Source organism: Ictalurus punctatus, chromosome 1 (genome assembly GCF_001660625.3).
Source record: "Ictalurus punctatus breed USDA103 chromosome 1, Coco_2.0, whole genome shotgun sequence".
NCBI lineage: Eukaryota > Metazoa > Chordata > Actinopteri > Siluriformes > Ictaluridae > Ictalurus > Ictalurus punctatus.
This window is the reverse complement of record NC_030416.2, coordinates 11,119,733-11,228,745: the sequence shown is the minus strand read 5'-3', so window position 1 is coordinate 11,228,745 and position 109,013 is coordinate 11,119,733. Positions and strand designations below refer to the sequence as shown.

Sequence of the window (109,013 nt, the reverse complement as noted above, 5' to 3'; positions counted from 1 at the left end):
AAGGTAGAAATACACACTGGCTTAGTTGCCAGTCCATCAAAGGGCACCACACACAGCATGGCTTTTTGGGATCAAATCACAACCTCATAACTTTCTTCTTTTACTTACATTTTTTTCTTTTAAAAATATTTTTTAAAGAAAACTATACAGTATCACGATTTGTTTAATATAACACCAACATTTATAATTTTGTGGGTTTTTTTTATTTTTATTTTTTTATTATAATGCTCATTTTATAAAGGATGCCAAAATATTCAAAGGCAGTAAATCTTACATTTCTTCTTACCTTGTGTAAATATACCTGTATGTACACTATTTGCACTTGCTCAAAAACATATTGACCAAATGACTTGCAAAATGTAAATGTTTTGAAACCTTTCCTTTTACAGTATACCTGAAGAAAATTACAAGACATCAGAATAATTTCGAGTTTAATTTTATTTGTATAGTGCTTTTAATAATGGACATTGACACAAAGGTGTCAAGAAAAAACTCCCTGAGATGAACATGAGGAGGAAACCTTGCGAGGAACCAGAGTCAAAAGGAATCCATCTTCATCTTGATGACAGCGGATAGTGCGATTATAAATAATTCCCTTCTACAACTGTATACTATACAGTCAAAACGTGCATCTGTGTAAACAGGAAGTTATGAGCTTATATGAGCAACTTATGAGAATGAGCATTAGAGTCATTTCTGAATTCATTATACAACCCCAATTCCAAAAAAAAGAAAAAAAAGAAAATAAAAACAGAATACAATGATTTGCAAATCTCATAAACCCATGAGTAAATGGAAATGTACCATTTTACGAAAAAGAAAAAAAAAATAGGGTGAATTTCTTGTGAATTCTTTATGTTGCAATGATGTTGTAAATGCAAGTATGGAATGCTCACTGCAAGAATTTTTCTGGTAGCTAAAACATTACAGCTAATACAGTTGTGCCCAAAAGTTTGCATACCCCTTGCGGAATCTGCTAAATCTTAATACTGTTAACAAAATAAAAGGGACAATGAGTCTTTATTGGTCACATACACATTACAGCACAGTGAAATTCAATTTTTTTCACATGTCCCAGCATGTTATGAAGTTGGGGTCAGAGAGCAGGGTCAGCCATGATACAGCACCCCTTGAGCAGAGAGGATTAAGGGCCTTGCTCAAGGGCCCAACAGTGGCAGCTAGCAGTGCTGAGGCTTGAACCCCTGACCTTCCAATCAGTAACCCAGAGCCTTAACCGTCAATCCGCCACTGCACCACTTGGGTCATAAAAATCCCATGTTTTTTTTTTTTTTTTTTTTAATTTAGTACTGTACTGAATAAGCTACTTCGCATACCAGATTTACATATAGTCCAGTAGACAAGGTAATAGCTGAATTTATAAAAAAAAATTTTTTTTACCCCATTCAAAAGTTTACATACCCTTGTTTCTTAATACTGTTTGTCGTTACCTGGATGATCCACAACTGTTTGTTTGTTTGGTGATAGTTGTGCATGAGTCCCTTGTTTGTCCTGTGCAGTTAAACTGCCCACTGTTCTTCCGAAAAATCCTCCAGGTCCTGCACATTCTTTACTTTTCCAGCATATTCTGCATATTTCACCCCACTCCAACAGCGGCTATATGGTGTCGAGATCCATCTTTTCACACTGAGGACAACTGAGGGACCCGTACACAACTATTACATAAGGTGCAAACATTCACTGATGCTCAAGAAGGTAACACGATACAATAAGATCCAAGGGATGCAAATTTTTTAACAAGATGATCAGTGTAAATTGTTATTATTTTGTATATTATTTTGCCCTTTACACACTATATAAGAGAGTTACATGTCTCCCAGAAGATAAAATACTAACAATTTGAATACTAACACTGAATACAGTTATCAGATTCTTTAAATGAGATGTAGCATAATTAATAATAAATATTCTGTAAAGCTATCAGACTTTCCATCTGATCACAAAGAAAATAAACTATTATATTGGTAAGATTTTATACATGACTATGTTCTCATATAGGTAACGATGCAGGAACTAAGCGGGAACCAATAAGCAGTTCTTAAGCCTTATTCAGGATATTCATTTATTCATTTTCACTTTATCCTGGACAAAGGTCAAGGTGGATCTGGAACCTATACCAGAAAACATTGAACATGCACGCATACAGGCATGCACCCACGCACGCAGGCACGCATACACACACATTCACACCTAGGGGCAATTTAGTATTGGCAATGTACCTACCAGCATTTTTTTCTGGAATATTTGGGGAAGTTTGCTTCTGTTGAAAAAAAAAATACTATAACAGATTATAATATACTAAATATTATTTTATGAATTTCAAAAACATAAGGAAATGTGATCAGACATCAGTACCATATCCCACCGCTCCAACATGATAAGACCTTAAAAAAGCATGACCTGCAATTAGAACAGCACCTTGGCAAGTTACTTAAATATATTTTCAAATAATCAAAAATTTATGCATTCTGTCCTCTGCCTACATGCCTTTGAGTGCGCAAAGACAGATAGCTAAACACATTTTAGTTGATCAAAACGGTTTTGATGAACACTCAGGCAAAGAATTAAAGTTGACATCTTTTACATTAGTTTCTTGAGTACGATTGTGGGATTACTCTTAATCTCCTTATACTGTTTGTGAAACTGAAACGAAAGTAGATTAAATTATTACAGAAAACAGAACTGATCTCCGAGACTACGTATATGCTGCTTAAGAAACTTAAAAATAGCAAAATTCAATAAATACATGCACATAACATTTAAAATTACAAAGATGAACAATAAAACTTACAATAAAAGTTTCTCCAAGGATTTACACAACAGATGGAGAAATATTTTAGGGCAAGATCAAATAATACATTGTGCTCTTCATTCTGCAGGACTGAAAATGGTGCACACATGACTAATAGACCAACAAATAAAATTTTCCTTGAAAATTGAAGAGAGCCACCCATTGACAGAAAAGGTGAACACTAAAAAACATAATATGAGAGTATGACTGCCAAAAGACGATTATGAATGACAAAAATGTTAGATTCTTGAACTTAAAATTATTTTTATTGATTGTTCAGTCACAGACAAACAAGCAGAAATATCTAAATAATTCATCAAAAAATGTCAATTGTATACATTTGTCATTCTAGAGGTCATAGAAGAAAGTATACCAAAGTGTAATCTTAATCCCTAATTAGAAATCCAGGAGTAGGAGTTTATTAAAATATATATATATATATAAAGAGATTGTGTGGATTTCAAACAAATGTTGAAAGAAAGCTGCGATCCTAAACTTTGCCATTCATACAAACTGATTTGTGTGATTTCCTACCAAGCATTGTCAAAATTTAAATGAAACTATTATTTTTATATAAATTAGATAGACAAATTGGATAAAATTACATAGGCCTAGATGAAACAAAATAGGTTAACAAAAATATTAGCATTTTTTATTAGTAAAGAGAGTTACAGTACAGTATTTCACATTAATGTTTTTTTTTGTTTGTTTGTTTTTTTTTAAAATATTATTGTTATATGCTGGGAACCATTACACTTATTTTATTTGAACATCCAGTAAATTTCTAACTTTTATTACTTCCTCATTTTAGTTCCCTGAGTAACAGAGTTAAGCAAGTCCAAAGGTGAAAAAACACAGTCAGGGTCTATATCTAATAGTTTACAAGACAGCTAAACAGCAAGCATGTTTTATGGCACTTTTTAAACATGCCCTTTGTTATATTTAATAGATATATTTCTAATCGAAGGTTGTCTGGGGGCCACACATGCCATTTCGATTCATTTATTACATTTAATTTATTACAGCCTGGAGAATTTGATTTCTCAACAAAATGTGAATAGAATGTATGTGAATGTATAATATTTATATTTTTGCATCTAATATATTTGCACTACTACTATTACATTTGTACTGTATATATTTATATAATTTTCTTTATCCCCCGTTGCTTGATGGGGAATTTCACATTGAATCTCATTGTACTTTGTTGTAATTTGTATTCGTAAGTGATATTGTACATTTTAATACATTTGTATATAATATTAAAAGCAAGAAAATCTAAAGACTAAATTCAGACTCAACACTGAGGGTTCCATTGAAATAGCCAACAATACCCACTTCTATTCAAACAGAATCTGCAGCGAAACCATTCAGTTACTTCAAGATCTTGGACTCATGATTTTTTCTTCCACAACAATGGCAGGTCGATCAAATCCACAAATGTCTCTTGCAGCATTGCTGATTTGTGTGCTTTCATTTTAGCAGTCGACTGGCAGGCTTGGTCAGTGTGGTCCACATCTAATGCTGTTGCTTCACTCTATAAATTCCTCACATCAGAATAAATTATTTGTGTGGCAGGATTAGATGTTGCTGTCTGGAAAAGATGAAAGGACAGTTATGCTGCAGGGTGTCGTCCCGCACTAATCTTCACACAAAGCTTGTCCCTTAATATGGTTTCCAAAAGATACCCTTTCCAGTATATACCATCCTTACTTTCGTCATTATGTTCCTTTAAAGGTCATTCCTAACATGTTAGTGATCTAGCTGAAGACGAATTCGGTATTCCCAATGCTAAAAGTGAAAAATGCATGGACTCTTGTTTTAGGCATGTATTAATAAGACTGGATTTTTCAGCAATGGCAGCTACCAGCTGCCATTGCTGTCAGCTGGTTAATTATTTTCCAGCTTCATTATTACTTGACTAAGCTTATCAATAAATGTTTATGATTCTCTTATTGCCTTACTGTTGTGTTATTTTCTTAATAATTCAATAATTCAGAAAATATTTCCTTTCTACCAACACTTGCAATGATGGTCTACCAGTTTGTTGCAGCTGGTGGCTGGTCAGGACAAGCTGGAGTTACTTTACTAATTCTATAATTTTTTTAAATTATATAAAACAAAAGACAATTCACTCGCAGTAAATAGATCAAGATATATCAAGTTTCTACCTACATTTATATCGACATTTCTATCTGTCTGTCTGTCCATATGTCCGTCTGTCTGCCTATCTATCTATATCTAAAACATCTAAAATATAAGTTCTGATTGAATGTGCCATCAGTGCAGCTGATCTCTCCCAACTTTTGTGTGGTTAGACAATGTGTGTTAAAGTCTTATTACTAAGAGCCAATGTTTTGCTATATTTTGGCTTCAGGCCAATTCTGTTTTGGAAGCAGTTTCCTCTACAGTTACACTGTCATTTTTACAATTTCATTTTTCGATTCATACTAGCCGCATAAAACACAACCTGTTGCAAATGGGTGGAAAATACTTGAGTAATTGTACATTATTACTATAAGTAAATATTATGTTGGTGCATTCATACTTGAGTATTATTAAATTAAATACTTGTACACTTACTTAATTATATTTCCAAGAAAAAAAACCCTTATTTTTACTCCTTCATTTTTTATTTAGGCATTTAAAGTGCTTTCAATTTTCAAAGGTCTCTTCTTTTCTCATTCAGCCAATGTCTGTATGTTGTACAGTATATTAGTGGAATGGGCTCAGTTTAGCATTAAATCATTTCAGTTTAGCATCCCGTCAAGTGAAAAAAACAAAAAAACAAACTACAATACATCTATTGACTATTGACTATACATCAATAGTCAATAGATTGACTATTGACTATACATTAATAGTCATGACAACTCGTCACTGGTCATGAGCTTCTCATGCTATGCATTGTTGTTAGTGCTATATTTATCTGTTTGTATTTGAATATGGATAAGCCACTGGACTACAGTGTGGAAGATGAGGGTGAGTGCTCCTGGACCTACCTTAGTCAAATGATTCATTGTGCTGGACTAAGCAAAGCTAGTTAATGTTAACTAACTTGCTAACATTAACTAGCTATATTTAATTAAACTAGCCTGTTTTCTTTGCTAATGCCAGATTAGATTAACATTGATTCCAGTAAGAAACATAATTGGCTAGTCAATGGTAAATACTGCACTAGCAGAAAAACTGTGTATCTTCTAACAATTTTGGATAAGTAAACGTTACTTTTCACAGAAAATTCTGACATTAGCTGAATTTCATCAGTTCAAACCATTTACTTTTTAATAAGATTTTTTTTTTAACCTCATATCTATACTGTCACGCAAGTATTACTTCTTAGTACTTTAGACACCCCTACATGTGCATCCTCTTAAGAATGTCACGTAGTTGCATATGTGTATGTGAAGCATAAACATTATACAAACCCATACAACAACACTATGTGCATACTTTGAACTTAACTTTCTCCACTTTTATATCATGTAGTGAAAATGTACTGTAATTGATTCTGTTGCTAGGTATTGGCACTACCAGAAGATTATGGAAAAAGAAAAACACAAATGCAGGTACTGCGTACCACTTCAAGCACTGAAATATAAGCTTTTTGAATGTTAATATAACTTTTTGAATAAAATATAAATTATATAGTTGTTAATCAAATGTAACTGATGTTTACCTTATTATGCTGAGACACATGAGCAGGTGCGTGAGCCATTGGCATGGCTGCTATTCCTTGCTGCCTTTGATGGTACCGAAGATGGCTGACGTCTGCATAGTGCAACTCCTATAACAAAAAGAGGGACTGTGTAAAACAGCTAGTGGTACTAAATACATTCATTATGCTATACTATCAGTCAGCATTTTGGTTAACTAACTTTGTGGATTGTGCAATATAAACTAATGCATGACAACTTATTTATCTATTTACATTAGACTTGTAATGCAATGCCAGTATCTGTAAATGTTTAGTGCTCAAAATATTCATATCTGTTTTCATATTTTTGTATCAGCAAAACAGGGCTGTTGGAAAAACAAGTCATTTTTCATTTACAAATTATAACAAATCACAATATGCGAAGAACATACTGTAAGTTCAATTCTTCAATAACTATTCAATTCTCCAAAAAAAAATGTCCTGGGGAAGTTTCTAACAAGCTTTCTTTCTTTTATCTAACGTGAAAGACTAAGCATGTAAATGTATCTCACAGCTGTCCTGATGTTTAGGCTACATTTGACAATAACCATCTACATTTTCATTTACATAATAATATTACAAACTTTTTGTGTTTGTTACATTCCAGAAAGACCAGAAAAGTTTGCTGGACCAGAATCTACGTTAAACCTGAGATGCACTCTGCAAGTCAAAATGGTATGAAGTCCTGAGAGCATTTTCTTTTTACAACAAGGGTAAACAAACATTTTAGAACATGTACAATGAATGAATAAGTTTGACAATATATATATATATATATATATATATATATATATATATATATATATATATATATATATATATATATATATATATATATATATCAGCTACTATTTTCTTAGCAGAGCCCTGCAGAGAAACGCTGTCTGTGTGAGATAAGTGGAGCAGCTGTTCAAAAAGCACATTTATAATGTTTGTTCAGTAATATAGTAAAAAGCTCAGTAAGGCATTGTCTTGCTTGGGCTAAAACCATATAGTACATCTCCTATTAGTATCATGTTAATTGTTATTTTTTTTAAAGTTCCATAAGTGGGGTTGGCAGGAAACCCAGGAAAATTCCCCCGAAACGAGAGAGAAAAAGTAGAAAAAAATTTTATTTTCCTATACCTGAACATTTTGGGCTTGTACCAAGTCTTTTTGTGCGGTTTTTGACTTGTAGTTAGGCTGGAAATTTTCCTGAAACCTGGCAACCCTCCCCATAAGCTAGGACAAGCTATTCTTTAAAATGCCACATTAAAGTAAAAACCTTGAGCTTTTGACTTTGTTAATTTTGTATTGTCTTGGATTCCAGGTTATTAAGCCCCTAAAGGGTCACAATGAAAATTCTTTTTTTAAATGTATTATGTACTATGTATTTACTTGTATGTAAATACAGAATAATCTTTGCATTCTCTTGCAACAGATTTGTAAGCTTATAAAAAAGAATACTCCAACTATTGTTCATATCTGTATTTGTTTAGGATGCTTTATCTGTTCAAGCCAAATAATGTATTTCTATTTGGTTACATCCCTAATTTGTAAACTTTGGGAGGAATTCAGAATTTTCCAGAAGCTGTTGCTGAATTAGCTGACTATCGTTTTAAAATTATTATAAGTCTGATATTTGATGAGTTATATCTGTTAATATATCGATATATGATTATATGAGCAGAATCGTATTGCTACTGCATGACCAAGGACATAATTTAAACTGCTAGTTACGCATGTAACTGTGGTTCTGTGAATTCCGGATGACTGCTAGAGACAGTGCAAAACTGTTGGATTATCGCAGTGCCAGCCAGATAGGTTGAGAGAATATACCAACAAAGTCACATAGTTATTTATGCTGAATCCTGGGGGTTATAAGCCACAGTAGCTTAATACTCTGCCTTAGTATGCCTTTCTCACGCATTGAGTGACTAAGAACTCTGGCGGTCATCCGGAATTCACAGAACCACAGTTACATGCGTAACTAGCATTCTGTTTCATTCCTACTGACTGCCAGAGGCAGTGTAACAGTGTAACACTATTGGATGACATATACCAACATAGTCATAAGGAATGCCACCCACCCGATGAAAGTTAAGGCCGCTCCTGAAGAACTGCAAAACTAACGGCATGATGAGCAGCAATGTTGACCTTATAAAACCGAGCAAATGTGCATGGAGAAGCCCAGGTAGCGGCAGCGCAGCTATCCGCCAAAGAAACTCCTCTAAAAACAGCCCATGAAGATGAGATGGCCCTAGTGGAATGGCAAGTTAGTCTCCAGGGCAATGGCCTCCCTGCCGCCTCGTAAGCCAGCACAACGGTCTCCATTATCCAGTATGACAACCTCTGCATTGAGACTGGAGCACCTTTCTTCACACCACCATAGCAGACAAATAACTGGTCTGACTGTCTTAATTGAGCAGTGGAGTTCACATAGCACTTGGGTCAGGCCCTGAAGCACTTGGGTCAGGCCCTGAAGAAGTTTGAAAAGAGGCCAGTTCAATGTGCTGGTTTATGAACTGAAGAAGAAGGACTTTTGGAAGAAAAGAAGGATTGGGCCGTAGGACCACCCCGGAGTCATCCGGCAAACAAGCAAGACAGCACGTGCAACTCACTGACTCATTTTGCAAACGCAATGATCAACAAAAAAGCAGTCTTCAAGGACATCCATTTAATGTCAATGTGTTGCAAGGGCTCAAACTGGGATGAGCAAAGGAATGCAAGCACGAGTGGCAAATCCCACACACAAAAGTGAGGATTCCGAGCAGGGTTCAGATGGTGTGCACCCTTCAGAAAACTGCAGACAAGACTGTGAGATCCCAGAGAAGATCCACCACCTGGAACATGATATGCAGAAACTGCAGTGACATACACTTTGAACATGGAAGCCGCCTTGCCCTCCTCCAGTTAATGTTGAAGAAAGCTTAAGATGTTGCAGGATCAAGCCCGTGCACCTCACACCATGCATAAAAAAGCTTCCAATGGGAAGCATAAATCTGTCATGTGGACGAAGCCCTAGCATTGGAGATGGTGTGAATAACTGCAGGGTCACAATGTTCCAGAGAAGGATTTAACCCAATGGCCAGACCCAAAGCTGTAGACAAGCTGGATCCAGGTGCCAGACACAAGCCTACAGCTGGGAGAGGAGTCCTTCCTGAGGGGAAGCTCCCATGGATTGCCTGTCAGAAGTCTCAGCAACAAAGGAAACCATGGACTGGCTGGCCATCGTCATCGTCAGCTAGAAATACATAGTATATATGCCTAACCACAATTTAATTACAGTTTATTAAAACTGCAGTATTCCTCTGGATCAGAGCTATGTGGCCCAGCCTGATAATGACAAGCAGTGGCATCCTCCCAGCAACATAAACAACCCAACATTACTGGTGGAATTAGGTTATAAATTAAAATATTAAATCTGCAATATTTTTTTTTAAACAAATCGTGAGTCAAAATATCGTTTGCTGTTATTTAATATTTTGTGTGATTTTATTCTAATGCCACGGCACTTGCAGCAAGCAGAATAAATAACACAATAGCATTGTATGTTGTGCATGCTTGATTACTGCTGTGCCCTTTTCAGTCATCTTAAAAAATGTACTACTCACAGATCACACTGCAAACTTTTTTCCCCTCTGATTTTTTTGCTCCTATTTTTATGGTAATGTCGCACTGGAAAATAAACATAAACTGTATAAAAAAGTCATAAACTGCATAAGATTAAGTAACAGCCAATATTCTCTGATTGCTTTGGTACAATCAATAACTGAAATTGCATAAAGGTGTTAAAGTTTGGTTAAAGAGCTATGACACTGCATTGGAGCACTGAAGGCTCTGTATGGATTCCTGTTCATGAAAACGCAGTTTGTATCTGGAGAAACATTCCTTTGCTTATTTCCTTATATTATTTACTAGAAAATATCACTGTCAATAACTACCAGAGTGGGAAGTGAAATTGCTCTGCCTATGTGGCGTATGAGGGCAAAGTCCTCAGTGGCTTACGGTAAGAGATATCTATCTGTAGTAGCTGGAAGAGTATTTGCCACTTTAATTACTTTTGTATTATAAACACTATCAAGAGTCATTTGATAGTAAAGTAATAAAGGCAAAGCAACTGTCACCTACATGCTCTGAATAAACTCTCTTTGCACGGTGTATAGACTGTAAAACTGGAAATTTAAAAAAGTGACTCACATGCTGTCCTTCACTTGGTGTTGCTGTGGGAAAAAAGCATCATTATGATTATGCAATAGAATATTAGGTTTATGTATTTAGGCCAATAATAAAGTGAATTATTTGTGCATGTGACCTCTCAGCCATAACATTAAAACACTTGTGCCACCAGGACAGCACTGACCGATCGAGGAATGGACTCCACAAGACCTCTGAAGGTGTGCTGTGGTACCTGGCACCAAGATGTTAGCAGCAGATCCTTTAAGTCCTGTAAGTTGCGAGGTGAAGCCTCCATGGATCGGACTTGTTTGTGCAGCACATGCCACAGATGCTAGATCAGATTGAGATCTGGGGAATTTGGAGGCCAAATCAACACCTTGAACTCTTTGTCATGTTCCTCAAATCATTCATTTGCAGTGGGGCAGGTCACATTATCCTTCTGAAAGAGGCCAATGCCATTAGGGAATACTTTTGCCATGAAGGGGTGTACTTGGTCAGCAGCACTGTTTAGGTAGGTGTTAAATTAACAAATTAACTTCCACATGAAAGTCAGGACCCAAGGTTTTCCAGCAGGACATTGCCCACACTGCCTCTTCTGGCTTGCCTTCTTCCCATAGTGCATCCTGGTGCCATCACTTCCAAGGTGAGCGACGCACCCGGCTTTCCACATGATGTAAAACAAATGTGAATCATCAGACCAGGCCACCTTCTTCCATTGCTCCATGGTCCAGTGCTGATGCTCTCATGTCCATTGTAGGCTTTACTGTGTGTTCTGACACCTTTCTATCAAAGCCAGCAATTAGCAATCAGCAATTTGTGCTACAATAGCTTTTCAGAGTGATCGGACCAGACGGGCAATCTTTCAATCCCCATGTGCATCAGTGAGCCATAGCCGTGTCGCCGGTTCACCGGTTGTCCTTCCTTGGACTTGGACTTTTGGTAGGTACTAACCAGTGAATACCAGGAACACCCCACAATACTTGCCGTTTTGGAGGTGACACAGACGTCTAGACATTCAGATCTGCACGCTTGCACATTTTTCCTGCTTCCAACAGATGAACTTCCAACATGACACAACATTGACATTGTAACAATAATCAATGTTATTCAGGTCACCTGTCACTGGTTTTAATGTTATGGTTGATCGGTGTCTGTACAGTACCACATAAAAAATGTGCCATATATAGATCTGATATTACTTTAATTTGCGATCATATATAAGTCAGTTCACCCAAAACATATTTATAAATGACTGAAGTGCTTTACACATACCTCGATTTTGCTGATTTCCTCTGGAGGTTCTTTCTATCCTGCACAGAAAATGTATTACAATAAATCAAATTTAATAGTAATTGTTTACAAAGTAGTTAGCAGTCACATGAGACAAGTGTTTAAAATATAATTGAAACAATTATGTTTTAAAATAAATAAATAACAACTAAATAAATAACTACAACTGCTACTACTACTACTGCTAATAATAATAATAATAATAATAATAATAATAATAATAATAATAATAATAATTTTACTCCAATCCTGACATGAAATTTGGTTATAGATACAATTGATACTAAAACCTGTCTATGTATAACTGCTGTCAGAATATTTGTGACATTTTTGAGAATTATTATATGATGATTTCCCAATAAACAGGGCTACTGGTAATATTTTAACAACAATAAAATCAAAAAAAGTTATGTTAAAATGTATTGGCATCCTTATTTCTGGTCACACTTTCAGAAGCATGTATTACAACTTAAGAAAGCAAAGTAAAAAAAAAAAAATTTAAACAAAAGTTTAACATTTTGTTAAGAAAATAACTGTTTGCGCTGCTTTATTAAGCTGTAAATCAAAGCAGTAAATGCTGGACGATTAAAATACCCAGACAACAAATGCACACTGCATTTGCTCCAGATTTACATAATTTTTGCAAGCCCCATGAACTGATCCATTTACAGTTCTGCACCGAAACAGATTTAGACAGCTCGGGATAATAAAGAATTTTGTTACATCTGGCCCTAAGTTGAAGTTATTTCGGGCCCAAATGTGAACCAGATTCTTTTCAGAAGTGATGAAAATGTTAATTACAAGGAAAAATACAAAGTTATGGTCTATTGTACTTACATTTCTTTGCCTTTAATAAAGTAGAAAATCAAACCAGCAATTCCAGCAACACCCAATAAAACTCCAATAACAATCCCAGCTATAGCTCCTCCAGACAGTGAATCTCCACCTCCGCCCATAGAACCTTTTTCTATGAGAACACAAAGAAATAATTTAGAGAAAAATTTAGAGAAGGTCAAGATCAAAAGTATATCTTGATATAAGTCATATATACATTTTACATAGCGTTTTATATTTGCAGAAATATTTCTGCATATTTTTATTCCTTCTTTTTGTGGTATATTGTGAGTTTATTGTGCAATTTAGGCAGCGCACTTGGAAAGCCGGAGGGTTCGAATGTTGACAACTGTGACATTGTTTACTGTGGACATGTGCGTTTGTTTGTTTCTGTTCTGTCTCCTCCCTGTTCTGTCATTGGTTGTTGTTCGAGGGTGTGACTTCAGCATTTTCAGCTGTCAGCACTTAGCACTGATTATGTTTGATATATATACCACGCGCCTCCCAGTACACTGCACATAGTATTAGATATAGTTCTATAGATAATTTAGGTTAACGTTAGATTAGTTCACTTTGTCCATGCTGGTGTTTTCCGCTCCCAGTTCATAGTCATAGTTCATGTTTATTGTTTTGTGTTTTGACCCTGTTTTCTGTGACTGCGACTTCGATTCCTGCTTTGCCCCGTTTATGCCTGTTTGTCGATCGGCCAACCTACTGCCTGTTTTTGACTATGCATCTGTTTCACATTTTGGATTTGTCTGCCTGCCTCCTTTAATAAAAGCTCTTAACTGCAATTGCTTCTGTATCCTACTCCCTTACGTCTCGTGACGTGACAGAATACTCCGCCTAAACATGGAAGCAGCAGGAGAACGAGGAGAGCATCCCGACAGTTAATATACGGATTACTGGCAAAGTTTCTTATCAGTCCAGTTCCACCAGAGGACTGCCGCTGAACTCCTGTTGGAGACTTCTGGGTTGGAGAACTAAGCGATACTGTTCCTTTTCCACAGCCAGGTATACTTCTCTAGCCTGGTGCATCCCAAGCCTGACAAGAAACAGTGGCTTGGGTTCCTAGTGTCCCGGTTTTATGGCCCGGCCCGTGACTGGGCGGAGCAGCTGGTCTGTACAGGGTCCAGTGCCCTCAATAATGTCACTCAGTTCGTGGAACTGTTTCTGGAGGAGTTCACGCAGCCCGGGCAGCTACACGACCTGGATTTACTGGGGGGGTCAATGGGACGACCCAGGCTGACCTGCCATTTCACCTCTATTACAAGTGGATGGACATGGTAGAATCTGCAGCTTCACTTCAGGTTCTGGCCAACGTGGTGGAGGTGACACCTATCGGCATGGCTGAGGGCTGCTGGAAAGAGGCTCAGCTGCGGTGTCCTACATGCACAAAGGTAGGTATCCCGGAATCATTTTTCTGCTCTCAGCGATGCTTCAAGAGCAGCTGGCGTAACCACAGACAGCTACACAAGAAAGCACCTGCAGAGTTCCAGCCCGAGGTCAACGTGCCGACCTCAGACCTCCAGCTTGAGACCCTCGAGGAGGTCTTGCATGCTGAGCTCCAGCCAGAGGTCACCGTGGCGACCTCAAAGCTACAGCTTGAGACCCTCGAGGAGGTCTTGCATGCTGAGCTCCAGCCAGAGGTCAATGTGGCAATCTCAGAGCTACAGCTTGAAACCCTCGAGGTGGTCTTGCATGCTGAGCTCCAGCCAGAAGTCAATGTGGCGACCTCAGAGCTCCAGCCAGAGGTCAACGTGGTAACCTCAGAGCTCCAGCCAGAGGTCAACATGGTAACCTCAGAGCTCCAGCCAGAGGTCAAAGTGGCGACCTCAGAGCTCCAGCCAGAGGCCAACGTGACGACCTCAGAGCTCCAGCCAGAGGTCAATGTGGCGACCTCAGAGCTCCAGCTTGAGACCCACAAGGAGGTCTCACCAGAAGAGCTCCTGCTAGAGGTCAATATGGCGACCTCACAACCAGAGCTCGAACCAGAGACCCATGAGGGTCTCACCCGCCAAGCTTCAGCCAGAGGTCAACGTGGTGACCTCAGACCCAGAGTTTCAGCCAGAGACCCATGAGGGGGTCTCAGCTCCAGAACTCCAATATAAGGTCAAGCTCCTGCTAGAGGTCAATGAGGAGACCCCCCAAGTCCAGTTCATGTCCTAGGTCGAAGAGATGACCAACCCAAGCTCTGCTCATGCCAAGTTCCTGACCCAGGTTGAAGAGACGGCCAACTCAAGCTCTGCTCATGCCAAGTTCACGTACCAGGTCTAAGAGACGACCAACCCAAGCTCTGCTCATGCCAAGTTCCTGACCCAGGTCGAAGAGACGGCCAACTCAAGCTCTGCTCATGGCAAGTTCCTGACCCAGGTCCAAGAGACGGCCAACCCAAGCTCTGCTCATGCCAAGTTCCTGACCCAGGTTGAAGAGACGGCCAACTCAAGCTCTGCTCATGCCAAGTTCACGTACCAGGTCTAAGAGACGACCAACCCAAGCTCTGCTCATGCCAAGTTCCTGACCCAGGTCGAAGAGACGGCCAACTCAAGCTCTGCTCATGGCAAGTTCCTGACCCAGGTCCAAGAGACGGCCAACCCAAGCTCTGCTCAATCCGTTTTGGAAATGGTATACAAAAGTCATGTTGAGAGTATTTTAATGTTTAATATTACAGCCTGGTATGGTAACTTAGGAGTGAGGAATTAAAATAAGATGCAGAGGATTGTGAGAACTGCAGGAAAAATAATAGGACACCAGCAAACACAGCTTGATAAACTGTATTTGCTGGCAATGCACAGAAGAGCAACAAGGGTTGTATTTGACTCCACACACCCACTTAAATCAGAATTTGTAATGCTTCCATCTGGAAGAAGGTACAAGGTCCCAAAATATCTTAGAAATGTGTATAAACATTCCTTTATACCAGTGGCAATTACAATATTAAATGAAAGGTAAGCAACTCGTTTTGAGAATAATTTTTATATTGATGTATTGTGTATGTGTATAAGTGTGGGGGTTATTTGTGTTTGAGAAGCCAAAGAAGAATTTCCACATTGGTGGACAATAAAGTTAAGTTAAATCAATCAATTTCTCCTTGATGATCAATAAAGTACTCTTTATAATTATACAGCATTTGGCAGATCCCCTTATCCAGAGTGACTTAGAGTGAAAGGACATGAATTTTTTTCTACATTTATACAACTGAGCAGCTATGAGTTAAGGGCCTTGGCAAAACTGGGATTTGAACTCACAACCTCACATTCAGTGGGCCAATGCCTTAACCACAGACTGAAAATTAAAACAATCTCAGCACACTCGATTTGATTTTAAACACCTCTACACTCAAAAAAATGCTGGGTTATCTTTTCTACCCAAATGCTGGGTTGAGCCTATTGGGTCATTTAATTGGGGTATTTTCACTAACCCAACAGCTGGGTTAGTGGCTGGGTCATTTTCACTGACAGTTGAATCAATGCACCTCCCCCACCAGTCATATCAGCGCAGCTCCTTGTCTCAAATCAACTCAAAACGGACTGTTTGAATTCGCCTCAAGTGGAGCTAGCAGTTTTTGAGGCAAGGAAACTAAAAGCATTCATCACTATTTAGTGTTAAAGCTGATGAAAATGTCTGGCCGAGTTAGTGATATTTATGCAGGGAGATCTCGAAAATCTATTAATTGGAAAACAGTAACTCAGCGAGTGATAATTAACGTTACATATCGTGACGGCTTCAAAAGTGAATATCATGTACTGCTTCCTCAGTGCTAGAGTTACACTACTAGTGTCTTGTGTTTATGTTGGGTTTGAAATATGGACTGAGGTTATTCTAAAATTAGCTGTGCCTGCATCTTATCTGAGGCTCCGAGTCAGGGTTAGTTAGCAGGATGCAGATTAGTTAGCGGGATGAGTGATGCTAAGGGTTAGACGCTCACCTGAGTTGATAACATTAGCATACAGCTCGTGGTAATGTTAGACATTCCAATTACTTTTTTGAGAGTTACCAATAACAGCATTACATCTGTTCACCATGATGTAATACAGAGAGTGGGTTAAGGTTAACTAAATTTAGCAAGTGTTTTGGACAAGGCAAGATGTAGTAATTAGCATTTCTTCATGTATTGGGTGAATGTTAATGCTGGTTAATAGGTGCAGACAGTCAGTGGCTAACGGAACTTAGCTAACTCGGTAATGTCGAGGCCAGAAGTTCTTCACAAGGTTAACGTGACAAAAAAAGAGGTTGGGGTTACAGTAGGTTGTAATGCTTTCCACTATCTCTGTAATGTTGATTCACTTCATTAGGTTGTGCAAAATAATTGGAAGTGAGGTCCTAAAGGCTGGAAAATAAATTTAGCAAGTTAGCTAGATTTTCCTGGTGAGTCTACAGCGCCATTTTGTTCTTTAGGGGAGTGGAGGTCACATTTCCAAATTTACACAATTTGGGATTCTGTAATGCAATTTCTCAGTTAAAGCCCACAGACATCTGTCCATATTTTGTAGCTAACAACTAAAAAACACTTTTTCTGCTCTTTTACAGCTTTTCAAATGGAAGAGAGTGGGACTCTTGTCTTCCCAGATGGCAGGTAGAAGATCCATCAACTCAATTTCTTACATTTGTGAAACGTTTTAATGATTTTAATAATGTCACTTGAATTTCATGCAATTGTTTGTGCATTCTCTGAGCTTTTTAGAAGAATTTTAGCATACAAACAAATAGCATTTTAGGATAATTGTAGGGTTAAAAACATATAAATAACACATCTCTGTCTAATTATTGTTATTTTTAACCCATATTTGTGTGGAAATGTTTAACATACAGCATGTGTTAAATGTACTAACACACTGATTGTGTTGAAAGCATCACAAAATGTGTTGTCCTTAGCTACACACACAGGTGTGTTAAAATTAACAAATGATTGAATTAAATATTTTTATCAATATATTTCTCCATAAAACCATTACTATACACTAGAGAAAGCAAAAATGTGCGTAACAGTCCAGTTTAGATAACATTAAATGCACCGCTATCTTCTTAGGTTTGGCTTACTTGTTTTTAATGCACACTGGTTCATAAGTTGTTTTTTTTTTGATGTTTTAAATGTCTCCTTTGATCAAAATCTGACTCTTTCTTCTTCAAAGTCTATATATATAAACTCTAAATACAATACATTTCTAAACAGCTTCTTGTATATAAATAAAGGAGATACCATGTTGACATATTTGTTTATAATGTGGTGTATTTCACATTTTCATAGGATAAAAATAAGCCTGAAAATATCAACCCATTTATGAAATAAAATTAACCCAGCATTTTTGTAAACATGAAACCATCCTTTGGGTTGAAAAACAACCCATTTGCTGGGTTAAAATTAACAACCCAACTTGATGGATTAGTTTAGCCCAGAATGTGTTCTCTCCTATATTTATCAAGCCGTCGGGCTAAAAATAACCCAATTTGGCTTGTTTTTAACCCAGTGTTTTTTAGATTGTATTCTGCACCTCACATCACAACACCACAACTATCACTAAATGGCAGAGGGACTCCCTGATTATTTTCGGTAAGAAATGACTGACATTGGGTTTGTGGGTAACAAATGAAATCATACCTAAGGGTGCTTTCGTGCACAGTGGCTTAGTGGTTAGCACGTTCGCCTCACACCGCCAGGGTTGGGGTTTGATTCCTGCGGCACTGTGTGTGTGGCGTTCGCATGTTCTCCCCGTGCTGCGGTTGGAACTCTGGTTTCATCCCCCAGCATGGTAGGCTGATTGGCGTGTCTAAAGTGTCCGTAGTGTGTGAATGTGTTTGTGATTGTGTGCCCTGCCTTGTGCCCGATGCTCCCTGGGATAGGCTTCAGGCTCCCCTGCGACCCTGAAAAGGAGTTTGAAGATGGATGGGTGCTTTCACAGTTTTCACAGAAACAGTGCTGGCCAGAGTGTCTTATCTAGAACAACACATTTAACACTCCTAACTAGAATCACCTAACTGCCCATCGTTATATATATTATTAATAAATAATATTGTTTGACTTCACTGAGGCTTTTGCGGCAGAAAATCAACAGAAGAGGAGCTTTTTGTGTGATTAGACTGTATGCAGTCACAATTCAAGTATCCCAAAATAGACTCATTGTCATTTTTTAGTTATACTGCAGCATTCGAATATTGGCAGTGAAAGTTGTAAATCTCCTTAGATTTATATTAGACTACCATGACTTTTCACTTGTATTCCATTTTCGTTTTTCTTGCTTGACCCCCAACCTGAGACCTGATTGGACTGGAAGTACAAAAAAATGCTTGATGTCACTTGGTGAATGTCACTTTTTAACATCACTCAGATTCTGCTGTAATCTTAAATCCACTTCCCTGAAGATTACATGAACAAAGTTCACTGGTGGCCGAAAAAAACACATTTCTTAAGGTGAAACAGTCTATAAAATATAGCATTTAAACTATGTTAAAAAATAAACAATAATCAGGAAATAATCTGAGGTTAATCACTTTTTTAATATTATACAGAAACAGCACAACTGCAAATGAAAAGAAACGCTAATAAGGAATAATAAACTAATAAGCTTGAACCGTGTGCAGCATCTAAAAATATATATCACTACATATCATTAACATTTTTATAAGTAACCAACAATTTATGAACAGAAATATATAAATCTATAAATAAAGAGGGATATTTTATTTAATGCTGGGAGACATTTAATTTTTACCACATACGAATACATTATCCATATTCAAAAATAATTCATCCTGAATGAATACTAATACAAAGCTTTACAGAAGGGGAATCTATCTGACACAAGATCTCATGGGAAGCAGCAAAATGTTGTGTAAGTGGAGTATGATGTTTTTACTTTTCCTGTGAAAATATCAGAAAATATTAAAACCCCTTCCAGGCCACTATATGGCCACTTCTGATATAAATCAAAATAAATGCATTAATGTCAATAAATTTCACTTAGTTTTATTAGTACACCCTTGTACTAAGGGTGAATCTACAGTTCAGATGGTACAAACTGCACAATGAATGGAGATTTGGAATAAAACCCAAGTGTAACCTTAACCCCTTTCGTCCCGACACTAGCGTTCATGGAAACCGACTTATCGGACATTTTCAATTCGTATAAACAAATGAATTATTGTATCACCGCAGTTCTGGTACAAGATTATTCGGGACACTTGTGGCTTTCTGTGTGTACAGTTTTATGTCTGTGTGCTTAACTGCTGGTGAGCACGGGATGGGAAATGGGCGGAGTTTGAGCTCCCTGCTGGGCAAACAATTCACACCTCTCCACGAAAACAATACAGAGATAAATCGGAGAGCACGACTAAAGCTTTTTTGATAGTAAAACACCGTATACAACTGCCACAATAAAATTATAACATTTAAACCAAAGATCGGACTTGTATAAACGTTTACTCCCTTACATTACCTACATAGACGAAAATCCAGTTCGCTCGCGGTTATATAAAGCATGCACATTTCCATCGGCACAAAGTCCATCAGCTTTATTGAAGAAAACAAATGCAAAGTTCCATATTTAGTCACAAATGTCCTCTTCAAAATGCATTAAGTGTTTCGGTATCCCATCCCTCTGGAATTTAGTAATTAGCCATAAACTGAATTGAGACACCATCTAAAAAAAAATTAAAAAAAAAAAATCTCCTTTGGCTATGCTGAACAGCCCGCCTCCTAAATTATAACAGGCAGTTTAACTCGATTGACACCCACTTGGACCAATTGTACATACTTTTAGCTTTCGAACAAACCCAAACTCGACATTATTGACCACTCAGAGGCTGAGAAAATCAAACGCGTAATCAGCACAACGGAACCTTTTACGCTTGCGTCTTGAGTTGTGTGTCAGCGGGTACAGGCCAATGAGCACAGCGGTACAGGGCCGTGCAGAGAAACAATCAGGAAATGGCAGCTCCGTTCTAGCGGTCTTCCTGCAAAACTTTATACAGCAGGTTTTTGCATGTTTGGCAGTTTTTTCTGATCGCTAGTTTTCTACTGGTTTTCGCTCAGCGTGCGATCTATCGGCGTCTTATAGCGGCGGCGTGCTCCGAAAAAGCCTGAATGCGTCACAGCTTCTGGAGCAGTTATTTCCGAGTGGCTCTTTTTTTTTTGGAGGAAGACTATGTGGATTGAGTTGAGGGGCTCTATCTACCCCTGAAAGAAGTCTGAGTTGAGGGGTCACTCGTGTCTATCATTTGAGCCATTCGGAGAGCAAGTTCTCCTTCACCTGGGGCTCTGGCACTATTTTTAATAAACATTATATTTTATAAGTATGTTTCAGACTTTTTTTGTGTGAAATTGTACATTGTGTATCAGAGTTCATGCTACTGCCATTTGTTTTCATTTTGTGCCATTTTGGAGAGGGTTTTACCTGTGTTTGGATAACCTTACACACAATTTGAGTGGTTAGAGATAACTTCCTCATATTTTGCGTGTTCATATACAAGTACTTGGGGCATCTTTGAGACCAGGAATGGGGTTTATACCAACATTTGCTGTGAAGATGTAACATTTGTGTTAAAAGTTTTTTTTGTGTGATTTTTTTAAATAATTTTTTTTTTAATCAATATATTGCCCACGGTAGGCTAGGTCAAAGAAGAAATACTTGAAATAACTACTAATTCTTAAAGTCTTAAGTGTCTAATTTCATACGAGCCATTAACCACTACGGTGGTGTGTGAGATCACAAAACAAATCAATGCTGAACACAGGTACCCCCAAAACAAACAAAAATGCCATTTTTTGCTACCAGTAAAAGAGATTTTAAGCAGTGGTTCCACCTTATCATCAGTACACATATGAATCCTAGTATTTTTTTTCTTGTCTGTCATTTTTTTATTTTCAAACTTTTGGTCAATTGCAACCCTGACCAGGAAAAAGCAGTTACTGAAGATAAAATATTTAACTGTTTTGCCATGTTTTCCCCAAATTCTGTCTTCTACAGCATTCAGTAAATGATGTGGCATATGCCATTGCAGTTTATGGCATACTATAACAACCTTGTATATTTTCAAATGGGATTTTTTTTTAACGGTAAAAATTAGGCTTTCAAAGATATCCCTATACAAGAGAGCTTCAGACAAAAAGCCAGCCACCTTTTAAACTGCTGTTCATACTAAATTACAGGGCAGCTGAACACACTCAGAGTAAAGGGGTAATTGCCCTCTTCTGCATACATGAGCTCTCAAATGCCTGTGATTAGCTAGTGTCGCTGTGACTGACAGGGGAGAATTTATTGACATCCCTCCCACCCAGTAATCTTCATGGATTACTGTAGTAGAATTCTCATTATCAGATTTGAACTCTTGATATATTGATGACAGGGCAAATGATGTTTATGCATGATTAAACATTAACTATTTGATTAATTTAATTTAATTATTCATAGTTTTGTCCAGCAGGACAAAACTGATCCCTCATCTCGGTTGGTGGATTGGACTCAACTGGATTGACCTCACATGTAGGTTGCTCTATAATAAACTTGTAGGTTGCTGTAGATAAAAGTATCTATCAAAAGAATAATTTTAAAGGTAATGTTTACCCAGCTGCTTGGCATCTTATGTTTGTCTCATCTCAGGAATTAATTACAAACTGTTTTTTAAATTTACTAATCAGAAAAACTGAAGCTTTTTGAGATGAGTAGAAAACATTCAAGCTTACAAGAGAAGTCCAGATTTTATCCTGACACACAACTGGAAATGAAATGACTGAAATTTCACCTCAGCAATAGGGCTATACACAACCCATCCAACCTATTTAACAATGCAGAATTGATCTGGACGCTGTACATCCTTATTTATGTGAGACATCAGTTGGATTACTGTACTACCTTAACTAGAGGTAGCTACAATTTTCAAGGCAGTTATAATTAGGTTTGACAGAATGAACTTCTATATTACTTATTTTAGAACTGTGTACTGGTCTGTCCTACACTGTCTCTTACTGTGCCTATTGTCCTGTTTTAGTAGTTACTGTACTGTCTTGTGTTTTTTGCACATTTGTACATGCACTTTATGTTTAAATATGTAGGTCTTATTTAGTTCTGTGTCGTCTCATGTGGTTAGTGTGTTGTTTTATGTAACACCATGATCCTGGAGGAACCTACCTGCTGTATATGGTTGAAATGACAATAAAGCCACTTGATTTGACTTCACTTATGTATTTTCAGTAAAGAAAATCGTATGACTGGATTCTTAAGAATACACGATTCCTAAGTTTTTTTTTAGCCCACCACTGTCAGAAAAAAGGTCAAAATAAATATTTTTTATGCAGGCAAAACATGAAGTGAATAGAAAGGGAGACATCATTGCTGTGTTTTTTTGTTTGTTTGTTTGTTTGTTTGTTTGTTTGTTTTTAGATGAGTTGGTGATTGAAGATGTAAAGATGAAAACAAGATAAATATCAATAATCTAAAATGCTGTAAATAAATATTCAGAATGCAACAGCACGCCTTGTTTTCAACCAGCCCAAAAGAACCCATGTCACATCCCTCTTCATCTCCCTCCACTGGCTTCCTGTAGCTGCCTGCCTCAAATTCAAGGCCTTGATGCTACCTCAACACTCTCCTGCGATCAGTTAACCCCCCAGTCCCCTACATAAAAAATTGAAATAAAAAACTTTTGCATTTGCACACACACTTTGCTTCTCAACTCAGTTAAAAATTCTGTTTGGTATCATTCAGGGGCGTAACCTGGCCTGAGCACTGAGGGCTGCATCCCCAAAGATTTTTTCTTTAGACTCAAATAATAATCCACTTGGAGTGGTTTGTCACTACGTAACTGAACATCAGTAAAAGAAGACGGTGGTGTTGTAATTTTATATCTTCAGTCAACCTCTTCAACGGAGGCGAGACCAATCAAACAGGGTTTACAGGAAAATACATGGAAACACTCGTGTCTTATTGGCTGACAGTCTCTCAATTCTGCCAAATGCTAGCTCACAGTCAGTGTGAGGCAAAGTGGATATATGCTGTTTATTTTTTTTAAACCAGTAAAGGGGTTGAAACTGAAACAGGAACATCCTCTGATGCTGAGCAGGAAAACAAGGTGTGTTAATGTCTGTGAGTATATGAGTTCCAGTTTACGTGAACATGATATGAGCAGAGCAGAAGGAAAGATGATCTACTTTGCATGGCCCTGTAGCAGCTAAATGCATAGCTTAGTTGTGCTTCCCTTTGACTAGTGACACCAAACTAGCTTAGATGAATAAACATTATTTTATTGGCCTGGTAGTCCTACAAACAGTGACGACACCCGAGGCAAGTTTTATGATAAATCCAACTTGTTCTGTTCATGTCAGAAACTTTTTTCTGACCACGTCATTGACAGCTAGGTTACCTTTGCTTCCATAATACAAAACTTAGGCTTCTAGCTGAGCTGAAAAAAATGCATGGAGAAGAATTGGGCTCAGCCTCAGGTGATTAACAGTCCAGCTAACACCCCTGGTAGCACTACTTCTCTGCTCACTTTGCATGTATTTCCTCATTTGTAAGTCACTTTGGATAAAAGTGTCTGCCAAATGAATAAATGTAAATATAAATATCATATGAAATAGCAATTTCTCATTACACAACTTCTATTTTACTTTGTACTTTACATTAAACATCCATACTGTAAAAAAGTGATTAATACTGATTAATACAGGTTAAGAGCCAGCATGATTTTGTACAGATAACATCTTAGTGACTCAACATATTAAAATCCTCAATAGATCTTTAGTGTGACACCTGCTTCCAGCTGAAGAAATATTTTGTATAAATTATATTTTTGAGTAAATTAGAGTGATCTAGGAATTATAGAGATATAATTATTTTCTTGGTCTATTTACATGTTACTTCAAAACATCTTATATTTTATGTCTGATTTATTTGTCATTTGTTTATACGAATTATTTATTTATTTATCCTATTTTATTTATTTTATAAAGCATAAAATCTCACCTTTAACCACCAAAACATGGGATCCAGAGGCATCACGTCCGGTTACAGGATTGGAGGCCATGCAGGTGTAATTTCCAGTGTCCATAAAGGTAGTCTGCTCCACAGTAAATATGGCTATATTCACTTCAGTTAAAGTCCCATTAAACATCCATTTGTACGAGGCATTTGGTGTAGATTCAGTACGGCAAGACAGTGTCAACTTATTTCCTTCCTCCATTTCAACTGGTCCATCAATTAACACATTATCTGGTCCAACTGTAACACACAGCACAGAGTCATTGCCTGTCAAATTAAACTTAGATGTTTCTTCAGTTTAAAACAAATCAGCACCAGGAATATATTTGTACTTACAATTAACAATCATTCTGTATGTTGCAGTGTCAGAGCTGAAGGGGTTGCTGAGACTACACTTATATTCACCACTGTCTCTTCTCCTCACCGGACTGATCATCACTGATCTGTTATCATTCGAGAATGTGATGCTGTCGCTAGCTGACAGTTTCTGATTATCTTTCATCCATTCAGCACTGTAGATGGTTCCACTTGCATTACAGGATAATGTAGTAGAGGAAACACCTTCTATTAGATCATCTGTTGGTCCAGTAAGTGCTGCTCCAGATATTTTTCCTGTAAAATTCACAGAGGAAACAAATAAACAGTCAAATACATTCATATAACAATGTGGTTTGATATGGAATTTGAAATAGTTATAGGGCCTGGGACTGTTAAAGCTATAACAACATTAAACATAATCTGCTTATTGTATCATATTTGCCAAATCATTTATTTAAGAACTTACTTCCTATTTGTCACATAGCAAAATCATTTTAATTGAACCAAATAGCATTTTGATTCTGTATATCTATGACTTTTAGCTTTTGGTCTATAACAGCACTTTAAACATTTCACTTACTGTTTTAGAAATCCCAATAACCTCTGTTTTCCCAGATATAGCTTGATTGCATAACCAATTACCTATTTTCAGACCTCTTGTAGATAAATTATATTTATACCACAGCACTGTTGAATTCTGAAATCTGATTTGTCATTAGGTGTTGATTAATTTTCTATAACAACAGCTCTGACAGTGGTGCCGAATACAAATCAAATAACAGATTTACATCAATGCTCTCATTCTAAAACGTTAGCGTTTCTATAGTAACATCTCATTCACAGGGACGTGTATGGTGGACACTCACCATAATCTAAGCCTAATAATAAACAAAAGATGATATTTGATAATGAAAAATGTCTTGAAATCTGTGAAATCTTCTGAAAGATGACATTTACTTAACATTGATGAAAGGATTCTCAGGTGTTAGTGCTTTGTGTAGCAATCGCCACAGGACACTCTGATTCATGCTGGAGTACACAATTTACTATTTCCCTATAACAGCATGCCCTGTTTTATTTCTGTTGTATTCCTTACACAGTATGTACACAAATTATTAAAGTACTAGTAAAATACAGCAGTTCTGCCATATTAGGAGTCCAAAATATAGCAGGTTTTTAAACACCAACAAACGATTTCCTCAATTTATCTGTCAGTTATATAATTTTACTTAACTGTAAGATATTTCAGGTGGTTAAACTTAGAAACAAAAGGCCACCTGCTGCCTTAGAAATGTAAGTAAACTCAACTGGAAGATAAACTTTATTAATCCATCCATCTTCAACCGCTTACTCCTTTTCAGGGTCGCGGGGGAACCTGGAGCCTATCCCAGGAAGCATCGGGCACAAAGCAGGGTAGATAAACTTTATTTCAACTCAAAAAGTTTTGTTTTACAAGTTTTGCAAGTCAAGACAAAGGATTGCTTTAAGTTTTTTTTTTTAAAGTTTTTTTTTTAATATTATAAACTTGAATTCAACATCCAAAACTTGTTATGACAATTGGAGTTAAAGAGAAGAAATGAGTTCACATAACTTAATTGGGCTAATATGTTTTACAGTGTTGAATTAAAATGTCTCAGTATGCCACTGTCCACTTTTTTGTGGCCATCTTTTACAGTTGGCTAAGGTTTGCGAAAGGCAAAAAATCAAGCAGTGAAATACTTTACATTTCTGGGAGAGCCGCTTTTGCTTAACTGAGTGGCTTGCTATTTTTTTCTTTGTTGTTGTTGCACTTTAATTCAATATCTAAACTATAACCCACCTAGTACAGTGATGCTGATGGGTTCAGACACAGTGTAGTTCAGGCTCTGATTGTTATGGGCAGTGCAGGTGTAATTGCCACTCTGACTGCTCTGAATGTCGCTCAGTCTGAGCTCTTGGCCCATTTCACCAAGCTCTGTTCCATTCACAGCCCACTGAAACTCAGCAGCAGGGTTGGACTCAGCTGAGCAGGTCAGTATGAGGTTTGACCCAGAGCTGTAGAAGGGTCCCACTGGATCTGCTTCAACAGCAACATTTTCTGGACCATCTGCAATGGAACAGTCCATATTTAGTCAGCTTTAGAGCCATCATGGTCTTGTGTAGACCAGGTATTTCATGCAAGTTTGTTAGATAAATCTCATGACTGTCAACAAGTCACATGATATGAAATAACTCACAGTAAATGGTGAGGTTCAATGGAGGACTCATTGCTTTGCTGATGATGTTGGATGTTTCACATTGGTATGGGCCTGTGTCATATCTGATCACACTAGTAATGGTCAGACTGTTGTTGTTGTCTGTTAGCTGAACTCGCTCCCCTGCTGTTACCTCAGAGCTGGCATTCAGCCAAATAAATGAAAGAGAGGAGCCAGACGCAGAGCAGACGAGACTCACAGTGCTGCTGAATTCAACCAGCTCTGTTTTACTTGGTACTATGGTAACATTGGAGGGTGGCACTGGGGGGTTAAAAAGTAATAAAGGGCTCAGGTGTACACAAGATTTGAAAGTTCATTTATCATCAAAACCTAAGCATAATCACCGTACCAACACTATTAGCGCTCATGACCTTAGATAGTAATCACTATTTCACTGTTTTAGCCATACTGACCAAGATAACAATGCGGAGTAAAAAGTAGCTATGAGTAAAAATGAGTAACGTACTCCTTGCCAACTTATTTTTAGTCTAATAATTCTGCTATTATAGAACTACGGATTTTTTATGTGGGTGCCAGTCATCGATCTTCAGTCACCAGTTATGGAGCTTTCAAAAGAGGAAATTTTACAGCAATATGGCAGCAGAAGTCAAAATGGCACAAGTGGAGTGGACAATGACACAACTGTCCTACCCCAGTGGTAGTGTAGCATATTATTTATAGGATGATCATTACAGAAATCTGTTACCAAATATGGTTCTAAACTCCACAGTTCCTGTATTTTTTATAGTTCAATATTTTACTATAAAATTAATGCTCTGAATTTGAGACCTTATAGTCAGACTAGGGATGTCACGAGAACCGATACTTCGGTACCAAGTCGGTACCAACATTCTTAAAACGTGACGGTACTTGTTTTTCTGCATTCTGTTGGTACGATTGTAACGAAAGTACCTATGTTGCGATTCTTCCGAACCTGATGGGGGCAGAAAATACGCGCAAGTGTTTTAGTCAGTCCACAAGTGATGAAGAGTAAGAAGAAGAAGAAGAACGCCTACAAGCACACAGTAAAAACTACAAAAGATTAGCTTAGCTTAACAAGTTTAGCTCCGCCCAAATCGTTGAGAGGAAAAGAGAGGAAAGCTAGTATCGGTTTCCGGAGTGCAACCGATGCTATTGTTCATTTCAAACAAAGTGAGGAAACACCTGGAATTTGGCAAAGCACCTGAAAGACGGTTCTATGTTATGTTTGTTTGAGGCACCTGGCATTGTGGCCAGGAAACCAGCTAACGTTATGCTCCATGTAATGTTTGCGATAGCCAGTTATTTGTTAATGATGCTAACGCATTGCAGTGTTATAAACTACCTCCGAATGGGCCACCATGCATCGCCATTCAGCCCGTGTCCTGTCAGCTAAATGTAGCCTAATGTCACTAATAATTATTCAAATGTTCATGCTTTTAACAAATCTTTTTGGTCTGCCACCATATCAGTGAATTCAAACTAATGCTTGCATTTAGAGTATAAGGTGTGTGTGTGTGTGTGTGTGTGTCTGTGTGTGTGTTTGTGTGTGTCCGTGCACGCGCACGCGTCTGTGTGCATGCGTGTGCGCGCGCGTGTGCGTGTATGTGTGTGTGTGTGTGTGTGTGTGTGTGTGTGTGTGTGTGTGTGTATGTGCACGCATGCGTTTAGGAGTGCACGTCCACTCATTATCAGACAGTAGGTGCGTTTACATGGACAACAATAATCCACTCTTAACTCGATTAAGACCATACTTTGATTAATAAACTACCAAGTAAACAGCAATTTTTATTTACCTTAATCTAATTAAGGTCATATTCGAATTAAGCTCTAATCGAATTAAGACAGGTGGAGTACTCCTGTTTTAGTCGCATTATGGACATGTATTACAGACATGTAAACACCTTAATCACACTATCAACGTCGTGTGAGAGTTTTCACCGCATTTTGCGACAGGACATGATCACACACGGCAGTGCTCAACATTTTACGGAGAACAAGAGAGTTCGGCTGTGTCCCAAACCGCATACTTGCCTACTATAGGCCTGTAGTGGGGAAAAATAGATGTATCTCGGCTACTGTACAGACGGTAAGTAGGTGGTTTGAGATACAGCCCACGGCTTCAAGTAGTTGTCTATTAGCACGTGTAGCATGACAAATAATTAACTGCACTTAAAGAATTCGTCAAAAAATTAAATAAAAACACCCAAAACTGTATACTGTACCATAACGAAGACGAACTGTATGTTGATACGTGAAATTCTGGAGGGATGTCGGACGGCGTGGCGCGGTGACGTAATGACGCGGGCTGTTAATCTAATTATGTTGTATAACATGTAAAACAGGTACATGACAGGAGTATTCTAAAAGGGACTCATGTAAACACCGTAATCACATTATTAATTTAATCAGAGTAAGGTCAATAATTAGATTACTACTGTCCATGTAAACGTAGTCAGTGTTTGATAACTAAAATACCCCCCCCCCCCTCCCCCCTCCGTTGCCACTATCAGCCAGAGGAGGATGTCCTCCAGGAATGTTTTCTAATTTTATTTTTTTAATTTTATACCATACCGTGGTATCGACTTTGGTATCGAGTATCATGTACTTTTGGTGGTATCGGTACCGACTACTAGATTTTTGGTATCGTGACATCCCTAAGTCAGACTTGACAATATTCTGTCTTTAATTCAAACACATGTTCTATCAAATGAAACAACTGAACTACTTTTTTGTGTTAGTCATATATTAACAGTAACATCCAATGCATGTTCTTAGTAATCTAATGCAAGAATAATCTGATAAAGAAAATGTACTACAATTTGAAAGATGTGTATTCCAATTCAGCTGTGAAGATGTAATGCAGTACAAATCTGTGTACTTTTAATCCTTACACACCTGTTTAAAAACGGATTATTGTCACCTATAAGCATTTAATACTTTTCTTGCATTTACAATCTGAGGACTGTACTAGATTAAAGAAAAAAAAATCTTGTGTTAAAAAGAAAAGTTTTGTTTACTCACCAAACACCTGCAGTGAGGTTTCACCTGTGAAAGAATTTGTAGGAGTGTCTACAGTCAGAGAATATAGTCCAGTATCATTCTCAGTTAGGCTCTTGAGCTCCAGAGCATAAGTGGTGGGGTTCAGACTGACTCTGTCAGTGTACGGTGCCTGTATTATAATTCCACTTGGAGGTCCAGAAAGAATGGAGATCTCATTAAACCTCCATCTGATGATGTGATGTGGGGGATCCAGAATACGGATTGGAGTAATCACCACATTCTCCCCAACTGCTTTATTTATTCTCTCAGGTAATAACACCTCTTGGCCAAAACATACTCCTGTGTGAAGAAATAAATAAGACAAACACAAAAACAAAATAAAACAAAACACTGTAATAAAAACACTTCAACAACAACAACAACAATAATAATAAGTAAGAAAGCATGTAATATACATGATAGAGAGAGAGAGAGAGAGAGAGAGAGAGAGAGAGAGAGAGAGAGAGAGAGAGAGAGAGCATAAAAAACGCAAAGTTTCCAGAGATACAGGACGTTTCAGACCAAGTCCCTTTGTGGCTATAGGAAGGGAAACTGTGTAAACTGCACTGCGCTGTAATGTTTATTTCTTCTATTATGCTGCAGGAAGCCACGCTGCAGTTACTCACTGTATTCATCTTCACAGATATAGGAAGAATATAGTGTTCACCTGTACATGACAGCAGAAGCAGAGAGCAGCACACAGCGTGTAAATCCATCAGGAGAGATCCGGAGCTCCACCACTGCTTCTCAATAAGCGTCTCTACAGAAAGATCTGTGCTGATTAATCACCCGATGTGAAACCGAATAGTGCCGATTAGACTCGAGTTAGAAAGCAAACGACTGAAAAAGCAAAAGTTAACTAAGTAAGCAGACGAAACAGCAGGTCTGTAAACAGTGCCATTAAAGCACACATGCAGGAGTGAACAGCCTACAGGGGAAACTATCAGAGTAATCCTGCACCGGTTTATCTCAGATCGTCACATTCAAGTTCCGCCTTTAACCTTATAGTCAGGTGATGATTTAAGATATTTAAAAAATCGCATCGTATACAATACTCAACATTGTATACAATATCAAAACGACTGCAACCGCAAAAAACAAACAAACAAAAAAACAAAAATAAATAAATAAATTTATTATTATTATTATTATTATTAATAATAATGATGATGATGATGATGATGATGATGATGATGATGATGATAATAATAATAATAATAATAATAATAATAATAATCTCCACAAGCAATACAATGTAAAACTTCATGGTAGCGTCTTATTTTAGAAAACATTCGTTTATAGAGCAACATTAACTGACTTTGATCTGCTTTGCTATTATTAATAGGAGAAGTGTTGAAATGATGTATAAATCATGTTTTCTCATGTTATAACAGCAAAAATCAAATAGTGGCCCCAGTTGCCTGTTTTTGCTAAGTAGCATAGAACTAAAGAGACCATTGATAAATATACTAAAGATAAAGATAAATTCACCGACATGAACATATTCACAAAATACATCATTTCTGACAGCATCTCAGTGCTAAATTCTAAAGCTGATTGGTATGTGGTGGTCAGGCTGTTTACAGTTATTTTTGATAATTCCTGAGGATCAGACTCTGAGTGCTGAGTATTTTGACACCAATTTTATGTCCTAAATGAAAATCCAAGGAGTATGATTTTTTTTCTTTTTTTTAAAATTAAGTTTAGCATATATTATTAACTTAAATTTGAGTGGGTGGAGTCAAATGTCCAAAAAAGGGAATGCTTATTGCTTGGGCCAATTTTAGTTTGGAAATGAGTACGTGAAGTTAGTCTAACAGAAGGTGCAGAGATGGACATGTCGTTCAAGTTTCGTGAAAAAAATTCAATGTTAAAATATGTTTATGATCAGCTTTCAGCAGGTATGACAGGGTTAATAAACAATGATTAGAAATCCATTTACAGATTAGGACAAATATGCAGTATATCACATTTCAGGCTTACAGTATGTACACTGCCTATGGACGTCCACACCACAAACTTTAGAGACTTCCTCAGAACATATCCTGAACAAGCCTGCAATAAAATTAAAACCAAAAATAGGTTTCACATATTGTGCTCAAAATATAATTGGATGGACCTAAGTGGCAGTGTTGCCTTATTTTCTTTTTTTCAAAAAGTCAATAAAAGTCACTAAATGACGTTATAAACTAATTTGTATATAAATTACTATATAAATTATTCATCATGATCATTGGCATATCAAATTCCAAACTAGGATACATGGAGAAAGAAGATTTCCGATTAGAATATATTGTATGGTGAATATAGAATACAACACTATAGCTCCACCATCAGTCCGATCAGGCTCATATCTCTGCCTGAGATGGGAGTACTGCAGATTGGACAAGTTTCATGTCTCTATGGCTTACAGTCTTTTATCCCCGCTGGGTTTTGGTGCTGAAGAAGGTGTGAGCTAAACTTGTCATTCAAGACTTCATCTCAATATCTCATTATGTGACTGGCATTGGCAGATAAGGTAATTGCAAAGACAATTCACCACATATGATAATTTGCCCCTCAGATTAGCCATCCCCTTAAAGGTGCATGAGGTAAGATTAGTCTTTCCCCCCCTCATATTTACAATAAAGAAAGTAAATGTTCAATATCTCAATATTTAATATTCAAGATTCTGCACATTTTTTACCTCCCTATTTATATGGAAGCAAATTAGTGACACTGACCATGTTAACTGCTTTGTAAAAAAGGTCAGATTTTCATCATGTCTAATCTCTTCTTTTGATCTAAAATGGATCATAAGATTTTGCACAAACTTGTGTAGTCCAGGACAGCTCAAGTACACTTGCAAAATTTTATGATCCATTTTAGATCAAATCTATTGGAATATATTCAATTCAATTCAATTTTATTTGTATAGCGCTTTTTACAGTAGACATTGTCTCAAAGCAGCTTTACAGAAATATCAACATGGTATACAGATATTAAAGGTGCGAATTTATCCCAACCGAGCAAGCCACTGAGTGGCGACGGTGGCGAGGAAAAACTCCCTAAGATGTTTTAAGAGGAAGAAACCTTGAGAGGAACCCGACTCAGAAGGGAACCCGTCCTCATCTGGGTAACAACAGTTAGTGTGAAAAAGTTCATTATGGATTTATATGAAGTCTGTATGGTGTTAGGAGCAGCCGTAGTCCCAGCAGTCTGGAATTAAAGAAGATTTGAGCTCCATCCAGAGGGGGAAAGGATCTGGATCTCTAGTATCTCCATAAATTCGTGTGGGGCTCGGCGAAAGGAGAGAGGGAGAAAAAAGATAATTATGACTGCGAAGTAGTAGAACAGAATCTAGTCAGGGTAGGCTTGAGTAAACAAATACGTTTTAAGCCTAGACTTAAACACTGAGACTGTGTCTGAGTCCCGAACACTAATAGGAAGACTGTTCCATAACTGTGGGGCTCTATAAGAGAAAGCTCTTCCCCCTGCTGTAGCCTTCACTATTCGAGGTACCGTCAGATAGCCTGCATCTTTTGATCTAAGTAGGCGTGGCGGATCATATAAAACCAAAAGGTCGCTTAGATATTGTGGCGTGAGACCATTTAGTGCTTTATAGGTTAATAAAAGTATTTTATAGTTAATGCGAGATTTTACTGGGAGCCAATGCAGTATTGATAATATTGGTGTGATATGGTCGTATCTTCTAGTTCTAGTTAGGACTCTAGCGGCTGCATTCTGGACTAACTGGAGCTTATTTATATTCCTACTGGAACATCCAGACAGTAAGGCATTACAGTAATCTAATCTAGAGGTGATGAATGCATGAACTAGTATTTCCGCATCATGTAGTGACAATATGTTTCTTATTTTAGAAATATTTCTGAGATGAAAGAAGGCTATCCTAGTAATATTATCTACATGAGCATCAAATAATAGGCTGGAGTCAATAATCACTCCAAGGTCTTTAACTGCTGTACATGATGAAACAGAAAGACCATCCAGAGTAACCATGTGATCAGAAAGAATACTTCTAGCTACACGTGGGCCTAATAAAAGTATTTCTGTTTTATCAGAATTAAGTAGAAGGAAGTTAATTAACATCCAATGTCTAATGTCCTTTACACATTCCTCAACTTTACTAAGCTTCTGTCTGTCCTCTGGCTTCGCTGAAACATACAACTGTGTATCATCAGCATAACAGTGGAAGCTAATTCCATGTTTACGAATAATTTGACCTAGGGGTAGCATATATAAAGTAAAGAGCAGTAGGCCTAAAACAGAACCCTGTGGAACTCCAAAAATAACCTCAGTACGCATGGAGAAATCACCATTTACATCTACGAACTGATAACGATCGGTCAGATAAGACCTGAGCCAGGAGAGGACTGTTCCCTTAATACCAACAACATTTTCTAATCTATCAAGGAGAATAGTGTGATCTATAGTATCAAAAGCTGCACTAAGGTCGAGTAACACAAGCAGCGAGACACAACCCTGATCGTAGTTCAGTAGAAGGTCATTTACTACTTTAACTAACGCTGTCTCTGTGCTATGATGAGGTCTAAATCCTGACTGATACATTTCATGAATGTTATTCCTATCTAAGTACGAGCATAACTGTTTTGCTACAACCTTTTCTAAAATCTTAGAGATGAAGGGGAGATTTGATATTGGTCTATAGCTGGACAATTGAGACGGGTCAAGATCAGGTTTTTTAATCAAGGGTTTAATAACTGCTAATTTAAGTGATTTAGGTACATAGCCAGTGCTTAGGGAAGAATTGATTATATTTAGAAGTGGTTCAATTACTCCTGGACAAATCTGTTTAAACAAACATGTAGGTACGGGATCTAGTATGCAAGTTGATGAATTGGATGAAGAGATTAATGTAGCTAGTGTTGGCTCAAATTTAGCCTATTACCCAAAAACATTTAAAATTCAACTTAGAAGCCAATACTCACATCTACCTCTGAGCCCAGTTGGAGATAGAAAAAAATACACCAGCCGTGAGTGAGAAGAAGCAAGGGTCCAGCTTTATTGTTCCATTCCACCACACGAGATCCACACCGATGAGAATTCTCAGAAGTGATCCCAATACCCTGAGCTTAAGCTCCAGTATTTATACTGTATTTACACACTAAATAACCCATATGTTTCAAGAAGACTATGATCTCACTACCAATAGGGTTAAAAAAGAGCTCATTTACCTTACTCTTATGTTCCAGAAAAGGGCTATTTCACTTACACATAGAATTGAAACCAGGGGTTTTAATTTACACATAAAATCAGAACCCAGGCATTTCTAATAACCCAGAAAATAAAAACCCAGAGTTTCTAGTTACTCAGAGGATCAGAAACCAGAGTTTTCAGTTACCCAGGGCATCAGAAACTTCAGTTTTCAGTTACCCAGAGAATCGAAACCAGAGAATTTGAATTACCCATAAAATAGAAAGTGGACAAGACTAAACAATCTAGAGTGACCTTGGTCTTATTGTTATCTTGCGAGGGGGGGCAGCTTGACTCAGCCACCCTTATAAATGGCTCCTCATGGTTCTCTTAAAATTAAGGCCTTCCTTGCGAGACAAGAATCTTAATCTACAAGAATCTTCATCATCTGAATCATGAGTAAGTTATATCTTCCTGTATTCCTAGTTCATATTTTATTTTCATATATATATATATATATATATATATATATATATATATATATATTATACGATATTACCCTTATAATATCTAAATATTCCTTTTTATTATTCTGGTAAAGTTATAATAGTATGTGTGTGTGTGTGAGAGAGAGTGTGTGTGTGTGTATGTGTGTGTGTGGTAGCACTCCTCAGCTCAGCTCGTATACCTTTTTTTGCCTTTTTTGACTACTACTGCTCTTAAAGATCTTTAAAGTGTAATTCCAATTCAATATTCAATATCAGTCAATATCCGCCTCACACTACTTCTGTGTGTCTTGGTGCCCGTCTTTTCTTCTTCTCCCCTTTACTGGATACTAGGTCTCCCTCATGTATATTTTATGACATTTTTTATCCACAACACTAGTCTCTCTAAGCGGAGCAAAACACTCTAAACATTGATCTGATATTGCTACATTGTCATGTAATGGGTACTGTCCGGTTTTAATTTAATGGCCTGTATTTCACGTCTAATATTTTCAACCTTATCAATGAAAAATTTCATGAAATCTTCACTGCTATGTAATGATTGAGTGTCTCTCTGTAGTCTTTTTATTCCTAGTTAATTTTGCTACAGTGTTGAAAAGGAATCTAGAATTGTTTTTGTTGTCTCCTATTAAGGTGGAGAAATAGATTTTTCTAGCATCGCCAAGAGATTTCCTATATTTCAGTAGACTCTCCTTCCATGCTGTTTGAAATATCACCAGTTTGGTTTGACGCCATTTACGTTCTAATTGTCGAGTTGTCTGTTTTAAGGTTCGCGTTTGATCGTTATACCAGGGTGCTAATTTTTTTACTCTAATTATTTTCCTTTTGAGTGGAGCCACTCTATCTAGCGTGTAGAGTGTTGACTCCAAGCTTTCAGTCACCTGATCGAGTTCTATGTGATCTGACGGTGATCCAAATCTAATTGATGTTTCTGCGAGGTTATTTATGAAGCTCCGTGCAGTAGCTGATGTGTAGGTACGTTTTACGTGGTAGCGAGGCGAGGTGGAAATATTATGATCAATACGTATTATGAACGAGATAAGATAATGGTCTGAGACAACTTCAGACTGCGGAAAAATGATAATATTTTAGTCCGTATGTTAGTATGAGGTCAAGAGTGTGACCACCATTATGAGTTACGTTCTGATTACGTTCTGATTAATCCCTACTGAATCTAAGATGGACACAACCACTAATCTTAGAGGGTCTTCCAGGTTATCAAAATGAATATTAAACTCTCAGACGATTAATGCTTTATCTACAGACACAACCAGACACAACCATATATGTCTTCTTATAAGTATTAAAAAAATAATAATACAAAATTTTAAAACAGCATATTTTAACTTTATATTTTTCAAAACCCTTTTTTTTTTTACAGTAGGTTGAAGAAATGAATAAAATATGCTATCATTTAATTTCCAAATTAAATAATAAAGTGGGACATTATCTCCATGTATGGTAGTAAAAAAACTATGTATTTCTGAAAAAATGTAAATAATAATATAAATGGGAATCTGGTTATTATGAATTTCATTAACTTTTGGTTTTTAAACCGGATACACATTTTTTTAAATAAAAACTTATGAAACTATATACAGTAAAAAAAAAAAAAAAAACCTTTTATTTACAAAATAAGTACTATAAAGCACATCTTAATATGACAGTTTTGTTTACTCACCAAACACCTGCAGTGAGGTGACATTTGTAAAAGTATTTGTAGCAGTGTCTACAGTCAGATTGAATCATTCTCCCAGTCAGGCTCCTGGGCTCTAGAGCATAAATGGTAGTGTCTAGACTGACTCTGTCTTTGTATGGTGTATGTATTATAATTCCACTAGGATTTTCAGAAAGAATGGTACTTGTATTAAACATCCATCTAATAGAGGTATGTAGGGGATCTAGAATACAGATTGGGTTAATCGCCACATTCTCCCCAATTGCTTTATATATTCAATCAGGTAATAACACTTCTTGGCCAAAACATACTCCTGTGTAAAGAAACAGATATGTAAAACCACCAGATAAAAATGTAATATAAACCAGAAAAAGCTTATGCATCGTTCTAATACATAAAACACCAAAAACATAGCATTTGTTTTCCCCCACAAATGTGTGATCAAGAAAAAGATAACGAGTCCTACTGAGCAACTGATAATTTCTTACTGACCCATTTTCACTGTCCCACCAGTTACAATTGTGACCAGGAATTCTTTTTTTTAAGTTAATGAAAGTACCAATAACTTAAAAAAAAAAAAAAAACTTTTATTTAGAAAAGGAATGCAGTTTCTTTAATTGGTCAATCCAGGTAGTAAAATGCATATGCTCACTTACTGTAGCTTGAGTTATGAGTAGCTTTGGATTCACATGCAAATGTACTGGGCGTTTAATAAGCAATTGTTATTCATTCGTATAATTCCAACACGAATTACATTGCTTTCACTGTTTAGCTGTCTTTCTGTTTTAATGATCTAATAATTTGCATATATAAAATTAAAAACTTTATTTACATGTGTCATGTTTGTGATTTTAGGTTATTTATCATTTAGTACAGCTTCTGACCATTAAATCAAAATAGACTTGTGATTTGATGACATAATGCTTATTTACTTAGAAACAGAAGTCAATAGATACAAAAATGCTACTTTAAATTTAAACTCTGACAGCGTGCTTTCAGTCGATGGATGTCCCATTTAATATTTCTGATGAACTGCAGAGATATTCAAGGCAACTATATTATAATTTTTTAAATTTAATATAAACATTGTTTACTCACAAGTGTCATGTTTGTGATTTTTATTTGTTGTGTAGAATATTTAGTGTCAAGCAATATCAAGCAATGTCCAGAAATAGATGTAGTTGTATAGCCTACCATTTAAATTTCCAGTTTAACTTTTATTTAACTGTAGAACAAAAAATAAAAGAATGCTTTGTAACATTATTTTACAATGACAATTTTTTTTTAGAAAAGGAAAGCAGTTTGTTTAATTCAGCAATCCAGGGTGTAAAGTGCTCACTTACTGTAACTTGAGTAGCTTTGGATTCACAGGCAAATGTACTGGGCAATTAATAAGCACTTATTTAATCTATAAGTAATCTCATCATCTTTTGGCCCATCAAATTGAAGGGGAGGAACAGAAGTATACAACTTGGAGAGTCATATACATTCTATTCAGGTCAAGTAATTTGTATGTATTTGCAGTCATTTTACTCAAAGAGAAGCGCTTCTGAGAGGTGACAATAGTGGGGGTGAAGGGGAGATGTATGAATTTGAATTAAGTAAATTCAATGAGCTTTTTTTTCCCCAGTGTGTCAACTTCTGTGTTCACTTTAAACCCATTTTTAAACAGTAACACTTTTAATCTAAGAAAAGAACAAAAGTTTCCATTGGCAAGAAAGGAGGAGATGGAATTCATTCAATGTTACCTTGAGGAACTTTCTACAGTGAAAAAATCCCACTCATTTAAAAGACACTAAATTGAGCTGGGTTGCAAAACCCAATTGCTGGTGTATTATTGCATTCTACTGCTACGCTATATTTATACTGTATACTGTAAACACATTAATTTAAATCAGGGGCAGATTTAGTGATTTGGGGGCCCAAGGCAAAATGTAGGAATGCGGCCCTCATTTCAGTGTTTTAACATCAATATTTAAATTTTTAGCATACATTATTTAGCATTAACTGCAATAATCAGGGGTGAACTGGGACCAAAAAATGGCCCTGGACTTTCTGGCCCTGAGCAGACCACCACTCCTGGCCCACAATATGCCACATCATAACACACCGGCTCAGTGATGGTTGGACCAATTTTTAACACCACTTACTAGCATAAAAATATAACACAACACAGAAACATAAATGCTATTTAAACACATTTATTTGAAGTAACACTGAACAGATATCAAGTCATATCTGTAAAATAGGCAAACAGAAACAGAAGAACAGTGTGACAAAGAATATAAAACAATCAAGACAGCATGTTATCTAGTCAGGGGGCATCATCTGGGTGCAGTGTAGGAGAGCTGCACCACTCAGCTGTACAATCCTGAATCAGGACTGACACTTAATTTCAGAGTTCTGTTCCGCTCTCTGGATATCAATTAAATATTGAAAAAACAGAAATAATTCCATATAATTATAGCCCCCTGAAATATTAAAAATACATACTCGTTAAAATGGCATACAGAATCATTTACATACTTAGGTGTCCATTTGACAAAAGACAGAAAAAATACATAGAAAGAATTTCGGACCACTAATTAAATCAAAGAAGATTTAACCAGATGGAACTTAATTCCCTTTTTTAGTTTTAGTTTGAGAATTGAAGCAATTAAAATGAACGTATTACCAAAATTTCTATACCTATTCCAATGCTTACCTGTATTTCTTGTATCCAAATCCAAGGATGCCTGGCTTTTAATTTTGGACATATTGTTAGAAGTTTATGGCAATAAACAATGGTGGTGCTAGAGTGTTGGCAGAACTTGGCCCAAATCTGGTGTTCCTTAGATAACACCTTCAGTGCTTGGCCCCCTAATAATCATGTCATTTTTAGTTCAAAATTATATAAAAATGATTTATCAAGCACTACTTATGAAGTATACTGAAGCTAAATCTTTGCTAAAAACACCACTTTCTAGTCAATGCAAAACTTAATAAGCAGCCAGTGTAGCTAAAACCAGGGAAATGTGTTCTGGCTTTCTTCTCCTAGTAAAGTTGTTCATTGCTGTATTCTGAAGAAGCTGAAGCTTGCTTAAAGAAGTAGCAGGGCAGTCAGCAACAAGTTACAATTCATTTTAATTTTTTTTTTGTATAGTGTTTTTTAACAACAGCCTTTGTCACAAATCAGCTTATATATGGATATAGATTTAGATTCCTAAAGATCAAGCCAGAAGGGACAATGGCAAGTAATAACTCCCTGTGATTATCTCAGGAAGAAACCTTAACAAAACCAGACTCAAAAACTAATACATCCTTTCCTGGGTCACAATACTGGTATAGTGGGATTTTGTACATTACAGTATAGAGGTATAGAAGACTTAACAGCAAACAGTAATAAATATTTTTATAAAATTTGTATTTAAAAATGGTAACATTTGGTGCACATCAGGTCTTGATCTTGCTTCTTGTTCCTCATTGACGATTCTTACCTTGCCTAGTTTATGCCTGTTTACAGATCGTCTGGTCTATTGCCTGTTTCTTGAATATGCTAGTCTCATGATTTGGATTTGTCTGTGTGCCTCTCTTTATTAAAAGCTCTTATCTGCACTTGCATCCATCCTCACCTTCATAACGTTTAATATGTGACAGAGGGACAAGAAGCAAGATCAATGAACATAAAACAAAACAAGGAAACGTATACAAATGCTTGGTGAGGTGAGAACACTCAATACTTCACAAAGTCATGGTGTTCAAAAAGTCTCTTATATAGTGTGGAGCGAGTAAGTGTGAGACTGGCAACAGGTGTGTGTGATTAGAATTCCGGAGAAGGTGAACATGTGTGTGGGAAGTGTAGTCCATGGCAGCCATGTTCATAGGCCGCAGTGCAGGATGAGAAATGTAGTCACGGAATTGATGTGATATGACACTCATGCCCCAAGTCCCCTGGGTAGGCTCCAGGCTCCCTGTGACCCAGTGTAGAACATTTTTGTAACCTTATAGAAAAAAAGCACACACACACACACACACACAGCCAAATCATGTCATTTTTCCTAAGATTGGAGTCAACTTCCTGTTTTATGCTGGCCACACCCCATTGTATGATGGCACATAAATTAAGTCATCCTATTTTTATCAGACACTTCCACTGCAAGGGCTTATAGTAACATAGATTCTGACTTTCATTTATCAGACCAGAAAATAAATACCAAATTTCAATTACCAGACTAGCCCTAACCCTATACTATATGCATATAAACACATGTAAAGAGAGAGAGAGAGAGAGAGAGAGAGAGAGAGAGAGAGAGAGACTCATCTGTACATGACAGCAGAAGCAGAGTCCAGCACACAGCGTGTAAATCCATCAGGAGAGATCCAGAGCTCCACCATTGCTTCTCAATAAGCGTCTCTACAGAAAGATCTGTGCTGATTAATCACCCAATGTGACCAAAAATGAACCGAATAGTGACGATTAGTTACAGTATAACGCAAACCTGGGTAAGTGAGCAGAGTAAGCAGATGAGACAGCAGGTCAACAGACTTCAGGGAGAAAAAATCCTGGCTATGGAATAACATTTAAAGATGTGATTTCAGCACTGCAAAGTTTATGATAACACATCAAACAAGTCTCTGTATAATCACTCCAATATCATGAGACAATGTACAGTATATCAATGCCACAAACCAATTTAAGATCTGAAATTTAAATCCAGCTTTAACACACCATTAATTTTTTTTTTTATCTATTCTTCTGTCTACAGAAGAACACAAAAAACATTTCACAAAGCATAGTATGTTCAGAAAAATCCCCAAAGATAAACACGCACTGCTGTATGAATGAAAATTCTCTTGCTGTATGTATGTTTGTAGGCATGTGAAGGATGGTGTGAGGACAGTGATGAGTCATGCTGTATTGTGAACATGAACACTAAATCACACTAAATAAATTGGTGATGCTTGTCTATGGCACCAAATGTAGTTCTCTGAGAATAAGCTTTGGTTAGTAATTAATTGGCTAACCAGTGAGGTCTTTCTAGTCACTGAAATAACTTTAGTTAGACTAGTTTGTGTTTCCTGTTTTATTTAGTAAACATGTAATATATTTCTGTCATTTAGAGTACTTTGTGCCCCTTAGTAGGTGCTGTGATTTACCCTGCATTCACACTGAAAGGAGTGGAGTCACTGATGTCACCCTCAGGTTTTCTTGTGTAGAAGGATCACAGCTTCTATTGTTGCTCGTGGACATTTCCTTCCAGCAGGTTTCCATAAGAATGGTTTCATGCAAGAAGTTTAATCAACTTTTAATGTACAAAAGGTTTACTAAAATACATGTTCATTTTATTTTTGTTGACATCGTTTTAATTTATCATGTAATATTTGTCTAAACCTTGATTATTTAGTCCTGTGTGCACATACCTCAAGATTGGCTAGCTAGTTATTTAGGAGGGAAAAAATGAAACTTTCCACTTCCAGTCTGCTATATATTAATTTAAAAGACGCAACTTAATAAGTAGAAATAAATATAGAGAAAGTTAATGATTGATTATTGAATTGCTGAGCATTATTTGCATGTAGTTGCCTTTTATGAGTGTTTTTATGACAGAAACTCTTCCAGTCTTTGCGTAAGAGAAACTGTAATGATTCGAATTGCAAAATTACACGTGGATAATAAATGTTTTTACTTGATACATCTATAATTGTTACTTGAAATGAAGTGCCAGTTTTCTGGATTAAGTAAAGAAATAAAAACAGCAAAATGGAAAGCAGGTCAAAACAGATCAGCCTTTAAACTTTCTATTAATGCGTTATTCATTTATATGAGAAATATTTCAGAAATCCATGTCAATGTTTTTCTTTTCTTCAAAGCTGGCAGTCAGAAATGTGGAATTGCTTTGCATACTCTTTTCTATCATGTGGCCTAAACTGTGTACTTTAGTCCAGGTTTAGTCAATGATTCTCAGTATAACTTCCTCTTCCTCTTCTCAAAGCAGGCGACGTATGTCCTCTGGAAAACTTTAACCCCTATAACAGATGAAGTGCAGTGTGTTGATCACACAATCATGTATTTCTTCCTAAACTGGGTTTACATAAACATATCCACATAATCATTGCAGCTAATGTTTTCAAAACGGAATTATAATTATGTGACTAAAAATAAATATAAAATACAATCATATATATGATTGGTGGTGTATACTAAGTGCTGCTTAACTACTGCATTTATATGAAGTTAGCTGAAGAGGCTCGCTGTTTTAAAATTCAGAATCCAAATAAATCCTCTCCATGTTCACAAAACACACACATGTACGTTGATTAGATTAGAGGTGCTAAATGCTGGTGCAGGAGGAAAGGGATTTTTCTGAAAAGACCATAAACATCACTGACAACAAAGCAGAGAAGAACAAAGTGCACTGAACAGTAAACATACAGATGGGTGTTGACCTGCACAGCTTTACGGATCTAAAAATACATCAATAATTAAACACTATTACGAGCAATCAGGGACATAAAAAAATTTAAGTCTGGAACTGCCAGGAAGAGGACACATAAGCATACTGCCTCCTGAGGATGATGAAGGAGCCAAAGAAGAACTCTGAGACGAACAGTTTCAGAACTGTACAGTTTAGCTGAGTTTTGTGGTTGCCATGTTTTAAGCGCTTTGGAAGGGCTGCATGTAAACAGCTCATAAAATGCAGCACCTACATCTCCAAGCATCATTGACTCTTCAAACAGAACTGTGCGTTGTCTTCAAATGAGTCCAAATGATTCTTTGTGAACAATGAAAAATATTGAATTATGTTTAGTACCAATTTAATTTAGTTCAAAACCTGGTCTCCTCTGCCTTGGAGGCTAAGAGTTGGCCATAGAGCACTCAATAAGATAATAGCCCTAAATGTATACACTCAAATCAACACAGAACTGGTTGCAGGAAAACAAAAGCATTTCAAGATTTCTTGAAATGTTGTGCATGTAGGAGTGCACCAGGATCCAAATGTTTCTAGCCTTCTTACAAGAGGAAGCATTATCTTCATTAAATACTGTATTAATTATAGGAATAACACAAATATTTAACCGCACTTTTTAGAAAATAATATGATGTTACACTACATAGTGTTCCTATATGGTTAAACTAAATTTAACAGTTAGTTCTAGTCTACTATAATTCAACTGGACAAGCAGTATTTCAAGAGTGCCGATATTTAATATATCAGCACTGGAAGATTTTACTGTTCGTATCACTCCACTTGTCTTTGTTTGGTACCATTACTACACCGTTATTACATGTACTACGGGCTGTCAGTCAGTCGGAGCATTACATATTAACAAGCAAAGCTCCATCCAGCATGGAATCAATTCCAGGTTTACTGAACTGTTGTATAAAAGCTATATCACACTCGCAATCTTGCTGTTGTAGAGAATATCAGCACAGCTGTAATTACCTGCAGCTCTCAGCCTGCAACCTCGGGCCTACAGCCAAATAACAGCCGTGCTGATATTCAGGATAACAGCATTCTTGCTCTACATACTCATGCTCATTTGATATTGCTTAAATATAATTCATTGCGTGTTTTTCTGGAGTTGAATCCATATCAGTCTTATTTCTGTATTTCTCCAATCAGCTACTTTGATTAAACTAATTCTAGTCCTAAATTAATTGAAGTATTGTAAAGCTGCTTACCTCATTATCCACAAAGAGCTGAGTGAGTCCTAACTATGGACAGATTCCTCCATGATGTTTACATATATTGCTCCCTAGATTGTCAATAATAAATGAATAAATTTAATAGCCTGTACTTGAAATGACAAAATATCAGTATATTAATAGGTAATTTCATCAATACTGAGGCTGGGATTAAATTAATAATGCAATACAAATACATTAAATAGACTGCTTACATTATCCAGTTGAGGTGTGCGCATCTGAGTGTCAGATCCACTCATAGTCACTCCAGACTTATTATTTTGGAAACAGTCAATGTTTTCATAATTTGAATCCTAATAATTAAAATAAGAACGCTGTAAAATGGCTAGTGATAAATATACAGGAGATACATTCAGTAAAGTGTACTTGAAATTATGAACAATATCATTATAACTGATCAGCTGACTATTAGTAAACATTCGAGTACATATAACTTCATGAATTTGAGCAGCACAACACAGACTAGTCTAAGGCTTCTGCATGCTGTGGGAGGAAGTCTAAATTTCCCAGCAGCTTCAAAAGCAAAGCGCATATAAATTAAATTTCTTGCAGTGAAGCAATAGTGTAGAATAGATTTTCTGTGGATAATTAAGGAAATTAAGTGCTTCTTCATATTCCCCAATTGCCCTGATCTGAGCTTTACTGATGAAAGAAGGACCATGTTATTATCATGAGTTTATTAAAGATAATAGAAACACTAACGGACAAATTTTAGTCTCATTCTCTACTTTTAATATGAATTCATTCATATAATTTAAAATAAACTGACTTACATCTGCATTCTGTGTTGCTGTATAAGAAAGAATATATATAAAACCACTCGCTTGCAATAAAATATGGTGTATGAGCTCCATATTTTGTAAATACTGTATAGCCTTAAGAAACTTTATGAAGTGTCATAAAATTACAGCGTGTGTCATATTATTGAAGTGTATGATACTTTATTATCCTCAATGAGTCAATATTATAACAATGCCATCAGTATATTTTGCCATCAGCTACATGTCTTGTCTTTGAGACTCAGCAAATATTTATCAGTGACTGAAGATCTTCACACATACCTCCATTCTGCTTATTTCCTCTGGAGTTTGTTCTTGGCCTGCATGACAGTAAAATGTAGACCAGATAACACACACAGATCACACAGATTTCAGTGTATTTCCTTCACAATATTAGCAGTCACATGACATAAATTGTAAATAGATCAAGTCAAAACATTTTTAAGAGTGCATTTATTTATTTATTTCAAATGTATTTCATTCTCATAGAATCGGAATTTTTCTTGTTAGTTATAATACATAATATAATACATAATCCAGACCTTTGTTATTCTGTTAAAAAAAAAAAGAAAAAGAAAAAAAAAAGGGTTTTCTAAGGAAAGGAGAAATAGCTGTCAAAATAGCTTTCAAATTCTGAAGAATGATGAAATTGTTTTGATTCAGACTTCTTGTTTCTATGCGACTTTTAGAAAATACATCTATATAACTCCTGTTGTTTTTTTTTGTTGTTTTTTTTAAATGCTGCTATTAAAGATTACATATATGAAATACCAACCACATTAAAAACGGAATAATTTACTTACATTTCTTTTGCTTTCATAAAGTAGAAAATCAAACCAGCAATTCCAGCAACACCCAATAAAACCCCAATAACAATCCCAGCTATAGCTCCTGCAGACAGTGACTCTCCATCTCCACCTGGAGTCACTTTCTCTATTAAAAAAAAAAAACAGAAATGAACCAGCCAATAATTGAAATCAATGACATGAAAACCTGTGAGGCAGTGAGGCAGAAATTCTTAACAACATGAAACTTCCCTTATTCATATAGATATTAAAACCCTTTTTTCTCTTTTTTTTTTTTTTTTTTTTACCAGCTGTGATTTTTGATTCAGGTTCTGATTATAAGTGAAAACTCCTATACTACTGTATGTGTATAGCCTTGTCTCCCTCCCCCAAAAGCTTCCTAATTAAGTTCCTTATATACCCTCTAAATACATACCTCTGTTTTCTAGCAAGCTCATTTTCCCTAAGTAGCTAAATAACTGTAACAATGTGAAATGAATGATGAGCAAAATATATTTTATTATATCTGGTTACATGAAGCCAAATTGATTCATTATTTGTTTTTTGATTATCTCACTTGGATGTAAACTACAACAAGTAACTACAACAAACACCTTCTGCAAAATTCAGTAGCAAGGATATTAATGTAATAGGAAATGAATTCTTATTGGACCAGTTTTAAATCAGTCTACAGAATGCCTGTTTCATTTAGAAATGACTATAAAATGTTTAGTACTTTATAAATCTTTTCAGAAGCATCATACATCATTGTATGTCTGACAGACATTGTTCCAGCTTGTGTTTTAATCATTTAATGCCAGTCTTCTCCATATTCCTCCTATAGAACTAAAATAGTGATGAAGCAGCCTTTTATTTATTTTTTACAACAAATATCTGGAACACATTACCATTTATTTTAAAATAAGTAAATAAAAACAGTTAAATACATATTGCTTCACTATAGTATTATTTCCTTATCGTTTATTAGTAACTTCTATTTTACTTTTAGAGTACTTTATGTTAACTATTGTTCTATTATTCCATTGTAGGGCTAACATATTAAGGATTTATTACATAGTCCACTGCGCTCTTATAACCAAAGACGGAAGTAGGTGCAGCTGAAGGTTGAGTGTTTGTTTTAATTTATGATTTAAATATATGACTCTGTTTAATTATTTATCTGACTCCAAAAGATTATCTTCTAGTTACTGCTGGAAGTATAATATCTCAGTGTCATGTTATGGAGTTCTGTATCTGCATGTGAGTGTTTATTTTAAATTGAGGCACAGTGCCTAAGGAATTGGTCATCAATTTCTTCTGAAGACATGTGTGGATGAAACAGCCTTAACATGAGCTTCATTTCTTAATTGAATTTTAACTTAATCATAGATATAATCTAAATAGGTGATGTGCTTTTATTTTCCTTACTCCGGCACTGCCTAACTTTTGAAGATTTAACATGTTTGACTTTCTTTTCGACTAGGGTGCCGATGGAGCGCATGGTGAAAATCCATGTTCCTACATTCATACACTATGTTAGATGTAAGCCTCAACTAGGTTAAAGGTACTTCATAAAACATAATAAAATGAATATAAAAATAAACTGAATATGAAAATGAATAAAGACAGATCCAAATAAACAATAGTTCCACTAAACAATAAAGTTACATCTTCTCTTCCTCTAACTTGTTCAGTACTTGTAATACGGATTAAATACGTGTGGGCAGATGATGTAAACTATGGATCTGGTCCAATGTTATTTGCGAACAAAGAGCAAGCTGAATTTTCTCAACATAAATTTTGTGTGTAGTTTGTTATCAGATTGTCTAGATGTACATCATACATCTGATGAACAAGATTTCCTCTCCTGTGCTGTAATGATGTCTGGAAACTAGGACTTAATGTCCTAGTAATGTCCTTCTATAAAGGTCATATAGAACATAGAGAAATCTCATTTAGCGCTTTAGGAATTAATTCACCTTTCACGTTGTCTTTTATTTTGATCACAACCAGCCAGTTATATTGTTTCTGAGTTTAATCGTTGTTTAGACTTTGTTGATGCTGAAGAAGCAAAAATCTGAGGAACCCTTAACCTTCAGACTAATGATTTGAAATTTCTGCACACAATGCTTGAAAAGAAACATGTATAATGAAGTTGAAAAGGTAGAAAAAGTTCTATGAATTAGTTAATGGTCTCTCTCTCTCTCTTTCTTTATATCGCTATTAAAGTAGTGCTTAAACAGATACATAGCAGACAAATATACATATAGACAGTTTTATTTTGTAAATGCATACCAAGTTAATGTTCACCTATCATCATTCCCTGTTAACAAAATCTGTCACCACCTAATAAAACAGTTTAAGTCACTAACCAAAGTAAGTATACAAACTGACGCTATGATAAAAGAATAAAAACAATGAACCTTTCTTAAAGAACTTCCTAAATCCTCTGACCAAGTATATAGCTGTGCCATCTGTCTATTAAATAAATGCCAATCCTTCAGGCTGAAAAATAAGGATGAAAATATTCTGTCAGTAGTTTGGCACTGTGACTCAAAAAGTTGTTTTTCATCTGACATCTGAAAGCTAACTACTGTCCCAACTGCCGTACAATACTGATAATGCTCTTTTACTTAAGAGGGCTGAATGGCAGACCTTGTTAAATAATATTATGTGATCCTTATAATGTCTTATATTTTATTAAATATATTGTTATATATATCTTATATTACTTTTTATTTATTTATTTATTTATTTATTTATTTTGCCTTTTCTTATACATTGTCATGGGAGAAGAGGGGCCAATGTGGCAATGCTGGTGCAAAGGTAAGACTGCACAAGGATATATCTTTGAAACTGTAAGTGACTAGTCAACTTAATCCTTCACATGGTATTCATAAGGTGCCATAAGTTTCTGCTACTCTATGGATCACGCTGAAGTTTGAACAAAATGGTTTGACTTAATATCCAGAGCAGTAGTGTACAAGTCATTTCTTACAAATTTGTTTCTTAACTTTTATTGTATGCCTAAGTGCAATAAAAGTTTTTTGTTTTTTTTTCCAGATTCAGATGCTCCTAAACAAATTATTATAAAGTGTTTGTTATAACTTGTCAACAAAGACTGTACCATCATTTCTAATATAATGCATTTAATATGGAAAATATTTTCACTGAAATATTTCAGAGAAATTTTTCTTTACATTAGTTTACACTAAATGTCTAATCTGTTCTGTTGGAAATATTCCTTAACTGTTAAATTATTTTGGAACTTTAAAAATAAGTTGCCTGCTTCTATACCTTTGGCTGTAGTGTATATAGTGTATATATAGTGTATATGTCTGCTCACTGTCATAAACCAATATAAAGAGATAAAAAGTAATAATTTTGACTCCAGATAAGGAGTGGGTAAAGACAGACTGGTGTCTGATCTATATTATATATACTTAGCTTAGATAATACCTCTCTGCAGGCCATGGTGGACTGTTCCCAAGTTGAAGTACTGTAGAACTCCTAAGAATTAGATCTCCCCAATTACTCTCGTATAGATACGAGATATATAAAAAATATATATGATATTTATATTTAAAAAAATAAAATATACAACAATATACTCTTTCCATGCCATTGTGCTCTTTGCCTGACAAAGCCATTCACAAAACATATTTGACAGTTGGTGTCTAATTCTAAAATCACCAGATACCAAATGTACAACAGTTTTGTCTTGCTGCCATCACAAATAAAAATGTTTAAACCTTAAATAATGTAGTTACGGAGAGTGCGTACATTTGTCACACTACATTAAGGGTGGGGATCCTTATAGACTGTGGAACAGAAATGTACTCAGTGTGTCTCCACCAATTTATTTCACATTGGAGTACAACCATTTTTCTTTTTTACCATTATGGACGAAACAATTATTTGTTTTAAAACATCATCTTTAAATGTTTTTCTACCTCCTAAAGAACCCTCTGATGTAAGATACGATCTTCGGAGTTGTTGACGCCCGGCTCAGGGTTAAACAACAACGTCTTTACAATATCTTCATGAGGAAATTGTCAAACTAACATCTTGGTTTTTTTTCTTGGAGCAAAAGTCAGGTCTCATCATGTATGTACACATTCAACCATCATGCTTTTTCTAACAATGTAGTTACACAAATCGAAATCCCTCACACAGTAACACACATGAATACCCAATATTAACCATTTGATACACCTTTTCTTACATCAGACATAGGCTATTTCACCTAAATCATCCTTAAGCTTCAAATAAAACAATACCCCCAAAAACTAATATCAGAAACAAACATTCTCTTATACCACAAAAAGGTATACATTTCACTCACTCACTCATCTTCATCCACTTTATCCTTTCTCAGGGTCACAGGGAAACCTAGAGCCTATCCCAGGAAGCATCGGGCACAAGGCAGGGTACACCCTGGACAGGGTGCCAATCCATCATAGGGCACACAAACACATACACACTCACACACTAATTCATACACTATGGACACTTTTTTTCCGACATGCCAATCAGCCTACCATGCACATCTTTGGACTGGGGGAGGAAACTGGCACGCAGCACAGGGAGAACATGCAAATTCCACACACACATGGTCATCGGACCCCGACCCTGGCGGTGTGAGGCGAACTTGCTAACCACTAAGCCACCGTGTGCCCAAGGTATATATTTGTGTGTGATTAATACTGGGAGAAACACGTTTCACAACAGTCTCATTAACATTAACACATTTGTTGGGGGATATCCCCCACACCCCTGGAAAGGAAGGACACAACCAGACATAGAGGTGCCAGAATGACCCACTGTCACAGTCGATAAGGTTACCCCCACCCTTAGTCATAAATTAGGTGTGCCTACAGAAATGTCGTTCAGGGAAGCACAAAGGGTGATAAATCAGCACACACTACTTTGATTGATAGTTTGACAGAAAGTGTATGATATAACTACTAAGGTCAAATTACCATATACGAGGACAATTGTGAATGTTGAACGACATGGCCACCACTGGTCGAGCAATGTTCAGCAGCTATTAAACAATCATAATGAAGGCCCATTTTCCTAAAATTATATTGTTTTTTCTTTGATTTAGGTGCTTATAGGATTGCACAAAATTATTTAATATCTTTTAATGTCTTTAAGGGCCCGAAATGGCTCGAACCCCAATAATTGCTGCATGCAGCTATATTATTATTAGTTATTGCATTAACTAAACATACAACAATTATTATATGATTAGTAAATGCAAATAATCTTTTAGATGTTTAAGCTCAGAATAGACTTATTAATCTTGATTTTGCGTTTTAATTCAAATATCTGATATCACATTTATTTGATGAGGGAAACTCTAAACATTTAGAGTTTTAGAGTTTGAGTATTATAGAGTAATGTTTTACCTTTTACTACCAAAACATGGGATCCAGAGGCATCACGTCCGGTTACAGGATTGGAGGCAATGCAGGTGTAATTTCCAGTGTGCATAAAGGTAGTCTGTTCCACAGTAAATAAAGGTGTATTGACCCCAGTTAAATCCCCATTAAACATCCATGTGCACAAGGCATTTGGTGTAGATTCAGAATGGCACGAAAACATCACAGTTTTTCCCTCTTCCACTTTACTTGGTGCATTAATTATCACATTATCCGGTCCAACTGTAACACACATTACAGAGTCATTGCCTGTCAAATTAAACTTAGATGTTTCTTCAGTTTAAAACAAATCAGCACCAGGAATATATTTGTACTTACAGTTAACAATCATTCTGTATGTTGCAGTGTCAGAGCTGATGGGGTTGCTGAGAGTACACTTATATTCACCACTGTCTCTTCTCCTCACCGGACTGATCATCACTGATCTGTTATCATTCGAGAATGTTATGCTGTCACTAGCTGACAGTTTCTGATTATCTTTCATCCATTCAGCACTGTAGATGATTCCACTTGACTTACAGGATAATGTAGCAGAGGAAACATCTTCTATTAGATCATCTGTTGGTCCAGTAAGTGCTGCTCCAGATATTTTTTCTGTAAAATTCAGAGGAAACAAATAAACAGTTAAAAACATTCATTTAACAATGTGGATTGAGATAGAATTTGAATTAGTTATAGGGCCTGGGACTGTTAAAATTATAACAACATTAAACATAATCCGATTATTGTATCACATTTGTCAAATCATTTATTTAAGAACTTACTTCCAATTTGTCACATAGCAAAGTCATTTTCACTGAACCAAATAGCATTTTGATTCTGTCTATCTGTGACTTTTAGCTTTTGGGCAATAACAGCACTTTAAACATTTCACTTACTGTTTAAGAAATCCCAATAACCTCTGTTTTCCCAGATATAGCTTGATATCCTAGCCAATTAGCTATTTTCAGACCTCTTGTAGATAAATTATATTTATACCACAGCACTGTTGAATTCTGAAATCTGATTTGTCATTAGGTGTTGATTAATTTTCTATAGAAACAGCTCTGACAGTGGTGCCGAATACAAATCAAATAACGGGTTTACATCAATACTCTCGTTCTAAAACGTTAGCGCTTTTATAGTAACATCTCCTTCACAGGGACATGTATGGTGGACACTCAACATAATCTAAGCCCAATAATAAACAAAAGATGATATTCGACGAAAAATGTCTTGAAATCTGTGAAATCTTCTGAAAGGTGACATTTACTTAACATTGAAGAAAGGATTCTCAGGTGTTAGTGCTTTGTGTAGCAGTTGCCACAGGACACTCTGCTTCACGCTGAAGTACATAATTTACTATTTCCCTATAACAGCATGCCCTGTTTTATTTATGTTGAATTCCTTACACAGTATATACACAAATTATACAACTGCTAGTTAAATACAACAGTTCTGCTCATTCATGAGTCCAAAATATAGTAAGTATTGAATACAAAGTATTAAAATCCTCAGTTTATCTGTCCGTTACTTAATTTTTTACTTGAATTAACGTGTCTCAGTGCGCCATTGTCCACTTTTTTGTGACTGTCAACAAGAGTTGACTCACAGTGAATGGTGAGGATCAGTGAACGACTCATTGCTATGCTAACAATGTTGGATGCTTTACATCGGTATGGGCCTGTGCGTAGCATGTTTTTAAACACCAACAAACGATTTCCTCAATATATCTGTCAGTTATATAATTTTACTTGACTGTAAGACATTTCAGGTGGTTAAACATAGAAACAAAAGGTCACCTGCTCCCTTAAAAATGTAAGTAAACTCAGCTTGAAGATAAACTTTATTTCAAATCAAAAAGGTATGTTTTGTAAGTTTTGCAGGTGAAGACAATCGATTGATTTAAGTTTTTTTATTATTATTATTATTATTATAAACTTGAATTCAATATCCAAAACTTGTTATGACAATTTGAGTCAAATAGAAGAAATGAGTTCACATAACTTTATGGAGTTATCATGTTTTACACTGTTGAATTAAAATATCTCAGTGTGCCATTGTCCACTTTTTTGTGGCCATCTTTGTTGTTGGCTAAGGTTTGCGAAAGGCAAAAAATCTTACAGAATAAAATCTGTACATTTCTGGGAGAGCAGCTTTGGCTTAATTTAGTGGCTTGCTATTTGTTGTTGTTGGTGTTGTTGTTGCACATGATTTCAATAACTAAACTAGTACACCTAGTACAGTGACACTGATGGGTTCAGACACAGAGTAGTTCAGGCTCTGAATGTTATGGGCAATGCATGTGTAATTGCCACTTTGACTGCTCTGAATGTTGCTCAGTCTGAGCTCTTGGCCCATTTCACCAAGCTCTGTTCCATTCACAGCCCACTGAAACTCAGCAGCAGGGTTGGACTCAGCTGAGCAGGTCAGTATGAGGTTAGACCCAGAGCTGTAGAAGGGTCCCACTGGATCTGCTTCAACAGCAACATTTTCTGGACCATCTGCAAAGGAACATTGCATATTTAGTCAGCTTTAGAGACATCATTGTCTTGTGGAGACCAGGTATATCATGCATGTTTGTTGGATAAATCTCATGATTGTCAGCAAGTTGCCTGATATGAATTAACTCACAGTAAATGGTGAGGATCAATGGAGGACTCCTTGCTTTGCTGATGATGTTGGATGCTTCGCATTGGTATGGGCCTGTGTCATATCTGGTCACACTAGTAATGGTTAGACTGCTGTTGTTGTCTGTTAGCTGAACTCGCTCCCCTGCTCTTACCCCAGAGCTGCCATTCAGCCAAATAAATGAAAGAGAGGAGCCAGACGCAGAGCAGACGAGACTCACAGTGCTGCTGAATTCAACCAGCTCTGTTTTACTTGGTACTATGATAACATTGGAGGCTGGCACTGGGGGGTTAAAAGGTAATACAGCGCTCAACTGGACACGAGTATACACAAGATTTGAATGTTCATTTATCATCAATACATAAGCATAATCACTGTACCAACACTATTAACTCTCATGATCTTAGATTGTAATCACTGTTTCACTGTTTTAGCCGTACTGACCAAGATAACAAAAATGGAGTGTAAAAATTTCCTATGAGTAAAAATAAGTAAAGTACTCCTTGACAACTTATTTTTAGTCCAATAAATCTGCCGTTATAGAACTACAGATTTTTTATGTGGGCACCAGTCACAGATCTTCAGTCACCAGTCATGGAGCTTTCAGAAGAGGAGATTTTACTGGAATATGGCAGAAGAAGTCAAAATGGCACAAGTGGTAGTGTAGTATATTATTTTTTAGATTCATTATATCATTGCAGGAATCTGTTACCGAAAATGTTTCTTAACTCTACAGTTCCTGTATTTTTTTATAGTTCGATATTTTACTATAAATTAATGTTCTGAATTTGAGACATTAGAGGCAGACATGACAATATTCTGTCTCTAATTCAAATACAAGTTCTATTAACTGAAGCAACCGAACTATTTTTGTGTTAGTCTTACTTCAGCAATAACATCCAATGCGTGTTCATAGTCATTTAACGCAAGAATAATCTGATAAATAAAATGTTCTACAATTTGAAAGATGTGTATTCCAATTCAGCTGTGAAGATGTAATGCAGTACAAATCTGTGTACTTTTAATCCTTACACACCTGTATAAAAACGGATTATAGTTACCTATAAGCATTAAAGACTCTTCCTTGTATTTACAAACTGAGAACTGTACTAGATTAAAGAAGAAAAATCTTCCTGTAGTTGTGTTAAAAAGAAAAGTTTTGTTTACTTACCAAACACCTGCAGTGAGGTTTCACCTGTGAAAGGATTTGTAGGAGTGTCTACAGTCAGAGAATATAGTCCAGTATCACTCTCAGTCAGCCTCCTGAGTTCCAGAGCATAAGTGGTGGGGTTCAGTCTGACTCTGTCAGTGTACGATGGCAGTATTATAATTCCACTTGGAGGTCCAGCAAGAATGGTGATCTCATTAAACCTCCATCTGATGACAGCATGTGGGGGATCAGGAAGACGGATTGGGGTAATCACCACATTCTCCCCAACTGCTTTATTTATTCTCTCAGGTAAAAACAGCTCTTGGCCAAAACATACTCCTGTGTGAAGAAATAAATAAACCAAACACAAAAACAAAAATAAAACAAAACACTCTGTAATAAAAACACTCTTCAATAATAATAATAATAATAATAATAATAATAATAATAATAATAATAATAATAACAACAACAACAACAACTAGACCGGTACATTTCCTGAAGAAAATGTGAGTGGTGCTTGCCGTGGCGAAACCCGGGACGGGGAGCCAATACTTTTGAGAGCCGCCCGCGCAGGGTGCCAATACTTTCGAGAGCTGGACATATAGGGCGCCAGCACTCTTAGAGCTGGCCATGTAGTGCGCCAATACTGTTTAGAGCCGTCCGTTTAGGGCGGAAATAGTTTTAGAGACGGCCGTGTAACGCAAAGTTTCCAGAGATACAGGACGTTTCAGACCAAGTCCCTTTGTGGCTATAGGAAGGGAAACTGTGTAAACTGCACTGCGCTGTAATGTTTATTTCTTCTATTATGCTGCAGGAAGCCACGCTGCAGTTACTCACTGTATTCATCTTCACAGATATACGAAGAATATAGTGTTCACCTGTACATGACAGCAGAAGCAGAGAGCAGCACACAGCGTGTAAATCCATCAGGAGAGATCCGGAGCTCCACCACTGCTTCTCAATAAGCGTCTCTACAGAAAGATCTGTGCTGATTAATCACCCGATGTGAAACCGAATAGTGCCGATTAGACTCGAGTTAGAAAGCAAACGACTGAAAAAGCAAAAGTTAACTAAGTAAGCAGACGAAACAGCAGGTCTGTAAACAGCGTCATTAAAGCACACATGCAGGAGTGAACAGCCTACAGGGGAAACTATCAGAGTAATCCTGCACCGGTTTATCTCAGATCGTCACATTCAAGTTCCGCCTTTAACCTTATAGTCAGGTGATGATTTAAGATATTTAAAAAATCGCTTATTCTAAATGTATTCAATATCATATAAAATAGAACAATAACTGCAACAATAATAATAATAATAATAATAATAATAATAATAATAATAATAATAATGATCTCCAGAAGCAATACAATATGAAACTTCATGTTAGTGTCTTATTTCAGAAAACATTCGTTTATAGAGCAACATTAACTGACTTTGAGCTGCTGTGCTATTATGAATAGGTGAAGTGTTATAGTATGTGAGCGTTTGCTTGAAGTGATGTATAAATCAACATGTTTTCTCATGTTATATCAGCAAAAATCAAATAGTGGCGCCAGTTGCCTGTTTTTGCTGTTGTTGTAACATAGAACTAAAAAGACCATAGATAAATATACTAAAGATAAAGATGCATCCCCCGAAAGACCATATGTGAAACATATACACCAAATACACCTTAAAGTTTTGTGACATAGCTCATTGCTAAATTTTAAAGCTGATTGGTATGTGGTGGTCAGGCTGTTTACAGTCCATCCACCTTTTATACCACTTTAGCCTATCCCAGGGAGCATCAGGCACAAGGCAGGGTACACCCTGGAGAGGGTGCCAATCCAACACAGGGTACAATCACATACACACTCACACACCCATTCATACACTAGGGACACTTTAGACACGCCAATCAGCCTGAAACCGGAGTACCCGGAGGTAACCCCCGCAGCACGGGGAGAACATGCAAACTCCGCACACATGTGGCCCCGGCAGGGATCAAACCCCTGACCTTGGAGGTGTGAGGCGAACATGCTAACCACTAAGCCACTAATTATTAAACACCAATTTTATGTCCTAAATGAAAATCCAAGTAGTATGATTAATTAAATTTTTTAAATTAAGTTTAGTGTGTTATATGAACTTAAATTTAAGTGGTTTGAGTCAAATGTCCAAAAAGGGAACACTTATTGCTTGGGCCAATTTTAGTTTGGAAATTAATATGTGAAGTTAGTCTATCAGAAGTTGCAGAGATGGACATGTCGTTCAAGTTTCATGAAAATAGTTCAATGCTAAAACATGTTCATGATCAGCTTTCAGCAGGTATGACAGGGTTAATAAATAATGATTAGACATACAATTACAGATTAGGACAAATATGCAGTATACCACATTTCAAGCTTATAGTACGTACACTATGGACGTCCACACTACAAACTTTACAGACTTCTTGAAAAAGCTTGTATTAAAATTAAAACCAAAAATAGGTTTCACATATTGTTCTCAAAATATAATTGGATGGACCTAAGTGGCAGTGTTGCCTCATTTTCTTTTTTTAAAAAGTCAATAGAAGTCACTAGATGATGTTATAAACTAATTTGCATATAAATTATTCATCATGATCATTGGTATATCAAATTCTAAACTAGGATACACGAAGAAGGAAGATTTCCGATTAGAATATATTGTATGGTGAATATAGAATACAACACTATAGCACCACCATCAGTCTGATCAGGCTCATATCTCTGCCTGAGCTAACAGATTGGAGTACTGCTTATTGAACAAGTTTCATGTCTCTATGGCGTACAGTCTTTTTTTATCCCTATTGTGTTTTGATGTTGAAGAAGGTGTGAGCTAAACTTGTCACTAAAGACTTCATCTCAATATCTCATTATGTGACTGGCATTGGCAGATAAGGTAATTGCAAAGACAATTCATCACATATGATAATTTGCCCCTCAGATTAGCAATCCTCTTAAACGTGCATGAGGTAAGATTAGTCTTTTCCCCCCTAAAAATTACCTCTCTATCACTTAAGTAGGTGAGATTTGATGATCAGGCCAACGCAGCCCACACTGGGCCACTGGTGATTTTGGTGATTGGAAAATTTGAAAAACCATAATAGGTGCACTTTAAGGAATGAGTGCTTTTATATCGACCGGCGGGGTTTCGGAGGGCACTTCAGTGGCTAGAGGTCCAGTGACAACAGGCTTAAGATGTGAAACGTGGAAGGAGGGGGCAATGTGGCTCTGTCGTGGTAGTTCCAGACGGTAGGTAACCTCATTGATTCGTTTAAGGATCTTGAAGGGCCCAGTGTATCTTGGGGTGAGTTTCTTGCAGCCATGTGGTTGTCTTAGGTCGTTCGTGGATAACCATACTCTATCGCCAGGTTGGTAACAGGGACGCTCACTGCGGTGACAATCAGCTTTGCGTTTGTATGTGTTTGCGGTCTGTCTCAGGCGCTGGTGTGTGTCGGCCCAGACTTGCTCACTACGTTGGAACCACTGGTCTACTGCAGGTGCTTCCGTGGGAGTCACATTCCAAGGAAACAGTGGAGGTTGGTATCCAAGTACGCACTGGAATGGGGTGAGATTTGTGGCAGAGTGTTGGAGAGAATTTTGGGCGTATTCGGCCCATGGCAGAAATTTGCTCCAATCTTCGGGGTTAGAGGCACAGAAAGTTCGGAGGAATCTGCCTAATTCTTGGTTGACCTGTTCCACTTGGTCATTAGCTTGTGGATGATAACCTGATGCGAGATTTACTGTGATTCCCATCTTTTCCATAAAACTAGACCATACCTTGGAGGTGAATTGAGGGCCCCTATCACAAACTACCTCCTCCGGAATAGCTCGGCTGTCATAAAGGCGGTGGGCAGGGCATGTAGTGGAATGAAGCGCACTGACTTTGAGAATTGGTCCACCGTGACCAGAATGGTTGTGTTTCCTTGGGACTTGGGTAGATCGGTTACAAAATCCACAGATATATGTGACCATGGGCGTTCTGGTAAGTGTAAGGGCTTGAGCTTGCCAGCAGGAAGTGTCCGTGGTACCTTATTTTGTGCACACGATGAACAGGATGCCACCACTCTGTGTACTTCCCTTTCCATATTAGGCCACCAGTATTTCTCCCATAGCAGATGGTATGTGCGTTGTGCCCCTGAGTGACTTGTACCAACTACTGTGTGGACCCAGATAACGAGTTCCTGTTGGTAATGTTCAGGCACGAATAGTCTTCCTGATGGACATGTTTCTGGAACTTGGGATTGGGGAATGTTCTCTAATTCTTGATCAAGTTCCCACTCTAGGGCACTGATGATACATGAGGGGGGAATGATGTAATCCTCGTAGTCCTTCACAACTTCTTTGTGGTCCAGAAGAGACAGGGCGTCAGCTTTAGTGTTCTTGGATCCTGGTCGATATGACAGGGTGAACTGGAACCTGGTAAAAAAACAGTGACCATTGGGCTTGACGGGGTGATAGCCTTGTTGCAGTGTGTAAATATTATTATAATTATATTTATTATTATAATTATATTATAAGTTCTTGTGATCTGTGAATATGATGAAGGGGTGTGTAGCTCCTTCCAACCAGTGCCGCCATTCCTCCAGGGCTAACTTAACGGCCAAGAGTTTTCGATTGCCCACATCAGTTTCTTTCGGCCGGTGAGAGTTTTCGTGAAAAGAAAGCCACTGGATGGAGCTTTGGCTTTTCTCCGAAATGTTGCGAGAGAACTGCCCCTACACCTGTCTCAGATGCATCGACCTCCACTACGAATGGTCTAGATGGGTCTGGGTGCTTGATAATGGGGGCAGTTGTAAAGGCCATCTTGAGCTGATCAAGTGCTGCTTGGGCAGCTGGGCTCCATGGCAGGCCTTTTGGCTTTCCTTTTAACAAGGACGTCAATGGATTAGCTATGGCACTGAAATTCCGGATGGATCGTCTGTAAAAATTTGCAAAACCCAGAAACCTCTGTAGCTCCTTCACCGTTGTGGGTGTAGGCCACTTCACCACTGCTTTGACTTTTTCGTGATCCATGGTAACCCCTTCAGGGCTAATGATGTATCCCAGAAATGAAATAGTGTCCTTATGGAATTCACACTTTTCAGCTTTGACGTACAACTGGTGTTGGAGTAATCGTTGCGTGACCCGACAGACGTGGTGAATGTGTTCCTCCTTGGAATTGGAGTAGATCAAGATATCATCAATGTACGTTATTACATTACGTCCCAGCATGTCCCTTAAGACATCGTTGATGAGACCCTGGAAGACAGAAGGAGCATTAGAAAGCCCATACGGCATGACCAGGTATTGGTAGTGCCCGGATGTGGTGTTAAACCCCGTTTTCCACTCGTCCCCCTCTATGATCCGGATTAAGTTGTAAGCACTGCGTAGATCCAACTTGGTGAAGATGGTAGCAGTGCGCAGCTGCTCTAGAGTGACGGGTACTAACGGCAGTGGATAGCGATACTTGACGCAGCACTGGTTTAAGCCCCGATAGTCTATGCATGGTCGTAACCCTCATCCCTTTTTCTCCACAAAGAAAAATCCGGCAGATGCTGGGGATGTAGAGGGTCGTATGTAACCCTGGAGTAATGCCTCTTGAATGTATTCCTCCATAGCTCTCTGCTCAGTCTGTGTTAGTGGGTAAACTCTTCCTCGGGGTGGTGTAGTGCCTGGAAGCAGATCGATTGCACAGTCGTAGGGCCGATAAGGTGGTAATCCACTAGCCTTTTCTTTACTGAACGCTTCGCTGAGGTCCTGGTATTCAATGGGAATATGGACGGTGGTAGTATTGTTAGGGCTCTCTATGGACGTGGTTGCTAACATGATCACAGGTGTCTGAAGACATTGTTTGATGCAATGAGGGGACCAGTGTATGATCTCCCTTTGAGTCCAAGAAATACTCAGGTTATAGTGTTCTAGCCAGGGCAGGCCTAGGACCTGGGTCTGGGCTGCTGAACACAAACTCAGGCCTGGCTGATGCTGCTTAGTGGCTGCGTTATCTCCTGAGGTGCGGCGTCGCTTGAGAGGGCATTGTTGAATGAAGTGCCTTTCCTCACCACAGTAAAAACAGCGATGTTTGTGGCGTCGTCGTTCTCTCTCCTCCATGCTAACCCGTGTCCGACCCAGCTGCATGAGTTCAACGGGAGAACCTTGCACTGCCACATCCACCTCGCTGCGTACGCGGCGGCGGCGTTGTAGCAGACGGTCAAGGCGAATTGCAAGGCTAATAAGCGAGTCGAGTGTTAGTTGGTCATCTCGACATGCCAGTTCGGTCACGATGTCAGGATTTAATCTCTGGCGAAACATACTTTTAAGGGCGGGTTGGTTCCATCCGCTCCTTGCTGCTATAGTGCGAAACTCGAGAGCATAATCCGCCACGCAGCGTGATCCTTGTTTCAGGGTTAATAATTCCTCCACAGTCTCCCTGTTGTCTGCAGAGTGATCAAAGACGGTCCGGAATTGCTCCTTCAGTTGATCATACGTGGTTATGGTGCTATCTCCCTGCTCCCACTCCGCTGTGGCCCAGAGCAGAGCTCTCCCAGTCAAAAGTTCCATAAAATGGATGATCTTCCAACTCTCCGTCATGTCTGGGTTGGTAGAAAAGAACAGGGAGCATTGTAGGAGGAAACTCCGGCAGCGTGCCAGATCCCCGTCGTATTTCTCCGGCGCCGGTGTGGGAGGTAAACGTGAGGTCGCCGCTGTAGCAAACGGCGTGGCTTGATTTAGCCTAGCTACCTGCTCAGTCAGGTTGGCTAGCTGTTGGTCATGGTCGCTGATAAGCCGGCCATGGCCGTCGATGGCTTGCCGCCAACGCGGATCATCCACTGCTTCCGTAGGAAGGCGAAGTATTCCGTCACGTACCGTGGGGAGCACGGAAGCAGAAGCGGGCGGCAGGATCAGTACTTAAGTCCAAGGGTGTTCAAAGTTCGTGGTCGTAAGGCGGGCAGAGGTCAGGCGATCGGGCGAACAAAACAATAGGGGACAAAGCAGAATGTGTGGTCGGGAACATGAGCAAAGGTCAAGGAAACTAAGCGAACAAACACTAGAAACAACGGCTTGGAATATCGCCAGAGAACAAGTCTACTGAACTTATACTTCGCACAGTGAGATGCGTTCAAGGTCTCTAAATAGCTGTCTTGCGAGAGTGACGTGTGTGGCTGCAGTTGTGCGTGATTAGAACTCCGGGGAAGGTGAGCGCATACGTGTGTGGGGGGTGTGTGTTGCTTCTTGGGTCGTGGCTGGACTGGGATATGACAATTAATCCTATTTATTTATTCATTTATACTTTTATTATTCTATGTTTGTTCCTTTGAATTTGTATTGTATATTTTTAGATTTTGTATTTGTTGCATTTGTCTTATAAACATTGTTCCTATTGTGTCCTGTTGTATCCTGTTGTTTTTTACTTCATACTGTACAGCACTTTGAGCTACAATTTAAGTGTATGAAATGTGCTCAATAGAACATCTTTCAGGTCGACTCTAGGAGAGCAGAGTTCGTTAGTACAACACGATCATGTGGTTCCCGGCTCCCTCTGTTGGAAGAAGAGTAGCAGGGTTAAGGACAGTACATCGTTTTATAGTGACATTCGGCATGCCTAGTGGTATAGTGTTATGGTGCAGCCCCATTGGGTGGACAGGTGTGAGGTTTTCTGTTCAAGTAGCAGTAACACCACCTCATGTGGAACCAAGAGGATCAATTCTGAGTACTAGGTACTCTCTACCAGGTCTCTGTATGACACTAAATCTTTCTCAGCCGCTGCAACTGCTCTCATACACTGAGGAAAACATACTGCTACAGGGTCTAACTTACCAGAGAAGTATGCTGTCCAACCTGTCGCATATGCCATCTCTCTGAGCATTGTTTCTAGAATGGTATAGTTTAGAATGAAAGATCTTCGATACGAACACATACCTAGGATAGATAGAACCCGTTTCTTTGTCCGAGGCTTGGAAATATTCTGGATTGCAGATATTCTTTCATCTGAGAGTTTCTTTCCCTTTGCAGAAATGTCAAGACCCAAGAAATCTCACTTGTTGTTGTACATACTGTAATTTGGAGAGACTGGCTTTGTGTCCCTCTTTGGCAAGATGCTGCAACAATTTAATGGTGTCAGTTTCACACTGTGCCTGGAGAAAGTGGTAGAGGTGCTAAGCTGTCCTTTAGCATTTGGTTGTATATCGTTAGTGACTCTCAATACCCTTAACACAAGCAAGTGAATGTAATATGAATGCATATGAATCCAAACTGAAACTGATTGCCTTTATCAAGAGATATACTGAAAAAATGCATTAGCTAAATCTACGACTGAAAATCATTCACTATTTGCTGGGACCTGGCTTAATATAGTGTAAGAATTTGGCACATCTGGAGCTCTCTGTTTGACTGCTGCATTAACCCCTTGCAAATCTTGTACAAATCACCATTCATCAGGTTGCAGGGGTTTTTTTTGCTTCTCTCACTGGAAATATTGTAGTGTACAGTGATAAATCAGGACAGGGAACAATGACCCCTGCCTTCAATAATGAATTAAAATCTGGTCTAATGCCCTCAATAGCTTCTGATTTAAGAGGGTATTGAGATTGTATGGGCCTAAAGTCTTGGGCATGATCATGACTGGTGGTGCACTTCTAATCAGGCCTACGTTATCTTTCCCTTGGGCCCACGGGCTGAGAGGCACCTTCTTCAATTGTGGGTGTATCTCTAGGGGTGTAGGGCTTATCCCAAGGTTCAGAAACATGCCCTTGTCAGGACATTACATCCTGGTTAACCTTGCTCTTTTCCTGAAAGAATTTTTATAAACTCCCAGCGTCAGGCTGTACCACTTGGAGGTGGGTTTTTGTTCCCAATCTGTAATTTTCCCACTTTCACATAATCTGACCCACAGTCCCACGTCTTTCTACTGTTTGTTCTTTGTTTTGGCTAATGAGACGTGAGGTGCTGATTCTGGGACGAAAAAATGCACGCAACTGCTTGTTATTCAATTTGAATGAACACGCACAAAATTTTTCATACCAATATGGTTTGCTTGTATTTTCTCATTTGTAAGATGCTTTGGATAAAAGCTTCTGCTAAATGAATAAATGTAAATGTACATACAGCTCTTCACTTTCTGGGATATCCATAAACCATTCTATTCTCAAAATTAAAGTCTCTTCCTTCATGCACTTGTGGTGTGCAATGAAGGGCAGAGGACAGCATAAAATTCATCTTATTTGCCTTCATCTTATGTGCCAATGTCAACAAACGAGCACAAGCTCTAGGCTTGTTATGCATGGATCATTGATAAACACAGCTCTATTTCGCTAACAAATGGAGTTCCCAAAGATGAGTTATAAGTTATTGTTACTCCCTGAGGTGAGGACATAACATTTAAGTGTAAAACACACAATAAGTCCTTGCCCAGTAGATTGACTGGACATGAAGACGTAATTAGGAATTTGTAGGTTACTCTTTTCCCATTTTCACATTCACAAACTAGTGTTTCAGAGAAACATTCTAATACTGAATGTGTGTGTGTGTGTATATATATATATATAAAATTTTCTCAGTAAAATTTACTTGTGTGTTAAATTTGCCAAATGTATCATGTACCGCTGATATGATGGAATGAGTCAATGGGGCATGCCACTTGATAATAATCTGCCATAAAAAATACTGCGCCTCTTAATAAGTACTCTTACTTTATTAAGTAAGAGTACTTATTAAGTAAAGTACTTATTTATTTGTGCAATAAATAAGTACTTTACTTATTTATTGCTCAAACCGGACTCTTATATATATATATATATATATATATATATATTGTCGCGACGGGCAGAGATCCGGCGCACACCAGAGGGAAAACGCTCCTTCTCCGACTGCCGCACCGGCACGACGTGGGCAGCTTCCCGCCGAACATTCCGCCAGCTGGAAGGACCAGCGGCAGGGCGGGGCTGACGCGACTCCGGCCCGCGATTGGCGGATCCAACGGGGAAGTCCCACCACTCAGGCGACGACGGAGGAGGATAAAAGGGCGCGCTTCCGGCCGGGAAGGGGAAGAGAATATCGTGGCGTCAAAACGGACTCCGTGCGTGTTTGCAGCGATTCGCAACCTCCGATCACGACGGTAACCTCACGCCTCACGCTAAATTCTTCTCTCTCTCTCTCCCTTTCTCCAGGAGTCGTAAGCGCGGACGAGACCGCCGGATAGTGAGAGTCGCACACACGGAGGACGCCGGCCCGGGAAAACCCCCGCCCCGCTTCGGGAATCCCGCCTCCGCCACGAGTCGACTCCGCCGGCCGTCACGCCTTCACAAACCCCCGCACTCTTCCATTTATCACACGTTCACCTCACCCTAGCCACAATAAAGCACCGTCTGCAACCACCCTTTGGTCTCCTGTGGGTCTGTACGCCGCCCTTCCCCGGGCTAATTCCTCACAACTGGTGGAGGATGCAGGCGTAGTACAGACCCGCCTACTGCAAAGAAAAAAAAAAAAAAAAAAAAAAAAACCCATCAAAAGAAAAAAAAAAAAAAAAAAAAAAAAAAAAAAAAAAAGTTTATAAATAAACCCGCGAGAGAGAGAGAAAAAAAAAAAAAAAAAAAAATGGACCCCACCCTGCAACACTTGCTGGAGACCAGCCTCCAGCAGCACGCCGTGACGCAGCAGCTCGCCGAAAGCCTTCAGGTCGCCACACAGACACTGATCGCCATGAGGACTGAGACCCCCGCCGCCTCCACGCCTCTCCCCGACGCAACCAGCGAGATCCGCCGCCTACTACCCCCCCTTGGCCCCGAAGAGGACCTTGAGGCGTACTTCGAGACCTTCGAGAGTATCGCCTGCCGGGAGGGGTGGGACCGTGACGACTGGCCCCGTGCCCTTGGTCCCCTGCTCATGGGAGAGGCCCGAACAGCCTACTACGCCCTCGACCCGGAGGAGGCTACGGACTACCTGGCGATGAAGGAGGGAGTCCTGGCGTGGTGTGGCCGAACCCCTGGCCGGGCCGCTACTGAATTCCATCGTTGGGTTTATCGAACAGGTGCTCGACCACGTTGCCAGATGAACGCCCTCCTCCGGATCACCAAACGATGGCTCCGACCGGATCGGCATACCGCCTCGGAGGTGGCGGAGAAGGTGGCGGTCGACCGTTTCCTGAGAGCGCTACCCCGGGCAGAGAGACAGGCCGTGGGGGCCCACGCCCCAACTACGCCCCAGGAACTCCTGACTGCCCTGGAGCGAACCTTGGCCACCCTGGAGCTCGACTCCGGGGAGCAGCAGCACCTCGATCGGCCCCTCGGTGCCCAGGGCCCCCGGTCTGACCGCCAGACCCGGCCCCGCATCTGGAGGAACCCACAGAGGGCGCCCACTTGTGAACACCCCCGAGACGAGCCCATGCCTACAGAGCCGGAGAGGGAAGCCGCCCGGCTGCTTACAAAACCATGGCTGGCAGGCTGCGCCCTCCATCAGCAGCAACCGCCGGAGGCGCCCTCCGTGACGGTGTGGGTCGAAGGGAGACCGGTAACCGCCCTACTGGACACCGGGAGCACGGTGACCCTTGCCCAACCCTCCATCCTGCCTGAGGGGCGCCGACCAAGCGGGACGCTTACCGTGACATGCGTCCATGGGGACACCCGGGAGGTCCCCTCAGCTGAGGTCCAGATCCGGAGCGAAGCCAGCACCTGGCCCCTCCAGGTCGGAATCATCCCTGAACTCCCCGTGCCCCTCCTCCTGGGACGAGACTGGCCAGGATTCCGGGTGGTACCGAGAGCCGAGTCCTGGAGACCGCGGCGGCGGGGGAAGGGGATCCCAACCCGGCCGGCCTACCTGGCCCAGGACGACGGAGAGGCCACCTCAGAAGGTAAGACCCCCCAAACTACTAACCCTCTGTCATCTGTCTTTCCCCAGGTGAACCGGGAGGGAAAGTTCGGTCGGGAACAGAAGGAGGACGACCGACTAAAGCACTGCTGGGCCCAGGTACGGGTGATAGAGGGGGTCGACCAGAGCCCAGACCTGAGGCTCCCCACATCGTACTTCCTCGTCCGAGGGGGGCTCCTGTACCAACGGGCCTGCCGCCGCGGGGAGCAGGTGGACCTACTGGTGGTGCCCCGAGCCAAGACAGCCATCTTATTACACCTAGCCCACACCCATCCCCTCGGCGGCCACCTGGGGGCCCGAAATACCCTGGAGAAACTGCGGGACCGCTTCGTGTGGCCCGGGATGGACGCGGAGGTCCGGACCTTTTGTCAACAGTGCCCGCAGTGCCAACGCACGGCCCCGCGGAGGCCCCCGCCGGCGCCCCTGATACCCCTGCCCATCATCGGTGTCCCGTTTGAGCGAGTGGGCATGGATCTCGTGGGGCCCCTACCCAAGTCGGCCCGGGGCCATGAATACATCCTGGTCCTGGTCGACTACGCCACTCGGTACCCTGAGGCGGTGCCGCTCCGCAAGGCCACCTCGCAAAACATCGCCAGGGAGCTGGTACTCCTCTTCAGTCGAGTGGGGATCCCCAAGGATGTGTTGACCGACCAAGGTACGCCGTTTGTCTCGAAGCTGTTGGCGGATTTGTGTCGTATGTTACAGGTGAAGCACCTCCGGACGTCCGTCTACCACCCCCAAACCGACGGACTTGTTGAAAGGTTCAATCAGACCCTCAAGCGGATGCTGCGCCGGGTGGTGGACGAGGAGGGGAGGAACTGGGACCTCCTCTTCCCCTACGTACTCTTCGCCATTCGGGAGTGCCCCCAGGCGTCCACGGGCTTCACGCCCTTCGAGCTCCTGTTCGGGCGGCGGCCGCGGGGATTGTTGGATGTAGCCCGCGAAGCCTGGGAGGAGCAACCATCCCCGTTCCGCTCCGTCGTCGAGTACGTGCAGGACATGCAAGCCAGGATTGACAGGGTGGGCCCCATCGTCCGGGAGCACATGCTGGCGGCGCAGGAGGAGCAGAAGAAGGTATACAACCGCCCCGCACAGCCCCGGGAATTCCAGCCGGGGGACCGGGTCCTCCTGTTAGTGCCCAGCAGCGCCTGCAAGTTCCTCGTCCGGTGGCAAGGTCCATACACTGTCCTCGAGCGCTGGGGCCCAGTCAACTACCGCCTACAGCAACCCGGTAAGCCGAAGGACGGGAAGCTATACCACATAAACCTGCTGAAAAAGTGGGTGGAACCAACCCCGGTGGTGTCGGCGTTCGCAGCTCAGGACTCGGACCGGGGCAAGGGTACCTTGGTCGGCTTCGGGGAGGACCTCACCCCCACCCAAAGACAGGAGCTTACCGAGCTGACCGACCAGTTTGCAGATGTGTTTTCGGCTGCCCCGGGAATGACTCAGCTGGTCCAGCATGAAATCAAGACTCCTCCCGGTGTAGTGGTGAGACAAAGGCCATACCGTGTCCCCGAGGCCCGGCGCCAGGCCATCGAGGAGGAAATCAGTCGCATGCTGCGGGACCACATCATCGAGGAGTCCAGCAGCCCCTGGTCCAGCCCCATCGTCGTCGTGCCGAAGCCGGATGGGAGCATGAGGCTATGCAATGACTTCCGGAGGCTGAACCAGGTGTCGGAGTTTGACAGCTACCCCCTCCCCAGAGTGGACGACCTGATAGAGAGGCTGGGGAGAGCCCGATTCATATCGACCCTGGACCTCACCAAAGGCTATTGGCAAGTGGCGCTCGCACCGGAGGCAAGGCCCAAGACAGCCTTTAGCACGGCCACCGGCCACTGGCAGTACCGGGTTCTCCCCTTTGGGCTGCACGGGGCGCCCGCCACGTTCCAGCGGCTAATGGACATCCTCCTGCGACCCCACCGACAGTTTGCCGCGGCCTACCTGGACGACGTGGTCATACACTCCTCCACCTGGGCCGACCACCTGTTCCACCTCAGGGAGATCCTGAAAGCCCTCCGGGAGGCCGGCCTGACGGCGAACCCAAAGAAATGCCACCTAGGGCTGACGGAAGCCCAGTACCTGGGATACCGCATCGGACGGGGGATGCTGAAGCCCCAACAAAAAAAGATCGAGGCTGTGAAGGACTACCCACGTCCAACGTCGAAAAAACAGGTACGTGCCTTCTTGGGATTGGCGGGCTACTATCGCAGGTTCGTGCCTAACTTTTCTGCTGTAGCCTCTCCCCTCTCAGACCTTACAAAGAAGGGCCAGCCAGACCAGGTGAGGTGGACAGCCGATGCAGAAAGGGCCTTCCAGGCCCTAAAAGAAGCCCTCACCAGCGCGCCGATACTCCGCAACCCGGACTTTGACCTCCCGTTCACTGTACATACTGATGCGTCCGAGACCGGGCTGGGTGCCGTCCTCTCCCAGACCTTCGACGGGGAAGAACACCCAGTCCTCTACATCAGCCGGAAGCTGTCCCCGGCCGAGAGGAAGTATGCGGCGGTCGAGCGGGAGGCACTAGCAATAAAATGGGCCATCGAGGAGCTGCGATACTATCTGGCGGGCAGGCACTTCATCCTCATAACCGACCACGCCCCCCTGCAGTGGATGGCCAAGGCGAAGGACACCAACGCCCGGGTAACCCGCTGGTTCCTCGCCTTACAAGACTTCTCTTTTCAGGTTAAGCACCAGGCAGGGGCCCAGCATGGTAACGCGGATGGGCTCTCACGACGAGACGCCCTCTGGGCCCACCACCGAGCGGCAGTAGGCTCGGAGCTGAGGGGGGGGTACTGTCGCGACGGGCAGAGATCCGGCGCACACCAGAGGGAAAACGCTCCTTCTCCGACTGCCGCACCGGCACGACGTGGGCAGCTTCCCGCCGAACATTCCGCCAGCTGGAAGGACCGCCGCGGCAGGGCGGGGCTGACGCGACTCCGGCCCGCGATTGGCGGATCCAACGGGGAAGTCCCACCACTCAGGCGACGACGGAGGAGGATAAAAGGGCGCGCTTCCGGCCGGGAAGGGGAAGAGAATATCGTGGCGTCAAAACGGACTCCGTGCGTGTTTGCAGCGATTCGCAACCTCCGATCACGACGGTAACCTCACGCCTCACGCTAAATTCTTCTCTCTCTCTCTCCCTTTCTCCAGGAGTCGTAAGCGCGGACGAGACCGCCGGATAGTGAGAGTCGCACACACGGAGGACGCCGGCCCGGGAAAACCCCCGCCCCGCTTCGGGAATCCCGCCTCCACCACGAGTCGACTCCGCCGGCCGTCACGCCTTCACAAACCCCCGCACTCTTCCATTTATCACACGTTCACCTCACCCTAGCCACAATAAAGCACCGTCTGCAACCACCCTTTGGTCTCCTGTGGGTCTGTACGCCGCCCTTCCCCGGGCTAATTCCTCACAATATATATATACACACACACACACCCCGTTGGTATATAACTTAGTTTTGAAGCTGTGACCTAAGAAACACCAATATCTCCCTTTTTTTGATGATCTTTACTGGTCAGTGGTAAGGCTGCGTCTGTCTTTCGCTCTGCACAATAAAGGGCAAACCGCCTGTATGAACATGGAGTTCAGGGTGAAAATTTTCCGCAAGCGTCCTCCGGTTTGCTTGTTGTCCAGAAAAGCTGAAAAGACTCGCGCAGCCCAGTGATTTCCTACCAAGCATTGTCAAAATTTAAATAAAAATATGTATACAGGCATTTTGGATAAAATTACATAGGCCTAGATGAAACACAAAAATAGGTTAACAAAAATATTGGCATTTATTATTAGTAAGGAAAGTTGCAGTACAGTATTTGAGATTAATGGGTTTTTATTGTTACATGCTGGGAACCGCTGCACTTATTTTATTTGTGTCACGTATCGTGACGGAGCGGAGATAGGACGGATGCAAGTGCAGTATGAACAGTTGTTTATTTTAAAAGAGAGACAGGCAGACAAATCCAAAAACGTAATCCAAAACAGGCGAAGGTCAGGCGATCGGCAAACAGGCACACACAGGGTTAAACATGAATCAAGGTTGTGGTCACGGAAAACAGGGTCGATAAACAAAACGAGAAACATGAACTATGACGAGGAACTAGGAGCGGATAATCCAGCGTGGACTAGGACTAGGACTAGGACTAGGACTACTCTAACTCTACGATAATCTTCCGCGTTGTGTGCTGGGAGGCGCGCGGTATATATGTGGACATGATCAGCGTCTAAACTGCTAGCAGCTGAGGGCAATACAGACACACGTGAAATCCCAGCCAATGACAGAACAGGGAGGAGACATGACAGAAACATAAACAAAACACACGTGTCCAGATGTCACTACTGTCAACAATGGAAAAGCAGGTACTCGCGCATTCGCGCTTAGAGCACGCTGCTTCAAGGGGGAATCATGACAATTTGAACATGCAGTAAATTTCTAACTTTAATTACTTCCTCATTTCGGTTCCCTGAGTAACAGAGTTAAGCAGGTCCAAAGGTGAAAAACTGTCAGGGTCTATATCTATTAGATTATAAGATAGCTAAACAGAAAGCATTTTTATGGCACTTTTAAAACATGCCCTTTGTTATATTTAACAGATATATTTCTAATCAAAAGTTGTCTGGAGGCCACACATGCCATTTCGATTCATGTATTACATTTAATTTATTACAGCCTGGAGAATTTGATTTCTCAACAAAATGTGAACAGAATGTATATTATTGCATCTAATATATTTGCACTACTACTATTACATTTGTACTATAATTGTATATATTTATACAATTTTCTTTATACCTTGTTGCTTGATGGGGAATTGCATGCTGAATCTCATTGTAATTTGCTGTAATTTGTACTCGTAAGTAATATTGTACATTTTAATACATTTGTATCTAATATTAAAAGCAAGAAAATCTAAGGACTAAATTCAGACTCAACACTGAGGGTTCCACTGAAATAGCCAACAATACCCACTTCTATTCAAGCAGAATTTGCAGAGAAACCATTCAGTTACTTCAAGAGCTTGGACTCATGGTTTTTCCATCCACAACAGTCAGTGCGTTTACATGGACAACAATAATCCACTATTAACACGATTAAGACAATACTGTGATTAAGAATCTACCATGTAAACAGCAATTTTTAATGACCTTAATCTGATTAAGGTCATACACGAAGTAAACACTAATGAAATTAAGACGTGGAGTATTCCTGTTTTAGTCATGTTATCGACGTGTATTACAGACATGTAAACACCTTAATCACATTATTAATGTCATGTGAGAGTTTTCACCGCATTTTGCGACAGGACACGATGACACATGGCAGTGCTCAACATTTTACGGTGAACAAGAGAGTATGGCTGCATCCCAAACTGCGCACTTACCTACTATAGGCCTGAAGTGGGGGAAAATACATGTATCTCGGCTACTATATAGACAGTAAGTACGCGGTTTGGGACGCAGCCCCTGCGTCCCAAATAGTTGTCTATTTGCATGTACAGCATGACAAATAATTAACTGCACTTAAAGCGTTCGTAAAAAAATTAAATAAAGACACAATACTGTATACGGTACCATAACGAAGACGAACTGTATGTTGATACGTGAAATTCTGGAAGGACATTGGACGATGTGGCGCGGTGACGTAATGACGTGTGCCGTTAATCAAATTATGTTCTATAACGTGTAAAATGGGTATGTGAAAGGAGTATTCTAAAAGCGACTCATGTAAACACCTTAATTATATTATTATCTTTCTCAGAGTAAGGTCAATAATTAGATTACTGCTGTCCATGTAAACGTAGTCAATGGCAGGTCGATCAAATCCACAAATGTCTCTTGCAGAATTGCTGAATTGTGTGCTTACTTTTTAGCAGTCGACCGGCAGGCTTGATCCGTGTGGTCCATATCTAATGCTGTTGCTTCACTCACATCAGAATAAATGATTTGTGTGACAGGATTAGATGTTGCTGTCTGGAAAAGATGAAGGGACAGTTATGCTGCAGGGATAATCTTCATACAAATCATTTGTTTGTCCCTTAATATGGTTTCCAAAAGATATTTTTTCCAGTATATACCATCCTTACTTTCGTCATTATGTTCCTTTAAAGGTCATTCCTAATATGTTAGTGATCTAGCTGAAGACAAACTGCTATTCGGTATTCCCAATGCTAAAAGCATTCTCAATGTTTAAGTCTAAGCTTAAAACGTATTTGTTTACTCAAGCCTACCCTGACTAGATTCTGTTCTACTTTCTCCCTCTCTCCTTTCGCCGAGCCCCACACGAATTTATGGAGATACTAGAGATCCAGATCCTTTCTGCCTCTGGATGGAGCTCAAATCTTCTTTAATTCCAGACTGCTGGGACTACGGCTGCTCCTAACGCCATACAGACTTCATATAAATCAATAATGAACTTTTTCAAAATATCTGTTGTTACCCAGATGAGGTTCCCTTCTGAGTCGGGTTCCTCTCAAGGTTTCTTCCTCTTAAAACATCTTAGGGAGTTTTTCCTTGCCACTGTCGCCACTCAGTGGCTTGCTCAGTTGGGATAAATTCACACCTTTAATATCTGTATACCGTCTTGATATTTCTGTAAAGCTGCTTTGAGACAATGTCTATTGTAAAAAGCGCTATACAAATAAAATTGAATTGAATTGAATTAAAAGTGAAAAGTGCATGGACTCTTGTTTTAGGCATGTATTAATATGACTGGATTTAGCAGCAATGGCAGCTGCCAATTACACAAATCGCAATATGCGAAGAACATACTGTAAGTTCAATTCTTCAATAACTTCCAAATGCTTTCATTCTTTTATCTAATGTGAAAGATTAAGCAAGCTAAATGTGTTTCACAGCTGTCCTGATGTTTAGGCTACATTTGAGAATAACCATCTAATAATATTTAATTTACATTTTAATTTACATAATAATATTACAAAATTTTGTGTTTGTTACATTCCAGAAAGACCAGAAAAGTTTGCTGCACCAGAATCTACTTTAAACCTGAGATGCACTCTGCAAGTCAAAATGGTATGAATTCCTGAGAGCATTTTCTTTTAACAACAATGGAGAACAAACATTTTAGAACATGTACAATGAATGAATGAGTTTTACAATTTATATATATTTTAAATTAATTCAGCTAATATTTTCTTAGCAGAGCCCTGCAGAGATATGCTGCCCTGTCCACTGTGTGTTGTCTGTGTGAGATAAGTGGAGCAGCTGTTCAAAAAGCACATTTATAATGTTTGTACAGTGATATAGTAAAAAGCTCAGTAAGGCATTGTCTTGCTTGGGCTAAAACCAAATAGTGCATCTCCTATTAATATCATGTTGATGAATTTTTTTGTTAAGTTCCATAAGTGATGTTGGCAGGAAACCCAGGAAAATCCCCCCGAAAACAGAGAGAAAAAGTAGAAAAAAAATATTGTCCTATGCCTGAACATTTTGGGCTTGTATCAAGTCTTTTTGTGCCTGTATCAAGTCTTTTTGTGCCGTTTTTGACTTGTAGTTAGGCTGGAAATTTTCCTGAAACCTGGAAACCCTCCCCATGAGCTAGGCCAAGCTATATTTTAAAATCCCACAATAAAGTAAAAACCTTGAGCTTTTGAATTTGTTCATTTTGTATTGTCTTGGATTCCAGGTTACTAAGCCCCTAAAGGGTCACAACGAAAATTCTTTTTTTAAATGTATTTATTTACTTTTGTGTAATTAAGCACTAATCTTTGCATTCTCTTGCAATAAATTTGTAAAGCTTATAAAAAAAAAAGAATACTCCAACTATTGTTCATATATGTATTTGTTTAGGATGCTTTATCTGTTCAAGCCAAATAATGTATTTCTATTTGGTTACATCCCTAATTTGCAAGCTTTGGGAGGAATTCAGAATTTTCCCGAAGCTGGTGCTGAAAGTCTGAGATTTGCTATGAGTTATATCTGTTAATTTATCGATATATTATTATATGAGCTGAACCATACTGCTATTGCATGACCAAGGACATAATTTAAACTGCTAGTTACGCATGTATTTGTAGTTCTGTGAATTCCGGATGACTGCCAGAGGCAGTGTAGCACTACTGGATTATCACAGGGCCAGCCAGATAGGTTGAGAGAACATACCAACAAAGTCACATATTTATTTATGCTGAATCCTGGGGGTTATAAGCCACAGCAGCTCAGCAATCTGCCTCAGTATGCCTTTCTCGTGCATTCTGAGTGACTAAGAACTCTGGCGGTCATCCGGAACTCATAGAACCAGAGTTACATGCATAACTAGCATTCTGTTTCACTCCTACTGACTGCCAGCGGCAGTGTAACACTACTGGATGACATATACCGACATAGTCATGAGGAATGCCACCCACCCGATGAAAATTAAGGCCGCTCCTGAAGAACCGCAGAACAAACAGCATGATGAGCAGCAACGTTGACCTTATAAAACCGAGCAAATGTTAATGGAGAAGCCCAGGTTGCTGCAGTAGAGCTATCCGCCAAGGAAACGCCTCTAAAAACAGCCCATGAAGATGAGATGGCCCTAGTGGAATGGCAAGTTAGTCTCCAGGGCAATGGTCTCCCTGCCGCCTTGTAAGCTAGCACAATGGCTTACAAGGTCTCCATTATCCAGTAGGACAACCTCTGCTTTGAGACTGGAGTACCTTTCTTCACACCACCATAGGAGAAATATAACTGGTGTGACTGTCTAAATTGAGCAATAGAGTTCACATAGCACTTCAAGACACAAACAGGACACAAAATTTGGGCACTTGGGTCAGGCCCTGAAGAAGTATGTAGAGGCAAGTTCAATGTGCTGGTTTATAAACTGAGGAAGAAGGAATTTCGGAAGAAAAGAAGGTTTGGGCCGTAGGACCACCCCAGAGTCATCCAGTAACCAAGCAAGACAGCACGTGCAACTAACTGACTCATTTTGCAGAAGCAATAACCAACAAAAAAATCTTCAAGGACATCCATTTAATGTCAATGTTTTGCAAGCTCAAACTGGTATGAGCAAAGGAATGCAAGTACGAGTGGTAAATCCCACCCAGGAAAGTGAGGATCCTGAGCAGGGTTCAGACAGTGTGCACCCTTCAGAAAACTGCAGACAAGACTGAGATCCCAGAGAAGATCCACCACCTGGAACATGATATGCAGAAATTGCAGTGACGTGGAAGCCGACTTGCCCTCCTCCAGTTAATGATGAAGAAAGCTTAAAATGCTTGGAATGTCACAAGATGCAGGATTAAGCCCTTGCTCCTCACAGCATGCATAAAAATGCTTCCAATGGGAAGCATAAATCTGTCATGTGGAAGAAGCCCTAGCATTGGAGATGGTGTGAATAACTGCAGGGTCACAATGGTCCAGAGAAGGATTTAACCCAATGGCCAGACCCAAAGCTGTAGACAAGCTGGATCCAGGTGTCAGACACTGGGGGAAGCTCCCATGGATTGCCTATCAGAAGTCTCAGCAACAAAGGAAACCATGGTCTGGCTGGCCATCGTCGTGCCATGAGTAGCACACCGTGCTTCCACAGGGAGATCCAGTGTAACGTCTTTTATAACAGAGGGATCAGTATATAGTAGGCAGTTCAGCCATTCTTGAGACAACGCATCCTGGCCCAAGGGACTGAACACTTCTGTCCTTGTGAACCATAAGTGACAGTGAGTGGTCATCTCTGAAGCAAACAGATCCACCACCACTCTACCAAATCATAGCCAGATCTCCTGCACTACATCTGGATGAAGTCTCCATTCTCCTGGATGTACTTGATCCCTGTAAAGAGCATCCGCAGTCTGGTTGCACACTCCTGGAATATGAGTTACCTCAGTGAAGCGAGTCGTGGCAGACACCATGTCAGGAAGTTGTGAGTAAGCTGTAGAGACCTGTGGGACTTTGTGCCACGCTGGTAGTTCAGATGGAACACTGTTGAGGTATTGCCAGACCGAAAGAGAACATGGTAGCCTGTCAGCACTGGCAGGAAAAACTTTAGAACACTGCATGTAGTTCCAGCAGATTGAAGTGCTCTGTGGCCTGGGTTGGAGTCCAGTGCCCGCAAATACCCCTCTGATTCCATGTTGCCCCCCACCCTGTGAGGGAAGCGTCTGTCATGACCAACTCCTGACGAGAGGGAACAACACCCAGGGGCAATCTTGACCTCAGAAACTCTATCTGTCTCAACCGCGTCAACGCACATATGCAACTGTGAGAAAATACAATCAGATGATGTCTGGTGGGATCTAGCCGCAAACTGTTGTTCCATAACTGGAGTGGTCTGAGGTGGAGTAAACTCACGGGGAATCACCATTGCAGCTGCCATTAACAACCCTATTAGTCATAGGACCACCTCGTACTGCAAAGACACACCCGGGTGAAAGCGAGCCAAAAATTGCAGAATTTTTGTCACACGTTCCTGAGACAGAGTGGCAGATATTAGGCAGGAATTCAGGGTCATTTCTATGAATGTGGTGGTCTGTGTTGGAATCAGACAGCTCTTTTTCCTGTTCACAGAAAAACCCAACTTCTGCACATGCCTCAGAAACAGTCTGGAGTCTTGCACAACCTGCCATTTTGTTGGGGCACAAAGAAGCCAGTCATCCAAATAAGGCAGAATACACATACCTCTCATCCAAAGAGGAGATATAGCTGCACTCACACACCTTGTGAAGACACAAGGAGCAAAGGAAAAACAAAAGACAGTGGTCGATGAGGCAGCTGAAAGGCTCTAACATCTTCAGTAACACAAGGTCTTTGAGGGGGCTGTAACTGAGGCATAGCGTGCCGGCGGAAACATTGCTCCAATGCGACATAGTGATGTCGGGTCTGAACTGCTGGCATCCTAGAGGTAGGGTTGCGCTGCATCTGCGTCAGTTCACAAGTGGCCTCAGACAGCTTTACCCTCTTTTCCAACAGTTCCGGAACATTAGGACCAAAAAGATGCCCAGGAACAAATGGAACATCTCTGAAGGTTTTCTTACAGTCCTCATATAGCCAGTCTTGGGCAAGCCACATTTAGTGGCAAGCTGCCAGAAGCATGACTATATGACTACCCAGCTTGCAGGTCACATAGCCCATTGTCAACAGGGCAGTTTTTAGAAACTGTGAAACAGAAGGATCAATATTCACTGGTTCCAGCATACTGGTGGCAGCAAGAAGTAACTGATAGATTGTGTTTTCTGTACGAGTAATGCAGGCAGCAGACTCATATGCCGTTTTTTAGCAAGGAGTCTGTACGACCACACTACTCACTGGGACATCGCACATTCCCTCATAGAGCCTCGTCAGGAGACACCACCAAGGCTGCTCTATTTCTGGAGCATCAGTAACCCCAATGGAATCTGCTTCAGCCATAGATGCTTATGTCCGAGCCTGGAGCGGCTAGCAGGACCAGAACCAGTGAGGGCATTTGAATATTTAGCCACAAAATCTTTACATGGTGGTATGGCAAAAGAAGTCTCAGCTGTTCCTGTCTGAAAAAAAAACATTTGTTTAGGCAGATTGGACAAGTGACTCGTCAAGTCCTAGATGAGCAATAACCATTCAAATCACAGCCAAAGTATCAGCAGGAGTGGCCTGGGCCTGACCAGACAACTGTACTGATCCCCTACTAGACCCCTCCGCTGCTGGATAACCAGTGAAAACATTCTGAGGTGATAGTTGTGTAGCAACATCCACCGCATTCCCATGATCGTGAAAAAAATAAATCTGAAGCACTCGTAGAAAGCACATTTCACTAATAACACCCTCGGATAGTACCGTAAGGTTTAAAGTTTAGTGGGAAAAACAATAAAAAATAATACGACTCCCTCAGATGGACCAATAGATAAAGTACTCCAAATCTGTTGAAGTAGCGTAGATGCACACTAAGACTGCTTGTGAGGACGATATTTTGCTGCCAACCAGGCGATAAAGTGAAAGAGGCTGAGTGTTGGGCTACTGTGGCTTATAACCCCCAGGGCTCAGCATATGTCACTACGTGACTTTGTTGGTATATTTGCTCAACCTATCTGGCTGGCACTGTGATAATCCAATACTGCCTCCGGTGGTCAGTAGGAATGAAGAACCTGATTTTAAGGTGTACTTTAATCAATTAACCAAAGCCATATCTCCCTGCCATTCTCACCTGGTATCCCACTGAAGCTAAGCAGGGTGGAGCCTGGCCAGTACCTGAGTGGGAGATCTCCTGGGGAAAACTAAGGTTGCTGCTGGAAGTGGTACTAGAGAGGCCATCAGGGGGTGCTAGCACTGTGGTCTGTGTGTGGCCTGATGCCCCAATATAGTGACAGGGACACTATACTGTAAAAACTGCACTGTCTTTTGGATGAGATGTTAAACCAAAAGACTGAAAATGAAAGAGGCCACTACCATTAGGGAATACTTTTGCCATGACAGGGTGTACTTTGTCTGCAACTGTGTTTAGGTAGGTGGTACATGTCAAATTAACTTCCACATGAAAGCCAGGACCCAAAGTTTCCCAGCAGAACAGTGCCCGCACTGCCTCAACCTGCTTGCCTTCTTCCCATAGTACATCCTGGTGCCATCACTTCTCAGGTGAGCGACGCAATCGGCCTTCCGCATGATGTAAAAGCAAATGTGATTCATCAGTCCAGGCCACCTTCCATTACTCCATGGTCCAATTCTGATGCTCACATTCCCACTGTAGGCTTTTTCAGTGTTGGACAGGGGTGAGCAAGGGCACTCTGACCGGTCTGCAGCTACACAGTCCCATAAGCGGCAATCTGTGATGCACTGTGTGTTGTGACACCTTTCTATCAAAGCCAGCATTAACTTTTTCAGCAATTTGTGCTACAGTAGCTTTTCTGAGGGATCAGAGCAGACGGGCTAGCTTTCACTCCCAACATGCATCTGGGAGCCTTGGGCTTCCATAGCCCTGTCGCCAGTTCACCAGTTGTCCTTCCTTGGACCACTTTTGGTAGGTACTAACCACTGAATACCAGGAACACCCCACAAGACTTGTTGTTTTGGAGGTGCTCTGACCCAGACGTCTAGACCTCACAATTTGACCCTTGTCAAAGACATTGAGATCCTTACGCTTGCACATTTTTCCTGCTTCCAACACATCAACTTCCAACATGACATAACATTGACACTGTAACAATAATCAATGTTATTCATGTCACCTGTCACTGGTTTTAATGTTATGTGCCATATATAGATCTGATATTACTTTAATTTGCGATCATATATAAGTCAGTTAACCCAAAACATATTTATAAATGACTGAAGTGTTTTACACATACCTCGATTTTGCTGATTTCCTCTGGAGGTTCTTTCTATCCTGCACAGAAAATGTATTATAATAAATCAAATTTAAGTGTAATTGTTTACAATGTAGTTAGCAGTCACATGAGACAAGTGTGAAGAAGAAGAAGAAGAAGAAGAAGAAGAAGAAGAAGAAGAAGAAGAAGAAGAACTCCAATCCTGCCATGAAATTTGGTTATAGATACTATTGATACTAAAACTTGTCTGTGTAAAACCGCTGGTAGAATATTTGTGACATTTTTGAGAATTATTATATGATGATTTCCCAATTAACAGGGCTGCTGGTAATATTTTATAGAATAAAATAAACAATAAAATCAAAAAAGTTATGTTAAAATGTGTTGGCATCCTTACAATTTCTGGTCACACTTTCAGAAGCATGTATTACAACTTATGAAAGCAAAGTAAAACATTTTTTTAACAAAAGTCTAACATTTTGTTAAGAAAATAACTCTGTGCACTGCTTTATTAAGATGTAAATCAAACCAGTAAATGCTGGATGATTAAAATATCCAGACAACAAATGCAACCTGCATCTGCCCCAGATTTACCTAGTAGATTTACATACTTTTTGCAAGGCCCAAGTACTGATCCATTTACAGTTCTGCACTGTTACGACACCGGTCTAGGGTCAAGGTGTAACATAAAAGGAAGTATAAACAAAAATAAAAATGAGGTAACACACGTCTTTCAAAATCTTTGAAATCTTACAACTTTAATGATTACAAGGAAGAAGAAAGAAACAATCCAAAACAAACAATCACAAAGAAAGCAAATGTCTTCAGGGCTGGGCAAGGCCAAAATAATAAACAGAACAGTCACTACCTTGTCCCGTATCAATTTAAATTACCTAACAAAAAAAAGGTAGTTCAAAAGAAAATACACAGTCTAACCTGACTCCCTAACAGAAGCAAAAACAGCAAACATAAGATACACCCAAAAATAAATGGCACCCAGTCCCTACCACTTTCATGATTATTAGAAAATAAATATTTACAATGGAAGATATTTACAATAGAGCCACACACAAAACAAAACTGGGGAATGGGAGAACACAATTCTACCACTCACTTCTTTCACTCACACACGATACAACAAGCAAGTGATTTCACTCAAACACCGGAAAATATTCGCTACTCAATAGCATGCCCACAATCACAGATAAACCACTAATCCGAACTCCTTTCAACATATCGTTCTTCCGCCTTTTTAAACGATGCCCAATCTTCTCCTCTCCAATCCTGGTGCAGCACGTCAGCACGTTGAAATGGGGCGGAGTGACCTGTGAGAGGGAAACAGGGGGAGGGAGAGAGAGAGAGTGAGAGAGTGAGCACACACACACACAATACGTCTCCTGACGTAACAGCACCAAAACAGCTCAGGTCAGGTTAGATAGCTCAGGTTAACAAAGAATTTTGTTACATCTGGCCCTAAATTTAAGTTATTTCGGGCCCAAATGTGAACCAGATTCTTTTCAGAAGTGATGAAAATGTTAATTACAAGGAATAATACAAAGTTATGATCTAGTGTACTTACCTTTCTATGCATTTAATAAAGTAGAAAATCAAACCAGCAATTCCAGCAACACCCAATAAAACTCCAGAACCAATCCCAGTTATAGCTTGTGCAGACAGTGAATCTCTACCTCCACCCATAGAGCCTTTTTCTATGAGAACACAAAGAAATAATTTAGAGAAAAATTTTGAGAACGTCTAGATTAAAAGAATATCTTGATATAGTCATATATATATTTTACATAGGGTCACTGTACATTCTTACACATGCATTGCCATTTACTTATGACTACTGTACATTTTTCTACACACACTAACACATCTGCGCATAACACATGTCTAATGTGCAGTTTTAAGATTGCCACTCTGTAATATATTTCATACAAGTAGTCTGTACAGGAATAGACTGCAAATATCTTGGAGAGCTATTTCTGCATATTTTTATTCCTTCTTATTTGTTGTATATTGTGAGTTTATCGTGCACTCTTAAATATTGTGAACTGTTGTCTCAGTCCTCCCTGTTTCTTTTGTGTTGTGGCTGATGTGACACCAAATTAAGAGTAAGAGTAATGCAGCTGGTCTGTTTACGTATGCCGATGATATGGTTCTGGTGCAACTTTGTTCTAAAAATCAAGTAATGAGCGAGCAAACTTATCTTAAAAATGTGGTTGCTCTTGAAGACTGGTGTAAACTGAGTGCCTTGCATACAAATGTAAGGAAAACAAAAGAGATGATTTTCATTGTTAAATCTGGTGAACAATATGTGTTAGGGAAACTAAAGTTAAATGAGCAGGTTGTTGAGACTGTGGAAAGTTTTAAATATTTGGGACCATATTTGGATACAAGTTTTTGTTTTTATGAGAATGTAGACAATATTTTAAGGAAATCAAATCAAAGGTTATTTTTTATGCAAAAACTTGAGTTTTGATGTTAGTCAATCCGTTTTGGAAATGATATACAAAAGTCGTGTTGAGAGTATTTTAATGTTTAATATTATAGCCTGGTATGGTGACTTAGGAGTGAGGAATAAAAATAAGATGCAGAGGATTCTGAGAACTGCAGGAAAAATAATAGGACACCAGCAAAAACAGCTTGATAAACTGTATTTGCTGGCAATGCACCTGAAGATCAACAAGGGATGTATTTGACTCTACACACCCACTTAACTCAGAATTTTTTATGCTTCCATCTGCAAGGAGGTATAAGGTCCCAAAATATCTTTGAAATGTGTATAAATAATTTTTATATTGATGTATTGTGTATGTGTATAACTGTGTGTGTGTGTGTGTGGGGGGGGGGGGGGGGGGGGGGTTGGTTGTGTTTGAGAAGCCAAAGAACATTTCCACATTGGTGGACCATAAAGTTAAGTTAAATCAATCAATTTCCCCTTGATAATCAATAAATTACTTTTTATAATTACATTATACAGCATTTGGCAGATCCCCTTATCCAGAGCGACTTACAGAGTGAAAGGACATGAATTTTTTCTACATTTATACAACTGAGCAGCTATGAGTTAAAGGCCTTGGCAGGACTAGGATTTGAATGCACAACCACATTCAGTAGGCCAACGCCTTAACCACAGACTGAAAATTAAAACAATCTCAGCACACTATATTTGATTTTAAACACCTCTACACTCAAAAAACTGTTGGGTTATCTTTTCTACCCAAATGCTGGGTTGAGCCTTTTGGGTCATTTAATCGGGGTATTTTCTCAATCGTGGGTAGTTTTGGGGTAGTTTTGTGCAACCCAACAGCTGGGTTAGTGGCTGGGTCATTTTCACTGACAGTTGAATCAACTCAAAGCGGACTGTTTGAATTCGCCTCAGGTGGAGCTAGCGGGTTTTGAGGCAAGGAAACTAAATGAACACAGGTAAGTTAGCGTTCATCACTATTTAGTGTTAAAGCTGCTGAAAATGCCTGGCCAAGTTTGTGATATTTATGGAGGGAGATCTCGAAAACGTATTCATTGGAAAACAGTAACTCAGCGAGTGATAATTAACTTTACATATCGGGACGGCTTCAAAAGTGAATATCATTTACTTGTCTTATATATAGAGTGGGACTTGTCTTCCTAGATGGCAGCGAGAAGATGTATCAACTCAATCTTACATCTGTGAAATGTTTTAATGATTTTAATAAAGTCACTTGAATTTCATGGAATCGTTTGTGTATTTTCAGAGCTTTTTAGTAGAATTTTAGCATACAAACAAATAGCATTTCAGGATAATTGTAGGGTTGAAAAAAGTATAAATAACAAATCTCTGTGTTATTAGTGTTATATTTAACCCATATTTTTGTGGAAATGTTTAACATACCGCATGTGTTAAATGTACTAACACACTGATTGTGTTGAAAGCATCACAAAATGTGTTGTCCTTAACTAGACATACAGGTGTGTTAAAATTGACAAATGATTGAGTGAAGGATTTTATCAATATATTTCTCCATAAAACCATTACTATACACTAGAAAAAGCAAAAATGTGCGATAACAGTCCAGTTTACATTAAATTAAATGCACCGCTATCTTCCTTAGCTTTGGCTCACTTGTTTTTAATGCACACTGGTTCATCAGTTGGTTTTTTGGCTCTTTTAAATTTCTCCTTTTATCAAAATCTGACTCTTTCTTCTTCAAAGTCTACATATATAAACTCCGTTTTAGCAGCTCTAGCAATACACTTCTAAAGAGCTTCTTGTGTATGAATAAAGGAGATACCATGTTGACATATTTGTTTATAATGTGGTGTATTTTACATTTTCATAGGGAAAAATAAACCTGAAAATATCAACCCATTTATGAAATAAAATTAACCCAGCATTTTTGTAAACATGAAACCATCCTTTGGGTTGGAAAAACAACCCATTTACTGGGTTAAAATTAACAACCCAACTTGATGGATTAGTTTAGCCCAAAATGTGTTCTGTCCTATATTTACCCAGCCGTTCGGTTAAAAATAACAAAATTTGGGTTGTTTTTAACCCAGTGTTTTTTAGAGTGTATTCTGCACCTCAAATCACAACACCACAACTATCACTAAATGGCAGAGGGACTCCTCGATTATTTTCAGTAAGAAATGACTGATATTGGGTTTGTGGGAAACAAATCAAATCATACCTAAGGGTGCTTTCACAATTGGCAGTTTTTCCACAGAAACAGTGCTGACCTGAGTGCAACATGTACAATATAACTATAACAATGCACTTAACAGTCCTAACTAGAATCATCTAACTGCCCATCGTTATATAACAGAGATGTGTAATTATTAATAAATATTAAAATATTATGTATATATATATATAGTATCTCACAAAAGTGAGTACACCCCTCACATTTTTGTAAATATTTGATTATATCTTTTAATGTAATATCACTGAAGAAGTGATACTTTGCTACAATGTAAAGTCGTGAGTGTACAGCTTGTGTAACAGTGTAAATTTACTGTTCCCTCAAAATAACTCAACCCACAGCCACTTACACCCCTAAGTGAAAATGTCCAAATTTGGCCCAATTTTCCCTCCCCGGTGTCATGTGACTTGTTAGTGTTACAAGGTCTCAGGTGTGAATGGGGAGCGGGTGTGTTAAATTTGGTGTCATCGCTCTCACACTCCCTCATACTGGTAACTGGAAGTTCAACATGGCACCTCATGGCAAAGAAAACTCTGAGGATCTGAAAAAAAGAATTGTTGCTCTACATAAAGATGGCCTAGGCTATAAGAAAATTGCCAAGACCCTGACACTGAGCTGCAGCACGGTGGCCAAGACCATAGAGTGGTTTAAGAGGACAGGTTCCACTCAGGAAAGGCCTTTCCATGGTCGACCAAAGAAGTTGAGTGCACATGCTCAGCATCATATCCAGAGGTTGTCTTTGGGAAATAGACGTATGAGTGCTGCCAGCATTGCTGTAGAGGTTGAAGGGGTGGGGGTCAGCCTGTCAGTGCTCATACCATACGCGGCACACTGCATCAAATTGGTCTGCATGGCTGTTGTCCCAGAAGGAAGCCTCTTCTAAAGATGACGTGCAAGAAAGCCCGCAAACAGTTTGCTGAAGACAAGCAGACTAAGGACATCAATTACTGGAACCATGTCCTGTGGCCTGATGAGACCAAGATAAACTTATTTGGTTCAGATGGTGTTACGAACCGGTCTAGGTCGGGCCGCAACATACAAAAAGAAAAAAAAGAAAAGGGTTGGCGAGACCAAGATTGCGTTTGTTTTGTTTTTATTCTCGGAGCACCTTTTATATACAGTTGTCTTAAACTTCAGAAGCTGGCCAGGCCAAAATAATAAACAAAAATACCCTCTAACTTACCAAAGAAAACTAACTACACTACAAGAAAAGAAAACAAAAATACACCATCTTCCCTCACTCCCTAGCTAGCCAAAACCAGGAGAAAAGATGAATCAACACAAATGGCGCCGACTTCCTACTAACCACTCTTAACTGTGACTATTTACAAAGGTGACTATTAGTGTGTTAATTAACAAAAGTAAGATGTACATATATACGCAAGGGTATCACATGAATCATAACGGGGCAGAGCATAAACAGTCAAATCAGGCATTAAGTCATACACTTGTCTCTATACACAACGCAATGGCACTGATCTGCCCTGGGATGGAGATTGACGAGGCTTAAGTACACTTCCGGAAGCGTGCAGGCAACCAATCCTATCACACAAGGCTGGAGCAGGCGGGAACAAGACGTGATCGTCCAGTAGCAAGCCGGAACGTGACGCATGCAGTAGGTGGGGTCTAGAGAAGGGGGAGGAGACAAAAGATAACCCAGCCCACCACCGACAGACACACAAATGGCACATAGAGCAAACAGAAATATATTGAATAACGTAACAGATGGTGTCAAGTGTGTATGGTGGTAATCAGGTGATGAGTACAAAGACAAGAGTGTCTTGCCTACAGTCAAGCATGGTGGTGGGAGTGTCATGGTCTGGGGCTGCATGAGTGCTGCCGGCACTGGGGAGCTACAGTTCATTGAGGGCACCATGAATGCCAACATGTACTGTGACATACTGAAGCATAGCATGATCCCCTCCCTTCGGAGACTGGGCTGCAGTGCAGATTTCCAGCATGATAACGACCACTGCCTTGCTAAAGAAGCTAAGGGTGAAGGTGTTGGACTGGCCAAGCATGTTTCCATCCTCAAATGGAAGGTGGAGGAGCACAAGGTCTCTAACATCCACCAGCTCCGTGATGTCGTCATGGAGGAGTTGAAGAGGACTCCAGTGGCAACCTGTGAAGCTCTGGTGAACTCCATGCTCAAGAGGGTTAAGGCAGTGCTGGAAAATAATGGTGGCCACACAAAATCTTGACACTTTGGGCCAAATTTGGACATTTTCACTTAGGGGTGTACTCACTTTTGTTGCCAGCGGTTTAGACATTAATGGCTGTGTGTTGAGTTATTTTGAGGGGACAGCAAATTCACACTGTTTCACAAGCTGTACACTCACTACATTACATTGTAGCAAAGTGTCATTTCTTCAGTGTTGTCACATAAAAAGATATAATCAAATATTTACAAAAATATGAGGGATATACTCACTTTTGCGAGATACTGTGTATATATACAGTCAAACCTTGGATTGCGAGCATAATTCGTTCCGGAAACGTGCTCGTAATCCAAAGCACTCGTATATCAAAGCGAATCTCCCCATAAGAAATAATGAAAACTCAGATGATTCGTTCCAAAACTCAAAAATAATAATATACATAATAATGATTAACACAAAATACCATTTTATATTTTTATTATTTACATTTAATATAAACTAATCGAATTTATTAATTATTGTGTAGGATGACTTTCACTAATGGAATCACTGCTATCTGTTGGCTCGCCGGAATCTTTTTCTTTTTGTACGACGTTAACAAGGAACCTATCCAGTGACACTTGCTTTTGCCTCCTTTTAAGGATTTTGTGGAAATGTGACATTGCATTGTTGTTAAACAGATTCATCGCTCGCACTGCTACGTCTTACTCGGGTGGTGCTTTTCTACAAAATTTTGCACTGTTTCCCCCATTTTACACACCTCCTTAATCTCATTTGAAGTGAGGGATATCTCCGTCTATTTCTCCTCCTCCTCCTCCTCCTCAGACGAGAGACCTCCTCCATAACCTCTTGCTGTTGCTCGTGATGCAGATCCATCAGTTCGTCGGTGATCAGCTCCTGGCCATGTTCCTCCACCAGCTCTTGAATGTCGTCTTCATTCACCTCCAGTCCCATGGTCTTCCCCAAGGACACAATTTCATCGACAACTGACTACTCGCAACTCAGCTACTCGCATACCTCATTTGTGCTTCTCGATGATTTCCTTCTTAACTTCCACCGTAATCATCTCCTTTTTCTTATCGCCTTCCTTTTCAATTTTTTTCTTTATGGGGGCCATTGTCGCAGTACAGTTACTACACAGTCACAACAGTTACAATACTATAGTAAACAGTATACGCTCACACGGATGTTGACTCTACAAGTGAGGCACGCTGACTGAGACCGAGCATGTGAGAGAAGAACCATCGGCTCAGTAGTGGTCACGTGACGCTCGGCAGACAAAGCAGCGTATACGTATTACAGGTACTCGTACTGCAAGACTTCGCTCGTATATCAAGTTAAAATTTATTAAAAATTTTTGCTCGTCTTGCAAAACACTCGCAAACCACGTTACTTGCAATCCAAGGTTTGACTGCGTGTGTGTGTGTGTGTGTGTGTGTGTGTGTGTGTGTGTGTGTGTGTGTGTGTGTGTGTATATACATATATATACAGTGAGGGAAAAAAGTATTTGATCCCCTGCTAATTTTGTACGTTTGCCCACTGACAAAGAAATGATCAGTCTATAATTTTAATGGTAGTTGTATTTGAACAGTGAGAGACAGAATAACAACAAAAAAATCCAGAAAAACGCATGTCAAAAATTTTATAAATAAATTTGCATTTTAATGAGGGAAAAAAGTATTTGACCCCCTCTCAATCAGAAAGATTTCTGGCTCCCAGGTGTCTTTTATACAGGTAACGAGCTGAGATTAGAAGCACACTCTTAAAGGGAGTGCTCCTAATATCAGCTTGTTACCTGTATAAAAGACACCTGTCCACAGAAGCAATCAATCAATCAGATTCCAAACTCTCCACCATGGCCAAGACCAAAGAGCTCTCCAAGGATGTCAGGGACAAGATTGTAGACCTACACAAGTCTGGAATGGGCTACAAGACCATTGCCAAGCAGCTTGGTGAGAAGCTGACAACAGTTGGTGCGATTATTCGCAAATGGAAGAAGCACAAAAGAACTGTCGATCTCCCTCGGCCTGGGGCTCCATGCAAGATCTCACCTCGTGGAGTTGCAGAGATCATGAGAACAGTGAGGAATCAGCCCAGAACTACACGGGAGGATCTTGTCAATGATCTCAAGGCAGCTGGGACCATAGTCACCAAGAAAACAATTGGTAACACACTACGCCGTGAAGGACTGAAATTCTGCAGCGCGCGCAAGGTCCGCTGCTCAAGAAATCACATAGACATGCCCATCTGAAGTTTGCCAATGAACATCTGAATGATTCAGAGGTCAACTGGGTGAAAGTGTTGAGGTCAGATGAGACCAAAATGGAGCTCTTTGGCATCAACTCAACTCGCCGTGTTTGGAGGAGGAGGAATGCTGCCTATGACCCCAAGAACACCATCCTCACCGTCAAACATGGAGGTGGAAACATTATGCTTTGGGGGTGTTTTTCTGCTAAGGGGGCAGGACAACTTCACCGCATCAAAGTGACGATGGACGGGGCCATGTACCGTCAAATCTTGGGTGAAAACCTCCTTCCCTCAGCCAGGGCATTGAAAATGGCTCGTGGATGGGTATTCCAGCATGACACTGACCCAAAACACTCGGCCAAGGCAACAAAGGAGTGGCTCAAGAAGAAGCACATTAAGGTCCTGGAGTGACCTAGGCAGTCTCCAGACCTTAATCCCATAGAAAATCTGTGGAGAGAACTGAAGGTTTGAGTTGCCAAACGTCAGCCTCGAAACCTTAATGATTTGGAGAAGATCTGCAGAGAGGAGTGGGACAAAATCGCTCCTGAGATGTGTGCAAACCTGGTGGCCAACTACAAGAAACGTCTGACCTCTGTGATTGCCAACAGGGGTTTTTAAACCAAGTACTAAGTCATGTTTTGCAGAGGGGTCAAATACTTATTTCCCTCATTAAAATGCAAATTTATTTATAAAATCTTTGACATGCGTTTTTCTGGATTTTCTTGTTGTTATTCTGTCTCTCACTGTTCAAATAAATCTACCATTAAAATTATAGACTGATCATTTCTTTGTCAGTGGGCAAACGTACAAAATCAGCAGGGGATCAAATACTTTTTTCCCTCACTGTATATTCAATATTTTAAAATAAAGATTGTTTATTGACTGGTTGTTTGTCTTCACTGAGGCTTTGGAGGCAGAAAATCAAGAGAAGAGGAGCTTTTTGTGTGAGTAGACTTTATGCAGTCACAATTCTCGTATCCCAAAATAGACACAATGTTATTTTTTAGTTATCCTGCAGCATTCAAATAGACAGTGAACGTTGTAAATCTCCTTAGTTTTATCTTAGATTATCATGACTTTTCACTTCCATTTTTGTTTTTCTTGCTTGCCCCCAACCTGAGACCTGATTGGTCTGGAAGTACAAAAAAAGTTTGATGTCACTTGGTGACTGTCACTTTTAAACATCACTCAGATTCTGCCATAATCTTACATCCATTTCCCTTAACATTACATGTACAAAGTTCACTGGTTACTGTATTGTCTTATGTTTTTTACTCTTTGTATGTGTACTTTGTGTCGAAATGTGTAGGTCTTATTTAGTTCTGTGTCGTCTCATGTGGTTAGTGTGTTGTTTTATGTAACACCATGATCCTGGAGGAACATTGTTCCGTTTCACTATGTACTCTACCTGCTGTATATGGTTGAAATGACAATAAAACCACTTGACTTGACTTCACTTATGTATTTTAAGTAAAGAAAATGCCATGACTGGATTCGTAAGTACACACGATTCCTAAGTTTTTTTTCTAACCCACCACTGTCAGAAAAAAGGTAGAAATAAATATTTATATGCAGGGAATATATGAAGTGAATAGAAAAGGAGACATCATTGCTGTGTTTTTTTTTTGTTTTGTTTGTATGTTTTTGTTTTTGTTAGATGAGTTGGTGATTGAAGATGTAAAGATGAAAAGAAGATAAATATCAAGATAAATATGAATAATCTAAAATGCTGTAAATAAATATTCAGAATGCAACAGCACACCTTGTTTTCAACCAGCCCAAAAGAACCCATGTCACATCCCTCTTCATCTCCCTCCACTGGCTTCCTGTAGCTGCCTGCCTCAAATTCAAGGCCTTGATGCTACCTCAACACTCTCCTGCGATCAGTTAACCCCCCAGTCCCCTACATAAAAAATTGAAATAAAAAAAACTTTTGCATTTACACACGCACTTTGCTTCTCAACTCAGTTAAAAATTCTGTTTGGTATCATTCAGGGGCGTAACCTGGCCTGAGCACTGAGGGCTGCATCCCCAAAGATTTTTTCTTTAGCCTCAAATAATTATCCACTTGGAGTGGTTTGTCACTACGTAACTGAACATCAGTAAAAGTGGTGGTGTTGTAATTTTATATCTTCAGTGAACGGAGGCAAGACCAATCAGACAGGGTTTACAGGAAAATACATGGACACACTCATGTCTTTTTGGCTGACAGTCTCTCAATTTCTGCCAAATGCTAGCTCACAGTCAGTGTGAGGGAATGTGGGTATATGCTGTTTATTTTTTTTTAAACTAGTAAAGGGGTTGAAACTGAAACAGGAACATCCTCTGATGCTGAGCAGGAAAACAAGGTGTGTTAATGTCTATATGAGTTCCAGTTTAGGTGAACATGATATAAGCAGAGCAGAAGGAAAGATAATGTACTTTGCATGGCCCTGTAGCAGCTAAATCCATAGATTAGTTGTGCTTCCCTTTGACTAGTGACACCAAACTAGCTTAGATGAATAAAAATTATTTTATTGGCCTGGTAGTCCTACAAACAGTGACAACACCTGAGGCAAGTTTTATGATAAATCCAACTTGTTCTGTTCATGTCAGAAACATTTTTCTGATCACGTCATTGACAGCTAGGTTACCTTTGCTTCCATAATACAAAACTTAGGCTACTAGCTGAGCTGAAAAAAATGCATGGAGAAGAATTGGGCTCAGCCTCAGGTGATTAACAGTCCAGCTAACACCCCTGGTAGCACTACTTCTCTGCTCGCTTTGCTTGTATTTCCTCAATTGTAAGTCACTTTGGATAAAAGTGTCTGCCAAATGAATAAATGTAAATATAAATATCATATGAAATAGCAATTTCTCATTACACAACTTCTATTTTACTTTGTACTTTACATTAAACATCCATACTGTAAAAATCATGTGATTAATACAGGTTACGAGCCAGCATGATTTTGTACAGATAACATCTTTGTGACTCAACATATTAAAATCCTCAATAGATCTTTAGTGTGACAATCTTCCAGCTGAAGAAATATTTTGTATAATTATATTTTTGTGTAAATTAGAGTGATGTAGGAATTATTAAGATATAATTATTTTCTAGGTCTATTTGCATGTTACTTCAAAACATCTTATATTTTATGTCTGATTTATTTCAAACAGAAGAAAAGCCTATTTTATTTATTGTATACAGTGTAAAATCTCACCTTTTACTTCCAAAACATGGGATGCAGAGGCATTACGTCCGGTTACAGGATTGGAGGCCATGCAGGTGTAATTTCCAGTGTGCATAAATGTGACCTGCTCCACAGTAAATACAGCTGTATTCACTTCAGGTACAGTCCCATTAAACATCCATTTGTACGAGGCATTTGGTGTAGATTCAGTACGGCAAGACAGTGTCAATTTATTTCCTTCCTCCACTGCAAATGGTCCATCAATTTTCACATTATCTGGTCCAACTGTAACACACAGCACAGAGTCATTGCCTGTCAAATTAAACTTAGATGTTTCTTCAGTTTAAAACAAATCAGCACCAGGAATACATTTGTACTTACAATTAACAGTCATTCTGTATGTTGCAGTGTCAGAGCTGATGGGGTTGCTGAATGTACACTTATATTCACCACTGTCTCTTCTCCTCACCGGACTGATCATCACTGATCTGTTATCATTCGAGAATATGATGTTGCCTCTAGCTGACAGTTTCTGATTATCTTTCCTCCATTCAGCACTGTATATGGTTCCACTCACATTACAGTTTAATGTAGCAGAGGAAACATCTTCTATTAGATCAACTGTCGGTCCAGTAAGTACTGCTCCAGATATTATTTCTGTGAAATCCACAGAGGAAACAAATAAACAGTCAAAAACATTCATATAACAATGTGGTTTGAGATGGAATTTGAATTAATTATAATTCTGTTAAAGTTATAACAACATTAACCACAATATGCTTGTTGTATCATATTTGGCAAATAAATCATTTAAGAACTTACTTCCAATTTGTCACATACCAAATTAACTTTTAATCGAACCAAATAGCATTTTGATTCTGTCTATCCGTGACTTTTAGCTTTTGGGCTATAACAGCACTTTACACATTTCACTTACTGTTTTAGAAATCCCAAGAACCTTTTCGGTTTTGAATTTCCTAGATATAGCTTGATTTAATAACCAATTACCTATTTTCAGACCTCTTGTCGATAAATTATATTTATACCACAGCACTGTTGAATTCTGAAATCTGATTTGTCATTAGGTGTTGATTAATTTTTTATAACAACAGCTCTGACAGTGGTGCCGAATACAAATCAAATAACAGGTTTACATCAATACTCTCGTTCTAAAATGATAGCGTTTCTATAGTAACATCTCATTCACAGGGACGTGTATGGTGGACACTCAACATAATCTAAGCCTAATAATAAACAAAAGATGATATTTGATGAAAAATGTCTTGAAATCTGTGAAAACTTCTGAAATGTGACATTTACTTAACATTGATGAAAGGATTCTCAGGTGTTAGTGCTTTGTGTAGCAATCGCCACAGGACACTCTGCTTCAAGCTGGAGTACATAATTGACTATTTCCCTATAACAGCATGTCCTGTTTTATTTGTGTTGTTTTCCATACACAGTATGTACACAAATTATACAACTGCTAGTTAAATACAGCAGTTCTGCTATTTTATGAGTCCAAAATGTAGCATACTTTTAAACACCAACAAATGATTTCCTCAATTTATCAGTGAGTTATATAATTTTACTTCATTGTAAGATATCTCAGGCGGTTAAAAATGTGAGTAAACTCAGCTTGAAGATAAACTTTATTTCAACTCAAAAGTTTTGCAAGTTTTTTTGTTTTTTTTTTAATTATAAGCTTGAATTCAATATCCAAAACTTGTTATGACAATTGGAGTTAAAGAGAAGAAATAAGTTCACATAGCTTAATGGGGTTATCATGTTTTACAGTGTTAAATTAAAATGTCTCAGTATGCCATTGTGCACTCTTTTGCAGTTGGCAAAGGTTTGCGAAAGGCAAAAAATCACACCGTGAAAAATCTGTACATTTCTGAGAGAGCTGCTTTGGCTTAATTTAGTGGCTTGCTATTTTTTCTTTGTTGTTGTTGCACATGAATTCAATAACTAAACTAGAACTCACCTAGTACAGTGACGCTGATGGGTTCAGACTTGGAGTAGTTCAGGCTCTGATTGTTATGGGCCATGCAGGTGTAATTGCCACTCTGACTGCTCTGAATGTTGCTCAGTCTGAGCTCTTGACCCATTTCACCAAGCTCTGTTCCATTCACAGCCCACTGAAACTCAGCAGCAGGGTTGGACTCAGCTGAGCAGGTCAGTGTGAGGTTAGACCCAGAGCTGTAGAAGGGTCTCACTGGATCTGCTTCAACAGCAACATTTTCTGGAACATCTGCAATGTAACAGTCCATATTTAGTCAGCTTTACAACCATCATGGTCTTGTGTAGACCAGGTATATCATGCATGTTTGTTGGATAAATCTCATGATTGTCAACAAGTTGCATAATATGAAATAACTCACAGTAAATGGTGAGCTTCAATGGAGGACTCATTGCTTTGCTGATGATGTTGGATGCTTCACATTGGTATGGGCCTGTGTCATATCTGATCACACTAGTAATGGTCAGACTGCTATTGTTGTCTGTTAGCTGAACTCGCTCCCCTGCTCTTACCTCAGAGCTGCCATTCAGCCAAATAAATGAAAGAGAGGAGCCAGATGCAGAGCAGACGAGACTCACAGTGCTTCTGAATTCAACCAGCTCTGTTTTACTTGGTACTACGATAACATTGGAGGGTGGCCCTGGGGGTTTAAAAGGTAACACAGGGCTCAGGTGGACACGAGTATACAGAAGATTTGAAATTTCATTTATCATCAAATCATAAGCATAATCACTGTACCAACACTATTAGCTCTCATGATCTTACATAGTAATCATTGTTTCACTGTTTTAGCCATACTGACCAACATAACAAAATGCAGAGTAAAAATTATCTATGAGTAAAAATGAGTAAAGTACTCCTTGCCAACTTAGTTTTAGTCTAATAAAACTGCTATTAAACAACTACAGATTTTTTTATGTGAGCACCAGTCACCGATCTTCAGTCACCAGTTACGGAGTTTTCAAAAGAGGATATTTTACTCTAATTCAAATACACGTTCTATTAACTGAAACAACTGAACTTTTTTTGTGTTAGTCTTACTTCAGCAATAACATCCGATGCATGTTCATAGTCATCTAACGCAAGAATAATCTGATAAAGAAAATGTTCGACAATTTGAAAGGTGTGTATTCCAATTCAGCTGTGAAGATGTAATGCAGTAAAAATCTGTGTACTTTTAATCCTTACACACCTGTATAAAAACTGATTATAGTTACGTATATGCATTAAAGACTCTTCCTTGCATTTACAAAATGAGGACTGCACTAGATTAAAGAAGAAAAATCTCCCTGTAGTTGTGTTAAAAAGAAAAGTTTTGTTTACTCACCAAACACCTGCAGTGAGGTTTCACCTTTGAATGGAGTTGTAAGAGTGGCTACAATCAGAGAATATCGTCCAGTATCACTCTCAGTCAGGCTCCTGAGCTCCAGAGCTAAAGTGGTGGGGTCCAGAATGACTCTGTGAGTGTACGGTGGCTGTATTATAATTCCAACTGCAGATCCAATAACAATGAAAGTCTCATTACACCTCCATATGATGAAGGCATGTGGGGGATCAGGAATATGGATTGGAGTAATCACCACATTCTCCCCAACTGCTTTATTTATTCTCTCAGGTAATAACAGCTCTTGGCCAAAACATACTCCTGTGTGAATAAATAAATAAGACAAACACAAAAACAAAATAAAACAAAACACTCTGTAATAAAAACACTCTTCAATAATAATAATAATAATAATAATAATAATAATAGTAATAATAATAATAAGTAAGAAAGCATGTAATATACATGAGAGAGAGAGAGAGAGAGAGAGAGAGAGAGAGAGAGAGAGAGAGAGCATAAAAAACGCAAAGTTTCCAGAGATACAGGACGTTTCAGACCAAGTCCCTTTGTGGCTATAGGAAGGGAAACTGTGTAAACTGCACTGCGCTGTAATGTTTATTTCTTCTATTATGCTGCAGGAAGCCACGCTGCAGTTACTCACTGTATTCATCTTCACAGATATACGAAGAATATAGTGTTCACCTGTACATGACAGCAGAAGCAGAGAGCAGCACACAGCGTGTAAATCCATCAGGAGAGATCCGGAGCTCCACCACTGCTTCTCAATAAGCGTCTCTACAGAAAGATCTGTGCTGATTAATCACCCGATGTGAAACCGAATAGTGCCGATTAGACTCGAGTTAGAAAGCAAACGACTGAAAAAGCAAAAGTTAACTAAGTAAGCAGACGAAACAGCAGGTCTGTAAACAGTGCCATTAAAGCACATGCAGGAGTGAACAGCCTACAGGGGAAACTATCAGAGTAATCCTGCACCGGTTTGACACTGGAATAAAGTTGGTTTGACGTTGGACGTTCGATATTCTCAGAAATGCAGAAATTAAGGGACCGTCTCTAAAGTTACACACGACACTTTTTTTTTTTTTACACGTTTCTAACTTCAGTAGCATTTGAAGGGAATGATGTACACAACCATCTGTAAAGTGTTCATCTAGGTGTCAGGTATGATGCACACCTTTTAGATTTGTTTAAAAATATTTATCAAAATAAGCTATTAAATCATATATAAATATTGCCATGTATTTCACTACTGAATCGGCCCATACACAAAATATACCATAATTTAAAGATAAATAGCATTTGAAGGGAATGATGTATAGTCACAGAACCAACTGCAGTGTTCATCTAGGTGTCAGGTATGACACACAACTTTAGATTTTTGATATTTAACCCTACAATACATGAACCAAAAAAAACATAAGTCCTTAAACCTTAAGTTTAAAAAACCTAAACCTTAAGTGCTACTCTCTCTCTCTCTCTCTCTCTCTCTCTCTCTCTCTCTCTCTCTCTCTGTGTGTGTGTGTGTGTGTGTGTGTGTGTGTGTGTGTGTGTGTGTGTGTGTGTGTGTGTGTGAATTCAGGAAAATGGCTGAGGCCCATATTTCAGTAGATCAGAACCAGTTCAGGTGTCTAGTGTGTCTGGATATCCTGAAGGATCTGGTGGCTATCCCCTGTGGTCACAGTTTCTGTAAGGTGTGTATTAATGGCTGCTGGGATCAGGAGGGTCAGAAGGGCATCTACAGCTGTCCTCAGTGCAGAGACACTTTCACGCCGAGGCCTGTTCTATGCAACATGAAACAACATGCTGGCTGAAGTGGTGGAAAAACTAAAGAAAGAGACTGAAGTCCAAGCTGCTTTTCCTGCTCACTGTTACGCTGGACCTGGAGATGTGGAGAGTGATTTCTGCACCGGGAGAAAACACAAAGCCATCAAGTCCTGTCTAGAGTGTTTGGCTTCTTATTGTGAAATTCATCTGAAAACTCACTATGAAGTTCTTGCTCTGAAAAAAAACACACACAATATTCAAATCCTCTGCAAAACTACAAGAGATGATCTGCTCTCAGCACAATAAAGTGCTAAAGATCTACTGCCGTACTGACCAAAGATGTATTTGCTCTTTGTGCATGTTGGATAAACATAAAGGACATGACACCATCACTGCCACAGCAGAAATCGCTGAGAAACAGGTGAGAACTAGAAACCTTTCCAGAATGAATACTTCCTAATTTAAATTATTTTCTATAATCACCTGCTTTAGTCAGCGGTGTGATTTAAACCATAATTTGTGATTAATGTGAGATTGTGTATCAGTCAGAAAGATTTTTCAAAAGCTTGTTAAATTGTTATTTTAGGAAGAGTGTGGTAGTCGTAATCTGGTCAGCAAAGTAATTGAAAATTTGAGCCAATGCTTGAATCTTGAACTTTGTCTCACACTCCTCTAGACATCAGATGCTCTCTGGCAAGTATCCAAGATGTCACAGCATAATCCAAGTTTCAAGAACAATTACTTACTTTTATGCCCCACTTCCCATCTATGTCCAAGTATAAACCCCACTTCTCAGAATGTATGGAAGCCAACAGAAATCATACACATTCAAAGTTCATTCCATTAGGAAGCTAGCATAAGCAGTACATTGAATGTCTACAATGGTAAGTGTCCAGTTGATTTGGCATTATAATGTAACTAGTAACACTACAAACTCACGCTAACAACACAATCACAGACCTGTTAAAATACAAATGAACTTTGACTGCTATTAATATTTAATCAATTATCTCATCCTTTATAAAAGCTGAATGTTAGTGATTTTGTCAGCAGAGTGAGTTAAAGGAGGAGCACATAAAATCGCAGCAGAGAATCCAGGAGAAGCAGAAGAAGGTGCAGGAGGTGAAACAGGCTGTGAACACTATAAAGGTGAGCAGTGAGAAGAGACAGAGCTGCTCCTAGAAACACACACAACATAACTTAAATCTTGTGTGTGAGTGTGTGTGTGTGTGTGTGTGTGTGTGTGTGTGTGTGTGTGTGTGTGTGTGTGTGTGTGTGTGTGTGTGTGTGTGTGTGTGTGTGTGTCCTAACAGCTCAGTGCACAGATAGCAGTGGAGGACAGTGAGAGGATCTTTACTGAGATGATCAGCTCCATGGGGAAAAAGCGCTCTGAGGTGAGCGAGCTGATCAGAGCTCAGGAGAAGGCTGAACTGAGTTGAGCTGAACAACTCCTGGAGCAACTGGAGCAGGCGATTGCTTATCTTCAGAGGAGAGTCACTGAGCTAGAGCAGCTTTCACACACACATGATCACATCCATTTCCTCCAGGTAACACTCACTGTCTGATCTACAGAGCTAGCTGTTCCTCACACACTCTCTAACACACCTCTCGTGAAAGCAACAATAAATGTCTGACATCACGTGTGCCTGGTATTATCCTGAGATCAGATGACTTCACAGTTTATTAGTGTTTGTTATTATTTAGTGCTCTCCTCGCTCTCCTGCTGCATCCATGTTGGAGGCATAGTATTCTGTCACAATATGGAGTTGAGAGTGGATGCAAATGCAGATAAGAGTTTTATTAAAGGAGATATAGGCAGACAAATCCAAACTGGTAATCCAAAGCGTGGATCAAAAACATGCAAAAGGTCAAGCAAATGGGCATAAAAAGGGCGAGGCAAAACACAAAACTAGAATCGAGAAACAAAGTCAATAACAAGGGATCGAGAATGAGTACTATGGAAACAACCACTTAGTAAGGTGAGAACACTCAATACTACATGAAATCATTGTGTTCAAAAAGTCTTTTAATATTGTGGTTGTGAGTGCCATGAATTTGAAGCAGGTGTGCATGATTAGCTTGAATGTGAGTGTTCTGGGAATTGCAGTCCATGGCGGCCATGTTTGTAGGCCATAGTGCATGGTGGGAAAGGTAGTCACTGGTTTGCTGTGACATGACAGATGCTACTTACATGGGAGTCAAATAATAAAGCAACATCTACAGGGTTACACCAGATTGTTAATTATAGATTTTGATTTAGATCAGAAAAAAACATCAAGCTGTAGGGTGAAATTGACAATTTAAAAAATAGAAATAATAACATTAAACAAGTAATTACATCAAAATACAGTTGCATAAAAAAAGTGGAATAGAGTCCTTGAAGAATATTACAATTATTATTTATTTCTTATTAATAGACCTTATCATGGAAAACTTGCATGTCCTTATATTCAACATATACAATGCCCTCCACTAATATTGGCACCCTTGGTGAATATAAGCAAAGAAGGCTGCGATAAACCTGCTTTGTGTTTGCAATTGTTTGATATCCATGAGAGCAGAGTATTTTTGTGATTTTTTAAATAAAAGATCAAAAGGTTAAAAATAAAAAAGACAAATTTTCACAGCCTTCTTTGCTCACATTTACCAAGGGTGCCAATATTAGTGGAAGGCACTGTAGATTTATACTGTAGTCTCTAAAAATCCCTTACTAACAATTTATTAAGTTTTTATTGTCATTTTGGCTTTTTATTATTGTCATTTTTCTAAGCTTTCTTGCTATTAAAAACATCCAACACATGATATATTTCTAAAATCCGCGAGATGTTGACTAATCGCATATTTAATAAAATTATTATTAAAGAATATTATATATTGGGGAAGCATGGCTTTTGTGAACACTTGCTAAAAGCAATATTTATTGACGTTTAGTCAATAAACCAATTCCTTCAATTGGTTTCGGATTGTACAGTTGCCCCGTGCCTCATGCCCCAAGTTCCCTGGGTAAAGCCTCCAGGCTCCCTGTGACCTTGTGTAGAACATTTTTGTAACCTTACAAAAAAACACCATACACAGCCAAATCAAGTCATTTTTCCTAAGATTGAGTCAACTTCATGTTTTACAGTGTATACGGAAAATATTCACAGCGATTAACTTTTTCCACATTTTTTTTATGTTAGTCTTATTCCAAAATGGATTAAATTCATTATTTTCCTCAAAATTCCACAAACAATACCCCATAATGACAATGTGAAAGAAGTTTGTTTGACATCTTTGCAAATGTATTAAAAATAAAAAAACAAAAAAAGCAAATATCAAATATCAAAAGTTAATCAGCGTTCTTAAGAACAAACTGCGCCATGGTATGATGGCTTCTATACTAAGCTAAGGTTACCTACTATTTAGGTATCTAGTTGCTTACTGTATGAAAAAGAGCTTGTATGTTCTGTTGCACTTTTCTACGCTTGGCTGCTGTCTCCATTTCTTACAGACTGAGCTGCTAAAATATATCAACAAGCTTGCGTTGAGTATGGGCGCAACCAAGTGTACAATTGGAGGGGGCGCACACACCTATTTTCCTTAACAAACGGAAATATATTAAAAAGGAATAGGACACAAACACTCTCTACTATGACAGGGTATAAACTAAGGAACAGGAAAACAGACAGAGCGTGGCAACATCACAACCTGGCACCATTATTCATTCCGTCGTCTTCTCTGTTAGTCCTTTTACCATTAGTCCTTTCTCCATTTTACTTTAGTAAAGTGGCTCTCAAGCCGCCCATGCACGTTGTCGCCACAGCGCCATCTGGTGGCGGACCGTAACAGCTATAAAGTCAGATGAGATCAGCCTTTAGCCTCACAAAGTAAAAGAATCTAACATATTTTGACAGGCTCTGCATTTTGGTGTCATCGAAATGGTGTGACATTTCCTCAAATTTTGTACAATCGACCAAATCAAGGAAAGCTAGCTCACCATAATGATCAAACCTACATTCAGTTGAACACTGATATCAGAACATTATAAATATTTGTGACATCCATTGTCTCGTCTACTTCTACAGCAACAAATAGGCTGCATTAATCTCCTTTTTTTAATATAATTTCTAATCACATCACTTCTTGCTTCAATTAAATCGTTCCGAATTCTGTTTGATAAGCCAGAAAACACAGAGGATGTCTCAAAATGTCTAGCTAACCTATCATCTTTCTCAGCAAAAGCATGTAAGAGCACTACATAGTTTCCAGCATTAGAAGAGGTCGTACTCTCATCGTTACCATGAAATGCTAATTGCTGTTTGGCTAGGAAGCAAGTTGCATTAATGAGGTCTTTGAAAATCTCTTGGTTTTCCTTTACCTTAGCATTGTGGACGCTAATATTTAGTCTCCGCAGTTCATGCAAAGCCAAATCTATCCTTGCGCTTCCAAAAGTTTTTAAAGCACTTTGGCTTTGAACGTGAGTAGTTGAATGTTCACGCTGGCTGAGGCTTCTTGGTATATTTTTCAAGTCACAAAACCCCGTTGTAGCCCAGACACTGTCATAAAGCAGAAAAGGCGCTTTCTTGTAGCACAACCATAAAGCCAATCTTTTTGGATGTACCACTCCATTTGAAAAGAGCGTTATCTTCTGTCCCTTCGTTTGAAGCAAATCTTTTAGCTCTTCCATTATTTATCACTTCTAGTTTTGATTGATAGTCCAGTTTTGAGAAATGTTTTAACTTATCTATATAATCTTCCATTTTTGCAGTCAGGGCAAAAAATAAAAATAAACAGACTGATGCGGTGCACTTAGCTTTCTCTACTTGACTTTTTTCGCTAGCATATTACCCAAAATGCCATTTGTCTGTAATATGTGAAGAAGAACAATAGCAGAACAAGCCCGTATGCTCACACACGCCCCCATCATGGAGGCAGAGATACTGGTTGCTTCCCCTACAGCTTTTTCACTCTGGTGCTTTATCAGATCAGCAAGACTAATAAGTTATACACATACGTGAAATACATGACCTAGACTATGGAATGTGAGGACATATAATAAAATTGTGTACAAACATTACATTGGTGAAATACAGAGAGATCAATTGCATGTGCTCAAGTTGAGCAAAAAAAATTAGCAGCTCAACCCAGTCTGTGAGGGATTGCGCAATCCGAGAGGAGGTTCAGCTCATCGCTGCCTCCTTTTGTGTCTCTCCCCCGTATTTGAACAGGAAAATACACAAATTCAGCAATATTGACTATAAAAATCATTGGAATGATTGAAATCATACAATAATTACATTTCTATCATAGATCAGTGGACAAATATTTATTTATTTATTTTTAATCATTATTTGTTTTTTACATTTCATGATGACATAGGGGAGGCACTGCCTCCCCTGCTCTGACCGCACATCACTGAATGATTCTTAATATAACTTCCTCCTCCTCTTCTCAAAGCAGGTGATGTCTGTCCTTAAAACTTTAATCCCTATAACAGATGACACACAATCATGTATTTCTACCTAAAGTGTGTTTACATAAACATATCCACATAATCTTTGCAGCAAATGTGTTCAAAACGGAATTATAACTACAGGACTCAAAATAAATATAAAATATAATCATATGTATGATTGGTGGTGTATACTAAGTGCTGCTTAACAAGTGCATTTATATGAAGTTAGCTGAAGAGGCTCGCTGTTTTGAAATTCAGAATCTAAACAAATCCTCTCCATATTCACAAAACACACACATGTACATAGATTAGTCTAGAAGAGCTACATGCTGGTGCAGGAGGAAAGGGATTTTTCTGAAAAGACCATAAACATCACTGACAACGAAGCAGAGAAGACCAAAGAGCACTGAATAGTAAACATACAGACGGGTGATGACCTGTGCAGCTTTACGGATATAAAAATGCATCAATAATTAAACACTGTTAAGAGCAATCAGGGAAGAAAAAAAATTAAGTCTGGAACTGCCAGGAAGAGGACACATAAGCATACTGCCTCCTGAGGATGATGAAGGAGCCAAAGAAGAACTCTGAGACAAACAGTTTCAGAACTAGCTGAGTTTTGTGGTTGCCATGTTTTAAGCGCTTTGGAAGGGCTGCATGTAAACAGCTCATAAAATGCAGCACCTACATCTCCAAGCATCATTGACTCTTCAAACAGAACTGTGCGTTGTCTTCAAACGAGTCCAAATGAGTCTTTGTGAACAATGAAAAATATTGAATTATGTTTAGTACCAATTTAATTTAGTTCAAAACCTGGTCTCCTCTGCCTTGGAGGCTAAGAGTTGGCCATAGAGCACTCAATAAGATAATAGCCCTAAATGTATACACTCAAATCAACACAGAACTGGTTGCAGGAAAACAAAAGCATTTCAAGATTTCTTGAAATGTTGTGCATGTAGGAGTGCGCCAGGATCCAAATGTCTCTAACCTTCTTACAAGAGGAAGCATTATCTTCATTAAATACTGTATTAATTATAGGAGTGGCATTCGTTTTGAACCGTTTTTAATATAAAAATGCACTTCTTTAGAAAATATAAGTTTTAAAAATATGATGTTACACTACATAGTGTTCCTATATAAACTAAATTTAACAGTTAGGTCTAGTCTCCTATAATTCAACTGGACAAGCAGTATTCCAAGAGTACCAATATTTAATATATCAGCATTGGAAAATTTTACTGTTCGTATCACTCCACTTGTCTTTGTTTGGTACCATATTGGGCCATATGGTGTCTGAAATGTCAGTTACTCGAAATCAATTCCATGTTTATTGAACTGTTGTATAAAAGCTAAATCACACTCAAAATCTTGCTGTTGTAGAGAATATCAGCACAGCTGTAATTACCTGCAGCACTCAGCCTGCAACCTCGGGCCTACAGCCAAATAACAGCCGTGCTGATATTCAGTATAACAGCACTCTTGCTCTACATACTCATGCTCATTTGATATTGCTTAAATATAATTCATTGCATGTCTTTTTCTGGAGTTGAATCCATATCAGTCTTATTTCTGTATTTCTCCAATCAGCTACTTTGATGAAACTAATTCCAGTCTGAAATGAATTGAAGTACTGTAAAGCTGCTTACCTCATTATCCACAAAGAGCTGAGTTAGTCCTTACTATGGACAAATTCCTCCATGATGTTTATATATATTGCTCCCTAGATTGTCAATAATAAATAAATAAATTTAAAAGCCTGTACTTGAAATCACAAAATATCAGTATATCAATAGGTAATTTCATCAATACTGAGGCTGGGATTAAATTAATAATGCAATACAAGTAAATTAAATAGACTGCTTACATTATCCAGTTGAGGTGTGCGCATCTGAGTGTCAGATCCACTCATTCTCACTCCAGTCTTATTATTTTGGAAACGGTCAACATTTTCACAATTTGAATCCTAATAATTAAAATAAGAACACTGTAAAATGCCTAGTGATAAATATATAGGGGATACATTCAGTAAAGTGTACTTTTGTGAACTTATAATGAACAATATCATTATAACGGATCAGCTGACTATTAGTAAACATTAAAGTACATATAACTTCATAAATTTGAGCAGCACAACACAGACCACTCTAAGGATTTCCAAACAGCTTTAAAAGCAAAGAGCATTAAAATGAAATTTCTTGCAGTGTAGCAATAGTGTAGAATAAATTTTCTGTGGATAATTAAGGAAATTAAGTGCTTCTTCATATTTCCACATGGCCTCATCCGAGCTTTACTGATGAAAGAGGGCCATGTTATTATCATGAGTTCATTAATGATTATTTCACAATACAAAGTGTTGTTCGGGATTTTTTATCTTTTTTCCATCCGTCATGATGGAAGTAAACACTAACGGAAAAATTCTAGTCACATTCTCTACTTTTAATATGAATTCATTCATATAATTTAAAAGAAACTGACTTACATTTTCATCTGCATTCTGTGTTGCTGCATGAGAAAGAATATATATATATAAACCATATAAATAAATATGGTGTATTATACAATATAACAAAATATGGTGTAATATGGTGTATGGTGGGGCAATGGTGGTTTAGCAGTTAAGGCTCTGGGTTACCGATCAGAAGGGCCAGGGTTTGAGCCCCAGCGCCACCAAGCTGCCACTGTTGGGCCCCTGAGCAAGGCTCTTAACCCTCTCTGCTCCAGGTGCGCAGTATCATGGCTGACCCTGCGCTCTGACCCCAGCTTTCGAACATGCTGGGGTATGTGAAGAAATGAATTTCACTGTGCATATATATATATATATATATATATATATATATATATATATATGTGACCAATAAACACTCATTATCATTATAATATTTTGTAAATACCGTATAGCCTAAACAAACACAAAATATTACAGAAATGGACATTTAGTTACAGACTGTAATATTTAATATTATGAAAGTTTATGATACTTTATTATTTTAAACTAGTCAATATCATAACAATGCCATCAGTATCATCAACCAATACCTGCACAGGAAGAGAGGAAACAGTCCATAGGAAACAGTCCTCCTTACGTATGTCGTGCACGCGTGCACTCTGCAACTGTCCGTGCACGCTGATGCCGCAGTGCCACCTGCCGGCGAGATCGTGACATCAGGTCTTTGAGACCGAGACTGAAGATCTTCACACATATCTCCACTCTGATTATTTCCTCTGGAGTTTGTTCTTGGCATGCACAACAGTAAAATGTAGACCAGATAATACCATCACACAGATTTCAGAGTTATTTACTTTTTGATTGTTAGTCACATGATTTCTTAAAGAGATTAAGGCAGAACATTTTGAGAACGCATTGATTTTATTTCAGATTTAGTGACTTCTCATAAAAATCAGCATTTTGAGTGTTAATATTTATAATACATACTCTAGAGCTCCCTTTCTATGTAAAGGAGAAATAGCTGACTGGTCCTTTGTGGCAGTAATTTTGATATTCGGAACAATCATGCAATTATTTTTTTAAATCTGAAGTTTCACTTCAATAACTCATTTTTAGAAAATACATGTTTAGATTTTCATTATTCCTGTTAAGACAAAAAATGATGCTATTAAATACTACTTACACTAAATACATCACAATGCTGATTACAAACTGAAGGTCTACTTTACTTACATTTCTTTTGCTTTTGTAAAGTAGAAAATCAAACCAGCAACTCCGAAGATACAGAATGAAACCCCAATAACAATCTCAGTCGTCATTTTTGCAGACAGCAGGTCTTCTTCTAAACACCTTTTCTTTTTTTCTTTTCTTTTTTTTTTTACAGACATAGAAACCATGCAAATCATCATTTAATAAAATAATAATCATTTAATAAAATAAAATCACATTGCATTAAAGAACATCGAGATTTTGTACAACTGTTTGACATGAAAACCTCAGCGAGGCAGAAATTCATAATAAAGAAATATGAAATGTATATTAAATGTAAATATTAAATCCTCTTTTTATACCACCTTTTATTTTTTGATTCATGTTGTACTTATAAGTAAAAACTCCTATACGCTATGTTTATACAATGTCCCTCCATCACAAGAGCTTCTTGTGTGGACATCTGGCCATCAGATTCATATCTGCATGCTGAACATCCTATTCTGGGCCCACATATGGGTGTGATGGTCAGGTGTCCACATAATTTTGGCCATAAAGTTCCCCAAAGTAGCTAAATAGTTGCCAAGAAGCCAAATTATATACAAATATTTGGTGAACCATCAATACAAATGCAAAGGCTAAGGAGATCACATTAGTGAAATAAAAAAGGTGTAGTCATGGTTGGAGTTAATACCTACAGCTGAAGGGCAGACAATATTATCTGCAAAAGCTGTGTGACTTCAGATTTCACTGAAACTAATTAAGTGTATTTTGTCATGTTGCTGCTCAGGTGGAATGAAGACCTGAAGATGCATCAGGCCTTAGTACCCATGATGCAGGTAATAGACCGAGTTGTGTTTTAGGCTCATTTTTATTTGAAAAAGAATCTGCCAAATGAATAAATTTAAACCAAGTATAAGAACTGAGCTGTATTAGGGTAAACAACTGTACGGTAAAAAACAAAATAACTCCAGCAAGCTCATAATGCTAAATTAAAAAAGATAATGCCATAATAACCAGCAATACAGGCACAAAGATTTAGTAATACAACATATTAAAGTTTTCTTGATCTGAGCAGTTTTTAGTGAGGTTCCCTGTGACAGTCCAGAAAGTTCAGACAGACATTTTCTTTCTCATTAAATCTTGTTTGAAGGCAATTACAGACTATTGAGGATTAATCTTGGTCATACAGTGGATTTAGTCACGTCACAAGGTTAATTTATCAATATAAATGGAAATTGTGGCTGTTGCTGTGGCCATCTCACTACTGCTTGTTTTAGAATGTCAGATTTGATGTCATGAAAGAATACATATCAACATATC

General features: G+C 39.1%; 4 protein-coding genes and 1 pseudogene across 10 annotated transcripts; 2 read left to right on the top strand and 3 right to left on the bottom strand.

The window, feature by feature from the left end:
- Window positions 1–3,053: 3,053 nt before the first annotated feature.
- LOC128628672 (carcinoembryonic antigen-related cell adhesion molecule 5) lies at window positions 3,054–31,342 on the bottom strand. Of its 2 annotated transcripts, XM_053680664.1 has the most exons (11): window positions 31,001–31,340; window positions 30,316–30,633; window positions 27,295–27,573; window positions 26,898–27,164; window positions 25,097–25,372; window positions 24,746–25,000; window positions 12,792–12,921; window positions 11,937–11,974; window positions 10,686–10,708; window positions 6,489–6,596; window positions 3,054–4,403 (listed from the first exon to the last, which is right to left on the bottom strand). In XM_053680664.1, exons 1-11 carry the CDS (start codon window positions 31,047–31,049, stop codon window positions 4,347–4,349), a joined length of 1,800 nt encoding a protein of 599 aa, XP_053536639.1. In that variant the 5' UTR covers window positions 31,050–31,340; the 3' UTR covers window positions 3,054–4,346. The 2 variants fall into 2 exon arrangements, with proteins under 2 accessions (XP_053536639.1, XP_053536641.1); XM_053680666.1 differs by lacking the exons at window positions 3,054–4,403; window positions 6,489–6,596; window positions 10,686–10,708; window positions 11,937–11,974; window positions 12,792–12,921 and adding an exon at window positions 18,388–18,650 and having other exon boundaries at window positions 31,001–31,342.
- Window positions 31,343–43,315: 11,973 nt separating this feature from the next.
- LOC108266480 (carcinoembryonic antigen-related cell adhesion molecule 5) lies at window positions 43,316–57,378 on the bottom strand. 3 transcript variants are annotated; one of them, XM_053680670.1, is made up of 12 exons: window positions 57,011–57,377; window positions 56,151–56,468; window positions 54,983–55,261; window positions 54,586–54,852; window positions 52,688–52,963; window positions 52,337–52,591; window positions 46,941–47,070; window positions 46,420–46,457; window positions 46,132–46,148; window positions 45,553–45,651; window positions 45,335–45,408; window positions 43,316–43,677 (listed from the first exon to the last, which is right to left on the bottom strand). In XM_053680670.1, exons 1-11 carry the CDS (start codon window positions 57,057–57,059, stop codon window positions 45,364–45,366), a joined length of 1,773 nt encoding a protein of 590 aa, XP_053536645.1. In that variant the 5' UTR covers window positions 57,060–57,377; the 3' UTR covers window positions 43,316–43,677; window positions 45,335–45,363. The 3 variants fall into 3 exon arrangements, 2 of the variants coding, with proteins under 2 accessions (XP_053536645.1, XP_053536649.1); XM_053680674.1 differs by lacking the exon at window positions 43,316–43,677 and adding an exon at window positions 43,693–44,014 and having other exon boundaries at window positions 57,011–57,378; XR_008396518.1 differs by lacking the exons at window positions 43,316–43,677; window positions 46,132–46,148 and having other exon boundaries at window positions 57,011–57,378.
- Window positions 57,379–66,673: 9,295 nt separating this feature from the next.
- On the top strand, window positions 66,674–71,335 carry LOC128632890 (uncharacterized). The gene is made up of 2 exons (XM_053680647.1): window positions 66,674–71,037; window positions 71,129–71,335. Exons 1-2 carry the CDS (start codon window positions 66,710–66,712, stop codon window positions 71,307–71,309), a joined length of 4,509 nt encoding a protein of 1,502 aa, XP_053536622.1. The 5' UTR covers window positions 66,674–66,709; the 3' UTR covers window positions 71,310–71,335.
- A 2,519-nt stretch (window positions 71,336–73,854) lies between these two features.
- LOC108266492 (carcinoembryonic antigen-related cell adhesion molecule 5-like) lies at window positions 73,855–97,830 on the bottom strand. Of its 4 annotated transcripts, XR_001812899.3 has the most exons (10): window positions 97,522–97,830; window positions 96,823–97,140; window positions 95,857–96,135; window positions 95,460–95,726; window positions 93,854–94,129; window positions 93,503–93,757; window positions 82,782–82,911; window positions 82,317–82,527; window positions 81,224–81,261; window positions 73,855–73,943 (listed from the first exon to the last, which is right to left on the bottom strand). XR_001812899.3 is itself a non-coding variant. In XM_017469885.3 (8 exons), the coding sequence occupies exons 1-8, from the start codon at window positions 97,568–97,570 to the stop codon at window positions 82,500–82,502; spliced, it is 1,602 nt and encodes a 533-aa protein (XP_017325374.1). In that variant the 5' UTR covers window positions 97,571–97,830; the 3' UTR covers window positions 81,987–82,499. The 4 variants fall into 4 exon arrangements, 3 of the variants coding, with proteins under 3 accessions (XP_017325374.1, XP_017325388.1, XP_053536664.1); XM_017469885.3 differs by lacking the exons at window positions 73,855–73,943; window positions 81,224–81,261 and having other exon boundaries at window positions 81,987–82,527; XM_017469899.3 differs by lacking the exons at window positions 73,855–73,943; window positions 81,224–81,261; window positions 82,317–82,527; window positions 82,782–82,911 and adding an exon at window positions 92,790–93,103.
- A 590-nt stretch (window positions 97,831–98,420) lies between these two features.
- Window positions 98,421–100,166, top strand: LOC108262924 (E3 ubiquitin/ISG15 ligase TRIM25-like; annotated as a pseudogene).
- Window positions 100,167–109,013: the final 8,847 nt, after the last annotated feature.

Bases quoted from the DNA above. Each gene is read 5' to 3' on its own strand.
- LOC128632890 (XM_053680647.1), top strand. From the start codon at position 66,710: ATGGACCCCACCCTGCAACACTTGCTGGAGACCAGCCTCCAGCAGCAC. The intron at 71,038-71,128 runs GTGCGTGTTTGC...CCCTTTCTCCAG, and splicing joins GTGGCGTCAAAACGGACTCC to GAGTCGTAAGCGCGGACGAG.
- LOC128628672 (XM_053680664.1), bottom strand. From the start codon at position 31,049: ATGGATTTACACGCTGTGTGCTGCTCTCTGCTTCTGCTGTCATGTACA. The intron at 27,165-27,294 runs GTGAGTTATTTC...GTTCCATTGCAG, and splicing joins ATTGAACCTCACCATTTACT to ATGGTCCAGAAAATGTTGCT. The intron at 4,404-6,488 runs GTAAACATCAGT...CATCTTTTCCAG, and splicing joins ATGTGTCTCAGCATAATAAG to ACAGCAACATCTAATCCTGC.
- LOC108266492 (XM_017469885.3), bottom strand. From the start codon at position 97,570: ATGGATTTACACGCTGTGTGCTGCTCTCTGCTTCTGCTGTCATGTACA. The intron at 93,758-93,853 runs GTAAGTACAAAT...TGTGTGTTACAG, and splicing joins ATACAGAATGACTGTTAATT to TTGGACCAGATAATGTGAAA. The intron at 82,912-93,502 runs GTGAGATTTTAC...GTGTTCTCATAG, and splicing joins CCATGTTTTGGAAGTAAAAG to AAAAAGGCTCTATGGGTGGA.
- LOC108266480 (XM_053680674.1), bottom strand. From the start codon at position 57,059: ATGGATTTACACGCTGTGTGCTGCTCTCTGCTTCTGCTGTCATGTACA. The intron at 52,964-54,585 runs GTGTACTAGTTT...TGAATTTTACAG, and splicing joins CATCAGTGTCACTGTACTAG to AAAAAATATCTGGAGCAGCA. The intron at 46,458-46,940 runs GTAAGTAAATTA...ACTGTCATGCAG, and splicing joins TTTATGAAAGCAAAAGAAAT to GCCAAGAACAAACTCCAGAG.